This window comes from Ammospiza nelsoni, chromosome 1, assembly GCF_027579445.1.
Source record: "Ammospiza nelsoni isolate bAmmNel1 chromosome 1, bAmmNel1.pri, whole genome shotgun sequence".
Taxonomy (NCBI): domain Eukaryota; kingdom Metazoa; phylum Chordata; class Aves; order Passeriformes; family Passerellidae; genus Ammospiza; species Ammospiza nelsoni.
Genome location: NC_080633.1, coordinates 37,646,312 through 37,790,490, shown reverse-complemented (window position 1 = coordinate 37,790,490; position 144,179 = coordinate 37,646,312). Strand labels below are relative to the sequence as shown.

At 39.0% G+C, this 144,179-nt stretch overlaps 5 protein-coding genes across 9 annotated transcripts; 3 read left to right on the top strand and 2 right to left on the bottom strand.

Annotated features, from left to right (window-relative positions):
• The first annotated feature begins 36,075 nt into the window (after nucleotides 1-36,075).
• Nucleotides 36,076-41,059, top strand: SGO1 (shugoshin 1). Of its 2 annotated transcripts, none has more exons than XM_059476595.1 (9): nucleotides 36,076-36,324; nucleotides 36,606-36,809; nucleotides 36,893-37,089; nucleotides 37,522-37,626; nucleotides 38,094-38,158; nucleotides 38,321-38,460; nucleotides 39,039-39,890; nucleotides 40,085-40,259; nucleotides 40,499-41,059. In XM_059476595.1, the coding sequence occupies exons 2-9, from the start codon at nucleotides 36,674-36,676 to the stop codon at nucleotides 40,599-40,601; spliced, it is 1,773 nt and encodes a 590-aa protein (XP_059332578.1). In that variant the 5' UTR covers nucleotides 36,076-36,324; nucleotides 36,606-36,673; the 3' UTR covers nucleotides 40,602-41,059. The 2 variants fall into 2 exon arrangements, with proteins under 2 accessions (XP_059332578.1, XP_059332568.1); XM_059476585.1 differs by having other exon boundaries at nucleotides 36,084-36,490.
• Nucleotides 41,060-42,194: 1,135 nt separating this feature from the next.
• KAT2B (lysine acetyltransferase 2B) lies at nucleotides 42,195-82,697 on the bottom strand. Its single transcript, XM_059466255.1, has 18 exons — nucleotides 82,473-82,697; nucleotides 73,602-73,728; nucleotides 68,033-68,178; nucleotides 67,426-67,515; nucleotides 65,527-65,708; nucleotides 63,042-63,233; nucleotides 60,460-60,566; nucleotides 59,744-59,869; nucleotides 58,173-58,309; nucleotides 56,196-56,404; nucleotides 53,853-53,979; nucleotides 51,522-51,632; nucleotides 50,388-50,531; nucleotides 48,695-48,809; nucleotides 47,894-47,930; nucleotides 47,486-47,549; nucleotides 47,304-47,388; nucleotides 42,195-44,187 (listed from the first exon to the last, which is right to left on the bottom strand). The coding sequence occupies exons 1-18, from the start codon at nucleotides 82,695-82,697 to the stop codon at nucleotides 43,994-43,996; spliced, it is 2,418 nt and encodes an 805-aa protein (XP_059322238.1). The 3' UTR covers nucleotides 42,195-43,993.
• A 719-nt stretch (nucleotides 82,698-83,416) lies between these two features.
• PP2D1 (protein phosphatase 2C like domain containing 1) lies at nucleotides 83,417-113,045 on the top strand. Its single transcript, XM_059493263.1, is given in 8 exon segments — nucleotides 83,417-83,497; nucleotides 83,980-84,085; nucleotides 84,412-84,559; nucleotides 85,552-85,679; nucleotides 91,889-92,486; nucleotides 92,488-92,529; nucleotides 92,531-92,724; nucleotides 112,603-113,045. Coding segments are annotated over 8 exon segments (1,389 nt in total). The 3' UTR covers nucleotides 112,695-113,045.
• On the bottom strand, nucleotides 94,504-114,080 carry RAB5A (RAB5A, member RAS oncogene family). 3 transcript variants are annotated; one of them, XM_059484366.1, is made up of 6 exons: nucleotides 113,702-114,080; nucleotides 107,910-108,162; nucleotides 104,444-104,595; nucleotides 103,263-103,385; nucleotides 101,371-101,464; nucleotides 94,504-99,009 (listed from the first exon to the last, which is right to left on the bottom strand). In XM_059484366.1, the coding sequence occupies exons 2-6, from the start codon at nucleotides 108,070-108,072 to the stop codon at nucleotides 98,894-98,896; spliced, it is 648 nt and encodes a 215-aa protein (XP_059340349.1). In that variant the 5' UTR covers nucleotides 108,073-108,162; nucleotides 113,702-114,080; the 3' UTR covers nucleotides 94,504-98,893. The 3 variants fall into 3 exon arrangements, with proteins under 3 accessions (XP_059340349.1, XP_059340340.1, XP_059340357.1); XM_059484357.1 differs by having other exon boundaries at nucleotides 113,825-114,078; XM_059484374.1 differs by lacking the exon at nucleotides 113,702-114,080 and adding an exon at nucleotides 113,262-113,425.
• Nucleotides 114,081-119,900: 5,820 nt separating this feature from the next.
• Nucleotides 119,901-135,077, top strand: EFHB (EF-hand domain family member B). 2 transcript variants are annotated; one of them, XM_059482941.1, is made up of 13 exons: nucleotides 119,901-119,966; nucleotides 120,262-120,321; nucleotides 121,117-121,260; nucleotides 122,563-122,743; nucleotides 123,375-123,485; nucleotides 125,112-125,238; nucleotides 125,590-125,673; nucleotides 127,393-127,460; nucleotides 128,861-129,015; nucleotides 129,850-130,057; nucleotides 130,430-130,633; nucleotides 131,434-131,615; nucleotides 134,869-135,077. In XM_059482941.1, exons 1-13 carry the CDS (start codon nucleotides 119,901-119,903, stop codon nucleotides 135,031-135,033), a joined length of 1,755 nt encoding a protein of 584 aa, XP_059338924.1. In that variant the 3' UTR covers nucleotides 135,034-135,077. The 2 variants fall into 2 exon arrangements, with proteins under 2 accessions (XP_059338924.1, XP_059338933.1); XM_059482950.1 differs by lacking the exons at nucleotides 119,901-119,966; nucleotides 120,262-120,321; nucleotides 121,117-121,260 and adding an exon at nucleotides 121,296-121,354.
• The last annotated feature ends 9,102 nt before the right edge of the window (nucleotides 135,078-144,179 follow it).

The window sequence follows — 144,179 nt, the reverse complement described above, 5'->3', positions numbered from 1 at the left end:
AGGATGAGCCAGCCTATGCCATACTACACTTTGGGATGGCAGCATAATTCATACAATGTCCTATTTTACTGATTTTGGCAAATCTGGCTTCCTTTGTTTTTTGAGATGAGTTCTTAGCAGGCAGGAGAAATAAACAGAGGAGGAGTTGAGATCTATATGTATTCCTTGTCATCACTTTACATCTGCTGCAGAATTAACCAAAATAGTTTAAGTGCCACATAATAGTTTAAGTGCCTTATTGTCACAGACTACCTTCCCTCACACTAAATTTGACATCTAAATCTATGTAGTTATATCATGGCACAAAGGCATTACTATCTAGAAAACATCCCAGAAATTAATTTAATTGCATTCATGTTCATAAACACCAGGAGAAGCAGGTGGCTTTGTTTTAAATCACTGTTTTTATTTGCACTCAGCTAACAAACAAAATATATATTTCAAAAATTCATTTTATGTGGTATTAAAATTATTCATAAATGAAAATGATGAAGAATGTTTTCATGTAAAGAGGAGTGCAAGTGCATGTGGTCTAATATATAGTAACAATTTCTACTGCTTTTTTGGAAGTCAACAAGTCTGTCCACAAATCTATCAAAACCAGAGTTTATGGAGGAAGTTCTGTGTCTGTGCTAGATCTCTCAGAGCAAATTAGGGCAGAACTGCAGGATGCACTGAAGAATGAAGCTGCACTGCACAGCAAGAGCAGCCATGGAAAGCTCTTTTCCAGAATATCTAAAGGGAAACTTCCTTGTAGACATGCACCTTTGCCATAGTCCAGCTTCCCAAAGTCAACAATAAAACCCTCTGAGAGTTGTTCAGCCAATAAATATTTTTCAGATAATAAAAATCTTACTTGTGAATCACTTCAAGAATTTTCTTTTACTTGTATTTTATAAATATGATTTTACATTATTTTTTATACAATCTACTTGTTATATACCCTAAAGTCCAGGACACAATTTTTCTCCCACAGGGCTAAAAGTGCACCTGACAGGACCACAATCTGATTTTGTAAACTATGACTATAACACTGTGTAAGATCAAGTGCTGTCACTTGCTGAGCATCCTTATCTCCTTAGAGATGAAACTGGTCCAAGGGTTTATACAGAGAATCACACTGTAAGGCACAGAAACACTGTTAGGCATCTTATCCAAGTGTTGGAGGCTTTCCTGCTTATAGGAACAGTAGGGATGAGAAAAGTGGGAAATTAAGGCAGTTGCACAGTTCTGTTGCTTTCACATAGGAATGAGCTGGAGACAATATATAGAGCAGCATTAGGAATGCAGGAATTGTTACCTCCAGAGCAGGAAAGTGTGATTTCAGGTGTACACAGAGCAAGAAATGTGACTGAAAGTCCCCTTGCCTCTTGATGAAGACTGCTGCTGATCATCACTGATAGAGCTTGTCAGTATAAATTTACAAAAACCTTTGTAACTATTTAGAAGTTAATATTCTTAGGTTACCTTTAGTGGGGGGAAAAAGAGAACCAAACAAAATCCAGGCTGCCTAAATTGGTTTTAAGACATAGTTTCTTTTGTTACATTTAAAGAGAAAAGGTCCAAATTTCATTTTTGACAAGTGACTTACTTGACATTTTATATCACTCATGTCTGTCACAGAGTATTTTCTAATGCAAAGTGACATGGGCAGCACTAAGCCAGAGTCACCTGTCACACACTGTTATGTCTGCTAGAATTTCTATGAGCTAGAATTTGCTTAATTTCAGAGCTAAAGTAAGGATACCTTACAATGAATTTTTCTTTCCAGAAAGCCGATGATATAGTGGAGAACACCTTTCTGATCTCTTGTGGTTTTATTCCCTGGGATAAGAAATGAATTATTCTTATAAATGGCAAAGGGGATACTGGCTCTTCTCTCCATTTAATAGTTTTGGTTTTAGTGAGCATTGCATTAATAATCTACTTGATTGAGATTATACTAAACTATGCCAGATGTTAAAACAAAATGTTAAAAAGCCAACAGCTGAAATGGGACTGGAGCAGTATAAATTATCCTTCTAGTACCTAAGAGAGGCAGTCACAGAGAGGATGTAAGCACTCTCTCCCAAAGGAAGGAAAGTGACAGAGCAAAAAGTGACATGCAGAACCTGGGGTATTACATAAAGTTATTTACTGTGAGAGCAGTTAAACTTTGGAAGAGGTTTTCAGAGAAGTGGTGGGATCGCCTTTGCTGGAGGTATTAAAGACTTGGCTGGACAGGGCCCTGTTTAACCCAGTCCAATGGCCTGCTTTCAGCTAGAGCTTGTACCAGATGATCTCCAGAGAGCCTTTCCAACCTAAAGGCTTTCCAGCACTCCAAGATTCTAAACAATTATTTCTGGGGGAAAATATTGATTAGAAGCAAACAAAAAAAATCACTCATGCTAAGATCTTCATGTGTTATTTTTTCAAATATAGCACAGCAATGTATACTAGCATATCTCAGACACCTTTAAAAATAAAGATGAAGCTCAAAAGTTACACTTTGTTGTGAGCGGAGGCAAAAACTATCATTCATTACCTGTCTGTAGAGCACTTTACACATAGCTGTTCAAATGTGTGTAGCTATGAGCACCGTAATGAAACATTTTGTGAATCCTCCAAAGCACTTAATGCACTTGGCGAGAGCACAACTATTTTTTGCACAAATACCTTGCACATTAGCCCTTAACCTTATCTACAAACAAAACCTAATAATGAACCAAAACCCAAAGGGCTACTTAAAAACATATCAGAGAAAAGAGAAAGAGATCAAAGCTTGTGTTTAATTAATCCAGCCTTTCCTGATACTTTCTGATCTGCTTACTGACACTTAGCTAAAAGCCAAAACACTTGATATTCAATAGTAGACCCACATAATAAGAAGCTTAAAAATATTTATTTGTCATAAAAAAATAATTAATTTATTAGTAATACCAGGGACATCAGATGAGATTACAGCAACAAAACTGCTTAAGATTTTCTAGAAAGAAAATTTTTATATAGAATGGGATCAATTTACTGACAGGGCTGTCAGCAAACTTGACCTGCTTTGTATACCAGAGTAACTGGATTTTTTTAGTAACTAATTAATTTCCCCAAAGTGTTAATTCAGTTAACATTACTGATAGAAATGCTTATAAACTAGAAAATGCTCCAAGTTAAGTTAAAAAAAAATAGAAAATACATCAATCAATTTTTATCCCCTTTCTCTTGCCTTTGTACTTTACGTGAGATCCTGTAATTCAGTTTTCTGAATAATAATTTCTTGAGAGATGAAATGAAATTCTCTTTTTCCAGCTGCCCATATCATAACAGGTATCTTAATCAAGAGACTCATATTTACCACAGGGATGCCCTAATTACCAGACCATTAGAACAGTCTATCCCAGGATATCCATTCTCTTCTGTTGTGTTACACTTAATATCATATGCAAATGGGACAGCAATGCTCCTGTCTCCACTGAAAGATTATACTACCCACCATCCCCACCCTCCCTGATACTGCTGGTACTCAATTATTTACATCTCAAAGAAGTTTAAGAATCAATCCCAAGTGACACACATAACCAATTCTTTCTCTCTTTTCTGAATCTCTCATTTATTTCTGCATGTGTTTCAAAAGTAAGACCATCTAAATGCAGAGCAGAGCAGAAGACTCAGAAAAGGGGCCATAAGATAATTTTATTCCTAAACAGGCCAGTTCAAGGTCTGCATATTTTTGTGCTGATCAAATTTACATCAAATGATCTGCTGTGGTTTTAACTTTGATTCTGGTGGAAACCTAGTATTTGCTAGCTCCTAACCTGTAACAAAGACCCTCAAGCAGACTATGGATAAATGCCCAGTTGTGTCCCCTCTGGGTCCAAATCCCACATGGCTCTTTAGAAGTTCAAGGACCTTTCCTAAGGAAACACCAGATCAAACAATCTCATCTATTTGGTTTCAGGTTTTAGGAAAACTCCTCTAGTTTTCCAAAACAGAAATCACAATTTGGAAAAGTCAAAGGCATCCCTTGCTGGAATGGCATGTATGTCTGCACCAGACCCACAAGACAGAACAATCTCAGGTATAAAAGAAGGATTTTTCTTGGAGTAATCAGTAGTTCCTAAAAAGCAAAACTGGTTGACTTCAACAACCCTGGTTCAAACAATTTCTTACATTTTTTATTTACAATTACATTATTTACAATTTCTTACATTTCATTTTAAAGATATTGAAGAAGTTACAATCATAGGATCCAAGCCTGCTAATGAAATCTAGCAGGTTTTCCCTAGGTTCTCCAGGAGATTTTTTCATCACTCTTCTCAAATACTTATTTTTCTTTCAGGAAAATAAAAAGAATATACCCCTTTTGCTTGTTATAGTTTTTCAGGTAGGATGTATGTATCTTTCATTCCTTTAATATTCTTTTAGGTTCCTCTTGCTCACTCTTACCCATGTCTAATTCAACAGAGTCTCATTACTGAATGATTTTATATATTTTTAATTTTTTTTACCATATATTTTTGTGGTTATGTTAAGGACAATTCTCTGGGAAAAAAAATCCAAGATTTCTTGTTATTTATTTCCATGTAAGCAAACATGCACCACTTAAAGTTAGGGGGGAATTGGTGGGGATTTTTGTGGGGGGTGATGTCATTCAGCCCTAACTCTCAAGAAGTAAATAAAAATCCCATTCAGGATGTTGGATTAGTCATTGGCTATTTCCCTGACTATAAGTCTTTCTTTGAACAATTGCACTACAAAATTAACAGGCTGAATAACCATGCTGTTGAATTAATTAACATGTTACATTTATTAAACATATTGTTATAAATGTGTATAAATAGAGCAATTCAAGTGTTCAAGGAGGATTTAAAGGAAAAAAAATTTCAATTAGTTCCTGAAGTTACAGGACAAAAAACTGAGCTATTTCAATACCAGAATCACATTATCCTTTCTATAAGATGAACAGACACATAACATGATTTAAAGAACAGCTGAGATTTAAGGACACCACAGGAAATTTCTTCAATAGCTTTGCAAAGAAGATATTAAGATGAAGAAATCAAGCGCACTTTCAGCAAATTTCCAGACGACACCAAGTTGAATGGTGCAGTTGGAACACCTGAAGGCTGGGAAGCCATCCAGAGGCACCTGGATGAGATCAAGAAGTGAACCCATGGGAACCTCACGCAGTTTAACAGGACCAAATGCAAGTGCTGCACCCAGGCCAGAACAACTCCTGGTATCAGCACAGCCTGTTGGATGAATAGATCAAAAGCAGCCCTGGAGAGAAGCACTTGGGGGTGCTGGTGGGGCAAGAAGCTGGACATGACCCAGCACTCACAGCCTAGAAAGCAAAACTTGTCCTGGGCTGCATCAAAAGGAGTGTGGCCAGCCGGGCAAGGAGGGATTCTGCCCCTCTGCTCTGCTCTGGTGACACTCAGCTTCAGTGCTGCGTCCAACTCTGGTGTCCCCAGCACAGGAAGCACAGGAACCTGGTGGATCAAGTCCAGAGGAGGGCCACCAAAAATGCTTAGAGACAAGGACCTGTAGTGACAGGAAAATAGGGAGTGGTTTCAAACTGAAAGGGGGTACATTTAGATTTCATATTTGGAAGAAATTCTTTACTATCAAGGTGGTGAGGCAATTGAACAGGTTGCCCAGAGAATCTGTGGATGCATAATGCCTGGTAAGTGTTTCAGGACAGTCCTGTTTAAGGACAGTGCCTCAAACCCATGGAAACTCAGGAAAGCTGTAAACCAGATTCCTGTAACAGTATTACAGATTTCTCGTGACAGAAATGCTAAATACCATGGCTTGCTTTAAACTTGCACGATACAAACACAGTATGGGTCCTTCCACAGAGATTACTGCATGTGGTTGTTTGGTGTAATGACCTTTAAATTTTATTCAGATAAAGGTAAACCAGAACAGCACCTGAGCTATCCAAACTTTTAAATTCTCCACTAAAATTATGTTTCTATGCCACTCAAAAAAAGCATTTGCATTAATCAGTCCTAGGCACCACTTTTAATCAATTAATATCATAGGCTTTTTATGATTCAATGGAGACAGTAAAGCTCCTACGAGGGGAGAAACCCACAACATCCAAAATGAACTCACAATTTGAATTTGCCTTTTCTACAATGCTGTGATCACCCTCTTTTCCAGATGCAGAGAGCAAAAAGGAAGAGCAGTGAGGTATCTGTCCTGGATGTCATTTTCCAGCAGTGACACCAGCTTCTCATCCCAGTCCTAAGTCATGCCTCACCAGTCTAGCAGATCCAGATTTGCTTCAATTTGTCATATGGTCATTTAGGCCTCTGCTGCATGCCCTTCGCTTCTTACTGCTGTCAGAAAGATGTACAGAACTTTTTACAGCCCTGAAATATATAGGAATGTCATTAAAATGAATGTAACGTTACTAGAATAGCAGAAGGGGAAAATGAGCTCTTACTGTTTAATCAGCCCACTTAACAGTTTGGATTTGTTTTATTATTCTAATTTTACCATTCTAATTTTATGAACATTTACCCTAACCCTCATCTTGTTCAGATTCCTCCTCAATTCCCAATTCATGACTGTTTACTTAATACTTGAGGGATTAAGCCAGTGAAATTTAAACAATTTACCACAGGTCTTAAAAAGGTTTATTTTCAGTTTTACTAGCGGCTTACTCACTGATAGATCAGCCTGCCCCTAAAGCTTGCCTCTGGTCCGCAGTGGGCAAATGGATTCATCCAAATGAGATCTTATGGAATTCAAGTCTCCGGCTGCAGCGTTTGCAGGCTCAAGCTTGAAGGTGTGCTACAATTTCAGCTGTGATTTCCAGGCTGTGAAAGATCCTCAGTCACAGAGGACAGGAGTGAAACACTTGGCTTGAAACATGTGAGAATGAAATTGTAAGCTGAGGCTATGCAAACTGAAGAAAAGTTCGAGCACCCTTCTTTAAAGTTCCCCTGATCTGTTTGATGGTTTGAGCTGGAAAAAAGGATGATGGAGCAGAGTGTAGAAGGCTGTGACACACATTACATGCCACTTGGGCCAAACTGCAAGCATATTGACATGCATGAAGTGGAAGCAAAAAATAATACTGATAATAGCGTCTTTGTGTATACTATGCTTTGATAGAGGTAGCAATGTGAAATACAAAAAGGCTGAGAACCAGAAATTCTGCATGATCACATATGACTCACTTACCAGAGCTTGGCTTTCTGAAGGTAAATAGAAGTCAATCAGGTTAACTCCTACCCTGCATTCTCCTAAGCTGTCAGTCATATAAACAGACAGAATGCAAATATGTTAAGCTGATGTGAACTGAAATGAAAAAAAGCCAATAATGACACCAGAATATTTTGAACAAAACCTCAGATTTGCATTCATTTGACTTTTTCATTTTCCTGCATTTAAAATTTATGTTTTGCTTCATGTTATGGGAAATGTAATAAAAGCAGTTAACAACACGATGTTAAACTTCATTTGTGAACTGTTTGAGAAAAATCAGAATCTGCCCAGCCCATTAGTGAAATGAAAATTGTACAGGCAGAATTCCAGCACTTTTGAATAATTGAATCTAGATTTGTTCATTAGAATAACCTTCAGGGAACTATAATGCAGATCCATGACATCAGCAGCTTTAATAGGAACAAAAATGTGAATTTGTCCAGAAGAGCACCATAAGGCTGATCAGGAGGCTGCAGCAACTCTCCTATGAAGACAGATGGAGAGAATTGGGATTGTTCAGCCTGCAGAAGAGATGGCTCCAGGGAGACCTTAGAGCACCATCCAGTGCCTAAAGGGGGCTTGCAAGAGAGCTGGGGAGGAACCCTTTACAAGGACATTCAATGACAGGACAAGGGATGATGGCTTCAAACTGGAAGTCGATAGGTTTAGATTAGATATTAGGAAGAAATTCTTTAGAGTGAGGGTGGTGAGGCACTGGAACAAGTTGCCCAGAGAAGTTGTGGATGCATGATTCCTGGAAGTGTTTAAGGCCAGGTTGGATGAGGCTTTGAGCAATGTGTTCTAGTGGAAGGTGTCCCTGCCCATGGCAGGAAGGTTGGAACTGAATGATCTTTAAGGTACCTCCAACACAAACCACTCTAGGATTCCATGGTGGCAGACATTCTCAAAATTTTTCAACACAAAATTTCATTTTGCCTACATACAAGTATACACTATACATATCCCCTTACACAGAAAGTTATTAACTTTGTCTCATGCCACATGTCAGCGGGACAAAGTGACAAATATAAATATATACAAATGTTTTTTCAGGCATGAGGGCAGCAGCTGGGGTGTAAGTCTCCTCTGCCATCTCCCATTACAGGGTTCTCAAGAGGCAATGACCGTAACAGTGTCTCAGTCTCAGTCATCCAAACCTACCAAGTACCAGTCACACTTTTCCACTGATTTCTCCTCTGCCTGAGCCTATCTTCACTTTTTGCCCAATCCTATGGCCTATCAGAAATCTCTATTTTCTAGGCCTGTATATTTGCAACAGACTTCTAATATCTTGTTCTCAGCTTCTAAGTCTTACCTTACTTCAGTTGATTCTAAAAATTTGGCACTAAATTGGATGGGAAAAAAGTTTCCAAGTGGAAGTATAGAGATCTCTTACTGTATTACACCTTAGCCTAATGACTGTATATCTTAATCCTCCTCTATCTTGATTTCTTCCTGGAAGAAGTCAGACCCCTTTGAAAGGGATAGTAACATTTCCTTTAATGTGGGAGTAGGGTGGCAGGAGAAGAGCAAAAGTGGTATCACATTTCCCATATCCTCTCTCGCTTTTCTAGTTCATCAGTAGGGTGGAATGAAACATGTGAGAAATGGCTGTGGGAATTCTTTCTGTAGATAGCTGAACCAGACCTGTGAAAATGACAAAATACCATCCTACTTTTGTAAGCAAGTGATGCTACATGTACAGATAAATTGGGTATTTTACTAAATTTGGCGGTCCATGCAATATTCCCCAACTACAAAACTGCCTGAGTTTCTACAGTTTGAAACTATTGCATAATAGACATAACAGGGCAATCAAAATGCAAACAGTTTTTACTGGTTACGGCTTTCCATTATTTATAGCTTCATGTCCCTTTTGGGAAATGCCATCCCAAAATTAAACTTAATTTTAGTCTCCAAAATTAGGCAAGTCCTATGACTCAGTGGAGGAGAGAATGTTACACATGCATGCTTCTAAATGGAGTGGGCAGTTTAGTCTATTAGAATTCATTAGAGACTGAGTCATAATTGTGAAAGTGAATTTACTTAGGACAATAACCTTCAAGAGAAAATAAGTATGACAGTGAGCCAGCTCTCATTTCAGCAAGAAGTCAGGCAGCCTCCAAGCTTCCTCAAGTGCGCTAATCCCTTCAAGTTCCTGCCTGGCAGGATTTAGGCTGCCTCCTCTTCTTTCATATATAAGAACTTTACCACATATGACACCTGCAAAAAATGTCACATGAGACTGATATTTGGCTGCCTGGAGTGTTTAGTCTGTGTAACATCATTATCAAGACACTAAGAATTTGTTCCCTGTCTAGTTAAGGAGTAAAATTAGAAAGGGACCACATACAAAAATAACATGAATAAGTAGAAACAGCTGAAATAATTCTCTCTGCACACAGCAAATAAAGTCTAATAATAATTTATTAAAACAAAATGTTAAATGTCAGCTGAAGATCCAAGGTTAAAGTTAAATATTGGGAGTAGTATTCCATGAATGAAAAGCCCTAAGTACATCACACTTGATCACAGATTATTGACTGACTTAAAAATCAGTGCTTAAAGAATAAACTCATTGTCTGTCAACAGCTTCTCAGTTTGGCAGGAGAGAGCTGCACCCCACTATGGAAGGGTTTATTTCAGTACTTAATTCTCCCAGGTTGAGTACAGGAAATTCTTCAGGGTCAGATTCTTTCTCTGTTCTGACTTTGGAAAATATTTGGTAAAAGGAAAACTTTAACAGTAGAGAATTTCCATCTATTTGGCCTGTTATGGTGTCACAGAAGTAACACTGGTGAAGACAGTTTAGCTCAGTTACAAACTTTGACAGCGACTGCAGAACAGCAAGCACTCGCTTTTCATTCATTCCTGGTTGAGTGGCTGCGCAGTGTGTGATATTCATGTACACTCAGGTGGTTCTGAATTTAATTTTGTCCCTAAAGTACATCATTTACAATTAATACTGATGTTTCACAATTCATTTAAGCATACAGCAGTCTTCTGTTTTCCACAGTGGCAGTTGCGTTCCAACTCAATTGGGACCCTCCCTAAATCTATCCTCTAATAGCTTGCTTAATTTTATTTTTGTATTCCACAGTCCTTGATAACAGCAAGCTAATTTCTGTAACTCCGTTTGATGAAAATGTGCTGATGGAACTCATATTTCACTTCATTGACTGTAATGAGCTATTTCATCAAACTGTCCGTGTGACACTATTATAGAGAAAATGATAAATTTACTAATTTATTCACTAGAAATTTCATTGGAAATTTAAAAAGGAAAAGAAAAGAGCCATGAAGTGAGTTACATTAGACTTCCACCAAATGATATGTCAGGGTCTACATGAAACAAAAGCACTGACTACTGCTACACCTAATGAGGTGTAAACTTTAAGTATGTGTTGATTAATCAGTGGGTTGCTTGAAACTAAGAACAAACCACAATACAGGTTTTCCCTTGTAAATATTTACAATCTTTACCTTTTCATCACATGGGGTGCTGCTACCATTAGAAATCAGTTTCATCCCTACACCTCCTCCATGCTGGTGAGACCTCTTACCATGTTAGGCACATGGATCTGGATGAATTCAGCAGCTGACAACCAAGCTGTCTTAGCAAAGAAGCAATTCCTCCAAAGATAATTTTTACAAAGATTATTTGCATTTGCCTCTTTTAAAGAGGAGGTACTTGCAACTACAACGTTGAGTGGGTGAAGCACTACTTTGGAAGAAAATCAGGAAGTATGTAATTATATGAGACGATTCATCTCATGCTAATATTAGGCCTGGAATAGAGACAAGTATCACACGGCCTGCCTGGCTTATTTTAATTAGATGTCCTCCACCTGCTATTACAGTTCTGATCCACATCTTTGATTGCTCTGCCACAGACCATCCGGAAACCTAGGAACTAGCCTGGAGAGCATGCCACTGGAAATGCACAAAACCAACCAGGACAATTATTCATAATTCTTCCTTGCATCACATTTTGTACCTATTCAGTGGCTTCCTTCATCTGTACTCAAACCTGCAGCACACTCTTCCTGCAATACTAACTTCCTACACTTGTTCATTTTGGAAAAGGATTTTATAGGAGGTTAAAAAAAAAAATTTAAAACCCACACAATTTGAATTACCTTCAAGAAACTATAAAAGCAAAAACAAGGCTCAAAATAAAATTTCATATAATTGTTAATTAATTATTTTTGTGGTCCATATATTTTAGAGGAAACCATTTTACACAGGGAAGTGTACTAGGGGTCTTTTTGTTTGGTTGGTTTGTGATTTTAAATCCACTTGACTGTCACTTTCAGAAGTTGCTTTCTTTGCTAGTATAAGCAAGTATTTGCTTGAGGGAGATGAAGTCTCTCCCTTTTTAGAATGGAAAACTAAAATCCAAAACAGATAATTGGATGAAGAGCCCAAGTAACTATTTGTAAGACATATCTTGTGTTCACTTAAAGATATGCCATTCAGCATAAATAGAAAACTACCATGGGGAGACAGCAAGAAGGCCTGTCTTTTCCCTCAGAACCTGAACATTTTAAGACAGCCCACTCCCTACTCAAAGCTGAAGATAGCCACCTGAAGGCAGTGACTGGGGAGCAATAACCTTGCTGCTGCACAAATGATGTCTTAGGGTACATTACAAGAAAAAACTGCTCAATTCACGTGATCTGAATCAAACCATGAACAAAGAAAGCTGTGACTTAATATTGATGTGATTAGCTGGCAGTCGGTAAACTATACATTCAGGATCAGTATCACAGCACATAAACCACAATATTAGAATGAAATGTTAATTAATACCTATAAATTTCTATGCGCACTGTAACTAATCCCAAGAGTTACAGCATCCCCCAGGTTCACAGTGGCATACACACCACTCTCTCACAAGGCTTGAGGGCAATAAGCCCTTACCATTCTCTTCTGGCATTACAGTTTTCCTACTTGCACCCCTATCTTGCTGGAAATGTGGGTGCTCTTGTCTTTTTTTGTATCCCTCTACAATCCCTATGTGACTGAGACATCATACCACAAGTTAGCACACACAGATCCTTATTTTTTTTGCTACCAATCCTCTGACCACAGCAACCGGATCACTCCGACGTGAAGGATGTCCTGTTAGATCTAGACAGAAATTGTCATGCCAGAGGATGACTTTTGGAAGTATCAAAATAGGTTTTGACTGCTGCTTTCTTCCCACTTCCCTCCCCCATCCTGTCACAAATTTACATGGTGCTTCCATACTTCTTTTCAAGTTGACTCATTCATTTATTTTAAAAACATTCTTGGTTAGATAGAGGGCCATGTGGATACCCTAATGAGGTTATACCAACTGGTCTAAACAGGGGGAAAAAAAAAACAGTGAAGAATCTCTTCTGGAGAGTTTATTAGTTCCAATGCTTTTCTACCCTCATCCATTTGAATAGCAGCTCACACTCCATCAAGGCAACGTTTGGGGCAGACTCATAGCAGGGGTTAGCAGACCAAGAACATGGTGCATTGTACTGCTACCAGACTCCTGCTGGATTGAACTCTCCCTGCCTGGATTAGGCACTGGGAAAGAGCCATTTAACCTCCTGCTCTGTCTTCAGCTTAAATTAGACCTCAAATTGTCACAACATTTAGTCACATGGGGGATCAGCACCTTGTTATGCTAAGGTACACAGTCCTTAGGAACACAACCTCCATAGAAGGTACTTTGGAAGCTCAAATTTGACGTTAAAAATAGGCAAACATTGAGGAATGGAAGCTGCTCTCTTTTTATGAGAGCAAGTTCATCACACTATAATTAAGATATATAGCTATGTAAGTCCTGAGTGCATCAAGTAGCAAGAGAGTCTTCCTAAGAGACTTGTGTGTAATAGGCCAATTAGTCCCTAGATCCCTATCCTGGATTTTGAAAACAGTGAGAAGATTCAAGAAATACTGATTTTTTTCGCTACTAGCAATACATACCACATACCCATCTTCATAGATGGTCAACAGTAACCACTATGCTGATGATACTTGCTCAGTATCTGTATGAGGAGAAAAGTTCCCTTTCAGCAGGCTTTTCATAAGACATAATTAGATGAATTAAACTGTCCCTGCTAAATCTGCAGTCTCCAGAATTCCACTGTATGGTTCATTTACTTCTCTTTGTTCCAGACCTATTGTGCTGGTTTTTGTATTCCATGGATTGAGGTAGCAACCATCTATAAACATGAATATAGCCCTGGCATAATAGGAAAAACAAGCAAACAAACAAACAAACAAACAAACAGTTTCCTCTACCATACCTTTAGCTCAGGCCAAATAGATTTTTGCAGAACATGGAGGTAACTAGGAGAAGAAAAGGGCCTCTGAAAGTCACTTTTGTTCTCTATGCTATATCAGGGAAGAAGACACAAAATAAAGGAGACATTAGAGATAGTTTGGTCCTCTTAGCCAAAGAGCTGAGTCTGGAGGCTGTTACTATTGGGGTTTAGGCTGCTGCTTTCAGGGGTTTTCCTAGTGGAGTAGCAGTCTGTTAACAGTAAACAGAATGGGAACACAGCAGAAATATCATAAGCCTCCCAGTTCAATGCAATCAATATTAAATATTTAATCAAGTCTATTAAAATGGATAGCAACGCAAGTCTTCGAGGAAAACAAGAAAAAAAGTAATTTAACAGAAAAGACTTATAAAATAGTTTTCTGATTCTGTAAGCAGAGCAACCAAGCATCAGAGACTACAGATTAGACAAGTCTTTTCCTTTTCCTGGTCTCCTTACACATGTTCCAACCCATATTCAACTCTACAGCAAGACAGGTAGCACCCATCTATAAGAATGTGAAAAAAAATTTTGCAATACTCTTAGACTATGCTCTGCCCGTAATGCCTCAAGCATCAATCATGTACATCATCCAAATGCCCCTAATTTATGTCCTGTTTCTTAACAGCAGTGAGGAGAGTGATCCCAGAATCACTTTGCAGTGCAATGGACTATTAATGTGAGTAAAAACTGATCAAAAAAGCTCACATTAAAAAGTCAACTACCTAGCTGTCAGTCAAACATCTGACACATACATTCTTTTAATGGTGGTAAATGTAAGATCCTTAAAATTGAAGGGCTATTCAAGTAGCTCTACATAAGTAGAGGCATACAGAACTAAAATTTATTAACAAATATTAGAATGAAAACTGCATAGAAATTTTGACTTGTCAAGCTGTTGGCATTGGAACTGAAACATGAATATATCATGAATATCATACTCAATAAATACAAAGTAAACTTAGCAAAGGAGACCAGTCAGAACTGAATAATGTTTGACAATCACCAGGGTGAACTTTCAACCACAGGGAAATTGTCAGCAATCAATTCTAATTAGAACACAATTTACATAGCACAGAAATTATTTCAAGTCATCATAAAACACATTCTTCCTATGCGGTGGTGAATTCTACCAACATTAAGGTCTGCCTATATTTTGCAGCATGCAATTCAGCTGGAATTTCAAATTTAAGGTCCAGTTATTAATAGGATGCCAGAACACCCTTGGTCAGCAGGCCTGGGACTAAAAGACATCTTTGCACTGACTCAGTTGCACTCTACCTTTGGCTGGCACAAATAATTTGTTGGGCAGCTCAGACAAAGTCTGCAAGCCCAACCAAACAGGCTTTTTCATCAGCTCAGAGGAAACTCTTGTTGACATGGCTGTCCATGAGGCAGTACAACTTCTTTGGTCCTGTTTGCACTGACAAGATCAAAACACTGTCATGGTACTTGGAAGCCAACTGCAACTTGCATGTCTATATCTGTAGGGAAAATATTAACAAATTAGAGTTTTAAGAATGGTCCTTAAAATACCAGGTTTTCTTTCAGAAGACAGGAAGAAATTTTTAAGCACTATTTTGGACATCTAATCTGAGTCATATTACACACTTGAGCAACTTTGAGGGCTCAGAAAGAATAAAAATTAACAACATTTAATAAAAGCAAAATTTCTTTGGCAATTTCTGTCTTGCTAACCTTAAAACACAAGTTCCAAACTGGATTTAGGGCACACTTTATTGGTACAGAAGGCAATTTCTTGCACTCTATCACTGTTTGGTGATGGACATTTAACAACCTGGCTGATCAAGTGTATTAATGAGGCACTAAAATGTTTTAAGGCATAAAGTAGGTATTAAAATTTCTTTGATACATTGTACGCATTTAAAGGCAACTAATTTAAAAGTTTCAGGTCTTCTTGATGGGCATATAAAAAGGTTTGTTATCCTGAGATTTTTCTCATTATTCGCTTTCGGAGTTCATTTACCCTTGATTCACTTATTAATTCCAGCAGGCTTTACTGTTCTCAGACAAGGAAAAAAACACCATTTCATATACTTTGGCACAGTTATGGTAGATTAGGAAAGAAAAAGACAGGAAACAGAAGAACAATCCATAACCCAAAAATTATAATAAACTTCACCTATATTGCTCATTTCTCCTCTAAATTATCTATCCTGTAACAATGATATAGCTGAGGGCTGAATTTAGAAGGCTTCAGAAGAGAGAGACACTGCTCTTTTCAGGGGCAAGGTGAGCTGGCCCTAACTATTGCAGGGATAATTATGCTTCACCAGCTAGTGAAGAGTTTTCAATGAACCTGTTCATTAATTGAAATTCAGGGAGATTTTTTTTTGCAGTGCAAACCAGCAAGAGTTTTGCTTTATTTCCTGTACAAACAAGCAGAAGGTATGAATCTGAATTAACTGCTCTTCAGGAAGAAAGGAAAGAACTAAGCAAGGCTCTGAATAGTTATCAGCTAGGGAAAAGCTGTGAGGAATAGCAAGCAACAAAATTGTCTGAATTACAATTGGTTGCCTTATTTACTCTTAGAGAAATATTACAAAAATTTAGGGAGGTTTTCAGGACTGTATCCTTAAAGTCTAGATGCTTAAACTCACTAACAACATCATAAATCATTTTTTTTTAGATCTAAGGAGATACACTTCAAGGCACCTGTAGGTTCTTTGCCCTACTATCATAAGTATTTTATTCTAAAAACTGCTTGTAAATCTAGCCAGAAGCCTTTGTAAAGTCTAAGCCTATTTTTCCTTATGGTCAGAATCGACCTATTTCCCTGCAAATCAAGGCCAGCACTTGCCATTCTTTTCCTTTTTATTTCCTCCTTCTCCTCTGTGGTGTATCTGGACTCAGAAGCTTGTCTCCATCTCTTGTTTGTTTCACTAAACAAGAACACCAGGTTGTCCAAAATCATTACCTTGGTTTTACAGCTGAAGCAAACAGCCCTGCTGAGAACACCTCTTAGCCCAGGGATTCAGTTAACACACCCATGCTGCCCCAGACTGGCTAACATCATTGGATACTGCTTTGGGGGTCAGGGCCACTCTTGGTGATGGACCCTTTTGTTTTGGATGTTTCCGGGATCTGCCAACAAGTCCCTACTTTTTTTCTTTGGATGATGTAATTTCCATAGATCTTGCCAGAAGTCTCAGTTGGCTAACCAATTCATGAGGAAAAGCAATACATCTCTGTGAAACTATAAAGGACAGAATGGAAGCAGATAAGAAAGGAAGCACAGATAAGCCAAGATATCTTTTACCACTTGAGGTACTGATGACTGAACTGTGCACAGTTTCAAGGTGGATTGCACCAAAATCCTAGATCTTGATTCATCAATGTCATGTCAATGCTATTTATATATATGTCAGAGTCCGTCCAGAAACGAAATTCCCAAGGTTTTACTTGCTTTACTTTTACTAGTTGTAATTTTCTTTTTCTAGTTTAATAGATGTTGGGAGAAGAGGAAAAGAGAGCAGTGGTTCATTTTTCATAATGGTTATTTTTTTTTAAGGGATTGACAGAGGCTTTTTTCCCCCAATTATAACTGCTGCTTTGAGCAGACAGTCAAATAACGATCCCCATATCCATGGCATAAATCTTTTTTTGTTAGGCTATGTTTTACCATTAGCGTTTGGCCTTCCTATGCAATTACAGTTCATCAAGCACAAAAAGTATTTGTCAGTCTATTAATTTTCTGCTGGAATCCTCCATTATTGCTCACTTGAGTGTGCAGATCAAGCTTCTTCAGGATCCAACTGGTAGTGACCCCTGTCATTAAAGAGGAATTCCATCCACTGCTCAGCCCTCCCCTGCATCAGTGGCTCCTAACTTTCTCATGCAAATTCTGTCAAGCCAAAAATGTCTGCGCCTGTTCTCAGTCCAGCGATGAATTATTTTGGAAAGCATGAGTAAAATCAATTCAGTCACTTGAGTTAAGGCAGCATGAAAAATAAGCTGCGCTTTCGCCATATGTGCTGATTGAAATTTTCAAGCATGGAAATCTTAGAAATGGCTAATTCTCCACACGTCATTCCAGGTTGTTTTATAAATCCTCACAGAGGAAGGAAAAATTATTCATGGCTAATGAAAAATGGTTCAGTAATTGTAAACTTATGAGCATTTAAAGTCACACATTTGTTTAAATTGTCCCTGAAATAAGGGATGAGTTAATGCTGCTCTACTTTAAAAATTATCAATTATCAATAATGTCCCTGACTTTAAGTCTGTTTTAGTATACAATAAGTGTGGCTGTATCACATTTTTAAGTACCTTTTTTTAAAAAATACAATAAATAACACTGACATGTATTAATGAATCAAGATCTAGGAATCTAAGGTATTCCCAGAAATATGTGACTCCTCCAGTATCAACTCTACCATATCCAAAACACTCAGTACTTATAGTGACTGTTCTGCACTGTGTGAATCTTGATGACCTATTTTTTCTGTTATTTAAACTGTTGTCTTGTATACAATATACAGAAAGGATACAGTGGCTAAAACAACAAAACTATGTTAGTGGTCATGTGTCATGGGTTGGGATAGGGACAGCTCCAGCCAGTAGGGTGAGAGGGAGGAAGAATGGGCTGTGCAGTCAACACAAGCATATTACCTACAAGTCAGGGTACACCAAGCTTGTGAGTCACCACTTATAGAGAAAAGGGGAAGAAGCTTTAAGGTTTTGGACCCCCACTAAATTGGCATTGACTCATACAGTGCAGGAGCCAAAATTTCCTTGGGACTCCACAGAGTCAAATGGAGGGAGACAAATCCTACTTTAGGAGCTTTCAGCTTTGAAGATAACTGAGGGCTAGGGAAAGTGAGATAATATGTCAGTGGATCATTATAGGTATGACAGTAACTGTCATCCTGGATTTATTTTATTTGACGGTCATGGAGGTAAAATCCAGAATTATGGCAGATATAGGGTTAAAACAGTCAAGGAAGTATAAAAGAAGAAAGTAGGGTAAAAATAATGACATGAAGAAAATGAAAAGAGCTATAGTGCAGAGCATATGAGAAGATCAAAAGACCTACCATCCTTTAAGGAAATACCACTACCTAAATGCAAATCAGTGAAGAGTATTGAGCTTAAGACTATTTTTCTCTCCCAATTTCCTAACTGATCTCTCTGTCAAAAGTTTGATCCATCCAGAATAAAAAGGAGAAAAAAGTGCATAAAAATGAAATAAGGATCTCAGAGTTAGGCCTCTAGTATTTTCACCTGACCTATTTTTCATCACTAACAAGCTACATCTTTATGTTAGAAAGGTAAAGCATCTGTGTAATCTTAGTGTTCTCATTAGGAGTAACTAATGGTCTTACAATTGTTTGAAACACTTTATTTGCTATAGGAGCAAGGTCAAAGTCTTGCAGAAGTAAATTAATTGTAGCAGTGTTTGTGCTAGTTGAGAACACCTCCAGCTGTTCTTGAGATCCAATGGTCAATGACACTAACCTAACCTGGGAAGCAATGATATGAAAGTAAGGACCTTGTCAGTTAAGTAATCCTGCTGGATTTAAAGATAAGGAATTATTTAAAAAACCCACCCCCCTCCTGCCACCCGACAATATTTTAGCATAGCTAATATCTTTTAAATAATGATTCAGCTGTAAAATCAACATCATGGGATCAGTACCTTCCATGGTGCTTTTTCATCTACATCTATTCCTTTAAATTTCATTTTAGTGGGGTTGCACGTGTTTTTCAACCATGCCAAAGATACAAGTGTACACTGTTCCAAGTTTATACTGCAGGCAGTGTCCACACAGGTTTGTTCACAGGTCTGCTGGATCTGATCAGAGCACAGCCTCTGTCGCCCAGACAGTGTCTAAATGCTTTTGAAACAGCCCATGTAATAGTTGATCTCAGTCGTGAACTGAGTCTGTGGCAGAGCTAATACCTTGATGCTAGTCAATGATCAAATGCTCTCAGTGACAAAACTCCTGCTGCCTCAGACTATGTTTCAGATTAAAGTCAGATCCAGTGTTTGGTTTTATGTATTATATATTTGTATTATATTTTCAAACTTTTCTTGAAAGTTTTTAACACCAATACAAACATAATCGAGAGATTAATATATTTTAACCATTTTCATTCTCTCACAACATTTCATAATTGTAAAGTTCTCATGTAACCACTTCCTGTGAAAACCAATAACAAAAAAAAACTTTTTATCTTGTTAATAGTGTGAACAGATGCCAGTAACGGTGGATCCTTCTACCTCTAACAGAGCAGAATTACTGGACAGATGATCCATCCATATGAGAAACTAGCAGTAGAACATCTGACACATTTCTGCCCCATGCTAAGACAGCAGGGATTCTCTGATTTGCACAGGGTTTTGAACCAATCTGCAGCAGCTGCATCTTTTCATTGAAAGTGTTTTTGTCGTGGCCCTTTTCTTCTATCCATAATTGCTTAGTGGCTAGTATGTTTAAATAGTGTGTAAGAGAGTAGGACTCATTTTTCTTTTACCTCAGTGGTTTAAAACTTATTTTAACAGGAAATTTAATCACTTGATTCTAAGCTAAGAGGGCAGGAGATTATCTGCACTCTTCTTGGCGCGGTTACACTGCCATATAGCCAAGAGAACAAAGATTCCATGAGAGGCAATGTTTCAGCAAGGCTGTAGCTGAGGGTTAAAGCTCCTCAGCTCCCATACTGAAAATAAATTCACTTTTTAAAATCAACTGTACTACCCTATTGTGACTTTTACAGGTTGGCAACCAGCAGACTTCCAGAATGGGCAAAAGGACTTAGTCATCATGTGGCCATGTTGCACACATGCCTTATAATCTGGTGTAACAAACCTCCTGAAATGTGACAGGACTATTTTAGCTGAAATGCAGTTCATGGACCTAAATCAGGATTTTTAATTTGTGGAACTATCAATATTGGGGGAATATCTAGATCTTCACTCAACACATGGATAGGGTGTTCCAAGCACTGTCACTGAGGCATCTTTTTGCAAGTGTACTGAAGAAAATAAAAAGACCCTCAGTTAAACAAACACTGTTGCCATCTGTTATCCTTTCAGTTATTACAATCTCTAACTCCAACAGCTACAACTCAGTGCCAAATATATGAAGCAGTGCTGCCATCTGAAAAACATGAGTATATCCTGAGAACAGAGCATATACTGTGCACCACCTCATATTTAGTAAATAACTTCTGTTTAACATTAAACCTCCTTGTGCTTCTCATGCAGTTGCCTAGCTGCAAATGCAATGTCAGGTATTTTTATCTTGTGCAAGACTATGCTTCCACGAGCAATTATAATCTAATTAAAGTTGTTAATGTTTATGCCCTAGGGAAACATTCAGTTATTTGTAGGCATATGAGTTTTTCCTGTCTTCCAATCCTTGTTGTAATTTCTGCTTTGTTGAGCACTTCTAAATATCCACAAGTTACTTCACTTGCCACCTTAAAGCTGTGCCACCATGTAGCCTATGGCACTGTTTTCAGTGCTTCTGTTTAAAATTACACTGAATTAAAATGGGTAAAGTATATTAAAGTTTCAGAACTGGAGCAGCTTTTGAAGCCAGGGTATCTTTTTTCCTTTTACCAAAAAATGTTCAAGTTTTTCATACCATAAATCATGCCTTAATCAGAGTTCAGAACTGTCTGTGCCTTTCAAATGCAAGCAGATACCTAGGAATGTCTGAAAGAATACACCAGTGATTTCAGAACATAGAGCACTACTATAATCCTCTATAAAAACTATTTTGGAGCTAGGAAGTGTCAGTGAGGTAAAGATTTTAAGATAAGCTTGGAAAATTTCCTATTATTTATCAATTATACAGCAAATCTTTTCACCACTAAATTAATAATATTTTGTAAAGTGCTAGAGTTTTATTTTCAGAGTTCCGCTGGGACTTGATCCATAGACAACAAAGCCAATCCAAAGGATCCCACTGATTTAAGCAAGCTCTGGAGCTAACTTCAGTGCTCTCAGCGTCAGAACACAGGCCACTAGGCAAAAGAAAGAACAGTGGTACAATTTTCACAGGGGGCTCTAATAACTTCCCAGGTTTTCAGGTTAGGGCTTTTTCTGCTTGGAACTGGGAATGTTTGGGTGCAAGGTGAAACAGCCAGCCAAAGAACACATGATTTCATTTCAAGCAATCCAACTCAATTACTGCAGAGGGTGTGGGAAGTGATCTGTCTGTATCACTGCTGTCAGCCCAAGGGAGGATCACAGCTGATGGCCTGTGACAAGCAAAACATTTTCACAGCTATGTCTACTAGTCTATCACCAAAAAATGTTCCCCATCACTTTAGAGAAAAGGGGATTTTAAATACAGCTGTGGAAAAAAAAAAAGTATTTTCTCATGTAATTCCACATTTCAAACATTTTTCACTCCACATGAGTATGAAACTAAAGCTTCTTGAAGGTTTTCACCAAGAGAAAGCATGCTTTCCCTGACACTTCCAGATCAGATTCACTGTGATCTACAACCTGGTCTAAACAAGGGGTGTGAGTTTAAGCCTTTTTCTAACATAGCATGAGCACCAGGTTTCCTGGGGGTGGAGCTGTTGCATATATATGTTATCTATAAACACTCAAGCATTTTACTGCAGCCAGAACTTGATCCCAGTAGTGTTTGCGAACTTGATTGCTGTGGTTTGGGACAATTGTTTGTCCATCTTTATCTGTCCCCAGCATGGGGTCAAGATAGCTGTCCCAAACTAAGCTAAATATACTTCAGTTTGACAACCAGTCACTTAATGACAAAAGTAATTTCAGTAAAATATTCCCAACCAGTGTCAGTAATGCTCCTTTTGGAACACATTCGAAATAGCAATCAGCATGGGCAGCCTGACCTTGTCTGAAATCTGCTCAGAAGACATTTACTTAATGAGACTAGAAAGCTAGAACAGAGTCTGACGTGGCCTGTGTTCTCCACAGACGGGGGTGCTTTTTAGCTGGAGTGCCCTTTAGTAGGGGTCTGCTGGCTCCAAAGTACAGTCCCATGGTCAAGGCAGTATGGGCCATTAACACTGAGTCAGCAGGATTTAAGCACATATTGTTACATGCAAGTTGTTCTAAATATGGATTATGAAATCATTGATCCTTGGGAATTATTCTTAATATCTGCAGAATTAAGAAAAGCAGACAGACATTCTGTCTCAATAACGTAAGCATAACTTTATTTACAATGTTTTTAAGTTGACTTAAGAACATGTATAGAAATAGTCTTTCTACAAACTGTTGCAGCCGCAATCCTAGGGAAAAAAAAGTAAAACAAAATATTTTTCTCTGTTTTCAAACTAGAAAGATGTCAAGCGGTTCTGAACAGCTGAGTTGCTTGTAGTACTTAGGGGAAGTGTTCATCAATATTTAGGCATGTAAACTCTGTATATTTAAGGTTCCTTTAGCATACCTTGTTTACTTTGTATGTCAGGGCATCATAAGTTTAAACATTATGCTGAGAAGGTTTAATTATCTGCTACTTGCATCACGTATCTCCAGCCCACACTTTACTGTCCAAGCTATTAACTGGAAGTTTGGAATATGACTACAGGTTAAAATGGATTTATTTGATTAATGTGTGTATACAAGTGTGGGTTCTCTTGCGAACTATTGAAGTGTTGAGTTTAATTGAGCTACAGCTGGTGCTGACTGTGTTTTCAGGGAGTAGGGATTTACTGACTGATTGACTGTCTCTCCCTTTTAACCTGGATGAAGATATGTTCAGGAAGAAGTGAAATTTCCTGGTGATACAAAACCACAGGGAGAATAGAAAAAAAGAAAAGAGCAATAAACTGAATGAAAATAAGAGCAAATAAAATCAAGTAGTTTATATAAAAGGAATGAAACTAGACATGCCAGTTAGAAAATGCATGAAATCAGGGATTTTGTTTGTAAATCTCCAGTTCAGCTGGGGAGGAAGGAAGAGGGAAAAAACCAGTAAGAGCTGCTATTCCAATGACAATGCAAATCTCCTTTGGAGAGGCAGAATAAATTAAATTAATGAACTTTTAAAACCCTTCAGCTGAGAACCTCTCTCCCTTGTTGGCAGAGCTAGATACAGCTGTTCAAATGGTATCACAGAAGGAAAGCAGAAAATCAGAAAAAGAAATTTTAAAAATTTCCTTCCCTGCTCAAGAATGTCAAAAATCCTGTGCAACTTGTAATAAGTACTGCTTATCCTAAGAAAAGGCAGAGAAACCAAATGCAAATTGCCAAAGTGTAACCAAAAGTATAAAAGAGAAATAGAGCTATCCAGTTAGAAGCAAACCAAAAAAAAAAAAAAACCCCCCCCAAAAAAAAAACAAACCCAAAAAAAAAAAAAAAACCAAAAAAAAACTCCGCCCAAACCTCCACAGACTTCATCATCTGGAAAAGCACTGCAAAATTTAACACTTGCCCTTATTTTGCCTGGATAGAAGTTCTGGACAGTGACCCAGAAAGAGGCCACCACAAGGGCCCTTTCCAGATATTCTGGATGTGCAAAACCAACACGCCACATCCATCTTCCAACATTAACAGAGCACATCCTGCCCTTCTGTAGGTGGGAAAGTCACTTCTGTATTTCAAGTTTTTCTTCTGTTTGACCTTTCCTTTTTTTCACCAGTAATGTCATTGCTGTCTTTCCATAAAATGTGATCTGTTCTTTACACGAAGGTTTAATATACCTTTTTTTTCCTCCTCTCTTGCAAAGGAGAAATAGTAATTTTTAATTGTCCTTAACATATATCTTGTTGCTGCCCACAGTTATAAATTAAGATGTTCTAGAAATGTGCTTTGTTTTCATGATTCATATTTTTATTCACTGAGAAAGAACATGTTCTATGCAAAAATAATTGAGGAAATCTAATTATTCAGAAAATCAAAGTGGTGCTGAATAATATCCCTAGTATGATTTTGCATGTACAGTCTAGGAAGCTGCAACATGAGATTTTCGAGAAGTTTCTTATTTTTTCATACTAGGATAGGAGAAGTCATAAGAACACTCTGTGCCAGGTTTGCCAGTATCTCAAAGGCTTGAAAATCTCAACTGTCATTTGACTTGACAGGTCAGGGAAGCAGATGTACTTCTAAAAACACACACGGGAGCTGGGAGCGAAGGCATGCAATGTGTGGGACTGTGATGACATTATGTCACTGAGAATTTTGTCTTTTAACTTGGATTTCAGAGCATAAACCCCTCTAGCAGGCCAATCTTAAGCTTCTCTCCCCAGTGCTGTAGCTTCTCTCCTGTTCTATAACCCTGGTTGCCAGATATATCTGCCAACAGATGGCTGATTGGAAGAACTGGCTCTTTTTTGGCACAGGGGGTCACCAAACAGGAAAGAGACATGTGCTCAATATAATACACAATAAAATGTGAAGCTTGAGCTCAAATGACAGTCTATTCCCAGTAAATGAGATCTGAAAAGTCTAAAGAATGTATTGGAAGTGTAAGATTTTATTCACATGGTAGTCAGAACAACTGCTTAAAAAGACCTACCCTTATCCATCTCAGAGCAATTCAATGCACACTAAAAACACTAAAAAATGAGAATAATAGGAAAAAAAACCAAAACACATCAAACCCCATAAAAATACACACACTGCCAGTAGTAACCTCTGATTGCTGACTATCACAATGGCAGAGAGAGAGATAAATTCCCTAAGTTCTTTGTTACAGTGTGCACAGTACAGTGCAGAATATTAATGAGTAGGTGCTTCTGCTGTTGACACTTCTTTAAATAGTGTCCCATGCATATGGATAGAAAAGAAACAAGTTGTGAGGAAAAGTTACTGAGAGTTCTTCCTACTTAGCAGAGTATAGAGAAGGCGTTTACAGGGTAGTATCCCCTCCTTTTTTCCTCCAAGTATAATCTGTTCCCTACACAAGAAATAAATTAGGTGTCTTTCCAGATTTTATGAAGAACATTTAGAAGGGAGATACAAGTATGGAATAAATTTAAAATATTAATGGGAAAAATAATGTAAAAACATATATAAACATTAACATGTTTAATTTAAAAAAAAAAATGTACCAAGATTGACAGCTATGGCTTCATCCTTGCAGATTTGCATGTACATTATCAAATATACCAATATACTGTATTTCCATTTTATTCCAGCAAAAGGAGATAGCCTTTGTTTTGGCCAGCAAGTCTGATACTTCTTCTGTGCTGGAGTAATTAAAAGCAAAGCCAAAAAGCTTCTAATCCTAAAAGGATGTATTGAAATCCCACAATTTTTTTATTATCTTCCTCCAAAATTTATAAATTCTGTCTTTGATAGCTTTTCTGCAAACTATTTGTGAAGCACATTCACTTGCAGAGTAATCTGGCTCCACCAAGTGACGATTGCTGTGATTGCTAGTCGACACCTGGACCTAAGAAAACACAAAAGGGTACTAAATATTAACCTGATTTGGTGACATGGGATTTTTCTGGATAGCTTTGAACTTCACTATATCATACATTTTAAATAGACTATCTTGAAGTGTAGATGGTAAGGGAAAACACTGAAGCAATGCAAGGAACTTACTTGTCCCACTGGATGATGATAAAATTTTGTCTTACAAAAGTACCCATTGGATTACTATTAGTAATTCCATCAACAACACCTGTGAGAATAATTGTAGGAGGGTAGGAGGGAGGCAGGACAGTAAATTAGTTTCCTGAAATTCATTCTACACCTTCCAGGTGCAGAGAGATAATGAGAGAAAGCCTGCTGGAGTATCAAGAATGTGTATGAATGAACTTGCTACACACAGTCCTTAATGTAAGGTCTAAGAGAACAAGCTCTGGACAGCGAAAAAAAAAGTGGATGAAAATCACAGGTGTAAAGAAGATTATTATAAAATGATTTCTGCAAAACTAATTTTGAACAACAGCACATTCTGAAAGGGAAGTTTTTAAAGCACTTCAGGTGGCCAGGGAGAGACTATGAAAAGCCTGACAGTGAAACTGGAATTGCTTTGGATGCTGCCTGCAGACTTTCTGAACCCATCCAAAGACCCTGGGCTTAAATTTTGTAGGCTCACAGGGGCATGAGAAAGTAGCTCTGCTGAAATTTGAAACTACCATGATGCAGTTGATACAGTTTAAATATCACTGTTAATCAATTGTAAATTTTACCATAAACAGCAGGATTTCCTTTATCATCATTGTTACATGCAGTAGTTATTTTTGGTGAGGAAGACTATGGAAAGGCTGAGCAAACTCAGTTTTACTTTGATTAATTCTTAACAAAAAAACCAATGCAAGGGGCCGACAGCTATTGGTAAGAATCATAAACCAACGCCCATGGATGTACACACACATGGGGCATACAAACTATTATAAATTAATTTAATATATATTAATATCTTTGGATTATCATTCTCTCTGCCATAGTCCATAGCTATAAAATAATGAAGTGTTTATTTAATTTGTGTGTTCCTTTGAAAAGACTGCTTGAGGAGGAAGCCTGCTCCATGTAACAGGAGGTAACTCAGCATGCCCAAGGAAGAGAAAACCAGAGGGCACCACAAGAAGAAATAGACAGGAGATTAACAAGAATGAGCAGTCTGGCTCTAGAAAGACTGGAAAGAGATTGCAAACAGGACTACACAGAAATTTGGGCACCCAGCAGCTCAAACTTAAAGTCTGTCTGCAGTGATAGTGGACAAGAAGAGAACAATCCATAAATCTTTTTTCTGTGTGTGTCACCTCAAGTTGCCTTAAGAGTTCTTTATATTAAAAAAGTAGACATGCAACTATTTATTTAAATAAAGTTTAGCTTTTTTTAGCCCAGAATTGTTTAGATCTTTTGGGGGAGCTCATTACAAGATGAAAGCCTGAGGGATTTCACATCAGAGCGGTGTTCCACTCTGCATCTTGTCACAGGAGGGAACAGACAACCTTGCAGACCAATGAAAGGTGCTAGTGTCCTAGATCCTGGTGTTTTTTTGAGGAAGTGCAAGGGGTGTGAATAAAATAGCAAGGAAAATCACCTCTGGATCTGAACTGACTCCTTTTGAAGAACACATTGAGATGCTTCTAAAAACTAGATTTTTGCTTTGATTTCTTGTTAATCTGACACTGCATCTAATGGTGGGCCGGGGGGGAATTACACATATTCTTCATGCTAAAAATCAGGGGCAAATAAAAATCTTGGGATTTTTTCCTAGGACTTTATTCCTTTGAAATTGCAGACCTTTATGACTTATGGACTTCAGTATCAATTAGAGAGAAATGCAATCTTTGGAATCCTGAAGAATTAGTGTTAGTGTTATTGTCTCTAACAAAAGCTAGCAACACCAAATTCCACTGGCCTATAAGAAGTCATCCACTCCAGAGTTAAAAATCACAGTTATCCCAAACTGTAAACTGACTGTCCAGCAAACAGCAGCTTAATAAGGAAGTAGAGAGCAATAAGCTGGTTAAAATACAATACAAATTAAAAGAAGAAAATGTAAAATCTGTGTAAAATCTTAGTAAAATCTGTGCTGAAGGCTGAACTGAAGAAAATAAATACTTAGTTGCAATATCTGGTAAATCTGATTTTAAATTGTACTTTGGTGTAAGATTTTAGGATTAAAAAAAAGCCCAAGTGAGTTTTCATGAAGCAAGAGAGAAGCTACAATAAGCCAGTACTAAGGCAGACGCATGAAAACATTTTTAGCAAAAGAATTATGGCAGCTGCAGACTCCCTCATTCCTTGCTCACTTGTAAGTACTCCAGTTGACTACAGAAAACCATTCACTAAGACCTAAACCTCTTTGCTATCAAACAATGCATAGTCTGACAAATTATATAAAAATAACAGAATTAAAATGGGTTTGCAGCTGGGTAATATGTGGTTTTTCAGTCTACAGGCAATCAGATAAAATATGGTGCGCACATTGAGATCCTATTTTATGCATAGCAGTATTTTCCTCCTATTTCTAGAACTTCTGTGTTTCTAGACCTCTTAAAAAACACATAAAAAAGAGAGGCCTAGGGTTAGCCATCACTTCTTAGCTGGCCTAATCTGACCAGTAGTATCCATATGTGTGCGTGTTGGTTTCCTTCCTGACTGGGGCAGCAGCCAGGGTATCTGATGCAGGTGCAATAGTACCTGTAGGAATTAAACTAGGAAAGCCAGAAATAAGTAGCTTTATTTAAATGTATATAACAGGAACTCTGATAATCTTCTGCAACAGTCTACATCTAGTCTCCAGCACAAAAGTGGTAGAAGAGCTGTGTAGGAATGTGACTGCATGTTGAGTGGGCTTCATGTCTGCAATTTCATTTTCTCTACAGCATCTGCATAGAAAACTGTCATTTGAGCAACTCTGTTCAGATTTGTGCTTATTTCTTGGTAAACAATTACTTCAATCTAATTTATCTCATGACATTTCTATAAAACTGCTTTGTACTACAGTATTTTGAAAATTTTGTATCAGGTCTCCTCCCAGCCTTTTATTTTAGAAGTTGTTGGCTTAACTACAGTGAAAAAATTTCTGGGAACATACTGATTACATCAAAATTTGTTACATAGTAGTTTAATTACTTTTTTCCAGTAATATTCCAGCACTTATTATTTACAATCATGACAAATGCTGTGCTCTAGTTATATTGATTTAAATAGTTCAGATTGAAAGAAATTTGGTCACAGTATCTAATTTTTCAAATGTGTTTAAATTTTTAAATATTTGAATCACACAAAATAAACTAAAAGAACTATGGAACATCCATTAAACATAGCCTTTTTCAACATACTGGTTTTTTGCTTCCTCTTTCTTAATACAATCTCTAGTTCTTACCATGGCTATTGTATCTGTCTACAAATATAAAATAACAATATCATATCTTTTTATTCTGATTTTTCCAATAAAACTGAGAGAAAATATTCTGAAAGGACAGAAAACCAGATAAAATTGTGGGAATGAAAAGCTGTAACACTGGACACTACAGTAGAGTTGCAAAGCACAATAATAGAATGATAAAAGGTACCAAGATACAGAGGAACGCAAGGAGACAGAAGTGCAAAGATAACAGACCTTTGAGAATTCTGCCTCTGTTCCACTTTTCTGTCAGTCAAAAATCTTGTCATGTTTGAAGTTCACATCTGCAGCAGTTCAGCTGTCTTTCCATATCTCTTTACCACTGTCATGCCACTTACAGCTTTTGCTGGTGACAGATCTGCTTCAACTGTTGAAGTAAACATCAGGAAGTTAGTGGCAAGCTAAGCTACAGAAAGAAAACATCCTCAAACCTTGGAAGACATTTTAATGTCAGATGTTATAATGTCATTTTGTCCATACAATTATGATTTCAGTTGATCCTCATGAGTGTTTGTCATTCAAACCTTTCTTCAAAAGAAACTGCAGCCTCAGTGTGAGTAGATCTGTAATCAACAGAAGCACTGAATGACGGTTGCAGGGCATTGCTTTATTTTGGAACTGACCCCTCTTTTTTTGCCTTTGTTTTCTGTCTGGTGTTACCCACAGCATTTCCCACAAAGTATTTAAATAATAAAGCAATCCTGCTATTTTAATATGGGCAGCATACTTAGAGCAGAACTAAATGGAGTGCTGGAGGGTAATGGTGTTTGCTTCTTTGTCTATCCTTGGCTTTTACAGTTATATAACTTATTATAACCTATCTTCCCCTGTCTACCCTGTCTTGTTCTCTGTGGTGGACTAAAGTCAGTAAAAAGTGTTTGTGCAAGACCTCTTCTGAGAGAACAAAGTGTCAATCTATATCTCTGTCTCCTACCTATGAACAATGATTAGCTCTTTGAAAGTCATTCATCCATGACCCAAACCTCTAAGAGCTGACTGCAGCAATACAACCCCAGCAGGAAGGAAAATTGCTTTTCCACACTTCATAAAAATCCTCCTTAACTGAATATTCTGATCTAGAGGAAATGCTGGCTGTCAAGACATTTTTTCCGTACCCAGTACCAGAGTGCCCCAGCCAATGTGCATGCCAAATGCTGCTGTTAATTTCTTCAGTCCTCTGTCTTTCATCATGTTTTACCAGTGACTTTAGGAGCTAGCAAGCATTGTACACACAAGGCCTCAAATAAATACTTGCATGTAATGTATAAGGGTACTTGTGTTTAAAGAGAAAGGTCAGCTTTAACCCCAGGTTTACCCATGAAAACCAAGACGTTCTCCACTGACACCACAGCACCTAGAGAGAGAAGGTATGCAAGAGTGAGGAAGTTGGTGGCACCCTGTTCCAGCAGGATCAAGGATTTCAGCACTTATTATCATATGATTAATATTCACCTCTCAGATTATGGCAGGTATATTAGCATTAAGAAAGGCTACACTAAAATAGATTCTTGTATCCATGAATGAGTTTCATTCCATTATGCCTGATAGTATCATCATCACCATCACCATCATCATCATCATTATCATCAAGATCCACTATGCAGGTCATTTTTGCTTTTGTCTCTTTATGCTACAGTTCTACCAGTGGCATATTCTACTACTGAGCCATTTATCCATCAGGACAAACTGGGTAATAACTGGTGGAAAGCCACATATTTGAACAAACAGTAGAAGGAAAAGAAATAGTCAGTAAATATTCAATGGCTAAAAAAACTAAAAAAAAAAAGAAAAAACAACAAACCAAAAAAAACACCTTCAAAGCTTAAAAAGAAAAAAGTTTACTGCCTGGTAACCTTGAAGCAGTGCTAAGCTTCACTTCGATAGTGTGAGACAGAGGTTAGTAGGAGACTTAAGGATAGAAAATTTGAGCGGGAGGAGGTTGCTTCTGACTGCATGCACTGGAACTGCTGTGTACTGGAGAAAGTCAGAGTTCTGGTCTACTGACAGGTGGTACAATGATAAATTAAGGTAGGTACTCAACAGGAATGTTGAGGAAATGTTTAACATTTAATTTACACTTTTGACACGTTATCCCTCATTCCTCATTAGACCATTTAGTTTCAAGATTTCCGATTGGCACTTACATTATTGCATACTGCTATGGATTAAGACATTCTTTTGGGATTCTGGATTTTCCCTGGCATTGAAAGGAAAGATTTGGTGGCAACTCAGACATGTATAATTCAGCATGTCTAAAGTGGAAGACAGCTGTATCTGATGCATATAATTATCACTGCATATGGTTTTGTCTCTAGAATATTTCTCATAAACATATCAAGATACTTATTAATCTTTCACATCCTTACTTACATTAAACTGATTAATAATTAAAAACATTTTAGAATTAGTTAGAACACAAAGATTTATGTATATATATGCATTTAGAACAATTTAGAATGCATATTTATATAAAAAAGACACTGAAACAACTAATGTAGGAATGCTGATTTATAGCCAATTAATTTTAGCTTAATGAAACCCATGTTGCCTCATGCTTCAATTAACTCAGGCTTCTTTTCCTCTTCTATTTGTGGTTTTGCTTGTAAGTAGAACAAAGTTATTTTTGAGAAAGAAAAAAAAAAAGCATTGTAATTAGAAAGTGGTTATGGATAACTTAGAATAGAGAATGTAATAATAATAACATATTCCACAATAGAAATGGTCTTAACTTTAGCAACTTATGGCTGTAATTTGATATATCTTTCTGAAAAGTGAAAGAAATAGCACATAGGGACATACATTAAAAAAATAACACCCAAAAAATGCTCACAATTCTTTTTAACCTTGCTGAAGGACAAATATCAGCTATCTGGTTGTCAAAATCTTTCTAGGTCATTATTTCTACAGGATTTTCAGCTAAACTTGCTCAAGCTAGTACACCTTATTTACTCAAATATGTCTGTGCCAGCTTCTTCAAAAAATGTTTGCTGCTTTTCTATTTTCAGGAAGAAGAGTGTGCATCAGCATCTTGCAGTTCTCACACGTCAAATATTCCTAGACTCCTGTCATGATACTTCCAAGAGGATAATAGCTACAAACATCCTACTCCAAGCTGATCAGAGCTGAACAGTTTGAAGGCAGCTCACAAATGAGCCATCCAATGGCCAAGCACTGCGAGGCAGCATCAGTGTGCATGTCAGAGCAAATGAGACCAGAGCTGACTCAGCAAGACATAAATGATCTTCCCAAATCCCAAAGGTAATGGAAAGCAAGACAGTCCTGTGTGCCACTAATCAGTCTCTCTCTCTGCTAAGGGAAGGAAATACTACTGGTGTGTAAGAGCCACTTCTAAGGATATAGGACACTTGCAGGACTCATTAATTTGGTACTACACATAACAGTATACACTTTTCCTTTTGTCCACACAGTATGCACTGCATTCCATACCTTGTGATTTCCAGCTCTGCACCTCTTTGTGGTAGAGGTAGTAAAATATGTCACATTCATCCTAACTCAGCAACAGTGATGGTTAACACCAGACAGTACCAACATCACCACTGTGGTTGATGTAGGCTTGGACGTGGAGCAGCTGAAAAGAAGGGTGGGGTATTTAAGCTGGTTATCTGGAGGTTACCCAGCTGCCTGCATCAACAAAAGCCTGCTATGGGTCACCACATCATGGCTGCTCTTCTGTGCCCTACTAGTGGTCATCAAAAATGAGTAAAAAACTAAATACAGCAAGTCTAAACATCTGTTCTTATAGACTCATATGCTTCATCCTGTTATTGAAACCAGTAAGAGTTTTAAAAATATTTTCCATCGAGTACTGGATTATCAATGCCTCTCATAAGCATCCACTCAAAAAGTTAAAATTCCATTTATTTGAAGACATTGGTTTTGGTAGCAATAGAAGTAACTTACTTAAATCTGCGCAGGATAATTGATATCTGATTGTTTGCTAAGTTGGGAAAAACAACTTTCTAACTTTGAGGCCTAACAGAATGTATTGGACATCACTATGTAATTAACATCACACCCAGGCAACTCTGATAAGAAGTATCCAGAATGCCCCCAGAATCACAGCTCTGATTTCTGTAATTTGCTGTCATTATCTGAAGCAACTCTTGCCTTGTAATGCAAGACAATAAATCTAAGATGAGAGCAAATCTTTCCATACTGCAATTGCAGTCACAGCAGCAGCTGTTTTGCCGCATGAGTACACCCGCTAGAAATAAACTAATAATCCACAGCAACTCTGGCAGCAATGACAGCATCAATCTTTATAGAGGAAAATGTGAAATTGCTTACAGCAAAGATTCAGTAGAGCTAGAAAAATTCACTACTTGGAATCCTCTGCTATAAATAAGTAAAATGATACACAGGGTGTAGCCTGCAAATAATCTAATAGAAACAAAACTGGCTACAGAGATGAGACTAAAGCACAAAGGAGCACACATCAGTACCAGTGAAAATGTGATTATATATTAAAATGTGAGGATATAGAAATTCAAATACAGGAAATAAAAGATAATCTGCAGAAAGATTCGAAAGTGTTTCTAAAAGAGCTGTAACAAAATTGATGGAAACAATAGAATGAAAAAAAGGTGATATAAGTGTAGTCAGAACAAAAAAAAATTAATAAAGAGTAGCATTTAGATAATAACAAGGAAAGCATTATTTTCTAATCAAAACAGGGTTCATTTAATCACAATCAGTGTATTTGTGTCAAGCTAATAAATGACTAATGGATAAAAGACCTTACCAGCACTGCTGGGAACTATCAATTGCTACTTGGCCAAATGCAAAACACCTGCTGCCTTTAAGCAAGACAAACTTTGTAGGGAAAGGTATTGCTTTGGGTTAGAATAGCTGTACCTAGCTGGGGAAAAAAAAAAAAAGCTGAAAAACAAGCCTCCAAGCCCCCAGAAGCTGAATTCAACCAGATAGTTTCATCTATGTTTAGAGACAGAGGCTCCAGGTGACCAGGTGACACAGTTTGCTGCAGCTGAGTGAAGGAGTGTGCCCAATTATGGCCTTTAAAACAGTGAGAGGCCTGAGGGATGGGGATGTGAAGCTAATCACACAAAAGCAGAAAACCGGCATTTCTACAGACTATGTAGTTCCTAATGTCCAGTATGCCTCTATTTATCTTCTGGCTTGGTAGGGGAGGGAGAGAGGGGAAGGGAAACTGAGGTGGTTTGGGGGTTTTTTGGCTGCTTGGTTGGATTTTTAAAAATCTTTGTTTTCTTCTTCCCCCAGGCCTGTGAAGTTGTGATTTGTTTTGGGAGAGTTTTTTGGGGCTGGAAGGATGGGTGGGTTGATGTTAGGTTCATCAAGCAGATGAGAAAAAAGAAAAAAGCCCTTAGTGAGAACCTAAGATTGTGGGTTGGCATGGTTTTGTGTGTTACTAGTAAGTAAGTGGGTTTATAATGTGTGCAAATTGCTCATAATTTTTCATGCTGAATCCTAAAGAAAATATGGGGTATTACATGATTTCATGTCTCCAAAGGTTATTGTCACACTGCATCCAGGGCTGGGCTTGCAGGAGAACTTTACTGACAGGAATGCAACACCAACTTTAATGGTATCTATTGATGAAGCAGGAGAGTAAGTTAAATGTTCATTTATACTACTGTAAAGCTACATAGACGAGGCCTTCAAGGCTGAACTGAAAAAACACAAATTACATGATTTTGCAAGGAGTGGGAAAGGATAAAAGCAGGCACATCATGGTTTCTTTCATGATCCATGAGAATTTTTCAAGTTTGAAATCAGATTGCCAAAACACATCCAAGCTGTAATGAATTAAATCAGGAATAACTGTAAGACAAAAAAAAAGTGTAGCATCTATGAAATGTTGATTTAATGGAACTGAGAATACCATTTATTCTGTTGATAAGACATCATTTAGCTCATTTTTCTTTCCTCCCATTTCTCTCAGTGGTTAATCAAGGTTCAGCACACCGTGGTAAAGACGTGCATAAGCACACAGAAGATGTAAGCTCCCTCACACTTGTCAGGAAAATCCACAAATGCCAGAGAGGTTTATGTCCAAAAAGGAGACAGAGGAGTCCTATAACTTTATTCTAATAAAGAGAGAGTCCACTTGGACACAGAGACGCAGAGTTTTCTCTCCTGAGGTTCTCAGGGGCACAGCCTGCTTTTATCCTGCACTCCCGGCCGCATCTTGCCCTCTTCCTTTGCCCATCGCTGAGGCACAAGGAGGGTACAGCCCGAACCGCCTGCCACATATCTCCCCCTTGAACCTACTATTTTATTCCAAAGTCCAGAAACTCAGGCTTGTGGTTGTCTGTTTCATAAGCCAAGCTGCCTGGGCTCTGCAACAAACCTGCTGCCAGAGATACCAATACTCATTTCAGGGACTTTAACACCCACACCTTCACCCATCAAATCATTTGTAAAGACATTGGCTTTCCTCTCGCGCTTTTCCCACACTTCACGGCCTGGCCGTGCGTAACTCTCACAGTGCAGCTCCAAAGTGTGAAAGGCTCATCCTGCCACTGCTGCAAGAAGCGGCCACAGGCAACAAAGCACCACAAATTATGGAGTTAAATAAGGAGTTTAATTAAGGAGTTTAATCTCCCGGCCCGGCCGTTTAACCCTCGGCCGCCCGCCCCGCGGTTACTGACGCCCTGCCGCAGGTGGGCGGGGCCAGGCGCGGGAGCGCGCGGCGCTCGCGGCGTGACGCGATGCTCGGGGCGCACCAATGGGAGGCGGCGGCGGCTGCGTTTGAACGACGCGTGGCGGCAGGCGCGGGTGGTGCCGCCCCGCGGGGCCGAGCGGTCGCTCCTGCGCGTCCCGGGGGCCGAGCGGGGCACAGCCGGGCCCAGCCAGGCCGCGGGGGCACAGCCGGGCTGCAGGGAGAGAGGAGCTGGACGTGCGCAGAGCGGGAGAACCGAGCTGCGGAACAAGGGAAAATCCAGGCCTCTGCTGCGCCCGGATCCGTGCGGGCCGTCCCGCCTCCGCCGGGGGCTCGGACGGCCGCAGCCTGTCGGGGGAAGGGCCCGGCTCTGCGCTTCCCTTCCGAGGAGGTACGGCCGGCCGTGCGGGGTGCTGGGGCGCTGTGCCTGCGCTTAGAGGAGACCCCCGGCGAGCTCTCGGCTCCGGCGCCGGTGTTGTTTAAAGCCCTGCCCCGCCCTGCCGCGGACACCGAGCGTTTTGCAGTTCAGCCTCCGCGCGGTCGGGACAGCGGCCTCGGTGAGAATGGCCAGAGCTGCGTGTCCTTTCCTGGCTGTGGGGCTTTGCTGTGTGTGTTCCGCCGCTTAAAACTGCCCCGAGCTTCACTCGTCTGTCCCTGTGCCTTTTCCTTTAGCGTCGGGGGTGCGTGGTGCCACCCCAGCTTCGTGAGTTCCTCGCACACTCTACTTTTAAAGGTAGAAGATGGCAGAATCCTCGAGGAAGTCCTTCAAAGACAGCCTGAGCGATATAAAACAACGTATGAAAGAGAAAAGAACTCAGAAATGGTTAAGGCTGGGCAAAACTACCCAGTTCTCCACCGTAAAGGCCAAAAGAGCAAGTAAGATGCTTAAATGTCTTAGGACTTATAATTTACTTGTTTTCTTTTCAATCCCATTTGAAACACTCACTGTTGCATTGCAGAGACCACCTCCAACCAAATGAAGATCATTCAAGCAAACAACAGAGATCTGGCTCTGTCCTTGCAAGAACACAAGCTCAAACTAAGGGAAGCTGAAGCTACCATTCTTCAGCTAAGGAAAGAGTATCACATTTTGAAGGCTCAAATGTTTGACTTGCAAAGAAATCATAGGCTCCAGCAAGAACAAGCACGTGTGGAGGTATTTTTAATAATAACTATATGAGCTGGTGAAGCTGAACATGAGAATCTGTACCAATCCCTTGATAGATGTCTTTATGATCTTAAATTGATAGATATCTTTATGATCTTAAATGTTTCATAAAACATTAACTCAGTATGTTCAATGGAGGTTTTTTTCTGACTTGGTATGCTGGTTTGGGTACCTTGACACATGGTAATGAATTTTTTTTCTCACTACTCTTTCTCATTTAGTTAAAATAAAAAAGAGTAAAGATAAAATCTTAATTATCAAAAATTAAAGTCTTATCTTCTGTAAATTTTGTAGGGAGCTTATCACATGTGAAGGCACCTGACAGAGGTTTCTTCAGATTTTGGTTATAATGCTGATGAGTTTGTAGTTGATATTAGAGGATGATAGTAACAGTGTTACTGTCCTTCCTTTGTCCATTAGAACCGACTGTCAGCCTTGAATGAGATAATTTCCAAAGTCTCTCAGAATTTACTGGACTCAGTCGCTCTCCTTGGCCCAGCAAAGGACTTGTGTTCCACAGATGTAGTAAGTGCCTTTTTGTCTTGAGGAGCAGGACTTCTCTTTCTGATGGCCTTCACTTCTTCCACCACAGCTGCACATAGATTTTTAGATCTGAGCCCTAGTTCAGAGCAAGGACTAGTCCCACAGTTCCCAGCATCCCGGGGTGCACACTGTGGGGGTGTCTCAGTAAGTGATAAGTGGGACTGAGGCTCTGCTAGGCAGTGGTTGGAGCACCCTGATTTTCTGGGGTTTCATGCACAGCTCCTTCCCCTGTCTGCTGGCTGTAGGATTGAGCTGGGGATGAATGTGCTGATGTGCAGAGGCTGAGAAGGTGGCTAGCTAACACCCACAGCACTTGGTATTAGCTAGACAGAAAGACAGTCAAGAGTCTCTTTGGTGCTTTTGGGGTAGCTTGGCTGTTGTGTAAAATTTGTAGATGGTGCAAACTTGTTTCAGCCATATAATCACAGTAAGATTTATTTTGTTGACAGAATCAAAGAGTGCTCTCTTCAGGTCCTGGAAACGGTTGCAGTGTCACAGGACCAACACATTCAATGTAAGTATCATTGATTAATGCCTGGCTATCTTTGGAAAAATCTGTTACAGGAAGTTTAATTTTCTGACTGGAAAAAGGGAAGCAACCCAGTGTAATGAAAACTGTTCCTTGTGTTAAACTTCATTGCTGTTCAGTAAATACTACCTTTGGTATTTTCTCTAGAGGACCTCTAAAGTGTGTTCTTGAAGACAGTCCTGTCCTTCCAAGTGGGATGGAAGCTAGTGGTGACAGAAATTCTGTGGCAAAGATCTGTGTGGAATCTGACAGTGACATTTCCTTTACCAAAATAATTCCGAGTGAAGGTAACTAAATCAAAGTATCAGACATTGCTCTATTTTTGAATTAGGAAAACAATGTGTGAGTATAAGTTTTTAAAAATTGCTGCTTTTAAAGGAACTGATAAGTATCTTTCTGCTTCTTGTCATAAAGGGCAAATACTAATGCTGTCCACTGCTAAACTGTTTAAAGGAAGATGTCCAGCAAAATGGGGAGGAATTTGAAACTGCTTTATCTTCTCTATAGCTGCAGTCCAGTTTCATTATCTATCAAACAGTTCAACCAAGTAAAATTGCCTTTATACAGTCATTAGCATTTATGAAATCAATAAAAACTTGTTAACAAAGCAAAATACTCAGGAAAATGAATGATCTGTAAATAACCTTTCCAAAAGGAACAGTTTAGAGGAAAATACCAGTGTTATATTACCTAACTGCTTTCTGCATGGAAGCCATATTAAGCAGAGCTTATCTCAATTGCCAAGTCCTAGTTTATAAAAATCTGTGGAGAAAACCCAGAGAATAGTCTGAATTTTTGACAGGTTCAGAATTTTTGCAGGTTTTTCTGTTTGCCTTTAAAATGACATTTTCCCTTCAATTACAAGGACAGCCATCTGATTTTCATCTGAACAGCACAGAGCCAGAGCTGGAAAATATTTCTTCATGTGTAAAGTTTGGATGTGGTAGCGTGTTACCAAAAAGTGTATCCACCAGACGTCACTTTTCAATGATGAGGAACCCTGATGTAATTTGTACTGATGTCTTGGACTGTTTAGAAGCACCTGATTCAGTAAAAGAACTTTCTGAACAGGATGAAATTAGGCTTGAGGAAAGTCTAGAGAAGTGTGCTACAGAAAATACAAAGGCAGCTGTTCCTCACTTGAATGAAAGCAAGGTTGATTCAGAGCTGGTGTTGAGGCAGAAAACTTCTGAAACTGCACAGTTCAAATTGAAACGTAATTCTGATCTTAAACAACCAGAGTGTAAAAGCAGAAAAAACCCTCAACGAAGGAAAGAAAAGCATCAGAAAGGAAAACTGGAATGGCCACTTACTTCCCAACAAAGACCAGGAAAACTGGGTAAAGAGGCTTCTAAAGAAAAGCAGAATTTCGTGGGTGGCATCAGTGATGCTTATGACTTTCATTTGGAAGAGAGTGTCCATCTTACACCTTTTCGACAAAACAAGGTGAACAACAGTGATACTGAAGTGGAGGATGAAGAAGACTCAGCTGAAACCAATACCCTTGAGTCAAGCAGTACTGCAGGGGACTCAGATGACAGCCTCTATGAGCCTTACAAGGGTAAATCAAAGAAAAGGCAAAGTTCAATGGATGAGAGCCCTAAGTCACCAATCCATCCAAGGCCAAGGTCTAAAAGATGTTTGGCACAGCGTGAGCAGAAGCTCTGTCATGAAGAAGAGACTAAGACTGAAAACAAATCAAGTGATAAGTCCATTAGTAAGTACAGAAAGTGTTCTGTAATTGGTTTTGTTTTCTTGAAAGATAACATTGCTTAGGAGATTTAGTTTTTTTTATTTTAGTGTGTTTTTTTTTTTAATAGCAACTAAAAGAGTAATGTTTTAAGAATTAGTTAGATTTTCTTTAAAGCTTGCTTATCTGAATGAACTGAACTTTTCCTAATTTCTTCACAGAGCAGCCTCCTGAGCCATCTCGTGGGCATCTCTGTGATGTTACCAACACAGCTGCAGTGCTCCCCAGCACTGGGGATGCAGAAATTGTCCCTGAAGGGGAAGGACCTCAGTCCCCAAAACGCAAGAGGCGAAGCTGTAGTGTTACTGTGAGCTACAAAGAACCAAGTATTGTAGCGTAAGTGTCTTGACTTTTCAGTTTGACATAAAGTTCATGATGTTCTATCCAATAGAGGATTTTAAAAGCTTATTTAGATCTTGAAAACAAGACCTTAAAAAATGAGCTCAAAGAACTCAAATTCTAAAGTTAATAATACAGCCTATTTCGTGTGAAATGGACCTTACTAGCTAAAAGTTATTGTTTTGAGTGATGTAGGGAACAGAACTCATTTTGACTTTTTTTTTTCTTTCAAACAGGAAACTCAGGAGAGGAGATCCATTTACAGATACAAAGTTCCTGTGTTCTCCAATTTTCAAGCTGAAAAAAGACATTAAGCGACATTCTCATAAGACTCTATGAAAATATCCAGTGAGAAATTGGTTAGTTGTCTTTGAGGTCCTCAGCAAAACCATGCTTCTGCCATGAAGAAAATAATTTCATTTCAAAATACTTCATACTTTCCTGGATGAAGTATTTTGTTGCACAATATGTTATATAAATATGTAAATATTTGTGTGTCTAGTATTAAAGATATCAGATTAAGGGGGCCTGGATTTATTCTAGTGACTTATTTTTAATGATACAGATTGATTACTTTTATAACTAAAGTGATTCTATTCAAGCTCCTTTTGAACAGATCTGGGAGTATATGGGAAATCTCTGATGGATAAGATGGTGAATGTCATTGTATGGGTGAACTTTAGGCACTTCAAATGTTTTGAGCAGCAAGTATTTTTAATAACTGTACAGATCTTGTTTATGTGATGGCTGTAGTTTCATGTAGAATCTTACAATAAACATCTTAGTCTTTTGAAACAGCTCTGAGTGAATTCTGTTCTTTTGGCAGTTTCCAGAGTTGCTCCAAGGACAATAATGTCAGCAGTGGGCATTACAGGCCTGTGTATTCTGTCCCCATCTTACGTGGTGGCATAAGCACTGTTTAGAAGCAATTGTGCAGCTGCCATTTGATACTGTAGCTGCAGCTCTCAAAAGCAGCAATTTAGGCTTAGTTGGTCCTGCATTGAGTGAGTGCAAGTTAGTGTCAACTAGACAGAAACAAAGCAAATTTCTCCTGGTGAAGAAGGCTCCACTTGGATCCCAGCTGTTGTGGGACATTCATAACAGTTTATAATAATTTTGTCCCTGCTTTGCCCAGTGCCTTTCCCAGAGGAAGAGTGCCACATTTAAGCTTGTGCTATTTGGTGCCACACTAGGCTGCATATGAGAACAACAGTGTTTTCAACTGTTCACCACTCAAACTACTTCCACTTTGCTTGAGACACACTGAAGTAGTAATAGGTTTGTGAATACCCAGAAGAAAGCTACATTCTAAACATCTGCTGGGAAAAAAAAGAAACTACATGCTCTTCCTTTGTTTTGTAAGTCTGCCTGTCCCACTTCAATAGGTGCAAGATCTCTCCCTTTCAGTAGTAAAACTGTTACTTACTATTTTATGTGTAGCTTCTTCCATGGCTCTCAGTACTACTAATATTAGCTTCAGCTACTAAGCATTTGAAAATAGTCATTCACAACACAGCCTTTGGATGTTTGAATGGAAACTTTGCTTTACCTTTGTATCCTAAAATTCTAGCCACAAGGCCTCACCATCTCAGGCTGGAATTCTAGGACTACAGGAACGTAAGCAGAGTGGTTGAACTATAGTGTTAGAGCCTCATCCTAATAATGCCAAGGTTGTGGGTCCTATCCCTGTATCAGCCATTCGTGTTAGAGGTGCACTTAATGATCCTTGAGGGTGTTCTGTCAACCCCAGGTGCTCTTTAAGGAGACAAATCTGCAACAGCTATTTTAGCAGGGAGAGGAAAAAGGATAGGGTCGTTGTAGAGCAACCCAAGGCAGGTGTTGTGGGTCTGGGTAGTTTTTTTCTTACTGGAGCAAGCTTTAAAAATTGAAGCGATGTAGTACCAAGTAATGAAAAAAAGAGACCAAAATAAGTAGGGTTTTGTACATATATAATTTAAAACTATTCTGTACCAGTACAATATATTAATTTGACAAATGTAAAGTTCATCAGCTGTTAAAGCATTTGCAAAACCACATATCCTACCATAACTTTATTGCACAGTATCTATGAAAATATTAATTCTTAAATTAGAAAACACGTTTCAATATAGAAGAGACAATCTGATTGAAAGACGATAAGAAAATCTACTCTGAAAATAACAAAAATTCACAGGTTACCAAGCTTAACAGGTGCATCTGTAGGCCCAATCTACAAAACAGGTCTTTAGTATCCTGTTCTGGCTATTAAAGAAAAAGTACTCACTGTACCTTTGTTATAGATCCCAATGTAGGTCAGACTAAATTCATACAAAACACGATGGCAAGTCCAGCATTAACATTTTGAATACCTTGGGTACCACATTTACTACTTCTAGATAGTTCCTGACATCTCCTTGCTGAATTGATCTGTGATCTAACATTGCACAGGCATTTTGCAGGAATAGATTCTTTGACACAGCACAGCATTGGTTTTCTCTCTCATAACTTGAATTTTACCAGTATAACATCTGTAAATATAAAACACGAAGAATGAAAGTTTAATCTGTTTTTCACAAAAGCAGTTATAACTTACAAATTCTAATTAGAAAACGTCAAGGGACAGCTTTTTGGCCTGTACTGATCTCCATTAAGGATTTAAGTGTACCTCTTAAATGTAGTGTAAGCAGCAAAATGTATATATATTTTATGTATATATGAGTGTGTGTTCCTTTGGAAGGTATACTAAGAGCTGTAAAATGTTAATATGTTCCTGGGTCTAAATAATCACAGTTAATATGCATTTACAATAAAGCTTGGTAGAAAATCCAGTTTACCACAGAGCCAAGTATCTAAGCTCAAAGCTGTCCTATGTTGTCTTCCTTTGTGTACAATAGTCTTATTTCTGCTGAACAACCTAAAGAATTTAGCAGTGAGGAGTAGTAAGCAGGGTGGATCATGAAGTGCACAAAACCTTAACTCTACTGAGCCAATTAGAATTGTCTAGTAGATGCAAAGTAGTCTCTAAAGTTATTTTGGGTACTTATGTCCTGCATAAGCCAAGTCACTATGACGTTGCGCATCTAGCCAGATTTTTTTTTTCTTTTTTCTTTTTTTTTTTTTTTTAAGAGTGGTTATGAGATTACAATTTGCAGGTAAAATATTTATCAAAACTGAAAATTAATAGAAAAACTTGCATCTATCAAAGATCACAGGCAGTCCTTTTTCAGAACTGACTGCTCTTCTCTCACAGCTTCTCAACCAGCTGAGTGTTTCTTTTAAAAAATAATATCTTATAAAAAGATTCTACAAAGAAACAAGTGTTTCAGAACCCCCCCACACCTGTTGTTTTCCCTTACAATTTTCTTTTTTACTGGAAAAAATAATAAAACTTTATCAAATAGGTACTGCATTAGGTAAGCTATAACATCTGTTGTCTGGGAATTTTCTTCATCTTCCCAAACATGTGCAACTTCCCCCATGTTTGTGGGGTTTCTGAGGCTGTAGCTGATAAACTTATTAGGAACATAAGGTAATCGGCACACAAAAGAAATATTCCGTAATTAAATACATTATAAAGCATTTTAATAAAATAATTTTTGTAACTTCAGTATAATACATGTTTGCAAAACTAAAAGGGTTTTTAAAAGTGCTAAGTATTAAACAGAAGTTTCTTAAAAGTCCACAACTCATATATAGAACGGCTTTCCCTGTCCATAACATAGGCACACTATTTGGTTGTAAAAAAGACAGTGTCACTTGTCAATTAATCCAGCTTCTTTAATTTTTGTGTAGAAGAATTTCTCCAGTATATTGGCACATTTGTAGTATTCACTCTCGGGGGGGTTGTACTCTCTGCAGTTTGTAAAGACTCGCTGCAAGTCTGCCATGAACAATTTCTTAGACACGTAGTACCTGTTCTTGAGGCGCTCACTCATTGTTTTGAGATCTGCACAGAAGAAAAATAGATTAACAGCGTTGGATTCAAATACGTTTTTTGTGCAGTGTCCCTTCAGACTGATTTGCCATTTAACATGAACTGGCAAAGCTAGGATTTGGAATGGAAATTGCCTTCGTCTCAGGCAGGGTCTGTATTTTAGCTTCAAAAGTAAGTGAGCTGCTGGAACTAAGCAATACTTCACCATAAGGATGAATTTATGTAGCATTTATTTTTAATTCTTTAAAACATTAAAGCTGTTTTTGTTCTGTTCTCATACTTAGAGCTCTGAGTTTTCTGTGTTTATTAGATGTCCCTAATCCTCTTCTGACTGTCCTGAGACAACCTGTTCTCAGCTCTGCTGGAGGAGGCCTTAGGGGTATATGGGCAAAGAATTCAAACATCACAAAACATGTACGTTAAACTAAAATCCTTACTGCTGTGCAAACACAGCAGAGAAGATACATTGGTCTGTCTACACTACAAGCAGGATTTGTAGCCTTGAAAAAAGATAAAATTTGTTCTACGCTCTACATATATTTTTATTACCTCTTCAGAGTTTATAGTTGTATATCCTTTTTAAGAACCATGTGAGAACTGATCTCCCCTGCTTTCAGAGCATCATGCAAAACATTTACTTACAGAACATTCTTTAAGAAGTGTTCTCCTTTAAGAAGTGTTCTCCTTTATACTAAAATCAGTCATCCATAAAATATGTAAATCATCTGTGTTCTCCATATAGTCACTTTTCACTTTCCCAGTAATTCTCATCAAGCATTTAAAAATTTTGTCTACATTACAAGTGTTCTAGGAGTGAGTACAGGAATAGAAGTAGTGGGAGGTGTGCTGGATGCCTTGGCTTTTCTCACCTCAGATGCTCTAACTAGTTTTTAGCAATGTTTGAGCCAGGCATCAACAGCACCTTTGTGAATCTGAAACAGAAGTAGCTGAATTGAAGAGGACTTAATGTCAATGAGTATTGCAAGGACACCAGAGACCAAAGACCTCCAATGCAAAGGAATTAAAATTTTTAACTTCAGATTTTAAAATATGGTTGTATTTTTGTTTTGGTAATGGTTTCGGGGGTTTTGGGGGGTGGGTTGGGTTTTTTTAAGGGGAATTTGAATTTATTAAAGGAGAAGAAACACTTTCAAATTTACAGGATGGGATTATTCAAGGGAAGTTTAATGGACGCTCTCAAATACTTTTTCTAATGGTACAGAACCTGCTACTCCCTAGTTTTGCACAGTATTTTGCAAAAGTAAAGGCTCGTTCAGCTCCCATTAAGTCTGAAATTCAGGTGCCTATACCTAAAGTAGATATCCATAGACTAATTATAGCACCCAGCTGAGACGGCTGTTCAGCTTGCCCTGAAGAAAATGTTGCCTGGCTAGAGAGTTAAGCCGTCGTCCTCTAAGCACAGTCAAAGTTTGGTTCCATCTGTCACTCAGCCATACAGCTTTTGAATGGCAGATGAAAAGGAGAAAAAAACCCAAAGAATTTTGCTTGATACAGCACCTGAAGAGCACTTAAAACAGGGTAAAAAAGCATTTGTACATGAGAACTGACCTTAGGAGGTAGTAAAAAAAAATTACAGCCATGCATCTCAAAAATTGTACCATTTAGTCTGTATACAAACATAAATGCAACTGTTCTATCTTGTCTGAACAACTTTTTACAGTATCAGCATGCTAGCAGGGAGAGCAGAAAGAAATCTGAATTTATCACAAATCAAGGCACAGTTTAGTCATGCTGGGTTCCTTAGCTGAAAAAAAACAAAGCAAAACTAAACCAAAGACCTCAGCTCAATCCCCAAAGTAAACTGCTGCCCCTACCTCTACTGTAATGCATCTGAACAAGGAAAGGACAGACAACATTCCTACTTTGAGTTTGCCAACTTAGGTAAGTTATTTGTAACCACTGTTCAGATTAAACAGATTTCTGAGCTAGACCTCTCAGAAAAGCAGACAGAGAAAACTCTGCCACAGAAGGGAATTCACATTCTTTTTCTTCATTGCTAGAAAATAAATTTGTGTTGGGGGTACAGGAATCCAGCAATTGGTTTATAAAGTATATATACATCTGCTATTTGGGAATGGTAATTTGAATATTAAAAAATAATTAAACTAAATTGATAGACATGGGCTTGGAGCCCATGCACAAAGCAACATGAACAAATACTTTTATTCTCTGAGAAACAGATAGCTAATAGCCTGCCATGAACCTGTATTTCATTCTCTAATGATATTAAAGGGTTCAGAAACTGAAATCAAAATTATAGAGGTGAGTATTGCACAAATGAGGAAGGAGTGCCAGAATTCAGATTTTAAATCTGGTACAGTACAAATCAAGCATTCTTTTAGAGAATCACTGAATTATCATTGAAATTATGTGTCCCAGAAGTCAAAAGCTGGGTCATAAGAGAAGCAGTCAAAAGAAAAACATTAGCAGTTGTGTGCTTCCCTTTGCAAGCAATGCTACACAAAAAATAGCTGTGTTACTTAGAAGTAAAAATAAATAAAGAAATAAATGTAACACCTCAGAAAACTGTGGCAGATCTAAAAGAGAAAGATAAAAGTTAGCTTAAAATTAGTTGCATGAAGCATTTTCCTAAACTTAAATTGGAGCAAAGTATTAAGACTTACTTAGAAAACCCCGTGACCTTTGAAAATATTTTCTCTATATGATTTAGAAATCTTGAATCTGTATTTCAAAGCAACTCAAATGCTCAGGTGTTCCTGAAAGTTTGCCTTGCCTTCAGGTTTTTTAACAAATGAGTGGGATCTGCAATGACCAGTTACCACACACAGGAATATATCCCTACAATTCACCTGCACCAGCTGAGTCCTGAAAGCTTCCAGCTGACTGCACCATTTAAGAGCTTGTTAAGAGTTCTCTAGGGCACACTAAGATTTCAGATAGGTACACCACACATGTTTCACAGAGGTCACAGAGCACTCATCAATTTCAAACAACAGCATCACACTCTTGACACTTCACAGCTGCAAGGTATTCAGCTGCAAGTAACATATATCTTTTACCATAAAACAATCAGATTAAAATTTATCTGCTATGTCTGCAGCTATAATGATTTTTAAACTCTACTTAAAAAATGTTAATGGCATTACCCATGGGAAACCTTATAACTTCATAATATCCAGGAGCTTCTGTTCTCTTCACGGGTTCCATGAAGGGCCAAGCGCTTTGATGGCTCTTTGGTAAAGAAAAAAGTAAGGTATCTAATATGGAAACTAGATATTGGAAATCATTTTAAAATCTTTAAAGAAAGTAAACTAGAGCTAGCACTCACCTTGACTTGCTGCAGGATGGTTTTTAACGTGCTGTAAAGTTGATCTGGATCCTTGGACTCCTTACTTGAAGGAAAATATAAATACAAAAAGATTAGTTTGAGTCCTTTATCTTTGTTCCTACAATCTACATCTTACCTAAAAGCAACTCCAAAGTTTCATGCATTTTATGGAAGAAATAAAATTTAAAACAAGCAAACAAACCCAAACAAAAATCCTCAAAAAAGAACCCCCCTACCCAAACCACACTTGCCCATAATAAAAAATAAAATAAAAAATACCACCAAAAAGCCACTTGTAGATTATTTGATTTCCAGTGGATGGAAGTACATACTAAGTGACATTGTTTAAAGACTTTTCTCACAGGAATATCCCAACTGCTTCAACACTTTACTTTGTGTAGCACTTACCCTCTTTCTTTTCCACTTGGTTTCCAGCCAGTCTCTCCTGTACACCAACAACATGAGATATTATATGGGAACTACAGTAGGTCAAAACATTAACTGAATTATTGCAACTCAAAGAAGAAAAGCCATTTCAGCACTACTGCAGTAAAATGGGTTTGTTTTAATAAAAGCTACTCCTAATAAATAACATAACCATCTAGCCCGCAGCTCCATTCAATTTCCTACGTGATTCTTCCACCAGACTGCTGAAAAGATTCTACAATATTTCTGTATGAAACACATTTCTTTTCAATAATTCAATACATATTTTACTGCAACCCACCCCTCGAAAGAATAATCGTGACAAAGTTATCCAATCTGATTCCCCAGGGACAATGAATAAATTGCAGAAAAGCATAGCCAAAAAAATGTCCCCCAAAATATGATACTTAATTATTTTAAATTCTGTTTTGTCCTGTACGTTCATGCCTAGCACAGAAATCATTGTTGTTTGGGAGTACAGTGCATTAAAATGGTGCCAGAGGGAAAATGCTGCCTATACTGTGATACAAATCAAAGAGGGATCACATGTAAGTAAAGTTATACACACGTACATAAAAGAGGATCAGCCTGGGATGCCTTGGGGAAATCTCAAAGACAGCAGTTGTAATGGAAATACAATAATCTTCACAGAAATCAAATCAGCAGACCAAAACAATTACATTCTAATAAAAAAGAACTATGTGGCTACATTAGTATTTCTAGTCTTGGACCTTTCTTGGGCTATTCTGCTTCTGTTCTACATTAAAAGAGTTTGATACATACTAATGCCAGGAATGCTCTCTATAGGAATCTGCCGTACTCCATCTTTGAAGCAAGAAAGGCCAGGATAAACTTTTCGGATTTGAGCTTGCTTCCTTTCTATGAGCTTTTTAATGATCTGTAATAAAGCAGCAGAGAAAACAAAAAATAATTTATTTGGTCTAAAGTCAGCCAGAAGATTAATGCAAAACTGTGGTGAACAGAAACATTCGCACATCCTAACTTTGCAGTCCTTTTCCATGAAGCTGAAAATGGGGCTGAGCTACCTGAGCAAACATTGATCCTGCAAATGAAGCTACTGAGTCTCTCAGCTATTTTGGCACAAATCTAGAAAGAAAGGAGTCATTGCTGGCTCTATTGATCACAAGCTGCACAGCTCTTGGGAAGACAGGAGCAGAGGTAGAGAAGGAAATTTTCTGGAAAAAGGTTTGAGAACTGGCTGTAAAATTTTAACAACTGCAACTTCTGAAATGCTTCAGCACAGCTGGTCAAAAAATTCAAGGCACATAGTGAATGCATGTATTTTTATGTACATACATATTCATATTCCAATATTTTAGAAATTAGAAACCCATTCACTTCAAAATCTCCATATATATATCTGTAGGAGTTGCTTATGTATCAATCAAAGATACTCTCATCAAAGATTTTCTCTGGAGGATGTCAGAATGATTGACTCTTCAGAACCAAAATTCTACTCTCTCTTGCAAATGCTAGGGAAAGGCTTTTCCCACTCCAGGGTACACTCTGTTTTACTTTGCAATCTTATTACCTCAAATTCTAAGCAATTTGCTTTGGTGCTCTTGATACCCACTCAGATACTTATTTAAGCTTTGTGTGTCCTGGATATGTGACTTTCAAAACTTTGTAACTTGGAGTAAACAAATGCACAGCCATGCACACTGCCAGTCTGACAGAATAATTTCTTTGGAAATAATAAAAATGGACATATTTTTATTTTTAAGGACCTTCACTCCCTCCTACAGAGTATTTCCTCTCAAAGAAGAGGAAAAAGTTAAATTCAGACTTTTTTTTACCAAAATTAAAAAGTCAGGTTTGAACAATCTTGAAAGAACAAATTATAAATACTATTTCTTTAAAAACCAAGGGAAGTATTTAAAAACAAGCGGGAATGTCATAATTATTTTGCTAATAAACTGCTTTATTATGTAGAATATTATTAAGGACTAAATAAAAAACAACCCACATAAAATCCAAAAAGGGACAAACTGGAAATTAAGACAGTCCACCCTTGATTTATATATTTTTTAAATGGCAGAAAAAAAGAATCCTCTTTCTTTCAAGTAAAACAGGCCATGCAATACAAACACTCCATTTAAATGTCACTCTAATGAACACTACTGATATGGGAGGGAAGGAACTGACAAAGTCATTACAAAAAATCAATCTCACAAGATTTTGCTTAGTTAACTACCACAAAATTGAACTGTGAATTACTCCTGAAAATACCAGTACTTTAACAGTCTTGCTCTTGTTTAGTCAGCAAGTTAGAATTTCATGCTTCAACTACAAAATTTTGGCACTGGGACTTGAATGAAGGGATTATTCTAACTAATAAAAGTATGTACTCAAATTTAAGCACCAAAGCAAAGAAGAGAGCTAACCTGGCACCCACTGAACTGTTTCTAAACATCTGAATAGAGAGTAACATTCAACATTTCATTTCAACCTTCACCTCTTTTTGCTTTTTGATGATGACAGAAAATTCCGTGTAGGGGATCCTTGGATTTAATTCACATCCCATTAATGTGGCACCCTCATAATCCTTGATGTAGCCAACATATTTTGCTTTTGGTACTTTAATATCTTTGGAGAAACCCTGAAAAAGAAGAAAAAATATAACTTAAATTGTCATTATGCCATTTTCCTTTTATGTTTTTGTTTTAACTGAAATGAATGAGGATTGAGAACCAAATTCATCATAATGTAAAAATGCAACAGTGAGTTACATACCATGGTTCAGTGTTGCATGAACCTTCTCATGGGAGGCACTTGATAAAAGAACAGTTAATTGCTAAGAAGGGCAACTGGGGAGATTGTATTCAGTTTGAATGTGTGAAGAGTAGATTGTACCAGTTTTATATGCAGAACCATAGAACTGGCTGGAAGGAACTTGAGGAGGTCATCTAGCCCCATCTCAGTTCAGAACAGGTCTCATCATATCTGGCTGATCAAGGCCATGACCAATCCTGAATATTGTAAAAGGACAGAGATTCCACCACCTCCCTCAGCAACATTTTTCAGTATTTCACCACCCTCAGGACAGGAAAGGAAAAAAACAATTTCTTTCTACCTGGTTGCAATTTCCCATTATTCAGGTAATCTTCACTGCCTAATGCTGTACACCTCTGAAAAAAATCTGACTCCATTTTGCTGACCAGATAGTTGACACCTGTTTATCAAATCTACTTTACAGAACAGACATTGCCATCTTTCCTGAATTTGAACCTCATGCTTCAGATCAGGAGGAGCTGTAAATGCAGGTCGGGTAAGTTTTCATCTATCACAGGTATGCCTAGTCCTTCTTTATACTTCTTATAGGATCAGTGAATGAACTGACATTTTACTAGTTTTTAGACTGGACAAATTATAGACTATACCATATACTTATGTTCAGATGATTCCAGCAAAGTAAAATGTATTAGAAGCCAAAAACATTACATGAGATGAGCACATTTTATAGATAAAAAATACACATGTAAAATTGCACTATATATTTTATCCAATTACTTTGTCATGCCTAGTTATTTAGTCAACCCTACTAGATATAAAACTTCTTGCACAAAGTAATTTCTTGCATTGAACTTACTTGTTTTTTGAAGTAGCCGATAGCATATTCATCTGCATACGTGAGAAAGTTGAGAATGTTGTGTTTGATGTGGTACTCCTTCAGATGGTTCATCAGGTGAGTCCCATAACCCTGGGTGAAACATAGCAGGAAAAAGCCATGACATATTAGAACCTGCGGACCCTGGGTTATTACACACTGTTTTTCAAAATGCAATCTTTCCTTCAGATCCTGTTTAAAAGACTTTCTCTTAATTAAGTGGGTGTTGCACACTCAAGAGCAAACTCTTTTGAGCCTTGTAGGGGTACCTTTGTGTGTGACCCAGCATGGAAGTTGTAATTCAATGTGCCCATCTCTTTTTTTTTTTTTTTTTTTTTTTTTTTTGTTCCTCTTTTAAATTAGATATCAACCATTAAAATCACATACTTCATCCATAACAAAACTGCACATACTGTAACAATAGAACATCCTTTCTGAGCCATATCACTTCAAAACTACAAAGCAGTAACAATACTGAAATTATTCCAGTGTTCTGTGCAGCTGTAGTAAAACAGTCTCTGCCTCAAAGAATTTATTATCTAAGCTTATCATAAGCATAAAAAGGAACAGTGAACAATTACCATAATAAGGAGCAGAAAATTATAGAGTCCACAATCAAATAAACAGCTACGCCTTCTGACTGCACACAGGTATGATTTCCATTTAAATTCAGCCCCAAAGTAAACAAAAGGTTGCATTTATTCACATTGCCAAGGAAGCTATAGTCATCCCCTTCTGCTGTGATACGAAGAAATGTAAAATAGATAGGTAATCCCATAATAATGTTTTGTTCCTGCAAATGTTTCCATTTTCTTAAAATGCAGACTAACAGGACATTTAGAGAAACATACACAGATTCCTTTTGGGTACTCTGCACTTCAAAACTGGGAAAATTTTTACTTATGTAAAAAAGCCAGAAAAAATTACTTAGAAAATTTAATTTCTGATTTAATTTACAATTTCATAGACCCAAATATGGTAAGTGCCAGATAGGAAACGAAGTCACATACAGTAATACTTAAAATTATTTTATAACGGAGGACCAAACTACCTAAAAACCAATTCAATTTGTATGGGAAAACAATTCCTATATTTTTTTACTCCAGCCTCAAACTGAATTAAAATAGGAATATATTTTTCCTAAGACCTGGCAGGTCACCCATGTGTGAACATTTTTTTTTCTCAGTTACCTGTTGACAGGGTCAGCTCAGTCAGAGCAAAAAGCGGGAAGGCAAATTTTCAGAAACACTCAACTGATACAGCAAAGCACCCAGAGGATAAAAGAATAAATAGTGTACTATGCAGCCCTGAGGGCAATCTGATGGGTCAGAATTATCTGCTCTATTATTCTGAAAGCTTATTCCTAGAAAATCACAACACACCTTTGGCAGCCTCACCTGTGCAGTGCAGTTAAGCACAACTTAGGCATATTCTGTAAGGATTTGCATTTGCTAAAACACTCTGAATGCTGACAGGTCATTGCTTAATGTAGGGAAATGCTCCTCTCTAACACCAGAATAAAATTAAATATAACCTGAGTATTAACAGTTGTTACAGACTTTCAATCCCACTGTGTTACTCTTTTGCACCTGGGTGTACAATTTTTGCATGTTAACTGCTGTACACTCTGAATTAACCCACATCTCAGCTCTCATTTCTTGAAATTAAAATCATGAAGCTAGAGCACCATCTAAAGGCAGAACACTGAACCAAATGGTGAGTAGCTGGAAAAGCTGGAGGAATCTCATGAATTCACACTGCTCTGCATCCTTTCAACACAGATGCTAATTCTCAAAATTCTGAGAAAATATTGTGGTCTTAACTCAAAAAAGAGTGTACAGAATTGACCTTGTGCTTATTTTGAGATGTAAAACTACACCTAATTTTTTTATTATATCTCATTTAGATTGAAGTTATGTAATGTCACAAAGTCCCTGAACACAAAGTACGGCCCCACACAAGCAATACATATCTCAGTCAACCACAAGATGTTACACTAGACAGAGACACAACTACTGGGGACAGAGGCATGAAAATTCCAAGAATGGCAGGCCACTATTGCTCTGCTGAGAAAAATTTTATTTAATTAATTAAATACAGGTAATCCTACTATTACGATGATGATGCTAAATCTGCACATTTTAGTTTGATTTTTGTGTATTGTTTTCAGAATTGCTGTATCTTTCAAAATCTATTTCTGTCTGGCAACTCAGCAGCATATTCAACATGACTAAAAGTATGAGGAGCACATGCAGTGGGTGAATGGGACTCAATTCTATTTAATAAACAGTAGTAATACAGAATTCTTTTTACCTTGACTTGCTCATTGGAAGTCACAGCACAGAAAACAATCTCTGTAAATCCTTGGGAGGGGAACATCCGGAAGCAGATACCACCGATAACACGACCATCTTTTATTAATGCAAGGGTTTTATGTTTCCTGAGCAGACAAAAATAACAATCACTTTAATTCATGTACATAGTACATCAAGTGCCATTAACCTTCCTTTTTCAGAAACTTGATTCACTTCTTTCCATGATGATAATGCAATTCTGTATGCCTGCTAAGTTAGCCACTGTATCTATAGAAGAGTTCTTACTTTAATATCATGCTTTCAATGTACCATAAAGGTGATCATCACAGAGCAATCTCCTGGCCTTGCCAAGTACTCTGAGATACTCAGGTAATGCCCAATAAATAAAAGTTGTATTGCTTTTATTGAATCTATTGCTGATAGTTACACCATTGCACAATTCTCAGGGTGATTTTATCCAGAGTAAATTAGAAGTTAATGGAATTACAGGAGAGCAAGTCGTTTCTAAGGGATTCCTGTTTCCTTGCATGCAATCTCCATAGTTAACCTATCAGTCTCAAATACAGCTGATGAAGTACGAGAGAACATTTCTTATTTCTAATCACACGCTCCTCTGGGAATCAAGACCAGAATAAATATCCATTTCTGTTGTACTTAGCATGACTGCCAGGAAAGATGCAGCAAGGTGCAATCTCAACTCAAGGATAAGGAATTTTAGTATAATCCTCAAGGTGTGAAAACAGTGCACCATCCTTTAGATTATTCAATATACAGTATCATATGAATCTTATAAATGATACAGTCAATATACAGATGATGTATTTCGGGGAAAACAGTTGGTGCCAAAAGTGACCCCCTGCCAAAAAGCCCAAAGAGTAGTTATATTATATATGCCACCATTGGAAAAGATTTTATACTTATTATATATTCTTTTTTCTTGTACATATTTTAGTGGTTTTTTTTTTTTTTTTTACTTGTGGAATGACAGCAGCCATGCAGCAGCTTGAGCTTTTGTGGTGGTTTCACCCTGGCTGGATGCCAGGTGCCCATCAAAGCTGCTCTATCACTCCTCTTCTCAGCTGGTCAGGGGGGACAAAATGTAATGAAAAACTCATGAGCTGAGGTAAGAGCAGGGAGAAATAACAACTACCACCACAGGCCAAACAGACTTCACTTGGGGAAATTAGCTGAATTTATTACCAATCAAAATCAGAGCAGGATGACAGAAAGTAAAACAAATCCTAAAACTACCTTTCCCCTCCTCCTTCCTGATTCTCTACTTTCTTCCCCAAGCAGTGCAGGGGAATGGGGTTATGGTCAGTTCACCACATGCTATGTCACAGTTTCCTCCTCAGGCACAGGAGTTCTTCCCCTGCTCCAGTGTGGGGTCCCTCCCCTGGGCTACAGGAACCACAGTGGCACAGGTCCCTTTCCATAGGGACACAAGTCCTGCCAGCAAAGCTGCTCTAGCAGGTAGTATGGGCAACTCTCTTCACAGAATCTTCCAGGAGGCTGCTCCAGGGTGGGCTTCCCACAGGGCCACAGCTTTCCTTCAGGCATCCACCTGCTCCGGCATGGGGCTCCTTCACGGGCTGCAGAGGGACACGCGCCTCCCCAGGGTGTTCACCATGGAAGGTTAAACTGGTGGAGCAGTTCATGGAGAACTGCAGCCTGTGGGAAGGACCCAAGCTGGAGAAGTTCATGGAGAACTGTCTGGCATGAGAGGGACCCCATACTGGAGCAGGGAGAGAGTGTGGGAAGTCCTTCCCTGTGGAGGAAGAAGCAGCAGACACCACAGCAGAACTGATTGTGGCCTCCATTTGCCATCCCCCAGCACTGCTTGGGGGAGAAGGCAGAGAATCATGAATGCAACTGAGTTTGGGAAGAAGGGAGACATGGGGCAAAGGTATTTTAAGATGCAGTTTTTATTTTCTCATTATCCTATTCTGATTTGATTTGTAAAAAATCAAAGTATTTTCATCAAGTTGAGTCTATTTTGCCTGTGATAGTTATCAGTGAGTGATCACTCCTTGTCTTTCTATCCAAGAACTTTGTACTTTCTCTCCCCTGTCCAGCTGAGATGGGGAGCAGTGGAGCAGGTTTTGTGGGAATCTGGCATCCAGCCAATGTCAACCCTCCACCGTTCCACAAGAAGCCATTTATTATTAATACAGCCACGAAGAAGGTAGTTGGGTACAACCCAAATGGATTGACCAGGAGTTATGAGGGCTTGAAAAGATGGCAAAAGCAGAGGCAGAGCTGCTCTCCATCCCTCCTCTGCTGCAAACAGCACCAGACTCCCTCTGCCTCATAGGGCAGCCCCCTGCCCAAGGATACCTACGGATCAAAGACCAAGCGGGTGATGTATTCCTTCGGCATCCGAGGCAGCTGATGGGAGAACACGTTCTGCAAACCAACCAGCCACATCATGATCTTCTTGTTGGGCTTCTGGTTCAGGGAGTTGCCGACCACGTGGAACTCAATCACCCCCCTGCGCTCCTCCAGCCTGGCGGCCTCGTCCCGGGCCGAGTGTGCCGAGAGGAAGTTGGTCTGTGCCACACAAACGAGGAACAGAATCACAGTTTTGGGACTTCACATCCTCTGACAGAGCAGCCTTAACGAACAAACAAATAAACCCCACTCTCTTTTTCCAACAGAACTGCCAATAACTGCCTCTGTAATGTAGCTTTGCAGAAGGGACACCATCAAATAAGCCAGATGTAAGTCTGCACTACAGTCTACAAAGACCAATCTGAATTTATATTGATACAGATTAGATAACAACAACAATGGTTATGACTCAAAAAGTTCCAAAATCCCGTGAGGGATAGCACACATCTAGTTAAAGCCTATGCCACTAAGTTTTCATATTTGCTTTACTCTTAGCCAGCTTGGGCATGACTTGTGGATTCGCCTACACATACTGCAAATCACACATTTTAATGGCAGCACAGGAAAAGTAGGTCTTTTTCATTTTATTAGTGCTTTCCACTATCTCTACCACTACTTTAAGAGCTTAAAAAAATATTTCAATTCCTACAGAATTTGCTGTTACATATCTAGCAATTGCATGTACATATCTAAATGCTGATTAAATTAATACAGAAAATTTATTTAGCTTATTTTTTTCAAGATCATTTTACAATGCCAAAACATCTCTGTATGCACATACTGTTTACTTTTTTGAGCAAAGTTTGGCTGCTGGGTTTCTAGTCACTGCCAGCCCCAACAGCCAGGCTGGCACAGCATTTGTAATATGCAGAGCCATCAGTCACAGTGCATCGTTTGAATAAGAAATGTAGGTGGTTCCAAATCTTCAGCAGCTTCTAGCTAAATCTTGGCAAATGAGCTGCTGGCAAAACATAGCCTGGCAGAGAGAACAGAAGGAGGAAAAGCCAGCCAAGGAAAAAAAAGTGCAATTCTGTGCATGGCACAATTCTGCAATTCTGTTTGTTTTTCTCTTCCAGACAAAAAAAAAGAGCAACAGGGGAAGACAGAGCAAATAACTGTTTAGATCAGTTCCTGCACCAGAGAGAGGTTTTAACTTTGGATCTTTCATTCTGCTGCAATGCTTGAACCCTATTTAACCTTAACAAATCACCTTTTTTTAACCTTAACAAATTTTTTATTTAAAAACTAAAAAAAAAAAAAAAAAATAATTAAGGTTAAAAAAATTTAAGGTTCAACCAGTGGAGCAGTTAATGAAGAACTGCAGCCTATGGGAAGGACCCATGCTGGAGAAGTTCACAGAGAACTGTCTGGCATGGGAGGGACCCCATACTGGAGCAGGGAGAGAGTGTGGGAAGTCCTTCCCTGTGGAGGAAGAAGCAGCAGACACCACAATGGGAACTGACCACGGCCTCCATTCCCCATCCCCCAGCACTGCTTGGGGGAGAAGGCAGAGAATCATGAATGCAGCTGAGTTTGGGAAGAAGGAAGGCGTGGGGCAAAGGTATTTTAAGATATAGTTTTTATTTTCTCATTATCCTATTCTGATTTGTAAAAACTTGTTAAGGTTAAAAAAATTTGCCTTTTTTAACTATTCTGTAACAAAAGCACCTTGCAGGATAACCTGAGATCTATGTTCTTACTATTAATAGTTTACACATCTCTTTGCTAACTGTACACAAAGCATTAAAAAAACTGTAGAAGTATTTTTCATGTTAATGATGTATTTTTTGTTCCCCAAATCATACCCTTTCAAAGTCTATTTTTCTTGACAGGACTCTTAGCTTATCACATTCTACCCATGTGGAACATTTACTAAGAACAGACCATTCACAAACAGACCATTTGCAACACCAAGCCTATATCTCACCTCTGGCCCAAGCATTGCTGCAGGATCTGTAATTGTTGACATTACTTCATTGATTAACTCAATGGGGATATCTCCTACAACCCTTGGTCTCTTTGAATCCTCCAGAGAATAGGGTTCATTATTTTTCCTCTTTTCCCCTATGAAACAAAACTTGGACAAATTAGAATTCACCAAAATGTCACAAACAAGCACTATGAAGTCTAGCACGTCTGTTATATCCTCTAGTTTATATGACAAGTTTGAGGTTTGGTTTTTTTGGGTTTTTTCTTTTGGGGGGGGGGGTTTATCCCTATAGACAAGGAGAAATAAATGAAACCTGGAAAATATTTATCACTTCTCAGTTTTCGCTTTACACTGGGGTATTAGCATGAAGCAGGAAAAATATACCTCTCCTTCCACTACACCTCTGTGAATTCACAGTTAAACCATTTGCTTTTTCTTTTTGCTTCAAAATCCTCTGCATGGAACCTCTGTGCTGCTGTCTTGGAAGGTCAGTGCTCAATTCACAAATTGCAGTGCCTATTTCTTGATAACACAAAATCCCCTTTTAGGATTCACTGGAACTAAATATCCATCACAAAATTCTTTCACCTCTTCTGTAAACCAAGCGGCCCATACAGTCTGATGTGTCATACATATTAAAAAATCCATATAAAATTTCCAAATAAAAATATACCAAGTTAATTATTAACTGCCCTACTGACTGCTGTGCCACATGTATTATACAACAAAAGAAACTAGTTAAATTCATAGAAGAACAGACCACCAAGGACTAGCAGAGGTACAGCAACAGAGATCCAGCTGCCAGCTCAGGATTATCCCACTCATTATCCTACTCATTCCCACTTCTGAGGGACAAGTAGAGAAATGACCTTAAGGAAAACTGCAGTTTAGGAGCTGCCCTAAGTTTCTCTGTAGTGAACACTGAGACTCAAAGTTCACTTTGGTTTTGGTTTTTCTCCTTCTTTGAGGACTCACTTTACATAAGCTTGGGATCATCTCTCTGACCTAACAACCTCTCTTGACAGGCTCATTAATCCTGAGATGTTTGAAAAAGGATTTATTAGGAGAATTTATGCATCCACCAACTCTTTTCCTTGAAAGGGTTTTTTTTTTTCTTTGACCTAACCTCATTCAGGTTTTAAATTTAACCTAGTTGGTATGTCTGTGTTTTTCTTCACTGCTCAAATGTATGCATTTTCAGTACCTTGAAAGATTGAAAAACCCAAATGTGATGGCTCCTTCTACTCCACCATCATTTAAATGAAACCTCTCCTCATGACTTACAATAGATGTACTCCAAAGAAAGTATTTTTCAAAAACCTCTGACACCACCAGACCTGCCCCCATTTTAATTTAATTTAAACAAATCAATGGGGGTTTTTTTGCAAATACAGTTGTGATTTCTGTTAGTTAAACATTACCATAGTGGAGAAAAAGGTATGTCTGTGTAAATCTTTCAGCAAAAACACCTCAAGTTTGCTAATGTAGAGTGAAGGCAAAGGTTAGCATATACTGCAACTACTGATAATATCAACAGAAGTCAAAAGGCAAGGCTCCTTCTCCATTACCTAAGTTTGGGTCAAGGGCAGAAGAAACTTTGCAAGCTGGACTCATATTCCCACTGTTGGATTGCTCCAGAGATGAAGGACTTGCACTGTATGCAACAGATCTTGCAACAGGAGGCGGACTGATAACTGCAGTGACATAAAAAACAAATACAGAAAAAATCAAGTCACGGAACCCATCCTGGTGCTCATGGAAACACTGTCCCAAAGATGGACACTCACCACCCAAAAAGTAACAGTGAACACTGTGCAACAGAGCAACACCACCAGCTCCCAGGTAGAAACATTAAAGCTTTATCTCACTGTATTTTTCTAAACTGAATTCTACCTAAGGAGGGACTGCTGGATAACAGGGATTGCAAACATCAGGCTTCATCAGTTCACAGTGCTGAGCTGAAGCTAAGAAAACAAACTTCTTTCACATACCTGCCAAGCCTGCTGGCACTTAGCTTCATGAAAAGGTTTTTTGTAGGGCTCTATTGAAAAGCTAAATCTCATCATTCAGCTCCATCTATCCTATTTACAGTGCTCTAAGACTGGTTGGACAAATCAAACTCAAGAAAGGGAGAGTTTCACCAATTAAGAGAATGAAACTATTATTTTAAAAGGTCACAGATTAACATTTCTCTCTCTCTAATATATACATTAAAAAAGCCCCACATTAGTTCTAAATCATGCAGTTTTTTCCTTTGTGTTACCCATCACTAAGTGCAAATTACCTGTCTGGATTCCCAGCTGGCCAGTTCTGGAACTGGACACCATGAAATCCTGATCCCAAATAGGAGAATTCTGGCTGTACACTTCTTCTTCCAGCATAGACAGAAACCTAGGTACAAAACCAGGCAAAATAGCAACTAATGGGATCATTCCAAACAGGTTCTTTTTCAAAATAAGCACTTGCAATGTTTTTAAATTAAAAAACATTACTAAGTCAGCAAGAAAATGCTGTTGGCCAGTGCTATTAAAAAAAACCCCATACATGCAAAAATCACACAAGCCAGAGTGGACATGAAGTATCATAATTCAGTAGAATTCTTTCACTTATTAAACCTTACCTCTGATTACATGCAAGTAATCTAATTTGCAAGTGCAGGAAGACAGTTACAAACTACTTTTACAGAACAAAATTCCACCAATGAGAAAGCTATGAGTTGATTGATGTTATACAATGATGGCAAATAAGTCTGTTTTGATAAATAAGTATTTTGCAGATGCATTTGCTTTCTGCCTTTGACAGAATCCCAGTGTTATTAACAATGCTCTTAGCAAGATATTTTCATTCCTTTAAGTGTCCTATTGTGACTTTCAATTGCATGTTTGTGGTTGCATAACAGTATTTTTAACCTTACTTTGGTACAGCTACAGAAACAGCACCATGTTAAACCTCTCTTAGCATTATTGAATTCCACAGATCAGACTGTCCAGCACCCTCATCCTCTCAGGGCTAATACACAATTCCCTCCCAGCAGCAAGACAGCTGCTTACCCTACATTGCACAAAAGGGGTTTTCAGACCAGAAGTTGACATGGCTCATTGCTGTTGTACACGTTGCTACTCTCTGGAGTCATCTACATGTATAGAAACTGTTCAGGACTGTTGAGCAAAACTTCCTTGAACAGGATGGGGATTTTCAGGATCCAGTCAGACTCTCATACTGTACATACAGGACAGCCATACCTAAGCAATGTGCAGAGTTTGCTGCTGTCTGTGCAGCTGATGATGGCTAAAAAAGTGTGTAACAGTGACCTGACCATCTGTGACAGAGCAGAAGGACAAATTCAACTTTAGCCAAAGCTCCAATTCCAGGAAGCACAGAGGCTCTGCCTTCAGCCCCATTAGCCACTCCTTCCTAGGCATGCACAGACACAACCCCTGCGTGCTCCTTTTCCCAAAAGGAGACCCAGGGCAGAGGAGAGCCCTGTGCCAACGCCAGGCTCCATCCTCTGAGACACACGTCCTCTGCAGGGCTCACTCAGAACAATGCCAGAGGAAAGACAAATGATTCAGATAAGTACGGCCCATGAAAGATATAAAATGTTATTCATATTCCCACAGATCACCTGCAAACAGTACTTGTCTTTTTCTCCCCCAGCAGAATATCAAAAGGAATTATGGTGACTAGTAATGCTTTTCAAATTACTGCAAAAGGCTTTAAAAGGCAGTGGAAACAGGAGCACATGCACACCTGCTTCCTCCACAAATCTGCTCCTTGCATCAGTGGGGTGTCAAGTCCTTTTCTGTATCTGTTTCAGGGCCTGTATCCACTCTACCCCAAAGACACTGTACATATTTTTCAAAGTGGTAAAATAAATTATCAATTATAGGAGGACAAATCCCGGCTCTACTCAGCTTAGGAAAGTTCATGTTGTTTTTCATTCCCCTGAACTCTAACCTATCTTCTGGCACAACACAGTAGCTTGCATAGATAGCATCAGTGCTACCAGTCTTCTGTAGGTTCAGTTCATTTGTTGTTAGGAGGGACAGGCTTTTAAAGTATGACTTGGAGAACCATCCTACCCTTGTAAAACAAGGATATATTTAAAGTGATACACTATTTTAACAGGAATTCATTACAATGAATGATCCTGTCATCATCACTACCCCTCTTTATCACCAGTAAAAGTGTTTGAAATTAATAACTATCGAAGTTGAGCATGTTTCAATACCGCTATAGGTAATTATTGCTGTTTTATTGTGAGAGATTGTCATCAACATTCTAGTACTGGAAAAGATACCCAGTATGAAATTTACCAGTTTAGGATTCAATGATGCAGTTTTATACTGACTCCTCTCTAATAACCCCATCTCCTCTGGGGGTGGGGTGACTACTTTGTTCACTATTACAATGTTAAATTAAACTGAAGTTCTTATAAACTCTGTACAACACTGCCCCTTTTTAATGCTCCATCACCAAAGCAGATGCAAGCACGTTTCTGGAGGTCCATTGTTTCCAAGGACTACAGAAAAAGAAAGTAAGTGACCTACAATACCTGCTAACAGGCAAACAGTACAATCCCTCAGCAATACCAATAATCCTTTTATTCATATTTTTATAAATTTTCACATATATATATCCATATATATTCATGTTTTTACTTTCATAAAGTAAACCCTAGGACAAAACAAAGCAAGCAATTTTCTATATAAAATACACTAATCTAAGTTATGGCAGTAAAGAAAACTGCAGTATCTAGTTGCTACTGAATAAAAAGATAAATTATTTTAAGCTGCAGGTAATTTCTCCCTTTCCACAATGAAGTTGCTGGTTAACTTTGAATGCAGGCACACTGTGACCCCTTACTTTGGAAAATGAGTGAGGATTAGTGTTCGTTTTTCTTGAGGAAGCTTGTCCTTTTCCTGCCTGGCCTGCTCCAGCAGTTGTCGTCTCATTACAGTAAAAACAGAGCGAAGCAATGTCCTACCAAATACCTGGGTGGTTTCATACCGAGGTAGACTGTCACAAAACTGAGGGACATTGCAGTAACAAAGCCACCTGTAAAGAGGAAAAAAGCCAGATACTTATCACCACCTAACATAGGACTTAATGCAATAAAACCACTACCCACATCATTTACAGCGCAGCTGAGAGCTATATGAGTGTATAAATCAGTTCCACTACAAGGCTGGACAGAGTTAAGCATTTATATTGCCCAGTTTTTTACAGAAATGACAACCAAGTACTTTTAAGTTTATTTTTCTCTACAGTCTAGTTTACACAAAGTAGTCTTGTTCCAGAGAATAATCATAGATTACAGACAATTCATGGGTATGTCAGGGATTCTCTCCACAGCTCATCCATTCAGCCTCACACTTCTCCTGCCTCTGACTCCAAAGACCCTCAGCACAGCCTGTTTTACCCTCTAAACTTTTACCTTTCCCCACATAGAGGCCAAATGAGTGACACTTTTAACTAGCTCCATCCCAATCCAACTGGATTCCTGCCCTGGTCTTCCACCAGTTGGCTTCTTCCCATCATACCCTGCCTTGTTACTCTTTCATTACCAGTATCTCCATCCATAATAAACTTTTCATTGAGGAAAATTACAGCATGTCATGTTTCCCTTCTAGGAAAAGAGATTATGGTACCAAAGAGATAACTCAGGAGTACGCTGCCTATGTACATCACAATATCTGTTAATTCTATAAACAAGATTTTGATATCTGTGTAAGTGAACAGTCATTGGAATCTGGAGCTTTAGCAGAATCAGACCACAACCACTATGAAAGCTCCAGCAATGAAAGGAAAATATTAGGAATTGGATGCAAACATACTGTGCTGGATCTTGCACACATTTCCTCATCCAGACCCAAAGTACAGCCTGTCTCGAAATGTTCTCCCAAACTCTTTTGCCTTAATCTTTGCAAACATGTGTTGCAAAAGACTTGTGAGATAGAGCTGTTCACAGACTTGTACTCCCTGTTCTTAGCTGATAAAGCACAGCTCTCAAAACACAAGAATGCATGTGAAACTCTGATGAAGTTTCATTCAAATCCTCGGGTTCTCAAATGAAATTGGAACTGCAAAAAATTCAGGTGTGCCCATGGTGCCCAACAGCACCTGAGCAGTGCCTTGGATAACACAGAGGAGAGAAGCTCACAAGGACAAGTGAGATTTGGTGGGAAGAGCACTTTGGGTCGTGGGGGGACCTTAGGGACTGTGGGTGGGATAGTTTGAGAAAACACAAGTGACAAAATAACTAACAACAAAAAACCACCAACCAGAACCAATTATCTATCAATTCCTAATAAGATTTAACTCCTACCACCCCTGGCTGACCCCACTTATCACAAACAAATGGAGGTCAAACTCCCACCAAACGTGGTCTTAGGAGCACCAGAATTACAAGTGTCCTTTATGGTGACAGCACATCTAGGTCAGGCACAGCAGTCTGCTCTGTCACCAGCCAGAGTCTCAACTCACACCAGGTTTGCTGCTGCTCTCCCCCATGGAGAGGAGGTGTGTGAGAGGAAAGGCCACCAGGAAAGCAGCCAGAAGGTGGTGCTCACCCTGGGCCAGCAGAGATGTCCGGGGCGTTCCTGAGAACAGCGTGCTGACAGAGGTTAACTACCTGCTGCCTGACCTGCAGGACCCTGAACTGCTCTCACTGAACTGCTCACTGAAAAAGGCACTGCACTACTCCTGTGAGAAAAAGAAAATAAATAGAGACGTTTTTTTATCCTAGCTCTTCATCCTCCAGCGACTCAGTTATTCCTTTAAATTCTAACAATGCATTAAATGGTCATAACAAGAACTGTAATTTTAAGGAACCTAGTAATGTCTGTTCCCCATTTAGCGTTCAAGCACTTGCAAAATTAGTTTGATTTTTCAACTCCTCTAAGATTTGATTTCAAACAGTGATGCTTTACAATGTTAAATGTTATCTTCTCTCTTTTTCTTTTTTAAGTTGAATAATAAATAGGGAACTTACATGAGGCTCAAATATTAAGACCGAGAGCACTTGACAAATACAAACCTTGCAGAGGCATTGTTAGATACAAATGTTCCAGCCTCTACTCCCCATTCTTGGAGTATGGGAACACTTGGGACACTCTCTCCAAGTGTTCCAGCCTCTACTCTGCAAGTAGAGTAAGAGGCTCTAGAGATAAGACCCAAGGATGCATGTGAAACTGATACAGTCTCACTAAAACCCTTAGGTCATCATGTTAAATCCACATCTGCAAGAATTCACAAGGTCCATCTATGGCATAAAGATACTGATGTACTCCTGAATTTTGAACATGCCCTGTTTGTAAGGAAGTCTCCCAACAAGCAGAAGCAGCATTACCTGGTATAATTCACTTTATACCCCGCAATATCATCATTGGGTGATCTCAGTCTTCGCTGAGAAGGTGTCTCCAGGTGCCAGTAGTTAATGCGGTTCAGAAACATCTTAGCCAGTTCCACTATTGTTTGCCTTTCCTTCGAGGGTAAGTGGCTAAATTTGTACTGCACAAAATTATTCACACCCTTAAAAAGTAAAAAAAAAAAAATCTGTTTAATAATTTAGCCATAAATTTTACAGAAGCAGCCCCAAACATTCCTCACTTTATGTTTATCATGAACTTGCATTGCATGGGAAAGAAAAGAAATATTGGAGACCATGAGCTCCTTGCTCAGCTACTCATGCAGATGCCACAGGCTGGTACCTGTGTACACAGCAGGAGGTACATCCAGGTATTTTTAACCTGCCCTCAGCAGCTGATGGAAAGGAAAAGAAGAAATTCCTTTTTTCCTTCCTTCTCAAAGTCAAGGAACAGAGAAAGCTCTGGTAGGCTTTAATCCATACATAAATCAACTATCACCCTCAAAACTCACCAGCTACTTTTCAATAATAGATTAGGGCTTATGAAATTCTACTTAAGTTTAGGTCTACAAACCACATTATTTCTTCAAGAAGTCTTAATACCTCACAATCATGTCTCCTCATTGCACTTTGGACACTGTCCAGTTTGAAGAAAAATCTACTGAACATGATTAAAATGGGTGACTAAAAGCGCTGCAACACATATATTTTATAAGCCCATTATAATACTGGGGCTTAGCAAATAATTTGTTTGACTGAGTGGCTGAGCTGCCAAAAACAGAATTGAAAATATTGGTCTTTTTAATAGCGAAAATTATTTCAAAGTAAGATGTAACAAGAACTATCCTTTAATCTCTATGCTTTATTTTCTTAAGCAACTTGAACATTATGAAGAAATTGACAAAAAATTGCATTGTACAAAACCTTTTTAATAGTGTATTTTAAGGATTAGGAGTCATGGGGGATTACATACACATTTTTTGTTTATAGTCAAACTAAAGGAGAAATTAGAGTGAAGACTTCTCAGAAATTCTGCAATAAAGTGGTTTGATCTTCCTACATGATAAGTGAGAGCTGCAAAGAAATAATTGCTACAAGTAAGAGTCTTCACATTTAAATTATCCTGCTTAACAATAGAACACCCATTCATCCAGGGATGGGAAAACATGGAGCTCCTGTTTCAGGGAGGTATGTGAGCCTCTGCACTAGTCTCACTGGAGTTCATGGGCCCACTTCTCTGCCAGGAGTGCATTCTTAGGAGCTTGCTTAACCAAAAACTGAATTTGTCATATGTTCTTTATCTACAGAGAGTCACAAAAGCCAATTATTCTTTGGTTTCAGCTTTGTTTTTTTCCTGTGTACCCTTTGAAAGAGAAGGCTATGATCTCACTGAATTGGACTGCAACATTTTTCTTGATATACAGAAGGCAAGCTTCATTTTAATATTGGATTTCAAAACTTCAACAGAATTTTTCATCACTTGAAACAAAGAAAGATTAGAACTGCCCACACAGAAGTAGCATTTCAAGTTAATTCTCTAAACCCACAAAAAAAAGTCACTTTCATTAAAGCCTAAGACCAATGACGAGAAATAGAATACAAATAATGTAACTATTGTACAAACACTAAAAGGAGAACCAAGAGCAATCTCCTATAGCCCCCTATTTGGTCCTGAGCAGAACACAGAAACATCTGCAAAGTGCTTAAAAAATGCCATGTTTTCAAAACCAGTGCTTACATTTACAAAAACAAACCACAAAAAAAATCTCAAAACAAGCAAAGCCTCCAAGCCCCTACCAAAATAAGATTTTAAAATATGTAAATAAACAACAACAAAAAAACCCACCACACACCAACAAAACCCACATTTTGACTCTTTACCTGTTCAATGCTAGGTTTCTCAAATGGGGGACTTTCCAAAGATCCTTCTACTACAGGTTTTCCCATCTGCAAAATGCACTTCCTCAAAAGCTGTTACAAACACACAAATTTTTAAAAGTTAGTGTATTTTCATACAGAGAGTCAATGGAAGTCACAAGGGCACAACACACTGTGAGCAGTGTTGGAATTCTCCTGGCTATATATATATATCTGCTTGTTTAATCACCTGAATTTGTAATTACTAAACTTCACTGTTTAGTGAAGAAATCACCTTCTTTGAAATGTGTACAAAAGGCTCCTCTGAGGAAATGAAGGCAGCCAAGTTACCATTCATGTCTACTGACTCTTCCTGGTGTGTCAGGGAAGGAGGCTGCAATTTATACATGGGACTCAGGGTCAGTTCCTCAATCATCTGGATGGCTTTTTGGAGTAAGAATCAGTACATTGCCAGTACCAGAACATCCAGCCCACAGTTACTCAGTAGAGAATCATCCTAGAGAAAAACTGTCTCAGCAGATAAAGTCAATGCATGCCTGAATGGCAATGAAATTGGCTTATATGTGAGAAAGTGAAAAATCTGAGAAGATACTCCACAAGTTCAGCTTACTTTGAACAGGTAGAAATAAACTTGCTTGGTGTCTGCATCTTCTTCTTTGTGGACACAGGTGAACAGATATTCCACATCCAATACAATCCCCAGGAGCCTGTTCATTTCTTCTTCAGACACATTCTCCAGGTGAGAAACATGAGCAGCTAAACAGAATAAAAACCCAGATTTGTAAAAGGCTACTGAGAGGGCCCATAGCACAACTGTACCCCAGGAGATCTCCACCTAAGTCTTAACTGTAAAGGCATTGACCCTGTAATAACCCACTTAAACAGAACACATCTTATCAGAGGTAACTGAAACCTGTGTCACATCACAGCAGTTTGTAAAGGTTGACCAGGGGTGGCAACTTCCACAGCAGAGGAATGGCAGCTGCTTGGAATCACATCATCTGTTAACACTTGAGGCTGACTACACAAGTCCTGCTTGTATGAATATGTTGCGCTATATAACTACATACATTTTTCTCCTAGAGCTATGCATTTGAGACAGGGTTTCTTGACTTAAGAAAATAAATCCAAAATTTCCATAAATTATGTAATCCAGATGTAAGCAGCACCTTATTTCAGGAAGAATGAAAAAAAAATCCAGTTCCAAAAAATGCCTTTTTGTTTTAAACTGGGCATTATTGGCTAAGTCCCTTGCTTTCATATCATGTAAGATCAAACTGTACTTTGTGCACACTATATTAACAGAGATTTTGCAGACTGTACGTGCTCATTTGTTCATTTCCAAGTGACAAACTCCCTTTTATCATCTCCAAAGGTAAATACAGTTCCACATCTGTAATGTTCAAAAGCTTGAGGTTTTCCCTGTAAAACGGGACATTCATTTCGAGCTCGTTTGAAGAACTGGCCCTGGGAAGAAGGAAGGCAGTGTAAAACAAAAAGTCAACTCCCAGAAAGAAGATATTTGCATTACAAAAAGCAATGATTTTAGCTGACTCCAGGCCAATGTAGATGTTATGCTTATCCTTTCCTCTGAAAATACAAGAAAATATCCTTACAAAGAAAGAGAAAAATACTTTTAGTTTCAGGTATATTAGCTTTTTATATTTTAATAAATTTTATCTATATTTACTTCTCAAGATAAACATATTTTTTCAATGGAAATCTGACTCTTTAGTTGGGGAGCTGGTGAGGAAAAATAACACTTGACTTGAAAACGATCGCATTTATTTGCCATGCAGCAAAGATGGTTTGTTTTGAGAAGTTTAGTGTGATACCAAAATGTTTAAATTCAATACTTTTATTTGGTTTCAAGTACAAAGTACACTGTAATGCAGAACCTTAAAAATATGACAGCAACTGTTTCCACTTAAATGAAAATTTATAATATAGTGTCTCAGGCACATGGCCATCATAAGCTTCCTTTGAGGATAAATATTCTGGGCAGAATAAAATCATTTAACTTCTGTCTTTAAGAGAGGTATGAAGGGTTAATACCCCCAGCAGTCTGTCTTGATCATTTGCAAGTAATAAATATCCTTCTAGAGAGCTTTGCATTAGAAACTGATAACATACCAAAGAAACCTTGCCTTCAACAAATGAATAAAACATCAGCATAAGAAGCTCTTTCTATGCAGTTTCCATAACAATACTGAACCTTGACTACTTAGTGGTGTTTAAACATTTTATTAAAATAGAGAATTATTACCTATGCCGTGAATCCAAACGTTAAGTGTATTACCAGCATCTGTTTGCCAAAGGGACACCAATGTTTATACACCAGGCCAACAAACTATCTTTATTCAGATGTTCACTGCCCATTCCCAAACTCTGTGGCTGTTAGTAAGTGGTTTATTAAAAATAAAGCTTTAGTACACCGACATCAAATACTGCATCACTCTTGACTAGAGTTACAAGTCCCAATCACATGCACTGCCCAACTGGTACACCTTTTCTCAGTTGCTGCTCTGCCTGAAAAAAAAATTAAATATATCTCATGTATCGGTTGCTAGGGCATGCACAGAAAAGCAAGCAGAAAGAACCAGGCTCAGTGACGGGAAGACCTGCAACTTCAGCAAGCAAGCACTGGAGTGCACAAATTAGGAACAGTGAAAACACAGATTAACAAGGAATGTGTCCAGCCTATCTCAAAACACTACAACCAAGAAATACCCAAATATGCTGTGTGAAGGTGCACAGCACGTGGAAACCCAGGGCAGTGGGAATATTTCTCTGTCTGCTCTGGGGTGCCATGATCCCCAGGGGAGCACTGACTTTTACCCTCATTCATGGAGAAATTTTCCGAGACTTCAAGATAGACTGGAATCCACAAAAGTGTGAAATAGATTACAGAGAGTAGTGTAGGCGTATCACTTGGTGAGAAATTTAGGTTTTGGGATTTTTAGTATGTTCTGGATGGAAGCAAGATGGAAGGCACAGCGTGTCGTCCTGGGTTTCTTCTTCATGCTTCTTCTTCCTTCTTCTTCGTGGGTTTGGGTGGCATTTTGTTATTGGGCAGAAAAGTCTGTTTTTCAGGCTCTTTGGGATCACTTATTGGGTTAAAAGGGAAAGTAATCTAGGCGTCAGTTTAGTCTTAAAAGACTTTGGAACAAGAGATTGTTGGCCATTTTGTGCCTTCTAATGAAAAGCTGCCAATCTCACAGTAGTGAGACTGTTTTACTGATAAGAAATAATAAACACTTGAGTCCAAACATGAACTACTGTCTCAAGTGCCTTCAATACAGACCCAGAGAAACCAACAACAGCAGGAACCAAAGACAGTGATAGGGAAAAAAAAAAAGAGACTGAATGCATATAAGGTGTATTAGCACATTAATTATCTAGTTTTAAAAGTGATTCAAGACTAACAGCATTTATCAATTTAAAAATGCACCCTGCAAAACAGGAGAAATAATAAAATAGAAAAGAGTCTCTGACCATGCAACACCTGGTCTTGTGGCTGGTGGACAGTGACTACTCCCAGCATCTAATCCAGCCACAGTGCCAGAAAATATATCATCCAAATAAAAGAAATATTCATTAAAACAACCACATTGAGCCAAACTGTGGGGCTGAGCATCAAAAAGATATGAATCTATTATGTTGTAGATAAGTAGACAATAATACACACAATCAAATAGATTTATGCACCAAAAGCTGCACTGGCTTGAAGATAAAACAACACCCCCAAAAAGAGACATCTCAAGCAAGATAGTATGTAGGATTACCTCTGGATGAAATAAATAAATTCAGAAAAGAAAAAAAAAAGAGAAAAAAAAAGAAAAAAAAAAGAAATCCTACATTTTTACATCATGTACAGCTTTAAGCAGCACATATCCACATTGCTACTTCAATGGCTTTCTGAGAAAGAAAAGCAGCACAGCTAATGTGAAACCCACACACCTTGTGGTAAATCTCGTTTTAAAGGTATTCAGCAGAATAGCTGAAAGTATTCTTTCACACTAACACACTAATTTAGAAGAGATGAAAAGGAAAATTATCTTGGAAAACACAGCTGAAAGACATATTTTTCCAGTAGTATGAGGAAGCACACAGCAACTCATTTGAGTTATTTTAAATGAAACATCTTCCTCATTAGCTGCAGTCAGAAGAAGTATTTTCTAAAAAAACTCCAATAAACAGTAAATAAAAGTACAGTTTCTTCATAGAGTACTTTTGCTGGTTTTACAGTTCTGGTTTTTCCTGGTTCCCTGGCTAAAGAATGATTTAATAATATTTAATACACCAAAACTAGGTCCAGCTTTTAGAAGAGCTGAGTTTTTTCTACAAAATACAAAGCATCCATAAATTCTGCTGAAAAGCAAAGAACTGACAGGCACATCTTGCAACTTAAAAAAAAAAAAAAAAGAAAGAAATAGGTCTTTCTTCAAAGGCCAGGATTGAAAGGGACAGGTAACATAAGCCACCCTAATTGCACAAACAGAAGCAGCACAGAGAAGCTCTGTGATGAAAAATTGAAACTAACTTGGCTAAAGTGACTGAATTTTCTGTGATACTATGCATTTGTTAATCTTCTCCTGAAAGCAAACCCAGAGATTTGGAATACCAGGAAAAAATCCTACTGAAAAGCCTAGAAATAAATGACATGTAATGAGACCATAAAAAGAGGAGGGAAAAAACAGAAATAAATCCCATGCAAAAAAAAAAAAAAAAAAAAAAAAAAAAAGAAAAAAGAAAAAGTATTCAATTCAAAGTGCAATATCTTTTTCTAAAGTAAAATAATCAATTGTCTATTGTGAAAGTTTTAAATTTCTCTTTTTTTTTTTCCATTTCATTGTCCTAAGTTTTGGGCAGCAACAAAAATTAAATATTAAGTGGTTCTTTCAAATTAGTTCTGAATTTTATTTTAGCTGAATTTTTATTCTGTGTTTGCTAAGAAGGATGTGGATCTATGACGGAGCAAGTTGAGAGGAGGGCAATGAAGGTGATCTGAGGGCTGGAGCACCTCTCCTATGAAGTCAGGCTGAGAGTGTGGGGTTGTTCAGACTGGAGAAGGCTCCAGGGAGATCTTAAGGGAGCCTTCCAGGACCCAGAGGTGGCCCCAAGAAAGCCAAAGGGGGTCTTTTCCAAGGACATGTAGTGACAGAACAAGGGGTGGTGGCTTTAGAGTGGTTCAGATTAGATTTCAGAAAAAGGTTTTTTTTTACTTTGAGGGTCGTGGAATACCAGAACAAGTAGCCCAGAGAGGTGATGGATGCCCCATCCCTGGAAACATCCAAGTTAGAGCTGGCTGGGGCTCAGAGCAATGTGATCTAACAGAAAGCATCCCTGCTGACTCTAGAGGGGCTGGACTACATGATCATTAAAAGGTCCCTCCCAACTCAAACTGTGATTCTGATATATGCAGAAACAGCCGTCAGCTTTTATTTTGGATAAGTATAAATTCTTAAAATAATAATACAGTGATTCAGCACTGTTTTTCAGGCTATGTGGGTAACAAATTGTTATTTATTCTAAGTCTGAAAAACAAAACCAAAAACCACAACAGCACTTAACAGTGGACTTTGAGCAGTTACTTCCAAGATTTGCAAGCTGTCTGCACAATAACTCAGACCAGGCTAAGATGTACAAACCTAGTTTTATTTTCTGTGACTCAGAAAAGACACAGCTCTTTTTGCAGGTAGGATTACCTGTTTTAGTGATGCTCAAGAATATTTTATACTTTGTTCTAAAGTAAGGAAACATAATACAGCCTACAGGAAAGAGTCATTCACCTTGTAACAAAGGCAGATAGAGCTGTGTAAGGTTAAGGCATATGTAACACAAAGTATTAAAATTGTGGCAGGTAGCTTAATGGTGCTTTTGCACTTCAACAACTTTTGAAGGTTAGGAGTTGCAACTTAGCTGTATTTCTTTAAAACTAACTTTAGGATTATTTCCACATTAACCATATTTTTAAAATATCGAACATATTCCAATCGAAGCTATTGACATTTACGCTTAATTGTAACTCCCATTTCTAGGCCTTGACATGAAATGTTGGGGCTCAGGTGCCCGGAGCGCGGGAAGAGGAGGAGGAGGAGGAAGAAGAAGAAGAAGAAGAAGAAGAAGAAGAAGAAGAAGAAGAAGAAGAAGAAGAAGAAGAAGAAGAAGCAGCTCACCCAGCGCGTGGCTGCAGCTGCGGCAGGGCTCGGCCAGGCTCACCGCTGCCTGCTGCAGCTCGGCCCGCGGCGGCGTGGGAGGCGGGTTCGGGTTCTTCCAGCCATTGCATTTACAGGACTCCTCAGCCTGAAATCAAAGCAAAGGGATATCGATCAATGCCACAGAACACAGGAACTTGCTGGAACTGTGTTATTTCAAAAGCAATAATTTTTTTTTTAATTTTTTTTTGGAGGGGGAGGATGAGAAGAGGGGACTCAGGGAGTTTTGCTGTTGTTTCATTAGCATTTTTATCTACCACATTACTTATTTCCTTCTTTTCTGGAAATTATCAGAAACAGAATAGTACCCCAAACAGAGCAATTAACACAGAATTCATAACCAACCCTGCCCAGCTCTTTTACAGACAGCCCTCACTCCACTGAAAAAAGTATTCAAATATTTACTAGTAAACTAACATTTGCAGATCCTGCTGTTAAAGATAGGTTAGAAACTGCTGTAAAATCACTGATAGATCATTAGCATGTTCTGTTAGTTTGGCTATTATATTGTAAAAGGGGTTAAAAGAGTACTTTTAAGACATAGGGCACTCAACGTACCATCATACACCGAACGAAAGTGCACCACCCCCAAGTGAAACGAGCCAGCCTGGACAGAACTGTAATGGGCCAATCAAGCACCTTAAACCTTCATGCAAATGAAGAATCCAAAAAGAAACCGATCCAAAGCGACATAAAACAGGATAAAAAGGGGCTTGTGACCCAGTGCCTCTCCACCTGGGACATCGGGGACATCGCTGCTCAAGACAGAACCCAGCGCCGGCGCTGCAGCATCCTCAACGGGACCGCTCCTGCTTGGCCTGCGGGCCCCCTTGCTTTAGGCCTTTATTTTTCATATAATAAAAGCTGAAATTGCTTAGTACCAGGAGCTTGCTCTCATTTATATCACTGCCACCGAGACAGATTTAATTATTTAAACATAAACAGGTCACCCAACAGGCAGCATGTTTGTCACTGCCTCATCAGCTGCACTGGCACCAAGGAATCTCACACAGCTGAAACCAAGCCCATGTCAACCCAGGCAGGGCTAACTAATGCTGAAATAGCCAAGCAATACATGCACTATTGGAGAAGGCTGTTTAAGGCGAGGAATGCTTGGCTACTGAAGCAACAGATGCCAAAGACAGTGACACTTCCACTGCAACCTGCTGCTTTCCCTAGGAAGTTTACTTACACTCACTGAGTGTGAAACAACCAGCAAGAGAATGCAGCTCAAAGTGAAGACCACGAAGGGAGAGGTTGTGACTTCGGTAATCGTGTCTCAAATCATTCAGAAGATCAAAGTACCAATTCCAGTTATTTAAAGAGCAGCTTCACAGGAGGGGATTTTCTTCTTGCACACCCAAAAGAACTTGGTTATTCTAACATCATTAGTACTCCTATTTGAAGATCTAATTGGAAAGAAAGCCTGCTTTTCTACTCTTCAGAGATATCTGTGCACCAGGTTGTAAAAAGATACTCATGAAACTGCACTGCCGAGACCTCAGTGAGGAAAGTATGCCAATTGCTGCATAATATTTATGGCTGAAACAATCTTAGTAGGAAAAATTGTGATGGTAATATATGCAGCACTAATGTATCATTTTTCAAAACTGATTCTGCATGCATTTAGTGTGATCTATTTCAGGAACCTATTTCATTTTCCTTTTAAGTTTCCAAATCTCATCCTACGTAAGGAAGAAGAACACAGGAGAAGCAGAAAGGATCACAGCTTGACAGCTCCTAGCACTGACAGCTTTGTAAATGGCTGGTAAATTGTTCTTTTAAACTCGTTTCAATATTCAGTAACCTGAGAACCAAGAAAACTGCTGCCTGCAGTTTGCTGAGCACCACATGATGTTTTTACCATCTCTGAGGCTTAAGCATTTACCCAGCTGGGCTCCTGGCCCTGGGTGCCACGGCCTGTCCTGGGGCAGTCTGGCTGGCACCAAGGGCTGTGAGTTTTCTGCCGGCACCGGGGTGACTCAGAGATCCACCTGCAAGTGCCCAGCAAAACCATCTCTGCATTATTTCCCTTGAAAAAGGGACAGCCTGCATGGCCTGAACCTCCTGGCTCTCCAAACTCCCTGAGTGGGTGCACACCGCCTGCCAACCCGTGCATTTATAAAGTGAAATCAGCGAGGCTTCAGGATGAAATGAGGGGAAGATGAAAACAAATTTTTTTTTCTAAGTCTCATAAAACGCAATCTGAGAAGATTTATGGTGAAGTTTATGTTCTTTTCCTATCGTGTTTTCTGTGAGTAATGTGATTGGCAGAGAACTGAAGTGTAATTTTATGGCAGAAGCCGTCTCTTGCAGTTTCACAGGCATTGAGCCAGTTGTGTTTGCATCCAACCCTGCAGGCCCTCCAAGCTAAATGGACTTGAGGGATCAGAGATTGGGGGATACCTGTGAAGCACAAACTGCCCCACTGCAAGGACTCTGGACACCTGGGAGATGACACAAACCCCTAATTTTCAACTAGCTTCCAATGCAAAACCAATGCCAAATAAACTGTGCACATTTGTTTTGTGAGAAAGGCAATGTTCCCATGAAAGTTTTTGCATTTAACATAAGGCTACAGAAACTGTCAACAAAAAAAGTCTGAATATGAGATTATTGACAAAGAAAATGCAAGGAACAATTTTGAAGGAGTTGTCAAACAAAAAAAAAGATTGAATATTGTTTTAGGGAAGTAAGATTTGACCCTTCCCATGCAGCTGTCTGGACAAATGTTCAGCGCTGTAAATTACTGACATATCACCATGCTTATTATTTATTGCCTTAAATCATGCCACAATGAAGCATATCCAGAGCTCCCTCTTAAAAATAGGCACAAGCTTTTTGAGATTATTTTTTCCTCTGAGCGGAAGCAGTATGTCACAGAAGCTCACCAAACAATGTTTACTATCAAGCCAAAAAACCATAAACAGTGAGTAACTATGCAAACTTTAGTGCCACACCATAATTAACAGCAAAGATGCAAACAGATGCACGAATCGTGATAACAGCTCAGTTAAACTGACAAAAATAAATATCAACCCACCCACAGAAGAACAAAACCAGCATGCTCGATGACAAATTTTTTTCTGCTCTTGCTGGTATTTCCCCTACAGATCTTTTTGCAACAGCTGTTAATTGGTATTGTTCAAATTATTCTTGAGACCTTAACCAATCAACCACTAGGGTGGGGTTTTTTTGGTTAATCTCAATAAAATACCAGAATCAGCATTAATGTTCTGTTAACCAAGGCAAAACAGAACCTAAAAAGGTCCTCTTTAAAACTTAGCATTTATTGTAGATGTTGACAGTGCAAGTATTTTGCAGTGAATATGCAATGTGCATTCCTCAGTGGCTTAAATTGCTGAGTTGTTTTAAATGTTCCGCAGCATTTTGCTCATTCAATCCTTTCTTTGACTATCTTCAGCTTTTTACTTTCTTCCTTTTTTTTTTTTTTTAATGTCACTCATCTGCTTTTCATTAGAAAATAAAGTATGACTTCACCTCTGCAAAAACTTAATGTAAGATCAAAACAGTTTTGAGGGAAGGAAGGAAAAGTATTTGCAGTAGCACATCCACTCCTTGAAGCCCTGGTTTCTGGGACATCTGCAGAGCTCTGATAAATCCCCTGTAGAACTTGTGCCCTAATGAGGCCTGAAAAATAATGACCATCCTCTTTGCATGATCATGAACACCACACCTTCATTGGTGGTTTTTAATTAAATTGGAGGAGTGCAATAAAACAAAACACAACAACTACATGCTATTGCCTTCCCCCCCCCCCCCGCAAACAAACAAACAAAAGAAGCCAACCACAAAACAAGCAAAAAAAAATGCAGAAATTATGTACATTTTGCACTGCGTGACACAATTTCAATTTTCTTTTTAACTCCTTCCATGTTTGGTGGAGTGTTACAATGGGAGAAATCAAACTGTCCAGTAGCTCTGGGCAGTGAAAACTATATCTCTAGGAAAACTAAAGTGATCATTTCCCTTAGAATATTGAATAAGAATGCACTGATAGGAATAGACCATGAAAAAACACAGCACATTTTAACACAAACTGTCAGTACTGTATTAAAAAAGGAAGCACCTGAAAGTTACAATATTGTACATATCTCAGCCCCTTTTAGATGAGTTTCAGCTCTGCAAATAAGAATAAATATGAAAGTTACAATAACCTATTGAGTAAAATATCCCTCCCCCTTTTGGATAGTGAATGCGCAAACTTCAAGCTAACTTAATTATAAGGAAAAAGACCCCAACAATTCCAAATCTGAGCTTCAAATAGCTGTTGTGCAGGATTTTTCTTTCCAGCTAAAAATCATACAGGTTACCCTGTTTGGTAATTGAGATGCAAAACAGGCTCAACAGATTATGCACAAACATTACAGATCTTCTCTATTTCCAGCAAGTATAATTGCTCTAGAAAACATCTTCCTCCCAACACAAAAGCTGAGTGAAATACCCTATAAGCTTTTTCGTGCTGGCAGCAAGCTCAAAATGATAACTTTATCAAAGAGTATCACATAAATTATAATAAACACACTGATGAATTTAAATAATATATTTTTCCTACTCATATGTCCAGTACCCAAGAAGCAGGCAGCTGGACACTACTCAAAAAGCCACTCATATGAATCAGGAAATTAGCTGACCCATTTAACTTAAACAATACAAAATAAGGAGTTTAATGGGCAGCTTAAAGGGCACGTTCTTAATTTATTGATTGATCCAATTATTTTATTCCCTGTACTTTCCTTAAATCATTACAGAAGAGAAGTAGGCTACCATATAAAGCTTTTATTAATAATAAGCAACAAGTTCCTAGCTTGTAAAGTTAATGGTAATTTCCTATTTAAAGAAGATGCTTTAATTGGCCCTGTAAGACATTATAAAACAGATTCACTCCACAATGAGAGTGATAAGAAAGCTTTAGATGACTTCTTTGTCTCCTAAACACTTCTGCAGAAAACAACACATTTCAAGTTGAGCTTCAAGGAGCTGTACTCTCAGTATAAAAAACCCAGCAGTAATGTGGCCAAATTGGCCTCCTCTTAATCTGCCTTATAAAAATCAGGAAATAAAATATTTTCTTATGGAAAAGGTGGTACAAGTTTACCTTATGAACTTTTTTTTTTTTTTTTTTTTTTTTTTTTTATGTGTGGGAAAACTAGAGGCCATTCTAGAATGAGAAGTGGGAAGAAATGAAGAAATGCTTCCAGAAAGGATCAGCAGCTGGTCTGGAGCCTGGGGCTGGGATTGTACTTCCACATCTGCCCATTGCTCACCTGCTGCAGGGCCTTGGCCAAGTCATCTCACCATAGCCCTTCTCACTCTGTCTACTGTGCTTATCTAAAGCAAAAAGGTTTTCTTCAAGGAGGCATTATTCTTTGTGCACGTGCTTTAGACTACTGGGTTCTAATTATATCTGTAAACACCAAGGCATTACTGTAAGACATGTATAATGAAAACTAAACTAGTTTACAGAAAACTTGGTGTACTAAAATAGTTCATATTTCACCTTGTTTACAAAAAAAAAGCTCCCAGTGAGACAGGAGAGTTGTATTTTCACATATTGTAAACCAATAGGGGGGAAAAAATGCAGAGGAGGCTTCCTCCTACATCTTCATTAAATATATTTATGTGTGTAAGTCACACAGTGCTGCTTTTATATAAAATGCTGCAAGCTCACATGCCTAATGCTCAATTTCACAGTGGACAAAACCAAAACGATGTATGCAGCCATTCATACACAACAGACACAGCAAGTGCCAAATACAAAACCCCTCACAGCACACAGCACTACTGTGTACCTCCAAAAGTCATGAAAACTGTACCAACTCCTTTCATATATCTTGTTCAGAATGCCACCCTCCTCCTTCAGACTCAGGCTGTTAAGAAGGTTTTTTATAAGAAGAGCCTGTTCTGTGCCTTCCACCCAGACTTTTCTCACACAGGAGCAAGACAAGTGGAGCAGCCCAACAGCTACAACTCTCCTGGTCCAGTTCTTTTATCAGGAAAAAACCCAAACTCCACATTTGTATAGTCTCAGCTCCCTAAATTTCAGGCTCATTCTGCTCAGGATACGCGCACACCAAGTATGTATTTACCAGCAGTCTTTATCCATGTTTCCCATGATGAAAAGGGGTGGGTTGTAGAAAGGGACCAGGAGATCCTTCCTGAGGACCAAGCACCCTGCTCCAGAGCAGCGCCTTTTACTCTTTGCTCAGCATTTCTGCTCTGAGTCTCACCCTCTGCACTGTCACTGACCTCTCCACCTGCTTGTGCTCTGACTTTATCCCTAGCAGACAGGTGCTCCCTGGCTGTTACTCCAAACATGCCTGAGGCTGAGCTCCTAATGAATTCTGCGTGCTGAATTTTGCAATGAAACTCCTGTGGGAGAAGGTGACTGGCGTTAAGGATGCTGTTACATATTTTAGCACTCCAACTTGCACAGCTCCATGTAGATTTACATAAGATCCATGTACAGTCACTAGTTGAATGAGAACAGATGTCCCCTTTGGAGATGGTGTGAGTGTTTGCCTCCTCTCACTCTTTTGCACTCACACACACAAATGCAAAATCAATGAAAGAGAAGTTGCAACCCAAAGTAAGAAAAAGTTTAAAGTTACATACTGCACTGCTACAGCTGGCAAACCAGCTTCTCCAGGCTACAGTTTCCAGCAATGTTACAAGCCCAAATGTGTCCTTCTGAAGCGCCTGCCAGGTGCTCAGGAGAAAAAATAAAACGTTCTTCCACCGTGCACCATCCTTCCCACCTTATCTCATAGAAGCTTGCAAGAAGCTTCCAGCCTGCTTACTTGTTTTTGCTATGAGTATGTAGATGCCACTGTAGAGAAGTCAAACAGCAATTTTAACCTGAACACAGTGCAGTGTTTAGTGCTGGAACTGTGCCTACATCCTGGCAGGAGGGAAGCCCCCTGACCATGGGTCCTGCTCCATTTATCAGTACCAAGACACACATCCAAGATTTGTCACAGACAAGGGCCAGCAAGGACACGCAGCAGAGCACTGACAACAGGAACTGTTCCTGCTCTGTACCCTGGCACCAGAGTCCTGCAAGAGGGAAAGAGGAGCTGCCAGCAGCCCAGAGTGTGCCCTCCTCCCCTCCAAATGGTGCTTACCACAAAGCACCTGCAAGAGAGAGGCTGGTGAGCCCCCAAAAAAGCAAAGAGTTTCAGAGGAGACAAGGCTTCTCTATAGCACAGCAACCTCTGAGGGGCAGAGCACTACAGGAGAAGGCTTTTACCCTCAAAAACATCTTCTGGAGGTGCATCAGAGGAAAACTTTAAAAAAAAGCACCAACCAAGGAAGAAAAAAACAATTTAAATACACACACACACACTTCTTTAACAGCCCACGAAAAATTTACCCACTTCACAACCAGCTTCATTTATTGGCAAGTGTTGGTAACATTAAAATATGGGGGTGCAAAGGGGAATTATCACTGGGAAAGCTTCAAGCCATATCGTTCTGCCCACAGTTAGTGCTGCAAAGTTCAAGTACAGCAGCTGCTCTTTAACCTTATTGGCACCGGTGTAATCTCACACTGTCCCGTGCATGCTGCAAAGCTGAAGTGTGGGTGCCTGCACATGTGGGAACAGCTAAGGCATTGCAATGTGTGGCTGCCGTAATTTGCCCTCCCATGGCAGCACTGCGCCATGCCCTCTGCCTACAGCTAAATCTCCTCGCACGCCAGCCAGCGTGGTGCAATGATGCCTCGTCTCGTTTGTCAGCTTGGCCTTTCACTTAACACCTGCCGAAGTAGGAGAACAGAGAAAATAAGATGCACTTTTTTCACAAACAGCTACTCTCAAAGCTGAAAGCGTTACTAGGGGATCTGACATCAGCACTGCCAATCTAAATATGTCAGCCCCGCTGTGCATCCACAAATTGCCTTGACAGCAGCAGCGCAGCCAGCGGCCCGTGCTCTGAGCACAGGCGACAATGCCCGCGGCCTGAGCTCTAGAGGCGGGAGCGACAGCTCTGACCCAGCTCCCTCCCTCTATAATAAACAGGCGAGTCCTGCTTATCCCACCAAGAAGAAAATCGCAGGTGGACAGAAAGTGCTTGTGATGGGAAACCAGGAGCAGCACTCCTGAACGCGAGCGCCGGCAGACACGGAGCAGAGAGCCCCGCTGGGGCAGGGTACAGGCGGACAGGGGACCCGCCGTGCGCTCGGGCACCACACACCGACCCGGCGCTACGTGACCGCCGGGGACACTACTTTCCCAAGCGCGGAGGCCGCGCTCCTTCGCCCCTCTGCCAGCGACAGTGGCAGCTCCCGCCCGGAGCAGCGGCTTCAGCGGTGACAACAGCTCCGCGCTGCGAGACCGCGGCCAGGGCGGGCTGGAGCAGCCCCTGCCCGGGGCCGGGACCTGCGGGCGGAGCAGAGAAGCGGCGCTCCCCTCCCGGGATGTTTACGCGGAGAGCGCTGCAGCAGCGCCGCTCACCCAGCGCTCACCGCCGGCACCGGGAGCCGCCCCGCCCGCCGCCGCCTCCCGCGGAGGGACGGCCGGAGCGACGGGCAGCGGGACGGGCAGCGGGAGGGACGGAGGCGGCGCTACCCGCGCGGTCCCGTATTCGGTGCGCACGGGTTTAATTTTTGCGGCCACCGGCCGGAAAGCTCCGGGGGGAGCAGGATCCACCGGCACCGCCGTAGCCACCACTTCCTCGGGTAGCGCCGGGCGGCAGCCGGGCCGCCCCCGCCCCCGGCAGGGCACGGCCCTTCCCCACCACCTCCTCCCTCCCCTCCCGTCAATCCCCACCCTCCGTGGGCGGGGGGGCTCCCGCGGCCGCCCGGCCGGGTACCTTGCAAGCGGAGTAGACGCCCAGCTTCTCCAGCTTCTTGGCCCGCGGCGCGGCGCGCAGCTGCGCCTTCTTCCCCGCGGTGCGCGCCGAGCCAGCCCCGCCGGGGTTCTCGGCGGCGCTGCGGACCGGCCCCCCGGCGGCCACCCCCGCGGCGGCCGGGGAGCCCTGCTGCGGCCCGCCGCCGCCCGCCGCCCCGGCCCCGCCGCCGCCGCCAGGCTCCGCCATGCCCGCGGCGCGGCGGCAGCCGCCCGTCCGTCCGGCCCGCCGGCGCGGCGCGGAGCGCCCGGCCCTGGACCCTCCCCTTCGCCGCTCCGCCGGCGGCGGCTGCTCCCGGGGGGGCGGGAGGAGGGACCCGCCGCTCCGCGGGCGGCTCCTGCCCCGCCGGCGGGGGTGGGGGCCGGCACCCGCCTCCCGCCGCTGCGCACCGCAAGGGCGCGCTCGCCTCCCGCCCGCCCTCCCTGCTCACTGCGCGGGGGCTGCGCGGGCGGGCGGCGCCCCCGCGGGAAGGGCGGCGGCACCCGCGGCGTGCGGAGCCGCTACCGAGCCATCCCGGCCCTCCCGGAGGCGGCGCGGAAAGTTGCCCTGAAAAGAGGCGGCATCGCTGGCGGTGTCGCACGGTCCCGAACCCCGGCGAGCCCGCGGTGCTGCCGCAGCCGCCGTGGCCCCTCGGAGCGCCGCTACTTTGTTTGGCTTAACCATTGCCTTCCCACACTGCGTCCTCTGCGGCCACCCTTGAAGGGTTCCGTCTTCTTCCCCAGATCATTTCTAATTGAATGTGAAAGTACGGGTCAGTTTCAAACACTGGCTAATTCAAAAACTCAGATCAGCTTCTCGTGTCACGGTTCTGGGGCTTGGTTTTTTGTTGTGTCCAGAAACAAGTGTTGAGAGCGGGTCAGTTTATACCTTAAAGGGATTACCCTTTAATTGAAAGTTAAATTAAGGAAATGGCCCTGCTCCAGAGAGCGAGCGCACTCCGTGCACAGCAGCAAGTGCACCGGCTGCGAGGCGGTTCTGCCCCGCTGCACGTATGTAAAACCGTGGTTGAGCCGTGAGAAACCACAAATGGCAATTCCGTACTACGGCACCCGGTTTGAAGGGTTGGCATTGAGGCTGGGCGTTTGCGTGGGATTTACGGTTCTTTGATGTGTGAAGCTAAACTATCAAAAAAGCAGAGTGAGTTTGGAGGGAAGTCCCAGCGCACAGAGAGGGCTTTGCAGGCACAGGGCCTTGGCAGCTTGCATGGGGAAAGCAAAAATAACTCTAGGTTTGTGCGAAGTAATACTTGGGGGGAAGGGTGGATGACAAAACCCTGCGGCGTCCTTCTTCCCTTCGCAGCTCCTGGGGATATTTTCAAGCGTGGTGTTACACAGCGAGTTGGCATATTCACGAAATTACAGGAATCCAGAATGGAATAAAATGAAGCATTTAATGAAGCAGGGAGATCTGTTGGTTTTCTCTATTTGCTTATTTATATTTTTATTTTGAGGTGAGGTTTTAAAACGGGCAGGGTGTTGATGGGGATGGGGTCAGCGCTGCCATCCGAGCCGGGGTACCCGGGCAGTGCGGGAGCAGCCGGGCGGGCTTCGGGCTTCCCGCAGCGGTGACAGCGACCCGTAAGATGGCTGCTGCCATCCCCGCCGCTTTAAGACGGACTGGTTAAGGTGGAGGAGCCGCTGCCCTTGGAGGCAGCAGCCTCAAGATTAATAGGAAATTAAACGTGATACGAAAATCCAGTTTCTCTGTAATTTAGGAGAGAATTATCTTCGTCTTTTATTTTTAAATTTTTGTTGTAAGTGTCCGAATCACGTTTTAAAATAACAAATAGCCGGTGTATATTAGCGGCCCCTAAGAAGCTCTTTGCTTGCATTTTCTTTATGCCTGTTAGGTTTCTTCTTTGGGACTTGAAAATGAAACTGTTCTTGCTTAGTTTCGCTTTCAGCTTTCCCACGACTCCTCCTCGGCAGAGCAAATGTTACGAGCAAAGAGCACATCTGGAACAACAAGCTGGCTGCAATGGACCACTTAATATCCCCGCCTGAACATCGACTCCTAGTTATCCTGGGAGTTATGTACCTTTACATGCCCCTGTATGTTTTTCCTTTTTTGTTTTTTTTTTTTTCCCCCAAACACCAGGTTCTCCTTTAACCAGGTAATAGTGATATTAAACCAGCATTAAGTTTGCACACTTGCCTGTAATGAATTACAGTTTTGGTACTGAAAATACATTTACTGCTTTCGCACAGATAAATAACTCCACCGATGTGCATCGAGGCCACTCGGTGGGCATTTATGTCTGAAACTGCACAGGTGAATGCTCACAGGATCACAGCCTAGGTGAACAACATTATTCTTTAGGAACCTTAAAAGCCTCAAAACTTATTACTTCCATTAAAGTAAAATCAAAGATGAAAGTTGTCAGGAAGCAAATAATTTTACTGCAGTTCCTTATTGAATCCTCAAGAGAATGGCTGCCTTTCTTGCCATGTCTCTTTTTTTCCATTCTACCTTGATGCTCGCCAGATAACCAGAAATGTAAGTCTACCAGCTTGTGGCTACAGATACAGTTACTATAGTAACATTTATAAACACTAATTTCACCACACTTGCAGAACTGCTGCCTGCTAGAAGCTGCTTAGAAAGAAACCACTCTAACTGTGAATAGGTAAGTTTTCCCCTTTCTTTTTTTTAACATTAAGCCTGATCATTGCTCACATTCTAACTTTGTGCAAATATGTTGTTAAAAACAAAATGAAAAAAAGCTTTACTTTGTCTGAAACTCCTGTAGTGAAAAGAAAAATAATACATTTAAAATTTTAACAAGACTAAGGAGCGAAAAGACAAAAAACAAACCCCTTATGCTTTGAGATAGGAGTGGACTCATGTCATTGTTGCATATATCCAAGCTGGTTTCTTCTGTTGGCTGAATTCAGAAGTGCAGCACGTACTAATTTTCTAATTATAATGCATGCATAAATCTGAGCACCACGTAACCCCTCTGTTGCTTGGTTTTCGTCATTAAACATGAATATATTAAATTAGATTCAAACTCACAGTATTGTCTGAAAAACCCTCACCACAGTTTTCAGTTTGTGTCCTTTGGGGCACGTCAGTGGGTTTGCACAAGTGGAGCTGACTCTGAAACCCGAGTTGAGGAAGCCCAGGTGGGAGCAGATGATCCTGCCTGTGCTGCTCAGCTCACAAGCCCAGGTGCGTGGCCAGGTGACTTCAGGAATGCTACTCGTCTGCATCAAACTAGGGAAGCCAGGAGCCGGGTGAGACACAGGTGCCAGCTCATGTGGGTCTCAGGTCTCACTCAGGCTGCTGATAGCCCCGAGCAGATCCCTGCCCAGAGCCCATGCTCCCTGCAGGTCAGACATGCATTTCACATTTGTTGCTCCTGCCTGAATTCACCGTGAACACCTGACAGGCTTAAATGCAAGAGCCTGTGTGTTACAGGCAAAGGAGGCAGCTGCATTCTTGAGTCACAAAAGAGGAAATCAAAATACAGTTCAGGGTGTGCCGGACTCCTGGTTATTACCAAGTTGTCATTTGGGGCTTTTGGGGCCTATCTTGCTCCTATAAATTAAAGAATGACTCAGTTAATAGCAGCCTAATGCTGAATGCTACTGCTCTGACAGGGACCACTCAGCCCACAGCTGAGCTCTGGGAGTCTACCCTTAACCCTCATCCCTGTCTGACAGCCCAGTCAGATCCAGCATGCCCAACCCAGCCTTGTCTCCCTCCTTTAGTTCAAGAGAGATTTTCTTCCAGTGCTCCCACCTGTTTTTACTCTTGCCATTCAATTCCAATAGGAAAAGAATTGCTCTTCCAGGGAACTGAGTATGAAATCCTATAGTGTCCTTTCATTAGTGCATTCCTTGTGGGTGAAGTGGCCTCCCTCCTGGCCAGCAGGCATTCAGGAGTGCTATCAATAATTTATGAATCACTGGAAGTATTAACAATAGTAAAGTTTTGCTCATTAGGCTGCCTCTAGCATCTCGTCAGCTTCCCATGGTGCTCACATGTGATTCCAACAGCACAGACCTTCCCATCAGGTTTTTGCTCTGGTAGGAAACCTCACACCCCAATTACCCAGTTTCTAAAGGAAAAAATGCAGAAAAATAAATGGATAAAATGTCATTTGCAACACCCATGGCTGCTCCAGTCACAGAAATTTCTTTTTAGTGATGGACCATTTAGCAGTTTTTATGTGCTTCTTACCCAGAGGATGCTCTTCTTGACTGCAGAGTTTTGATTTAATCCAAACCAAGTGAGAAAGCTAAAGGCTGGAGTCACTCCTGCCTTTGCACCATTTCAGCTGTGTGTGTGATGTCCAGAAGATGTTTGTTGAAGTTATTTAGCCATCAGCAGTCACTGCATAGGCTTACAGTGTATTATTTTGTGGTAGTAGAGCTCTGGATCTCTTCTCGCAAACATGGGATGTAACACTTATTTTTCCCTTACCTTCTCTTTGACTCCTCACAATTCTTTTGTTTATTCCTTTCTCTAATGCATTTTTATGTTCTCTCTTAATTCTTTAATTCATGGTGGAGATCCCTGCAAACCTCTGGGACTCCACTGGGTGCATTTTGACTGCTTGTGCCATGTAGGGCAGGTCATTTGGTGCTGGAAGCCTGAAATACCCCTGGGAGACTGGCCCAGGCACTGCTGGCAGGGATGGGACAGAAAGGGCCTCCTTTCTCCTTTCTCCAGGTGCCAGCCAGCACCCTTGGTACAACACTGACATTATTTCTGTAAGATGAAGTTTCAGTGGCCTAAGCACATCTACTTGTGCAAACTCAGTCATGAGCCTTCCACATATCTGTGTGGGGGACCACCTGGAAATCCTGGATTTTCCAGGAACTTGACAGGCAACCACAGGTATCACTGCCAACCCCTCAGCCAAGAAGCAGAAACTAGACAGGCTAAAAACTTCCATTTGGACTGACTGTAACAGTGCTGTGTACAGCTGACAAATGCAGAGGAACCCCAGGGGTACAGCACCAACCCCAGATGGGATCTGTGGGGTGAGGGAGGCAGGATGTCACTGGGACTGCAGAAGGCAAAGTTATGTTATCACCACCCATCTTCTACCTTCTGCCACAGCTTTCTTTGTGGGTCCCCAAACCCTCACATCCCTCACCTCCTGTGCCAAGGCTTGCAGGCTCACCATCCTCACTCGTTGTTTCACAGCCTCTCTGCCCCACACAGGCCCTTGGGGAATAGCAAACTGCTACTTCTGCCTCACTGAGACTGACCCATCTATGAGGAAGAGCTGCAAAATATCTGGAGTGTAGAAAGAGCTGGTTTGTCGTTGTTTCACTACTCCCATTTCCCATTTTGATGCTTCCTCTCAGATGAGGAGCTGCAGCTCTGCACAAGTGGACAGTGTCACAGATTAGAACTCTTGCCCAAGAAGACCTAATGATGGGGACTCTTATTTTATAGGGTGGCACAAAACCAGAGGGCCTGGAATCCCGGGATTCCAGTTTTGGACAACACTTTAGGAGATCAATAAGGAGACTAATTATCTTAATTTATTCCATAATTATTTTAATTATCAATCACTTCCTTCTTTCTTACCTATTATCAGGTTTACAGGTGGGAGTACAGGATTCCGAGTCCCGAATGCAGGCTCTGCCCTTGGCATTCTCCTGTGACTCACAAGTTTGCCTTTATCTCTTCCCACACCTATCATAACTAGACTTTCTTGAAGCTGCATCACTGCTTCTGGGGATGCAGTAAGTAGGCTATACATGCACACCCAAGTTGACTCACTTGGGAGAAGATGTCTTGCTCCTTCTGCACCATTCCCTCTGTGGATGGTTTTAGAGAATGACAGGATCAGTTCTGATAAAAAAAAATAATGGAAGGTATAGGGCATGGCTCCTGGGTTAGCAAATGAGTTTGTTTTTTCAGGTGAAGACTTTTTCAGAGGCCTTATATGAGTTTAGGGAAGGCTTTGTACGGGTTTTCACAGAAGATATTTGGTCTTTGCTGCTTTGGCCAAAGATGACCACGTGGACCTGGGACATGCTAAGGCAGCACCCCCAGCAGAGGCTGGCTGCAGCTGTGAGCAGGGCATGAGCTGCACAGCGCAGCCACACTGCACCAGACCAGTGCCAATGCCTCACTGCCCACCCTGGGTGGCTCCTTGACACATGCTGGTGGCATCAGGAACCCTGCAGCTCAGGGACAGTCCTGGCCATGCTGAGAGTCTCTGCCATGGTTGCTGCATGTGGGTGTGATGCATTCCAGTTTTCCAGCTGCTGCAGGAACTGTGCTGAAGGTGACATGCAATGAAGCCACATCCTGGTGTCACAGGCACATGGGAAGGAGACGACTGAGAGGGAAACGCTACCGGAGACATGAGCAATAAGTAAATAAGTACATCAGGGAAGCAGGAAAAGACAGGCAAGGAAGCTGGTGCTCATTCAGCAAGAATTTTTTTATATGTACTAGCTGATAATATTTTGATGAGAAACTCAGGGAGACCATGACCTCCATTTTACATCCCGCCATCCTTCTCCGCCTCATCCCATCACCCACAGGCAGGCATCTTTCCAGCACTGGTTTCAGCATCAACAACAGTCACCATCTTCTAAGACCACAAGTATGTAGCAAATAATAAAACCCCCAAACCTAAGAGAGGAAGGAGTTCAGGCCTGGAGATTGTGCAAGCTAAGTTCTGACTGTGTCAAAGGGAAGTGAGGAAGAAGCTCTCTCTGGGTGGAGATAGGAACAACATGTGTCAAAGGGAGATAACTGCATATGGGACTTGTCTGCTCAGATACAGCTCAGATCCTCCATCCTCCAAGCTCAGGAACATCTTCCATCTTTGGTAATTAAAAAAATGATGGTTGTAGTGCCAAACTGCAGCAACAGAAAATAATCTTGCCTTACCTTATTAACAGCAAGCAGCTGCGAGTGTCATAGCTAGAAAGGTTTTCCAGAAATATGAGATTTACTGAGACAATTGTATCATCTGCCATATGAACCTCATGCTCTGCATCCTGTCCCTTTTAGACAGGCCAGTGTATGGCAGACTAAGCACTGACCAGGAAGCTCTTTGTTATGACACACAGTAAATACAATTTTTTTGCCCTTGAAAACATGCATAATCTCAAGCTGCGGTTCACTCCCCATTCTTCTATATCTAATTTCTTTTTATCTGCTTCTATTTTCATCTCAGAACATTAAACTGTGTTGGGTTTTGGCTCCCTAAATAGGCACAGGGAAACTGCAGTGAGCTAGAAAGCTGAATTTTATCTTTCACTGTGATGCTGGCAGTGCCTTAGCTTGCTGTATTGTGCTGTCAGTATCTCATTGTTATCCTTTAACCTGACAGCAATAAAACCTCCCAGTCTGTTTTTGTTCCTGATGAGAGAAATACAAGGAGAGAAGGACATACAGACTAATCTTTTTATTTCAGTAGAGATCAGCAAAGCAAATGCTTATTTTTTTTATATTTTTACAAGGTTTTTAGCTATTAACATCAGCAATTTATGCATAGCATAAAAAATTAACATCAGGGCTGCCCTTTTAATAATTATAAGTAAAGTTATTGCAACTAAAGAGTTATAGCCGATCCTGCTACATGAATTATTATGTATATTCTCCTGGTTATTTACACATTGTAATTAATGGGACTGTTTTGGTTCTTTGAAAATGTGATTTCTTAGCACTTACAGCCACTTATGGAGATACAACCCATGTAAAATGCATGGGTTTGTATCTCCATAAGTGATATAACATATAACATAAGTGAGTGTTAAGAATTCAGTTTGCTGAGATCAAACTAACATTTTGCTGAAAGTTATCAATTTCCTTTCTCTAATCCAAGGGGCTTTTGTATACACTAAACATAAAATGGGTTACTATTTAAAAGACTGACAAAAGATAGCTTACCTGGTGTTTTGTATACATTAGTCCAAATTTTTCTCAGGCTTGAATGAATCATTGTAACGAAAGCACTGAAAAGTCTTGTGACATCTCTGCCTCAAATTCAAATTATGCAGAATAAAGAAAAAGGGATCTGCACAAGCAGCTTTACCCACGCACCTCCTTACCTTTCCCTGCTGGAGAGGTGCAGCATCTTCAGAGGAGTCTGATGTTCACCTCTTGTAGAGAGACAGACTTTCCTATAAACTGATCCTACAGCAGATTGAGAGCTGTAGCCTGCTGCAAGCCACCTCTGAAAGGATAAGCTATCTAAACTGTCATAAGGGGTTTTTAAGTGGCTCTGCTTAATATCAGCCTTTGCAGAAGATATGTTGTAATTGATCTAACTCAGCTGATCAGAGGCACTTGATTCATTAAGATGTATTAGGATTAATTTCAGCTGGAGGTTAGGGCTTTGACTTTAACATTTTATCTAGCTGCCATGACAAAAAAGCGGCACACATTGAAACACAAACTGCAGAAATCCTTATAATACACACCAGTGATGGAGAGCAGTAGTGAGATAAAAAAAAAAAAAAAAAAAAAAAAACAAACCAAAAACTTCCTAGCTGAAATCCTGCAGGAGAAAGCAGGTGCAAAATAGTTTAGTCAGGTGTGGCTGTATGGAATGCAAAGAGAGAGTCCCAGTAAAGGAATGATGTTGAAGTAGAATGAAATTCCCAAGGGCTGCTCTTGTAATGCGGCTGTGGGGTACTACTGCAGCTGAACTACCTTCCTTTGCCCTGGTGATGAATTATCAGCAATTGACAAAGATTAACTGAAACAGAAATCTCATAACAGAGAATACAACAGCACATGCATTTTTTTCTGATTTTTCTCATCCATAAATGCTAGATACTCAAAAAAACCCATAATGAATTTGAATATAAACACTGTGTTTTCATACTTAGTAGATACATGAAGCATAGGCTGGCAAGCTTAGCTGCTCACATGGTGTCAGGATTTTGTGTTATGGTGTCTGTGCATGTACGTCACGTGCTGGTTTAGGGGGAGAGGATGTTATGCAAGCAGCAGTTCATACTGAAATTTTCCAAGCCTGAAGCAGAAATCACTTGGGAAAAAATTCTAGGTAAAATGGCTCAGTTGTTCCTGAGAATAGGATTTGGAAAATATGTTGTTTTGAATGTATTAAGCTAAAAGGGTTTTTTTCTAGAGAAGCTCCAAGATGGTCAGGTTTTAAACTACCACTTGGCAATTTGGCTGAAATGGCATCAGCAGTGCTTCTTTTCATTCTTGTCAATTTGCCCAAACCAGAGCAAGTTACAATATTTAGAAAGCAGCACCAGTTTGCCCATGCCAGGTAGAGCCATGCCAATGTGCAGGTAGTGAATTCAGACAGGTCCCTCTGTGCCACCAGGGCTCTGTCAGGAAACACCTTGCTCAGAGGCTCTGCAGCACCAGGTGCCAGGCCTGGAACAGCACTGGGGGTGCACAGTGACGTGAGACACACTGAGTTGATGGGGGAGACTGGAGCAAGGAGCTGCAGTGGAAGAACTGGAGGTGCAGGGGCAGGGGGAAGCCACAAGCTCTGCCTGGAGGACAGGCAGAGAAGCTGGTGCTGATTGGAGTCAGGTCCTTGCAGTACCCGAAATTCTACACCGCTAAATCCTCTGAGACACATAGGCAGAAGGTTCATTACTTACTTGAATTCCTTGTGGATAATCCCACTCCCACACCATTTTGTGATCTTGCCAATATCAACAATCCTGGTACTTCTAACAAAGTAAATGAATCTTTAATAAAAGCATTCCTGATTTGCTAAGATAAAAATTCCACATGGCAGAGAGACATGGAAGACAGGTTTATTGTGCTGGACAACCATGAAAGTAGATCAGATACATGCTTTCTGGAGATTCATGATGGTTGTCACGGTGTGACAGCTACAGAAACAATTGTAGCAAAGCTTCCACTTCTATTTCTTGAACAGCTTTCTCACATAGATTCCTCCCACAAAAATAAAACTGACAAAGAGCAAATTCTAGAATTTTTTGCCAGACTAATCAAGGCAGATTACAGGAAAAAAGAGAAGAACCAAGCAATGAGGAGACCAAGACCAGTCTATTGTGAAAGTGTATGCTAAGTCCTTTTGGAGAATGCAGATTTTTACAGCTGTGAAGGAATGAGGTTTCCAAAGTTCACTGGAGTGGTGGTTCAGCGGGAAAAAGAATTCCTAGAGAAGAGATGGATGGCACTGGGGAAGAAGAAAGAAAACATCCTGAAAACAACACACACAGCCCATTAGCCAGGACAGCCAAAGGTGTTGCTGGGCTACTGCATATTGCTATTACAGGTAAGTATATTCCACACCAGGACTTTTTCCTCCCTTCATCCAATTAAGTAAAAAAAAAAAAAAAAAAAAAAAGTAAGCCTAAATTAATCTAGACATTTGTTGGCAGTTGGTATCTAGACATAAAAAGCAATTCCTTTAGCTTGACAATGCGAAGGAGACATGATAAATTCCCTCACAACTGATACCAGACCATAGTATTCAGCTTATAAGTAGCCTGAGAACAATATTTGAATTAAAGCATTTAATTCAATTTACTAATGTAAAAGACAGAGTTAGGAAACATGCCATAATACACAAGTGACCTCTGTAAGAATAGTATGTTTTTATTTTTTGGTTTTTTTTAAATAACGAGGTTTAAAGTGTCATCACTTTAGGACAGGCTTCTGATTTTTGATGTGTCCAAGTCCTTCTATCAATGAAACATGCTTAAGATATTCTTTTAATTCATTTGTTTCATTGGACTGTCACTACATTTTGCTACCTGCAAATTGAAAAGATGATTTAAAGGAATAATCTGAGTTATTACTTTCTGAAATAGGAATCTGTTGTATTTTACTCTTATGAAAGAACTATTCAGACCTGTTTCCTTATGAAGTAGAACTTCGCTTTTCTTTAGTGCAGAATCAGTTATTTATTACAATCAGAAACAATGATACATTCTTAATGATTCTTCACCCACCTCTGCTACAAGGGATACTACAAAAGCTTTTGCAGACTGGCAACTCCAGTCATTGTATCTTCCCACCTGGTGATTTTTGTTACCAGTTAAGCACTCTCTTATAGGTAAAACAGCTGTGAGATTACAAGCAAGATACTTGTTTTCCCACAAAGAAGTGCACAAGCAGAGTGGGTAAAAAAAAAAGCAGTGTATAAAAAAAGAGGTGAGCGAAGATTTCCAAAAGGATTTGTGTCTGCAGCTACATTCTCTTCCAGCCTCTGCCTGAAGCACACGCCCAGCACTACACCACTTCTCTCTTACTCTCCCTGGCATTAGTAAGGAGTGGCCTGACACTGCAGCTGACATCAGAGGCACTCATTCTTCTGTGATGTGTGCATTCACACAACTTGTAAGACTTCTTCATATTTCTCCATATGGAATTTGACCAAAATTAATGAAGAGGGTCAAATATCAGTAGAAAAAGGGAGAACCATTTGAGAGACTTCATTGTGGTCAAGACAAAAAAAAAAAAAAAAAGTTCTACATTTGAAAAAAACAATTCCAGATATTGAAAAAATACTTTTCCTTAACAACAACTTGCAGTCATCTGCCAGCCTGAGAAACACTGTAAACCAACTTTATCATGCACTGACACTGCTCTAGGTAACTGTGGTATATCTCATCACCTCCATTCTTCAACACTTGCTGCTACAGCTGTACTTTACTTCAAATAAGCTTTCTGCAGCTATGTGACCTTGACTGGTACAGGTATCAAAACAGGTAGTTCAGCACTAGCTCAGCTGTTCTTTCAGGAAATGCAGTCACACCTTTACTGGAATACAGCATTAACTCACAAAAAAGGCTGCAGTGTTTCCAGAGGAATTTGTTTCCACCTTATTGGAAATACATTTTATTTCAAAGAGATTGATTAAGGCAAGAACTGAGGCTGGGTGAATTCTTTACCAAAATTGCTTCTGGGTCTGGTTACCAGCTTCATCCATTCCTCACAGACAGAGTTTCATGCGGGCTGCAATTAAGGATAACAAATTCAAGCTCTATTAACAAGTTAAGGTTTGAAGTTCTTCAGAGGTACTTTAAATCTTTTATGATTCAAGTCCACATTTCTGAACCACTGCTAAATACACGTTTATTTAATCTAATACAATTAATTTTCCACCAAATGTACCACATCAAAGGAAAGCATTCACACAACATGAACTTTCATTTTTCCCCAAGGAGTGCATTCTTACAGAAGTACAGACATGTTTCTTCAGCTCCAGGTAAGCAATTAAAGAGGATGGTCAGATACAAGGAGCAGGAGCTGGTAACATGAGCTGTCTTCTTCATTTAGTCCCACATTGACAGGTCAGCTAAGTTTTGTTGATTCTTTTGCCCTGTCTCTGGTTTGCAGACAAGAGACTTGCATCCAAAAGGGACTGGATTTTACTCTTTCTTGCAGTCAGATTGTTCCACATGAGTTATATTATGGCCTTGGTCAGGCTTACAGTTGGTGGTCTTGCTCCAAGGGTTTAAAGCATATTTTACACATTCTTCTAGCTCTCCATGGAAATCAGAGGAAGGAGGGGGAAACAAGCACAAGGAAACATACAGAGCAAAACTTAAGGCATCTAAAATTTATAAGTAATTAAAAAGGTGCATCCTTCAGTTTGGTATTTTGAATCACTTTCTGATTTAAGGCAGAAGAAATCTGCCTTCACAGACTACACACAGCTGTCTCCTACACTTGATGATGCCAATGCTCCCCAAGAAACACAACTAGTGTGCAAGCAATGCCTACTCATACACCCTTTCCAGAGGTCTGGGCCCCAGTCTAGCCAGATGATATTAAAAATACAATATAAATGAACAAACTGCAGCCAGCTTCATGCCTAGAAAGTCACCACATCCCAAGGAAGTTCCTTCTGCCTAGCATTGCTTTTGCCCTTATGCCAACACATTGGAGGGAACTGAACACCTCCCCTAACACAAGAAATGGTCTCCCAGGGCAGCCACAGAGGATCTCAAACAACACAGCACTTGGGTTCAGAGCTCCTTCCTTTATGCTCTGCATTCAAATCTGACATGACCAGCCTCCTGCAGTGCTGCAATTACTAACACTTTTAATTCTCAGATTTCAGAAACGTTGAGGAACAGGGAAAATACCTCTTCCTACTAAAGCCAAGAAATTAGTTCTCAGCTTCCCACAATGACTAAGAATTCTTGCTCCCTTGGGTGCCTCAACCAAGAGATTTAAGGCATCCTGTAAGTAAACAGTAAATCCTACATCATGTCCAAAGTATTTTCAAGTACTAGAATTTGTAGGCTGCCAGAAACAGTCTGAGCTGAAACTTCTTGCTGAGCTCAGACACTTAAAAGCACATGTTCTCATAGGAGAAAAAGTATTTGAGAAAAATAGAGAAGTTGCACGTTGACTGGCTTTTAAACTAGAGTGCATATTTTTCATATTAGACTGCACTTTAAGCTGAATGAAATGTCACCTACGTCTCCTCATAAGAGTTTATTCGCAGTCAAGAGATGAAGATTCCAGAACAGTCTTCTAAGAATGGAAGGGGAAAATCCACAGACAACTTTGCTGTAAAACCAGAAACAGATTCAATGATGGACATATTGTTGCATGTGAAGTAGATTATTAACTATGATCTCAGGTTTCTTCCCAGTCCTTAACAAAAGGCTGAGACTGTAACAGCAGTATCTTTAAAACACCCAGTGTGCTATAAATACTATTTAAACTTCAGATGATGTATGTGCAGTCTTACGTAAAAATGGAGTCAGGTTTCTCAAGAGCACAGCACTTCTAATGTGAGAGAAAACACTTCAGAATGGTGGAAACATCAGCACTAATAAACCAGATTTGTAGAGGGATACCTGAGAACTACAAGGGCTCTTGGACATCACAGAGCTCCAGTAAAAAGAATGCGTGTTATATCTGTACTTCATACTGCATCTGTCCCTATCAATGTTACTTGCCAGTTTCTTATTTTGACTTCTAATGGGCTTTGAGGGGTTCTGGATTACCTAAAGTACTCGCACCAACTCTTAACATCCACTCATTACTTGAGAATGCATGAATGCTGTTCAACAAAAGAGGACACCGTGTGTCAGTATCTAGTATCCCTCACTGGAGACAACTTAACTGACTCAAACACTATTAATCATCTGCAAGATAGAATACAGCTATTTTATTCCAACCAAACTATTTTTCAGAGTGACTCAAAAGGCAACCCAAAACAAAATCAGTGAAAATGTTCCAGGAAGAATTATAGGCATAGCAAAAATTGAATTCTTAATAAGGAAACCAATGACCACAAAAATCAGCCTAATCCAGAACTGTCTCTTTTTAGTAACAATGAAGTAAATTCAAAGAATAGAGATACACTGCTCCAATTCTAACACACAAGGTGACTCTGAAGAACTCAGTTTGACAACAGAAAATTTTATCCAAGTTTTCATCCACAGTGAGACTTCAGAGCAAGAAGAAACCAACACTTTCTGTGCAACAGGTCCAAGTCACAGCTATAAACAGCTGCAAGAGAATGTGCTGGCATCAAGGTCTAAAGCAATGAAAATGCCCTCAAAATAGACAAAACCATGCCATCTAATTCTGACTCAAATACACAGCTGGCAGAAAAAAATGGACTCCAATTCATTTTGTGACAAACTGCAGGTGATGTTGGTCAAGAACTGCTAAAGACTGCATCACCACTGGGTTCTAAACCACCACCACAGTTTGAAAAAGACACAAAAATGTACCAAATCAACTGCAAATCACAAGCTGCAGAGGAGACAGAGTCAGCTCAGAGACACTGCAATGCAACAAGTCACCTTGTGAACAACTGGCAAAGACTGCATTAGCTCCAGGTTCAAGAGACAATATTACTATTTTGATCATACTTCTAAATGGATGCGATAAGATACCCAATTACCTCAACATTTAAAGATTTATCACAGGATAACTGGAGTGCCACAATATATATAGGACAAGCTTATATTTAGCTGTGCCATGAATTTATTGTAAGCATCTTAAATGCTGACCCATACAGTGAATCAGACATCTTGTCTGGAACTGTACAAATGCAGTAAAACCTCCTGAAACTCTGAATAAGAACCAGTAATCAAAATTTTTTTAAACCACTTTATTCAAACCTGAGCACCTCAATATAAAACTAAACACTGGTGAACTGTCATTTTTCTTGCTAAACCCAGATTACTGCAAATTTAAAATCTGCACAAGTAAGTTTCTATCAGTTCAACATTTAAATAGACTAATTCATCTCTTCTGACACACTTTGTAGATTTCATATAATGAAAATAACTAAAAGAATTAGTGCAATATACTGGACTGATCAAAATAAAATGTACTTTGGAAAACAAAGTTGCGAAGTTCATTACTGACAGACAGCAGTACTTATGTTACAGATACAGGAGCATCATTTATTACTGTTCTAGCCATAAAGGAAGAACTCAGAACCCCCTTTGATTAGAGAGGAAAAAAGTTAGCTTTAAGTAACTGTACATTCTGTATACCTTTAAGCAACTCTTAAATATTACAGAAAGTATTAAACAAATGTAGACTACAATGCAAGAGTACCTATTTACAGTACATTAATATCCAAATTTAAAATCAAGTTGGATGTACATAATCGTTAGTGCACTATTTTTTTTTTTCCTTAGGGGAAAAACAAACTGTAATGGCCAACAATGATCAGAAACAAGAAAGAAGTCACAGACACCGAGTTTGTTGTGGTTTTACTTGAAGAGCTCTTACAGTTTGTAGAGGACAAAACCCCCATATCCTAAGTTGTAGAGTTGAATTTACTGGTCTGTACCCTCTGAACAGATTAGAAATGAAGTTAGACTTGATTCATCACTAATTCATTAAGATAACTAACTGGGTTGATATAATTTACATACAGTGTACCAACTAAAACTCCACTTTCTGGCAAGCATAGGATTCTTAAAATTGTTAATGCAAGTATTATTTGTAATAAAATTATTAACCTATGGAATGTATAACTAAACAATGGATACCTGCAGAAACTGGTTGCATCAATACTGCAAATAAGTTTAAGTAATTTTTAGACCCTGTTTCTAAGGAGGTTTTAAAGCACAATTGAGAATTATGAAAAGACCCAATTCTATTTATTATAACAGTGATCAGTATTGAGGCTACAGGAACTGGCCAATTAGGTCCACAGAAAGTAGTTCTTCTACACCTCTAATAATAACAACTGATTTTAAAAACCTTTCAACTGAAGGAAGTTTATTCCACCTCCATCTCTCCTCTATTGCTGAAACATTACAGCCAGTGGTGGATACATGCATGTTAAAATTTTAGGTGAAAAGAAAACTCTGTATCATGAACTTGACTATTATTGTAAGTCTCTTCGCTGTTTGGAAGCTGTACTGGACCAGGTTAAGCACTCCAATTCCATGGTTATTAACAGTTAGGAAGCAGAAGAATATTCAGAACAGTTTAAAGCAACTGATCTTTTAGTTACTACAACATTGACTCTTGGGTGGTTGTGTGGGTTCAGTAAGGTCTACTCCTCTTCCTCTGGCAGAGCTGGCTCCTGCATTCTGTGGTTCATTCTTGGGCAATTTTTTTGCTGTAAGGTGAACAGGAAGTAAGAGTTAAACCTGAGATTTTACTAAGATTAAATCACCTGAGTAAACAGAACAACACATTATAGGCATATCAGTGTACTCACTGTATAATCTGATTAGATTTGGTGCACTGGTAATAAAAGAAGTGAAGACACTTCTTAATGATTAGCTACTTTATGATTTCCAGGAGTGAAATTGCATTGGGAATCTGAACAGTAAAATGTATCTGCACAGGTGTGCTATGCCAGTTAATGACAGCTCTTGTGGGAATCCACCCACACAAAACAAGCTTTAAGATCAGGATGTTAGTGCAAAAAGATACAGAAACATTGAAAAGGCACAAAACACAGACAGAAATGGGTCAAACAGTTCCCAGATATCCAGCCAAGTAAGTGTTTGCAGACAACATATAAAATGACCCTCAACACCAGATCAAGCCACTCCTGGTTTTTTTTTTCAAGCTGTCTTTTCCCTCCAGCTCTTATCAGTCAATTGACTGGTAATTTCTTTGTTGCCCTTGCAGCTCCAAGTTCCCTCAGTCTTAACACAAAAAATGAGGGTGAAAGCTGTCACCCTTCTGAGCAGTAGCTTCTCCTGGATTTCTCTCCATCAGAAAATTGCTAAGTTCTACACAAAAGGACTTCCATGGGCCTATCTTACCAGGGCCCAACAACCACCCTTGTTCTATAGTTTGGCTGAATTGTTTCACTCCAAAGTAATTACTTCTGTCAGTTTTTAAAAGAACTTTTTCTAAAATGAATGAAACCTAGCCAAAAAAAAAAACCACAGAGCAGACATCAACATGTTGTGGTGCCAGATAACCTCAGGGTGCTGGGCAAAAGGGTGGGCCACAGGGATCCTCTGATATCTCCTCCAACTTGGGCTGTTCTTTCAGTTCTGTGGTAAAAACCAAGAATCCACATGGTACTAAGCTGCTGAGCCAGTACAAAGGGTGAATGTACCAATAGCAAAATGTCTTCAGAGCAATGTTTTGGATTCTAGAACTGTATCTAGAACTGAATTAGCATTGGGATTTTTTTAACTGGGAGTTCTGAATGAGTGCTGAAGCAGTCAATTTAGAAGCAGCTGCAGCTTGCATCCAACAATTCTTTCAACATTCCCATTTTTCATTTTCTCTCAGCTTTAAGATCATATTTATATGTGGTCCTGAAAATTTCATCCATATTTTGCAGGCCATTCCAAATTACATGCAATACTCATAACCTCATCAGAATTTCTATTCAGAGTCTATTGCTGCACAGATCTTGTTCTGATGCACCGACAAAGCTGAATTTCACCCCACTGATGTAAAATTTTCACACGGCCAAAAAACATTGCACACAAAACACACAGTTACTAACTGGGCATTTTTTCCCTCAAATTTACTTTACAGGCTTCATTAAAATATGGAGGCAAGAATTATTGTTGATATATCAAATTTTTTTTAAAAATGAGATTTTGGGGATTTTTTTTAACAGGAAGCAACCTGCACTATTAAACATAATCTTGATATTTCACCCAAATAGTACAGTTGAGCATTTCTGTATAATTAAATGCAGGCCTATCTTGAACATTTATGACAAAAATATACTTTCCTGTCCGACAGTTAAGTGTCTGTGTCTATCCCCCTTTTTCAATTATTTACAGTTAATATGAAGCAAGCACTTATTATAAAGTGTTGCTATGCTGATAATTTAATTTGCATCTGCTGGAAGTTTGAAAGACACCAAAAACTACTTCCTGCTCTCCTGGCTTGGAGAGCAGAAGATTAAGACCTTTTCAAAAACATTTAACATCAATGATGTTTTTTCACAAAAAGCAGGTTAGAGAGGTGCAACATGCAAAACAGATTGAGTGAGGTTATTTGATGCTATACATTACTACTACTCACTATCAAAGAATCTACTATAATTAAGATAACTACTAAATAGATTAGTGGCCAGACTAAAAATGAGTTCTTTTTCCTCCACTTTCATAAGTCTACTAACAATTAAATACAATTTTGGGTATCAATGGAACACAAAAGTTCTTGGTTTATACTTACTACTACATGCTAGCATCTTTACAGAAATCCCTACGATTATGTTAAATTAAAAATATATGAGTAGATTTACTTTTCACATGCAGGGTCCTATACTTATGACTTGGACACTGAATTTAAGCACACATTGCCGTCTTCGGCACAGCTTTTGTATTTCAGATAGATGCTTAAATAAAATTAAACAAATGAAAGGGAGTAAGAACACTTCAATACCTAAAATAATTTACTTGAAATACAAAGATCTTAGGTTAGGAAGATTGCCATGGTCTGAATCTCATGAAAACCATTCCCTTTAAAGCTCTCATTTTGTTCATAAACTCACCAATTGCCATGAATATTTCATTTACGTTCATAGATGTCTTGGCAGATGTCTCCATGAACAATAGGCTGTTGTCATCTGCATAAGCCTGTGCTTCCTGAAAGTTAAAATAAGAATACATTTCTATTTTTTTCTTATGAAGTAAACTCATACAATCACTACACACTGTACTTTTAATTGCTACAAAAAACCAATCTCTACAGCATTTTGAAAGAAAGACAGTTTGTGGAAACACTCATCTCACAAATTTATACACCAGTTATGGAGAAGTTACAATTTCACCAATGAGTTAAACAATTATAAGTGGAATCTTAAAGATCCTCACTAATCTTAAAAATATCCAGGTGGAAAAATCTCAGACAAAACTAAATAATAAATGAAAATATTTATGAAAGAGATAACCCCAGTGCAGAATATAACCTCTGACAGTAAGACCAAATAGGCTTCAAAAGTGCCATCAAATGTCAGCAAGTCCATTATTACCCTGGAAAAAGGGAGTCTGTGAACTATCCTAAATCTTTCAACCACTGAGGCAGATGGATCAGAACAGTTGTATTATCCTGACATAAATTCACAATTACAGCAAATAATCAGTAATTTGCCATGTTACCTCCCTTTTCAGTATGAATTTTAATCTGATACACTGCTCTTAAGAACCATATTATTTCTGCCACTTCTTATTAGTCAGTTCAGCTGAGAATCTGCAGCTTCTTATGATTATGTAACTGCCTTTGCATTCAATAAGAAATCCATGAAAAAGCTGAACTACAGAACACCTTTGATGATCATAAGAATAATCGACGACTCTCTATAATTGACACCTGCTAAGATCTATGTAATTGTATCTGAAAAAACACATTAACAAATACTTAGAAATCTAATAGTTGATTTGCAATGAGAAAGGCCTGTCAAGCCCACAAGGAGCCCACAAATACACAGTAGCAAACCCCCTAACATTTGAAAAATATTAAGGCTGTAATTGTTCAAGAAATAGTACAGGAAGGTCTACTTTGTTAGTTAAATGTGATTGCCTTATTGACTGCAGTCATGTATGAAATTTTTGCTAAGTACCACAATTTTTCAAAAAACACCCAAGCCGCCTGTAACCTGTCACAGAAGTATAAAATTAAAAAAACTGGCAGAAAACCTGCTAACCTTTTAATTCAACTCTCTATTACAAAAGGATTCATTACTGTACGCAGCTGTATCTCAAACAGTGACCCCAAACACAGATTAAAAACCATCAATTACTGACTAATAAATACTATCTTAATTTAAATTCAGTCAATCGTGAATGGACCAAAACTACCTGCTGTTAGTTTAATTCAGTTTAAAGGCTATTTTCTGATGGCTTGATTAAACTTTCTAGAAGATAAAATACACCAGTGAGAGCACAGCTGTAATCACTAAACCAAAAGAAATGCCAGGAAAAACTCAATTAAAATTTCAACACTGCTTTAACAGTACAGCCTAAGCAAGTTAGGCACATCAATCAGCTTTGTATCACATGATAATCAAAATTCTCTGGCTGACAAACCAGACAGAAGTTGCTCCTATCTCATCCACTGAAACTCTAGTTACTGGCAATTTTGGGTAGGAGACAGAAAGAGGTCACATCAAAGAACAGATACTCAATTAGCCTTAAAGATAAGCAAATAAATTAATTATTCCTCAAAGTCAAATTAATTATTCCAAAAAGCCTATTCCTCCACATTACTTGTACAGAAATAGGTTTTTTGGTAGCATGTATAATTTAATTAGTCTCAGTTGACATTTATATTTAACAGCATGACCTCCATAATAACTAGCTAGGCTATGCATATAAGCTCCCCATAGGTTTATTTACTATCTGTTCAAACAAAATGCAATTTCTATGAACAAAATTATGCACATACCTGGAAATCCACAGCTCTTTTGTTAGCTAGATCAGCTTTGTTTCCTGCTAAAGCTATTACAATGTTAGGACTTGCTTGTCTCTGAAGTTCTTTGACCCAATTTTTCGCTCTGGCAAAGGACTCCTGTTAATGATTATAAATGATGCAACTGAGTTTTATCATCCTTTTTTACTCACCTATTATCCCCATCTCTGTTATCTACACTTCGAGCACAAAATGCCAATGTAAGGCTGCTACCTTAGTCCAAAGGCACACTCCAAATTGCCAACTGAGCTTTTAAAATGAAACATTCCTACCTCAGTTCTCAACTGTGCTTAGCTGGGATAATGCTGAAGTAAATAGGTAGGAAGATCTTTGTGTAGACAGAGTAAAGAAAGAAGTGATTAAGAGAGAAAACAGGAATTTCAGTTTCTCCAAGAGATTCAAGGGTATGAACAGCTACATCGAGAAGGCCTCAAAATTACTTTTTATTTACTGAGGACTGTTCATTATGATACATGATTTCTGTGGTTTTTTTGAGAGACTTGGGTTTTAAGTCTAATTTTATCAGAAACTAGTGAAGCTTATCTCATCCAAGTTCAAATAAAAAGAAATCTAATAACCTTTGGTTTTGGTCTCAATAGCTTGTGCTACCTTTCCAAGCCTTAATCAAAATTTGCAAAAATACTATATTAAAATAATGGCTGCATTATCAGAAATAAAGGTGCCACCAGCAATGTGATGAGAATAAAAGCTCAAACTCCATAAACTGATTTAAGGGTGGGTTAGAAACATTTTTACAAGAGGATTTCTCATCTTCTTTTCCCTCTTTTTAACAAAAAAACCACCCCAAAACAAACAAACAAACCAAAACGCAACAACAAAAAAATCCCCCAAACCAAAAAATTAACAACAAACAAAACCCCAACTCTAGAAACAGTCTTTTAGCCAGAAAAGTTTGGACACAAATTGACATTACACAGTGCAGTATGAAATGAGCAATCTGGTCCAGCAGAAGGCATCCCTGCCCATGGCAGGAGTGTCGGACTAGACGACCTTTAAAGGCTTCTTCCCATCCAAACCATTCTATGATTCTACAAAATGATGAATTGATTTACACAAGTCAGGAAAAAATATGTAAAGATCAATGCAAGACTGGTAACTCCCCAACCCCCCTTGTGCATCCCTGCTCCAGCACTTACCTCGTTTGTGATGTCGTATACGACTATAGCTGCTTGTGCCCCTCTGTAGTACATGGGTGCTAAACTGTGGTACCGCTCTTGCCCAGCTGTATCCCAAATTTCAAATTTTACCGTTGTATCATCCAGACATACAGTCTGGGTTAGAAAAGCAGCTACAAAAAAGACAGAGGTGGTGAAACCAGAAGTTTGCTTGTATCTCTCTATTCATATATAGTTATGCTCACAGAGATGCAAAACATTTGTAGCCTACAATTAAAATACAACAGGTTTGATGCAATCATTATTTACTATCTATTCAAACAAAATGCTGACAGTCTGACTCTGATCAACACAGAGGAGTTATTTACACAACTGGACTTTCCTCAAGTTAGACATAAGAAAGCAAAAATTGGAAAAAATTTCCTTTTTCATTATGTGAATCTGAGTAACCATAAGCCTTCTCTAAAAGCTTCTAGATATGGTCTGTTGAAGCAGGATGGATACTAGAGTACCAATAACAGCATCTTATCATGCTATAATCCTAAAGTTCAGATATTTTCAATTCTACATATTTGTATTACTTGATTTGCATCTTAAAACTGTGATTTTCAGCTCCTAACACCTTTGCCTTAGCTAACAGGTCTGGAAGAAAGAGGCACTTCTTTAAAGTTCCTGTTCTCAAAGCAGCTGTATTTTTGACTTAGCAAGTGATCTCAAGAATTAATTTCAGCACAATTTCAACAGCCTGTAGTTTCAGGAAAACTTGTAGCCATTGCTACTACAGCTGAATGCATTACCATAAATAATGGTCTTCCAGTTAGAGAAAATACTAACTCATTCCAAGTCTTCAAACAGTTACTACTAGTAAAATTTTTCCATTCACATTAAGGTACAATCAGAAGTATGGAGGTGAGTGCCCACAGAAATCCATATTGAAAACTAAACTAAGGAAAGACCACTACTTAGCTAAAGCAGGAGCTCTGATCACTAGGCATGGACTGTGATCAATTTAAATCAAATGGATGAAGAGACACTGATCCCTAACACTTGCATACCTGGGATTTCATCCTGTCCTATATACTCTGAGAGTGTATGAATCATTCCAAAACTGCTCCAACCTTCAACCCATCTCATTACAGAAACCAAAATGAAGCCACTCCTGCTCTGTAAAGGACATTGTAACTAGCATACAGAAGTGTCCCTGTCTCAGCTGTAAGCAGCAGCTGCATGATACTTAGCTGCTGGCTGGGGTTAAACCGTGACCAGAAGCTGACTCCTTAAGAGATCAGGTGCTCCTGCTTCAGGGGTATTAGCATCCATCACAGATGAGCAGGCAGGCTGGAGAAGGTAAAAGCTTTGATGTTCCAGTGTTAAATCAACATAAATCTCTCTAAATGCTACATATCTGAACACTGGTAGAACAGGCTCCACTTGGCAGCTCCCTAAGCAGCCCAGAACCAAAACAGAGTGGAAAAACACCATGCATCCTGCACTAAACTAAGGGCTTTCTCCCCAGAACAGCTCAATATTATATTTCTCCAAGGCAGAGACAAGATGTTAAGCAAGCTGATTTTCAAGTTCTCACAGACTTTATTCTCTTAACAAAAAAAAAAAAAAATGTACCTACACTGCGTAAATGAAGGTATGTACTTGGAAAGAGAATTAAACAAGAGGTTTATTTTTTGTAATCCTCTTGTTTTTGTAAAAAGTAACATTTCAACCACTTTAAAATAACAGTTAATTTCTGCATAAAAAGATAACTTTCTTCGACCTTGCCAAGACCATAGTAAATTGACAATTAATCATCTGTTAATTATCTGAAAGTCTATCATCTTTAACAGCCATACTTTTGTCTTAAGCAACTAACGGGCCTTGCTACACTAGTCTGAAGTGGCAAAACCACACCACCACCATCCAACATGTCTGTCTTTCTCTGCACTCCCTTTCAGATGTTTTTATCCAGATTCACAATGCACATAAGCCTCTCTTTGTTAAAAGGCCCTTCTGTATACAAAGAAAATTATGCCTTAGGCAACTACAAGCCACAGAGTTAGACAGCTTTCTCTATAGAAAACTTTTCTGAATCCCAACATTGCTGCATGTAATAGCTCTCAGCTGTATTATATAGCATTTCCTTGTTTCTATTTGATATAGAAGAAGCACAAGTTAACACAGATTACACTAAACTTTATATATCTGAACTTGAACTTAGGCTCTTGTTTAACCTTTGCTTAGATTTTGATCAGTGTAACCGGGTTTGGGCTATTCCAAACATAAAAACAAGAAAAAACTAAACAGAGGTTAAATGAATTTTGAGATCATGGAAATGGAACAATGAATTTTACTTAAATTTTAACTGTTTTTCTAAACTAAAGACCTTGGTGATATTGGAAAGTTAATTCAGAACACATCTTTGAGAAAGTTCTCTGTATTACCACACAGCTGTTTATCAGAGCATACAGAAACTTTCATACCAACATCTATCCTCAAGCCACGATAAAATGCACTAAGCCAAAAGTGTGCACTAGCAAGATTGCTAAAGCAGAAAATATGTGGTTGTCTATTTATGCTGACAGATAGAAAAAATAAACACATGTAACAGCTAGAAATAGGGCAAAAGAAGAATGCAATGAAATTCAGCTTGCATTTATTTTGTAAGCTTTCCAGCGTTTTTACATTTCAACAACTGTTGGTGTGTGAAGACACATACAGACCACTGAAAGGCCTTCACATAAATATTACAATGGAACAGGCTGACTCATGCAAGCTGCAACAGCAGCTACTGAAGAGTATTTACCAATTCACCAAATCCAAACTTTTTAAAGTCTGTATGCTGTTAGGTAGTTTTAGGATACATTTAAATCTATCCGAGGAGGAATACAGCTCAAAGCACAAGTAACTCCAAAACACAATATAACTTAAGAAATCTGCCAAGGGACAGAGTGTGATAAAAGCTGTTTAAAGCTAAACAGATTTTTAAAAAATTCTGGTAGCCAGCACCTGTTTTGTTTGAAGTCACAAAATGGAAAAACAGCACAATAAATTCTGTGATTGCTAACACAGAAATATATCCAAAGATGTAGCAAGTTCTCCAAAATCAAAGTCAGAATGCCTAAGTGACAAACACAAGTTTTATGCAAGATGCAATGCTTGGGTTTTTTTCATAGAAACTAAGCTCACAATTCTTACTAAGCAGTTATTTTATGCATTAAGCATGCAGCACAATTAAAAGAGCCACACACCCACTTACAAACAAAATGTAACATTTAGCCCAGGTTTCAAAACTATGCCGTTCAAGACACCTTTACTACCTCCATTTGAAAAGGATCTTTATGTTTAACTCAAAGTTATAGTTCTCAATTACTGACACGGGTTTGAGCCTTGCTGTCAAGGATCACTCCAGAAGTGCCATTACATTAAAGGCTTTCAAGGGCAAGGACAATATAAACACATAACATGAAAGCAATTAACAGGGTAATTTTCTCACCTCCAATTGTACTTTCTTGAAATTCATGAAACTGTCCTTTTACAAAACGAAGCACCAAACTTGATTTGCCAACTGCAGACTCTCCTAAAAGTACTAGTTTAAATTGGCAAATTTTATTTCCAGCATTTGGCCCGTTGGGCCTTGTCGCTCCTCGATTAGCCATGTCCAAATTAGAAAGCAGTCCTTTGTTTCAACAGCTTTTGAAAGCAAGTTCCACTGAGATCTGAATCCTGATTCTTCTGCCAGTAACAACCTATTTTGTGAAAAGACAGTGGGTGCATTAGATTTACAAACCAAGTAAGACAAGTCTCATTCGCTAATGCAATGTATTATGCATAACTTCACCTAGTGTTTACCAAATCCAGCAGTCCAGACTACAGGTATCATCATTTGTAAGTTGTCAACTATAGCCAGAATTTATGATACATGAACCAGTTATCTTCAACACCTAGTCTTCCCATCAAAGCTTCAAATTAGCACATTAAAATACAATTATGCTGCTTTTTGCAAGACCTCAGGCTCCTGTTACTTCTTAACAAATCAGGACTGATGTATAACACAACAGGTTTAGACTTTCAAATTGTCAGTAAAATAACAAATGACAAGCAGGAATAACTTTTCATAATTAAACTATTGCTAACCAATATTCCAAAGTCAGCACTGCTCAAGGATGCTAAAAAACTGAGCAATTTGGGAAAACTCAAAACACCACAGCAGCCTCTTAGCAAGTGTAGCTCATCAATTCACTTCTATCCCACCTATCAAACACAATTTGCTTACATAAAAGTACAGATCTTCACACGCAAACCATTAATATCCTCTCTAATTAACAACTGTACTGAGAAGCAAAAGTGAAGCCTTCCATATGAAAACCAATTGACCAGTAAGAATTTCAGGCCACTTTGCACAAACTACCAGACAACTACCATATGATGATAAATTTCTATTTCCAATACTTACACGTGTCCTAGATCAGTATAAACAACAGATTTTGGTAAGGACAAGTATGAACAGTGTATTGCTTAGTCTGCTTACTCTTCTTTCCAGCTGCTTAAATTAACCCCACCCACAGTACTTATTCATATAGAAAGGAAAGACTTTAGACTCTGCTGGTACCACTTCTGACCCTGATATTTATGCTTTTACACACTTAACAGTAGATACAAAACAAAAGACCTCTCAAAATTAGCTCATAATTTTGTCCTGCTCCAGCTGATAATTTATTTGAATTAAGCACACTTTGCAGGGATACAGCTTTTCTAACATCTAGGATGTGAGTTAGGTTGGAGTATGTGCTCCTAATGCAAAAAATGGCATAAATTCATGTGTTGAAAAAAAGTAAGCAAACATAATACTTTCAAATTACTTCCTGTTCTTCATTCCTTGTGATAAAGCAACTACATTTCAAACCAAGCAGTATTCTTTAACCACCTTCCTGTTTCAAACACAGATCAGGCACTTGAGCATTCCATTTTGCTACAGGCCTAGCTCAGATGCCAAGCCTCCCTTCTCCTTCCTGACTCTCCCCTTCCCTCAACCCAAGTCCTGAAGAACCTTCTTTCCTGGAAAGTGTTTCAGCATAATCCTACCCTTCAGTAAGACACTCCCTTACAAGCTAATATTCATGGAATAAATGAGAACAAAAATCTTAGCATTATTTATGGAAAAATGTAACAGCTGAAAAACAGATACTTTATTTCCAATTGTATCCAGAACACAGGTTTTAAAAAATATTTTCAGCATCTTAGAGACACTTATTTGTTCATGTTCCTCCTTTTCTCATCTCTCTCAAAATAACTGCCTTTCTTTGAGGTAGAATATAACAACTTGGCATTCTGTCCTGACTTGGTGTTCCATTTCACTATTACATTACACTAAAAAAATTACATATTTTAAAAATTTCAGTTGTGCAACATAATCTATCAAGTATTACCTTTTAGCTGTATATTATTGGAAACATGTGGAAGTATTCCACAGTGAAAGAATGAAACAAAAAAGCCCCTGCAAATCTTACCATCGTTTGTATTAACTACCAGATTAATTCCATACTAAAACTCTTATTCATTAAACTAATTTTGGTAGTATTTCAGAATATGGGAATGGATCCAGTTATTTTAAAAATATCAGACCTTTCATCCTTACACCATAAAATGATTTTGCACTACTAGTGTGTTGGCTCTCAGGCAAGACTCTTCCCCCCTCCATGATGTGGAAATATGCTTCAGAAGTTGTGGAGTGATTTGGATAAAAATGGATCAGTGACAACAGTTAATCTCTCCCTAATTGTACTACAATAGAGAATGCAGCAAGGCATAACCAAAATATAGGTGGTTCAGAATACTGTCAGCCATTTGTTTATCTTTTTCTCTGGAAAAGTAATGAAGACAATTAAGTTATTTTTGTTTTAAAACGGAAAAAAACCCATCTGTTTGCTGTAGCATTCCAGTGTGTTTGGACAACCATGAAATAATTTAAAACCCTTTAATCTTAATATGTCCCATATTCTTCCAGACTGCAGCATTCATAAAAACATAAGGACAGCATCCAATGACTGTGTGACTTGGTACTCCTGGGAGCAAGTGACTTCTAGATGACACACAGTGAGGAAATCAAGTCACTGCACAGGTTACTCCCTATGACTGATGTTTTTGCTTGTTGTTTCCCATATTGAGAGCAAAATGAGGTATGAAAAAAGAACATTTAACTTGCATAATATTTATCAATTTCACCTGAGCATTTATGGCTGGTAGTTATTTCAGAGTTTTAGCACTCATGAAACAGTAACTACTACCCCTGGCAAAACTACTTCAAAACTACAAAGGTGACACAGGTTGTCAAGAAGAATATTTAGTTTTATTTTATAGAAGTCCAAGCTACAGAAGCTGTAGTTATCAGAGACCTTCAAAGTTTACATTCTTACAGCATCCCTCCTCTGAAATCATTCTAGACAGTCAGATATCATGTACAAAGACAACCAGCTCTCAAGCTGATAGACCACAGCACCTGACAGGAAGGCCATCTAAGAAACATACTGCAAACCTCATTCATTCAACAGTCACATCAATACACCTAATAAATTAATAATGAATCCTACTAGTCATACCACCCACTTTTCAACAGCTCAGGATAAAAGAAAATGCAAGACTGAAAACCTGATGATAGAGCACATCCAGATGATTGTGACATATTAAAAAAGTCACTAACACCTTCTATCAGTGTATATGGAAATCATCATCTTTTCAGGTTTCAGATGATGCCAGAACTCGGTAGCTGAAGTTCACAACATGGCAGCATATTTACACAAAAACAAGAGAAGTACCTGCTTGATGTGAAGAGAAGCAGTACTGCAGTTTGACACAGCCACTGCAGAATGGTTTTGGCCTGGTCTTTTCACATCTGTGAGCTGAGCACATAGTGCCCCACCAAGACTCAGAAGTAGATTTCAATGCTACAGTCCCCCGTGCACACTCCAAGTCTCAGGTCACATTCATTCTACTATTTCTTAATTCATCAGTAAAATACAAACCTGCAGAACCCAGGAGGAATAGTACACTCAATACCCTACACATACACTGCAAACCCAGATCTGGTGAAAATTTCCTGGGAAAAAATCCACTGATATGGCTCCCTTTCTCCTCCTCTTCCAATTTTGTATGCAATGTAATCAATAAGTTTGGAATATGTAAAGAAAGAAAACCTGGGTAAGACATTTTCATTCAGCTACACGAAGGCAAGAACATAACTGCTTGACTTGAAACAAGCTCTTAAACTGATACATATGGGAGTTACAGAAGTGACCTACTATTATAAAAATCTGCTAAGACAATACTATAAAATTTTTTGAGACGGATGGCTTCACATGGATGGAAATGAGGGAGATTTTCTTACTTTTGTCGAGTTTAACTTAAAAACTCCACTTTGCAGTCTTGGGCAGTACAAATACATATGTCACTCTGCTAAGTAGGAACTTGCACTCTTCTCCTGAATATTCCCCCCCATGTCAGAGCAGATCCATGCTGAAATGCCAGAACACAAAGCCTGGAGTATATTATTAGCCAAGTACTCCTGGAAATCCCACCAACTAATTTACTGGATGCTGGGTATTCTCCTCACTCCACAAGAGAAATCTGTATGCTGTTGGACAGTCTTGAGTTTTATTTATGAAAGGGTCCTAAGTATTTTAACAGATCAAACACAAATCTTATTATGCCTGAGACTGTGTAGAAAATACCGATAGCCCCAGCCAATACCTACAAACTCTCAATTTAATGGCATAATTCAGTCATGTAAGCATAAGCACTGGACTATTTTCAACTACAATACAGCTAATACAGAAGTATCAAAGTAACATTGGCGACAAAAGCCAGCCTACTGAAGAGATTAAGACAGTGAGCACTGTTCCTACAATTAATGTGATTAAGTGTATTATCAAATAGAAAGGCCACACAAAAAAATTCCCGATAAATTTAAAACTGGAACATTCCACCACTTTTATATCTCACAGCAAACAACACTGTTTCTTACTAATGAACTTTTGTATGCTGCATTAATGGACACAAAGCATACAATGCTAAGGCTGCAACTATTATCTACTTGAAATTTCTTGATACTGGACTTTCTTGAACGTTTTAAAAGGCAGTAACTATGAAGGCTTATATATTAGCCACTCCTACTAACTCAATTTTCCTTCCAGGTTCATCAGAATTAGTGTGGCAGCTGACTGCAGTGTTCAAGACAGTGACAGAGATAACCAGCAAAATGATCATCATGTGTAAGCCATATTGAAACATAATGAGACTGTAAGTTAAACAAGTGAATCAACACAGTTGCTGCAAAAAAATCATAGCCCTACAATTAAAGGTAATAGCCACCTCATAAGCTCATCCGAATGATGAATGGTACCAATTGCTTTCAGATAAACTGGTTTATCAAACAGGAAATGTAAGTGATGACTACAATACCATTGTCTCTAGCCACCTCACTTCAGCCAACATCTACCTTTTCCAAATTTCCCATTATGGAAGAACAATACCTACATGCAATCTGTAGGTAAGCATGACTGTAACTCTGAAGAGACACTATAAAACTGGAAAAAAAAATTAAAAATCCTTGATTTTTACTTTGCCTGAACGTTACATGAAAGAAACTGATTAATTTCTGCTGCTTAAATAGCTGTTTAGCCTCTCATTGCCACCCCCAAGCTCTGAAAAAGGTGTAAGGTAGAAAAAAAAAATCATTAAAAATGCCGAGAGAACAGCCTTTCATGGCCCTGTTTGGAAGATTTTGATAGTTCTTATGCAATTCAGCTCTCCTCTAAAACACAAAAAGCTTAGGTTTGTTCCTCTACCCTACCCCAGCTTTGTGTCTAGCTCCAATTCCGTGCGATGCAGAAGATACCCAGCACACTAGGCCTGTCGCGATCCCCCCGATGGCGACGCATTGTCGGGAGCATTTTACTTCCCACCTAGTTCACCGTGCTTCTTCCAGACGCAAGCGAAAGGGAAAGCGAGGGACCCATCACCCAGCCGCCCCTTCCATATCTCACAAGCACCTCGCGGGGCACAGCCCTCCCGGCCGGCCCCGGGCGGCGATACCTCTCCGCGGGAGCGCCCGCACGCAGGGGAGGATCCCCGCTCTCCGGGGCCCGGCCCCTCCAACCCCCGCCGCCACCTCCCCTCCCCCGCGGCTCCCTTCCAGGCACAGGAATAAGGGGAAGTGGGAAAACCGGGGGCGCCATTTTGAGCCGGGAAAGGAGAGAGCAGCGTCCCCTCCCCGCACGCCGCGCTGCCCACCTCGGCCGCCCGTGCCGCGGCACGACGCTCCCGCGGCGCCGGGGGAGCGGCCGCCGCCAGGAGCGCGGACAAGGCGCGTCCCGCCGCCGCCGGGACCCCCCCGCGCCGCCACCGCCTCCTCACCTGGCCGGGGTGGGGGAGCCGGGGCGGCGGCGCAGCGCTGTCTGTCCGTCCGTCGGTCACTCGGGGTTGGCGGGCGCGCCGGGGCAGGGTGGGCGGAGGAGGGGTAAGAGGGGAGGCGGCTCCTCGGTGGGGGCGAGGGGCGGGGGCGCAGCCGTGCCTCACCCAGCCCCGCCGCCGACTTCCGCCGCCGCCTCTGCCCCGACCAAAACACACTCACACACACACAACACGCACTTCCGCCGCCGTCACGTCACGCCCGCACGCCCCGTGCCCTTCCGGTTCGCCCGCGCCGGCCGTCACGTGGCTCCCTTTCTTTTCCACCTTTTCTCCTCCTCCTTTTGTTCCCGCTCCCTCCCCTCCCTGCCGGCCGCTCCCACCGCGGCCGAGCCGCTCTCGGCTGCAGGGTGTTTGTTCCCTGCCTCCCGCTTCTCCCCTGCGCCCGGGGGAACACTCCCTGCGAGCGACCCGCGCGTCTTCCATCTTCCATTTACGGTGGGGGTGGTGCGGCACTGGGATGGGTTGCTCAGGGAAATTCAGGATGCCCCATCCCTGACAGTGTTCACGGCCAGGCTGGGTGGGGCTCCGAGCAACCTGCTGTAGTAGGAGGTATCCCTGCTCAAGGCAAGGGGACTTGGGACTGGATGATCTTTAAGGTCCCTCCCACCCCAAACTATTCCGTGATTCTCTGCCAGTCCTCTAGGGACTGCATTGCAGCCTGAGGAGGCCTCTGAGGAGCTAGGGATGGGAGCTGGGCATTGCACACGCAGACGAGCCCTGGTTTAATCCTTTAAAAGAACCAGTTTCAAAGGTATTAGTCAAATGAATTGAAAGGAGGAACTACATGGGAAACCCTGAATTGCCATCGGGAATTTGCCTTTTTTGAACAGCCACTGATAAAGGCCAGAACAAGTCTCGATTGCTTCATAGCACAAAGCATGGCCTTGCGTGAGAGCAGGATAAAGGCCAGTTGGCCACAGGCTGTAAGTGGGTTGCAGCGGAAACAGAACAATCATGATAAGTGTTTCTTCAGTATAGCAGCTTCAACAAGGTCTAAGAGTTGGCATTTGAAAGAAAGAAACAAACAAACTGGTAAGACATTAAGTAAGTGTATCAATAATGGTATTTAGTAATTGGTACAATTTAATGAAGATTGTTTGGATACTCCGTCACAGGAAATAATCAAGTTGATGTAGTTGCATTCTCAAAATACATTTTGTATTTCTACCATATATATTTAAATGAAGCAAAAGTCAAGTTATATAAAGCCTGTGGTCAGTGTTATGCTACTTTCCCCTTCCTTAGTATGACTTATCAATACTTGAACATAATGAAGTGAATGGAGTGAAAACAGATTGTTACTCTGAGACCAAATTGGTACCAATGGAAAAGTGTATGGAAAAGAAGAACTGATGAAGATTAAAAAAACAATTTCCCCTTTCTGCTTTATTAAGTTGATCACTTACATAAGTGCTTTGTGAATATGTAGGCCAATATGTAACTTCAAAAAAAGGAAAATAGTCTGCATTCATCAGTGATGTAGAATGCCAGACTAGCTCCAGAGAAACATGTTTGTGTAAGTAAAGTATACAAACTTACTTGAGCTGTGAGTCTTCTAATTGTAAGAGTTGTCCTTTAAATCATTAATACACTACTTATTTGCCATAACCCTCTGACTGGTCTCAATATGTTCAACTGGATTGCAGAATTTCCTGAGCAAACAGCAGATTCCTGATAACCAAATGTGTTTTACTACACACCTGACAGGCATGCATTGGAGCACCAGACAGCATCCATTCAACCTGGCAGCTGCTCACTCACTCACTCACTCACTCGCTCACCTCCCTGCAGCAAGACAGAGAACATAACAGGAAGAACAAAAGCAGGAGAACTTGTGGGCTAAGATAAAGACTGTAATAGATGAAGGAAAGTGGAAGCGAAAAGGCAATACAGGGGAAATCACTGGCTACCTCCCATAAACAGGCCAGTGTCAGGCAGTCTCCAAGCAGCAGCCAACTTGCAAGACATCTCCTTTGTGTACCTCCATTTTCTATTGCTGAGCATAACGCTGTGTGAGATGGAATATCCCTTTGATCAGTTTGGGTCGGCTGTCCTGGCTGTATTCCACTCCCATCTTTCTGGACCATCAGCAGCATTTCTCCCTAGGTTGGGCTAATGACAAAGTGGGGAAAAAGAGAAAGTCCTCACCCTGTTCAAGCACAGCTCAGCAGTAGCTGAAGTATTTCTGTGTTATCAACAGTAGTTTAATCACAAATGCACAACACAGCACTATTCAGGTTGCTATGAAGAAAATTAACTCCACCTCAGTAAGACACAGTACACACATGAACAGTTTATGTGGAAAAATATTACATCAGATCTTTAGAATTTTCACAATTTAGAATTACTTGAACTAAATTCAATTTAGAGATTTAACACGTCATATGTGACATTTTGTGTTTCACTTAATCTTATCTAATAAAGAACCATACTATTCCATATGTAAGGATCATTATCTATGCTTCTGATATTAATAAATACTTCATAAAATTGACATAATCTTTCAGATTAACAGATGTATCTGAAGTTCAAGCCTAAATGGAATTTTTGATGCAGGAACTCTATTCACATTGTATAGTTGCTGTTAGGTAGCCTGTTTCATATGCAGGAGGCTCCTGCTGGCTAACTTAACTCTCTGAGTGCAAGGCAGAGCTGTAGCACATCTCTCTTGCTTTGTGAAATGCCCAAATTGTTCACAGCTGGTTGAGGCTGACAGAGTGGGACAGCAAACACGGAGGGTTCACTGTGAATGTGTGAAATAGAGGCACGAGAGAATGTGGCAGTAATCGAATTACCAAGTTCCTGTATTCACTGTTTTTCTGTATTTCAGGCTTGACAAGTCTCTGTGAGTTCTAGTGGTGAAGACAATTTTCTTCTGTTGTAGTCTGTACAAAAAGAAGGGAAAGAAAAGCTCTGAAATCACACAGATAGCCCCTACCAGTGGTCATGTTTTCATGTTTTGTTTCATCGTGGATCATATACCAAAAGTGAAACTGCTGGGTGATATTAACAAATTTATATTAGTGCGTTTCACCAGGTGGCATTCCATCTATTTTAGCTTTTCTCTGTAGAGTTTTAATATTATGTTCTGCTCAGCCTTTTTGTGTTTCAATCTAATGTTAGATGGGTAATAATAAGTGGAAGTTGACTTTAGAGAATGTGCACAATCTCTTTATTGTGCTTGAACTTCCCAATTTTTTTTTTTTTTTTTTGCTATAACATTCTTTTTTTCTGTCTCCTATCTCTACTTGTGTACATTTTCTATGTACCTACATTGGCTTGGTCATACCATAACACACAGAAAGTGTGCTGTGCATAGAAAACAGTAATTTCCTATCCATAAATGAACTGAATAAAAAACCATGAAAGCAACCAGGCAGTAACAGCAAAATGTATCAGCATGGCTGACACAATTAAGACATTTCACAACATTCTGAGTGTTTTACACTGAGTTCTCTGGCCTTCACAGACCTTCAGGAAAATACAAACTTAAGTGCTTTGGCTCCAGTCTGTGCCAGCACCATAGTCAGAGTGAGAGCTGTGTTGCAGAACATGGGGCGCTTGCACTTCATAAAGAAAGTAAAATGCAGGGTTTTGGACAGTTTCCATTCCTGTTTTAGCCTAATCAAGACAGAAAAAGGCATTAGGTTGTGGGAATTGGATGTCAGAAACTAGTGAAATGTCAAGTACTGTTGAGGAAAAAAAGTGCTGCTGTGGAATGGAAAATTTTCAACTTTTTCCAAATAGTTTTCTCTAGAGATTCTACCTTTGACATAGGAGATGACAAATTCATGCTGAAGTAAAGAAAGTTTTAATCCTTTTTTCCCTAAAATTGAGTTCAATTGTTTTTTCTTAATTCATCATCTTACCTTTAAAATTACAGGTCCTTACCACTCCACAAATACTCTTTCTGTGGCCAAAATAACTTTCAGTAATAGAAAGAATGGATATGACACTGGTTCCAGAATGAGAGGAATTATAGGAAAGAATGTATTGTCAGTAGGTTTCAAATTGATTTATAGGGACCCACGTTTCTGTGAAAAAAGGAAAGAAGCACAGAGAGGCAAAAAAAAAAAAAAAAAAGACTTCTGCTCTACTTGTTTCTGCAATAGGCACTCTTCTTACATGTCCAAGTCCTATTTTTATGCCTTTGACACAACCCACTCCATCGGGCTGAGTGGATGGTTTCAATTAGCAAGTGTGGCCACCTACTGGGGAAAAAAATAAGGTAAAAATAAATCAGCAATGCACAGACTGTATAAAAATGATACAACCTTGAGCACAGGTAGAGAACCATCTAGAAATACAACAAACACTAGGACAAAAATTCCATTTCCTGAATTTTATCCTGGGATTAAAAAAAATCCCAGTTTCCTGTGCCCTATTACCATCTAATTTTTACATTACTGTACTTTGCTAGCACTTCCTCTCTATAAATAGTTCTCCCTTCTGTCAACTTTCCTAGATAGAAATTTAACCTTACAGATGAATGGGTCACAAGGCAAGACATAACCAATCATTTTATTTATTTATTAAACTACCAAAAATATTGCTTTGTTTTGCAGGAAAACTCTAAACTTCAAGCAACAACAAATATGACTGACATGTGAAAAGAACTGAACCCACTAAGACTTTACAAGAGCTTTTTTAGTTCCCAAGTGGACATGGATGTTCCATACTAGGGGTGTGGTGCAGCCACATCTACAGCAGAAAAACACATAATATCTTTTAAAAAAGGGCACCAGCATTGCCACAGCTAGATCATAGTTGATGCTATACATGATGCTTCTTGCCTGGTGAACACCAAGATACATTTGTATGTGCTGGAAGTTCATGGAGTTCACTGACAAGTACTGCGGGTGACTTGGACAGCTGGAGCACATCATTAAACAGCAGTGGCTGGCTGAGCTTCTCACCTTCCATTTGTAGAAAAGAAATTTAGTTTTAACTTAGCATCACTCATCATACCAAACAAATGTTAGAACAGAGAATAAAATGGTGACACCTGGTAATGTTTGATTAATTACGGTTCAGGTCTGTATATTTATCTAAGATTGGCTTTGCCATTGAAGGACTATAGAGAATGGAGCAGGATGTGATTAAATTGAGAGATTTTGCTGGGAAGAATAGGATGGTTTGCTACATGTCATCTGAGAATAAGTCTTTGTAAGAACTGAGGGTCTGTTAAACAGCGGTGAAACTTGTTCAGTCTTACCCATGCTGCTTTTCTGAAATAATCCACAGCTGTTTCTAAAAGGCAAATACAGTGGGTTAGATATACGAGGTGTTGACTCATTTAAGACAAACAGTGAGAGCACTCACGTGTCTGATACATGGGGTAGTGCTGGGTGGCTTCTCTCACCCACCTCCAAGCTGTGGGTAGGTGAGCTGCAGTTTTCTCCAGAGGAACAGCCCCAATATTTTAATAGCATGTGACAACACTTGTGAAAGGGGCAGTATTTTTTATTACAGTAATAAAGACTGAAAATTTGATCAAACTTTTGACCATGTAAGACCTCATTTCAGACTCAGGAGTCAACCCACCTGTCTGAAAGCTGGTAGGTTTTCCAAGATTTAACAGTCCGTGTAAGGAATGTGCGACCTCTGCGGCCGGGCCTTAGTTATTTTTCTAGATCATGACATTTACAAAACAGCCCAATGTCATTTATTTCCTGACTTTTCGCGAAGGATGTGAGATGTAAGGAGGGTGGCGGGCGCTGAGGGCGGTAGAGGGAGAGTTGGGAGGGGAGAAGAGGTGGGCGCTGGTGCGAGGGGATGGCGGAGCGCTGTGAGGGGCAGGATGGAGGGCGGTGGGTGTGAGGGGATGGCGGAGCGCTGTGAGGGCAGGACAGGGGTGCGAGGGGATGGCGGAGCGCTGTGAGGGGCAGGATGGAGGGCGGTGGGTGTGAGGGGATGGCGGAGCGCTGTGAGCGCCGGCCGCACAGCGCATCTCGCACGAGCGCTGCCGGCGCCGCCGCCGGCGCCGTTACCGAGCGAGCAGAGTAAGCGAGCGGTGGCCATGGCGGAGCAGCCACCGCCATGTCCCAAAGAGACTCTCCCCGAGGGGACTCCAGAGCTGCCGAACGTGAGTGCCTTCGCCAAAGGCGTCGCACCGACGGCCCGGAGCTGCGCCCCGCTTCTGTGCCTTTCAGGGGCGGAGGCTCGCCGAGGGAAGGGGCTGGAGGAGGGCAGCGTGGGGGAGGGGACGGCGCATCTCCCTGCGAGCTCCTTCTCTCCCAGTAATGAGGGTGGCTCATTCCCACCCTCATCAGAACAATTGGACAACGTCCCGTGCACAGTGCCAGATCCCAGTTTGACTAGTTGTGTGTATTATTACGAGTTTCGTTATGCGTTATTTATTTTTTGATTGCATTGTTTAGGCTGGAAGGTTGAGTCCAGCGGGCAACACGGTTGCGAGTTGTCTCAAAGAGACACCCAAGGTGAGTTGGTTTTGTAGAGGCTCTTGTTTAGTTTTTTTTTTTCTACATACCTTCACTTTTGAAACTATCGTTTATTTCAATGTTTTTTATCATGTGGAATTACAGAGACTAGTTGGCAAGATTGGAAAACACTTCTGGCAGTTCATTTCCATTCCACATATTTTACAAAAGTCACCATGCTTGCTCAGTTGGGACTAAATATAATTGTTTTATGCGGTTTTCCCGTCTGGTAATGCAATTAAAGTAATTATTGGAAATTATTATTACTTCTGATGGAGGTTCTTCTTTACCAGAAGGATACCAGAACTGGGTATCGCACTGGCCCTTTCCCATGGCCCTCAAGAGTCAGAGGCTACTGAAACACAAATGGATCCTGTAAACAGCAGATCTCCCCTTAAATGATAATTAAAGATACCCCAACACTCTAGTTTAAATAATTTCCAAAATTGCTTCATTGATGGTGGAAATCGCGAATTGGGTTAAAGCTTTCTGAAATTTATAATTGTAACATCTAGTTTGCATCAAGAACATGTGAAGTAGCTGTTATCCAAATTATAAATAATTGAAGTGTTGAAACTTAACAATGCTGTTTGATAAAATTTAGTCTGGATTATGTTGAGCTTATGCTCACAGTATCAGCATCTGCAGGAGCATGTGCATGTACTGCAGCCCTAAAGCATCCTCGTATTTTGTTCTTATATCTGGAACAACATAAATGTCTGCAGTATATTTTCTTTTCATTAACATTTTATGAATGTCTGGTGTAAACTTATTTTTGCTTTGCCTTATGTATAGCCTGTTACTCCCACTGCTGTACGAAAGTTTCGAAACACAACAGATCCAGCTCCTGGTGCTAAAATAATATTCTATGGCAGTGCAGATGATCCTGACATTGCAACAGACTTGACTCATGGCATAAAGTCAACCTCCCAATGCAGTGTAAGAATGTGACTCCTTTACTCTTGTTTAAGAATTAACATCTTAAGAGTGTTCTTAATAAAAGCAACTGATGTCTTCATAGTCAGGGATAAAGGTGAGTGATTTATGCTGCAGCATTTCACAGCTGCTGTGAATTATCTGAGTTCTGACATCAAATTATAGGATTTAGCATTATTGAACCTGGAAAATATTTGAAGTTCAGTGACTGTTATCAGTGATGTAACTTTTCATAGTGACTACTAAATTAATTTCAATATTTAAGTTAATGAACAGTCTTCTGCCTACAAATTTTGCTTTTTTTTTTTTTTTTTTTTTTTTTTTTTTTGTGGGTTACAGAGATAAAACCAATTGAGCTCTTAGCAAAAGAGCTGTTATCTGCAAATGTGTTTACAGTTTGGTGTAGTCATTCTGTATGCTTTCTTACCTTTGGCTAGAAACTGATTTTTTTAGCCAAAAAGTGATGGTTTGGATATGTCAGACTATTTTGTGTGTATTCTTTAGAAATGATTTTGTAATCTGTAATCAAATAGCTGATGAGATCATTGGTAGTTTTATCACACAGTTAGTGTTCTTGTCTCTAAAAATAGCAGTTGTGTTAGTAAAGTGTATTTTAGGAAGGAAGTCCTAGTATTCCAGGATGTTGAGTAGGACATTTATTAGGCATATCCAAAATGAAAGACAACCAGGTTTTGGTATCTTTCCTTAGAAGTTTTTTGTTGAATGGATTGATCTGTACTGGATTAGCCTGTACTGTCTGTTGAAGACTTTGCATTATTAGTTAAATATCTCTAGGAAGGGTTGGAAGCCTAGTCTGCTAAGCATGGGTTTGGATCAATTGTATTTGCTACTAATTTTTCAATATTTCTTTATATAAGATTGACAGTCTAACAATAAATCTCCTCTAGAATCTCCATTACTTTGATAGCCTGAAAAATCAAATCACTTTAGTTTTGGTCACGTTGTAATTTGACTATCGTTTCTAATATGTGCTAAGAGAAGAAAGACTACAGTCAGAAAATGTATATATTAAAAAGTGGAAAAGCTAGCATAAAAATAAAAATATCTCACAATAACTATTTTATTTAGCTGGAAATTTAGCATAGCATTGGCTATTAGTTGTCTTCTCTCAAGATACAGTTTTGTTTTGCAACTCAATGGATAAAATTTTGTCAGTGTAACCACAGAACATCTCATTAGAACCCTTATGAGCAAACTTTTGTTTGTGTGAGTAGTCATAGCGATGCATGAATGATCAAAGTTTGTTGGTTTTCCTGCCTCTGGTGGTGTTTGTGATGTCTTCAGGTAGCTTCTTTGATAAGTCCGGTTGCTAAAAGTGAATTTCAAGAAAAGATGCAGGACATGAAAGAAGCAATTTACTCCAGTAATCGTGAAGCACCTTTGGGTAAATCACATGATCAATCTTTGAAGTTACCTGAGGGCTTGGATATAATTAAAACTACATTTGGAATTAAAGTCTTCAAAGGTAGGAAAATATGCTATTAAAACATATTTCCTGTAAATACAAGATAATCTGCAATTTAGTATCTATCACATGCTCTATGATTCCAACAACTCCTTTTAACAGCAGAGTTGTTGCATAACAGTACCAAAAGGCCTAAAAATTTTTCAGTTTTGATGAAGAAACAAGCAACTGAGAACTTATGGTAACTACCAGGGCTTTTGGCTCTCTTCCTTTCTGTCTTTATAGATTTCCCATGAGAACTGTAGGGTAGCTGTCAATTTACCTTCATTTTCCCAACAACTCTAATAGGTCTCATGGAAGAAACTTCCTTGACATATGTAACTTTCCTCCATAGACTGGAGGCAATCACATCTGTGTTGCCCATGTAGCTTTCTTGCAAAAGTTCTGTTCATCTGGGTTTCTGTGATTTTCTCCCTAGTCCCATGTCATTATGTGAATAATGAATTAGGTGTTTATTCATCCACTCATTAGATGAATATAGATTGACTAGAAATGTGGTAAGAAGTATCATCCTTCCACAGTACTAGCAAATTCTCTAACAAGGTATTGTTTACAATGAAGAATGAATGAATGAAACAAGATATCCACCCTCCTTAGCTCCCCCAAGCATACATTCTTTATTTGTTTCCAGATTTAACAGCTGGAGAGCTTGTCAATCCACCAAAAACCTTTGAGGAAGTGGATAAAGAAGCGAGAGAAGGACATGATTTGTATGTTCTCTCACATGAGGATTATTATGTGGGTAAGGTAAAAGGCTCATAAGAAACCACATAAAATGTTCCTCTATGTGTGTTCAGTGCCTACTGTATGCTATTTTTTGAGGTATAAACTATTAATTTTAATCACTGTATTAATACAATATATATTACTTTTAAAAATTATGTGAAAAAAAAGCAAGTGAGAGAGCATAATCTCAGTTTCTAAAACTCTCAATCACTTCAGGATGGGCATTTAAAACAGTGTAAGAACTCCATGAAGGCGTTGGAAGCCTGATTTCTTTTGGGTGCTGTTTGAAAAGCAAAATATTTTCAGGAAACTAGAAACTCACAGATGCCCTGGTTGTTTACTGAGTTTGGCATTGTCTATGCCACTGAAAGCAATCTCAGATTTGAAGTCATACACAATCGGGTGAGCCCAACCCATTCCAGTACTTTTTCCTCTAGTTCCTGTCTTTCTTCAGAATCAGAATTTCAGAGCAGGCAAACTTTCTGATGAGGACCTTAGCATTAAGATCTGGTTGTGAAGAATTTCAGGCTGTTGGGTGGCTCTCTGGAATGCAGGTTCCTCAGCCTACAGAATCCTCCCCATGGGGCTGTGGACTGTGCCTGCATTGCTTCAGCCCCAGACCACACCACACAGGGGCCTGCACCTGTGTGATGTGGTCTGCTCAGGGATGGTTACCCTTTATCTCACAGGTCTGCACAGGAGCAGAGTGACAAGTAGCACTCTAAAATGCCGCACATTTAATTTTTTTTTGTAGCCACTTCTATTTTTCCCAGTTCCATGACTTTCACTTTGGCTGAAAATGTAAATTTTTATGTGGAGATTATTACATAGATGTGAAATTATAGTACTTTGTTGTCTCACTGAGAAATTATTCTGTAAATAGTATTGGAATATATTGGCCAAACCTGTAACTTCATTTCTTCTCTTCTATGCTTTTCTTGGGTGTTTCAGTGAAATTATTCATAATCTGTTTCTGTCTCTCTTGTAACATCCATCCACCATGGAGAGGCCAAGTCAGAAGCAGACTGACAGAAAAAAAGTCAACTATGTGCCCCACAAATAGTGTAAAAAATGTCGTGCTGCCATACAGCCATGTGGAGCCCTTATTAGAAAACATGCAGTGAATAATATTTTTGAAAGTTCTAATTATCATGCTTTTTAAAAGGTGATTGAAAAGACCTTGAAGAAAAAGAATGACTGTTTTTTCTGTGACAAAAAGACATAGCAAGAGTATATCTGAAAATGCAACACATCAAAAACATTTTTTGCATTTTTTGAAAACAATAAATCAAATGGTACACATTTCTGCTCAAGTGTAGATATTATAAAGCAATGTTTGCTTGACCCTCACCACTTAGGCTACATGTTTAATTTATTCTGTTGGTCTTGTCTTTAATCAGACATAAAAGAACATCCAACTGAAGCAGTTTTGCTTTTTATTTTGTGTTTTCACTTTTGACAACGAGATTGTTCCTAACTACTCAATAAACAGAGAGAATGCAAATTATTTGTCTTTAATCGAACAGGTTTGTTAGTTATTTGCCTTTGTTTCTTCATTGTTTTATCTTAAGAATGAAGATACTGGGTACATTTTTCTTCCTTAGGTGTTTTACACAGGTTGAAATGCCTGCTTTTTCTGCAGGGGAGTCAGTCAATAGGAAGTATAACTCACACTTTGACAAGTCTTTTGTTTACGGAATGGAAACCCCTCACTATGAAGATGGGCGAAATACCGCCAAGACCTTCAATTGGGTCTTTGACCTGGATTCGTAAGTTGCAATGAGTTAGCTAATTAATTAATTTAAAAATGATCAGGAAGAGTGGGTCTTCATATTTGAAGAAAATTGTATATCTCACAATCCTTAACTGTATTGAACTGAATAGAAAATGCAAGATGTGATTTTCAGAATAGTTTATCCAGATAACTTTTACCATATAACAACTCTTGGCACGTCTTAAGCATTATGTAAAGCCCTTTGATTTTAAGTAGCAAGATAGTTTAATCACTAAGTTGAAAGGAGTTGCTGTTTTTTTAATATATAATAATATTTTAAAATATTATTGAAAAAGTATTGAATATTAAAAAAATTATGTGCAAGAGTTATTTTTGTAATTTGTAGGAAGAGAGGACCAAACCTTGTGTCAAAACGAAGTGATGATTTCAAGGAAAAATACCAGCCTCTGATTGGAAAAGTTTTTGATCCGTAAGTAAGCAAAGATACCTTCTGTTACGAATAGATCAAGCACAAAATTCACTCACTTTTGCCTTTTCTCCAATATCTTTTTATGTCTTGGATAAAAATTATAACTGTGTGCTTAATGCTTCCAGTGCAGCACTCATTTAACAGAAAAGGACCTTCTACCTGCCCTAATTATGCTGATAAGTACACAAGTTTCTAGTAAGGGCTGTACTGTGTCCATGTAGTGAAGTTAGATCTTACTGTTTGAGTAAGCACTCTTTAAGACATTTTTTCCCCCAGTATTTTGCAATTAGTAAGGTTTGAAAGGACTGACACATAATACCTAATGTTTTGGGATTCAACCATTTTGCTTACTCTCACACAATTTTTGGCCTTCTTTGTTACATCATCTGTAATCTCACTGTATTACCTCCTTGGAAAAGGACATGGAACTAAATTTGATTACCTAGCAGCATCTACCAATCTCTGTTGAATCATTAGAATGACTGATTATGAAGCAATCTGGAACAGTTTGTAATTTTACAGAACAGCACTTAAGAAGCATCACAGAAGTCATAAGGTAAGTGGGGTTAGGATCCAGGTGTGCTGCAGATCTAGGGCTCCTGAATGTATCCAAAGGCTGTCTTTACAGATGCTCTTGATTTCTGCAAAAATATATCTGAAGGCTCACTAACATAGACTTTGGTGGCAAAATATAATTTTAAACTCAAGATCCCAGGTTTAAGTTGATTTGGGGAAGTGTTCTCATAAATGAATGTGAGCAGTGAGCACAAATAAAAGTCAGTTTCTTCTCTCCCTGTCATTGTGTCCCAACTTACTGTGAGACAGACTTGGAGCATGAGCAGCATGAAGCAGTGTGATCAGTCAGGGATGGGTTGCAGTGCAGGCTGAAACCCACCACTAATATTACAAGACAGATACAGGCTAAACTTAAATCTTATTTAGTGAATTTTATGCCATCCACGTGCTATGTGTGATATGAAAATGATAAAAAAAATATACATAGTAGTTTTTAGATTGTGGTATTTCCATTTCTGTGTGTGGGTTTTTGTTTTGTGCTTTAGAACAAAGCACTGATAATCTTTTAAATTGTGATAGGGATTTTTGATTCAGCTAAGTGTTTTACTTATTTAATTATCAAAAATAAAATGAGCATTGCATCTTTAAAATTAAAAAAAAGGAAACAGTTCTTTAATGTCAAAAGGAAATTCTTCAATTTTTGGAAAATAGAACTCAGAAAAGTTTTCCACATGGATATGGACTTGGTTGCTGGTTTTGGTAGACAAAAAATTGCACTTGGAAAAGCAGAGATATGATTCAATTTTTCGACTTTATACAAAAGTAGTTTATTTCAGATATTTCAGTTGGAGATTTTGTCAAAATATTCCCATTCTTTGACTACAAGAACTTTTCTTGCATGTTTCTGTCATTTTCTTTGGAAAAATGGCATAGGGTATTTTTCTTTTTAATGAGCATAAGTGTTCAAAAAAAAATGTTTACATTTGGCTGTTTTATGTTACAAACAGTGAATGTTCTAATCAGCTTGTAAAGGGTTGCTTTTCTGGAATGGTAATGTTGAAACAAAGTCCTGATAAACAAATTTCAGGTAAACTATGAGTATCATCCCTATTATTAATCACTATTTTTAAACAGTAGCTGATTGATTATTTTGGCTATTAATAAACTGTTTTGCAATTAACAAAAAAATGTTCTTTTTGACAGTATAGCAGATACTATGAATGTTCCCTCAGACCATACATTTGGATTGACGGCCTGTCCAGATGAATATGGTAAGTTCAGGAGCAGAATAAAATCTTACCTTGCTGATGAAACTCTGCTGAAGTAATAATTGTTGGTTGTATATACAATTTTCCTAAAATTTTAAGAGTCAAGGTACAAAAATTTGTTGACAATAAATTTTTGAAGTGTAAATTTTGAGTGAATTTAAAGTTGCTAGTGGGAAACAAGTAAAAAAGTAAATGTGAAAAATAAAGAAGGTTTAAGTTTAGGATTATCATGCTGTTTTTCTTTTTTCTTTTTAAAAGCCTTTATATCTAAATGTAACAAAATGGGAAATGGCAGAAAACCCTTATTGACATCAAAGTGACAGACAAAAATGGCTATTTAAACCAATCATGCATATTCCCTCTCAATGATTTCTCAAGCACTTCTCTAAAAAGAGTAAAAATTACAAGTAATAAATAGGAATAATAAGTTTTGAAGGTTACAAGGAGATAAAAAGCAGAGTACAAAAAAAGTCTTTATTTTCATTATGACAAAATTTTGAAAGCTACTCAACTTAAATAGTCAATGGGATTGATGATGTTTTAGCATTGTGCTTAATAATTAAAGAATACAGTCAATAATTGGGAAGCAAAAAAATGAAGTGGATCAAAGTCATACAGTTAATCTGGGCCAGAGAAAGTCTGTTCAAACAATGAATAATCTTTTACATGCTTTACTATGTAGTGTAATAAAGTTCATGCTATAAGGAAGAGCAGAAGGAACTGAACAAAAGAGTTCATAATTAACAAGTAGGAAATAGTGCTTGTACACTGCTGTTAGAGGGGGATTAGGTGAGTTACTCATGTTTGTTACTGTACTGTGAATGAACTTCTTGCATTCCAGAAAGTGACATTGGCACCTTGGGAATTTGGATGAAGAATGTAGCTCAGTGTGCTAAAGTGTTTAAAAATACTGGTAAAGTTAGGATACATGAAAAATGGGAACAGTAACATAAAAATATTGCTTTGTCTTTCTAGAAACCTGTGATATATAATTATCTAAAATACTAAATTTTGGATAGTATATAGGTATATACTTATATCTCATAAGTATGTGGAACGTGACAGAAGTGGTAGATCAATAATATATATTATTTTTTGCTCAATTATTGGGACATTGAGTAAAAAATACTGCTTTTAGAAGCTTTTGAAAGCAGTGGATAGATTTTTGAATCTACATTATCACGTTCCAAAATTTTTGATATTAACTGTGTGTGAGTGGAGAAATAATGATGTGGACCATTTGATCTTGCAATGAAATGGCTGTATCACCTGTGCAGCAGTGCTGAAAATTAGCATCTTGAAACTGAAATTCTCCTTTTCCTAATGAATTCAAGCTTTTTTTTTTGGTACATGTCTGATTACGGTATATGCACAACTAATTGAGGAATTGTTCATTTTTATAGACGTTCATCATCTTCTTCATGTCCGGGTTCCGTGTGAGTTCCTCTGTGGGAAGGACAGAGAAAGAGTTATCTTGATGGCAGTTCGAGAAAGTCTGAAGAAAGCTAACTACAGGAATTTTGATGTGTTACTAAAAGCATTAAGACATTTTGATAAGGTTAGTGCTCTCAAAAGGTATAAATGTAAAGGAATGTGTGCCATTAGCGCTCCTGTGCTGTAGAGATACAGACGAGAAGAAACACAAACATAGCAAGGTAAATATGGATGAAGACTGTAACTGTGAAGATAACTTCATAGTTATTGAATGTCTCATCTATTGTGATGTGCTATGGAATTAGGCACAATAGTATTTGGAGCTTTTCGTAGTATTATTTGGAATATCCAGGTTAGAGGGGGCAAGGGACACAGAAGCAGGAGTAATCTTAACAATTTTTGGACTTCTAAGTCTGGGATTCCTTTGTAAAGAGAAAACAGTAGAAGGAGTTACGTTCATATTTTCGTCCAAGCTGTACTTTTTGACTGAGTTGCCAAGCCTCAGAATTTCAGGTATTTTCCTTTTTTCTCTCTAGAAAAAAAAAAAATTGTAATTGACATTTCATATGTAACAATAATTGTAATGTATACAGAATGATTGATGTCTTACTTTTAAAGATTTACTTTGCTTTTCCTCAACATTTATGATTAGATTGCAATCTTGTTCACAATAGCCTGTCACACTTTTACTCTAAATCACTGTATTCTTTAAGTTGAAAATTACTTTTTGACATTTTTTAGATTTCTACAATACTTAGGGTTTATTTTTGTATTCAGCAATATTATTTGTCTTGAAATAGTGTGTCTGGTGCTATTTATATAGATGTATAAATATGTGTACATACCTGTATAAACACGTGTATGTGTTTCTTTTGGTGAAGTTACTTTATGATGGCTGTTAGAGAATCATAGAATATAACAACTGCTATTAACAACTATTACACCATCTTTGTAATAGAATGGTGATGGAATGATACACAAGGACAAGCTACGAAAGATCTTTTCTCAGCTGAATGTGAATCTGGATGATGAGCTCCTGGAAACCTTATTTGACTGCTGTGATTTGGATAAGGATGGTCTGATTAATTACCGGGACTTTGCAAACTTTCTGAACTGGAAAGATAAAATGGGTGTTAAAGAGTTTGAAGAAAAAATAATTACAAAAGGTAGATGCCTTAATACTGGGAAAATATGGGGATGATCTTGTTCTTAGGATAGCTGTTGAAAGGACATTGCTGTTGTAAACTAGGTGCTCCTTTAAAAGGGTAGGATTTAGAGACTGATTTAACTACCAGCATCTCAGGTACAGTTGTGTTTCAGAATCCTGGAGTTCTGTGTTGCATGCTGAGATTGACACTGGGAAGTTTCCTTAGTAGTACAGATCTACACAAAGTAAAATATCTCCTAGAAGCATTATCAGAAATGTAGATGAATTATGTTAACTCCTTTACAGTTATTCAAACAAAGTTTTTTGCCTCTTAGTCTGTAATATGTTGATAATATATCTTGGCTGTCCCATAACTTTTTCCCTTTTGTAGGGAAAAAATTAGACGCATATCTTCCCAAAGACACAAAGAAAGAGGATGAACCACTGCCAGAAAAGAAAGATCTTGAGTTAAAAGAACAAGAAAGCTCAGAAAAGATGCCAAAACCACTTACAAGATCAACAGACCGTGTATATACAAATTATCAAACATCATCTTCTCAGTATAATGCTGTAGTTGGTGGTATCCCAGCATCCTGTAAGTACAATGGACTGTGCTGCTCACTTGTGAGCATTATTTAAGACAAAATCAGGAGCAAAGTTAAAAAGTATTGTTACAGGTTCTACTCATGTAAAGTAGTGAATTAATTTATTTAAGCTGAGTTTTTTTTAAGATTAGGAGTTGGAAGGGATGGCCTATTCAACATTGAAATTAATCTAGATGTCTTTGAGAAATTATGCTGGTAAATTTGGGAGAACCATATCTCCTTACGATCATGTAGGGGGATAGAATATAAGAAAATAAATGTAGTATAGAAAGTAATCTTACCCCCTAAAGAGTTGCAGCGGGGTTAATTATCAAAGATTAGGGGCAAGCCTGATGTTAACAGGCCACAGCTGTAGCCAATAAGAAGAGTGTTATAAAAGAGTGGATTGGTTGGTTGAGGCAGCTGGAGTTAGTTGGCTACTGCAAGAAGAAGAAAGAGTCCGTGCTTGGAGGAGATGCCCACAAGAAACATCAAGGAAGTATGGAACTCTTACACTAAGGAGACAGCAATATGAAACCTTTGCAATATAATGATAACATAATCACCTAAAAATAATTTCAGCTGGGAATATTAAGTAAGTAAGTACTAGTATATTACTGCAAGATTCCTTGTTTTCACACTTCATGATGTAGCTGAAGCCAGAATGTCTAAAAATGTGAAAAAAGATATGAGGAAGGAAGAAAATTATGTAACTTATTGAACAAGCATCACAGTTCTTCTTATTTCATACAAAATGTTTTCTCCTCCCTGGCACTATTTATCCATGCTCCCTGTCGATTGATTTTCACAGGTTATCCATTGTGCGGTGTTCCAAGTATTCGTTCAGATATTCCTGCTCCTCAAGTTTGTCGCCTCAGTGACACGACTAATTATGGTGACCAGGGCAGTAGTTTTTCACTTTTGTACCCTTCTGTCTTCAGTCAAAAGGGAGTATATGAAAAACACCTTATAAAAAAGAGACCAAAGGCAGAGGTATAGTGAATTTCTTCAGAATATTCTTCCAAGATAATGATTCTGCTAGCCATATGGGAGTGGGAAGTCATCAAGTAAACAGGTTGTAAAATTCATAGTGCAATGTTACCATCTTGCTTTACATCCATTCAGCTATCTGAAAAATATTTACTCTTCACATGCTAAATTATTCATAAAGACGGTAGATATTAATTTTATTGTGATCCAAGCTATTGAAATTTCTGAGCAAGGTCTCAAGCAACGTGGTTTAATAGTAAAGTTAGCCCCGCTTTGATTATGTGATTGGATGAATGATCTCCAGGATCTCTTCCAATCTAAGGTATTCCATGAAATGTCTTAAAAAGCCCCACAAGGAGATTTTTAAAGGTGTATACAAGTAATTTCTATCACATAGGGGTGTTTAGTGGAAAATTTTACCGGGAAGTGTCTCTCCTCAGACAAACTTGGCAGGTTTTGCTAATGACAAATTCACCAAACCACTTGAAAGTACCTTTTCTGCTAAGTCACAGTTGTAGGCTCAGGTCTACAAAGGATCTGTGCAGTGATGGAGGACATTGGGACTCACACAGCAATGCTGTGCTGTCTCATAATTCTGAAGACAAAGATGGGACATGAGACTCTAGGGACTTACTTGGGGGCTCCATGATTTCTCTGATACATCTGCAGCCTCCTACCACTCTGTTCTCTCACAGACCAAAATTTCTCTCACATTAATACTAAAATAACTTCGCTGTTTCTTCTTCAGTATTGTTTACCACTTTGTTTTTACATTTGTATACAATTCATTGGGAAAGAATATTAAGATAGAACTTCATTACATTAAATACAGTTTATTGGACAATTGTGATGAAATGTGAAATTCCAATCTAAAATGAGAAAAGAATCTGTGGCAACCTCTTCATTACATTAATGACCTCTACTCATTATATTAAATATTCAGCAGTCATGTTTGAAAGTGGATCTAGAATAGATCCTAATCCCAGAACACTATTTTTTGTAAAATAGATCTAGTGGATCTATTTTACAAAAAATAGTGTTGCTGGTTAGTGACTAGGGGTAGAAGGTGTGGTGTCATGCTCATCAAACACCTTGTTAGAATGTTGTGTACATGAGCTTTTACCGCTTTATGATGTCGCAGACATTTTTTCACAGAATTCCTTTCTTTCAGATTTGGTCATCTTCTGGGAAGCAAAGGCCCCAGAAGAGAATGTAAACAATGATTATCAGCTGCTGTGGCATGCAATAGGATGCACCTGTGATTGGTTCATGTTCCGTGTGTACAGATAAGAGCCAATCACAGGAGCAAGCTGGGGACAGAGTCCCTGGACACAGAATTTTGTTATAGATTCTTTTCTATGCTTAGCTTAGCAAGCCTCTGCAACTTCTCTTCTTATTCTCTTTAGTATAGTTATAGTGTATTATATATCATATATCAATAAATCCAGCCTTCTGATCAAGAAACAAGATTCTCGTCCTTTTCTCCCCAAGTGACCTCCCCAGGTCGCTGTAATATTATAATCTAGCTCTGAAAGCAGGAAATGAGTGCATGCAGCTAACAGTAAATGCAATTCATGCTTCATTGAGAAGCCAATTACATCTGTCAGGCACTGGACAGAGCTGTTCTTTGAAGTTATAACATGTCCTGAGATGTCATACTCTATTGTAGACTATACCAGCTATATAGAATTCAGTGCAGAACCAACCTTGAGTCTGTTGAAACACCCTATGTTCATGAAATGGGATATTTAGCAATTTTATCATTATTGTTTTGATATGTATAATTAATGTTTCCAAAAATTTCATGGTTAATGAAATTATTCTATGATTATATGGTATTATTAGATGAAAGCTCCGAGTAATTTAATACTGTTTTTGTATAGTGTGGAAGAAATGAATGCAAATTCTGACTACGAAGTAGTTTTGTGAGGTGACTCATCTTGTTACAAAAGAACAAAATAGTTCTTGGGCTTGCTGTTTTCTTCACTGAAATTCTCTCCAGTCTGTTGAAGAGGATAGAAGTTATGTAGTTGAGGAATAGTGTGTAATTTGTATGCAGCATGTTGATCATGGGTGAGAGTGAGTTTTATCCTGTCTGCAGATGGTCTGTGGTTTGGTCAGTGATAATTTTACAGCAGTTGATGAGTCAGGACAGAGCTCTCTCAACATGATGAAGCCAAATTATGAGAACATATAGCCCTTTATTCTCCCTGCAGTGGTGTCCTATGAAGGACTATTGCTTTTAGTTTCATTTCTATATTTCACTAGCTTGTTGAAGACAATGGATCAGATCTGGTTTGTTTTACTCGTGGGTAGTATGATTGATGCAACTGAAACAACACTTATGCTTAAAGAAACAAAATTCAGTCCCTTCTTTCCTCCTGCAATTTCACCTTGCAGAAACACTCATAGATTTATTGGCTGAGATGAAGCTGAAGATTTGTTGTACTGGGGATCAGGCCTATATTTATACAAAAATATAAAAGACAGTATAATAAGGCTGATTTGACTGCATTGAAGGTCTTTATCAAAGCATGCATAAAGTCTCCGTAGCATAAATATAACACACATGTACACACACATATGATACAATTGAAAAGGCCAAATGTTTGCTGATACTAACAGAAGCACAGAGTGCATCAATGTTCTTGTAAAGTTACCTTCCTCTAAGGAGTCAACAGGTCACTGTAATGAGGCATGCAACAGGAAGCATCCAAGTGAGAAAACATGGAAAAAATCCCTTCTGCTGAATTATTTTGGTGTAAAATTATAGCAAGGCTCAAAGTTGATGTGAACCATTTCATTTTAGTCACTTCATCCACTTATCTATACCAGCTGATGACCTTGTGTGTAGTTGCTGTGAAATGCAGATAATAATAGAATCTGATTTGTGTTGGTAACTGTAGACAGCAAAAATAGAGTGGATAAACAGAACTTTACTTAGGGCTTTTGAAAAACATTTACTTTTCTCTTAGTCTTCTGCATTTGATTTTTGTCCCAGTGTTGAAGTAGTGCATCAACATTACTGCATTAATTACAGACAATTTTGTACAGCTTTCTTTGCAATAAGATTCAGATTTACTTAAATAGAAACTTCTTTTGTTTAGGATACAGGATGTGGTCTGTAGTTTTAAGAGTGGGAAAATATTCTTTGGCAAATAGAGATTGCTAAATATGTCAAAGCCAGACACTGTAGAGTTTAACAAAATGCTGACTAGAATTACATTAATTGCATTATTTTATATTATTTTTGTAGATTAAACAAATTCTCCACAATATGGGCATGAATACTTCAGATGAAAGGTTTGAAGAAATATGGAAGCAAGTGTGTACAAAACATGAGATAAAAGAGCTTTGTGATTGTGAAGAAAGTATGTGGAATATACTGAATAAGATACATGAATCAGGCATAGAATTCTAGTCTCTGGACACTGCTTTTATTTAACATTAGTCATAATTCTGGTGCTGAATAAAAAAAAACAACAAATATTTATATGTGTATTGTCTTTCTGAGTAGTGGGTTCACCACATGTATGAATCATTGCATTTGGTAGGAACTGGTATCCATGCTTGTAAATGTAGTACCAATATTTACAAATATATCCCATTTTTCATTTATTTAAATTTATTTTTTCTCTTATAAGTGGAAAAACCCATTTAAAAGTGCTAAAAATAAATATTTCAGATATTCACGGCCTGTCAAAGATTATTATCATATCATGGCATTTTCCCTTTCTTCTCATGTTCCATAATTCTTGTCAACAGAGATCTGGTAGTGGCAAAGTATTTGAGATGTTTGACCGTTCATGTGAGAAAGTGCTTTACAGTCCAATAGTAAGAAAGGTAAATAGCAATAGGTGTGGGTTCTCAAGTGTTGTCATGAAATAGACTCCATAAAAACCTATAGGTTAAGAAGTGCTAGAAATGAATGTCCAGTTTGTGGTAGAGGGCTCCTATTCTTTATGCAACCTTATGACTCTTACTTAATAGTATTCAGCTTTCACAATGAGGAAAAAAGTATGGATATTGAGAGGTGTTTATGTAATAAACATTACATTGCTGAGTAGTCAGAAAAGTTTGTGAGGGCTTTCAGAGAGCCCTCATTTAATTTCATTTGTGACCAGTGTGGTTTCTTGGAAAGAGGGAGAGTTGTTAATAGGAAACCCTTAACGATTATTATGCAAATCTCAATGAATAGATGTAAAGTCCAATAAGAATAAATAATGGAAAGAAAATAATATGAAAACATGCAACTGTGAGTGGGAATGTTCACTCTTCTTCTACAGTACTGAACTTTGATGTAAAACAGATGGAAATTTCTCACTATTAACAGTGAGAAATATTACTTCTAGGCTTTCAAATGCAAATGAAAGATCCTTGTCCAATGTAATCTTAATATACAGGATTTAAAGAAGGATGCTATTTTGTCACCTATTAGTGTTTTAAATACCTTAGTAAGATTTGGAGAATGTTGCCAGCCAAAAGCATTACTGAGTTTTACAACGCAAGTAAAGGTTTCTTTTGTTAAATTCTAGAAATGCACATGTAATGCCAGTTTAATGTTTTAGTTCCTTCTTCTGTTGCGTTTAAGATTCCTCTTTTGCCTATGTTCTAGGAGCTGTCATTTACATGTAACTTGCTTGTTACATGAGATCTGCAAGCCAGACCCTTTTGTACATTTTTTTTTTGTAGCATTAACAGGAGCTGTCTTACATCACGTAGGAAGACTTTGCTTTGTGGTATCTCCAAGGAGCAGGTGGTGGAAATGCTGCTTGATGAAGGCAACTTCTTTCCTGCTGTGAATGAATGTTCTGCACTGTTGCTGCCTTGCCTCCCCATCCTTCTAGAACTCTCTGCATCCTTCTAGAACTCAGAAGCATGCAGGAAGCAGACTGACTGTCCCAAGTGGAACCATGGAAGAAAGATAAATGTCCAGCTGATTACAATTGAATTTACAATGTTAGAATTTTACCACCTTCAGTGAAACCCTCCAAAGCTTATTTTCTGCTCATATTATGTGGGAAGGAAGAATCCTTTACCTTTGTGGCAGTGAACTTTCAAAAGCACTGGAGAGAATTACTTTAGAAAAAGCAAAATATTTTTCCTCTTCAATAGAAGATTGTAGATGAAATACTCAAGCTCATGTCAGGGGAAAATGGAAAAAAACTTACTGTATCTGTGTGTATGTATTTATGTATGTGTATACATATGAGATCTGTTCTGTTTGTTCAGCAGCTTGAAATTCTGTGAACTTTTTTTTATTCTACCATAAAGTACTCACTTGCACTCCTCTTTCAGTAGAATCCTTTCCTTTGTCAGTGAAATTGAGTTAATGTTGTTCTTGGTCAGTCTGCTAAATAAGTTTTGAGTAAAGAAGACTGCTAAATCATGGTTTCATTTTTTGTGAGTATGTTTGTAACCACAGGCTAAAGATTTTTTTTTCAGGTTTGGGTTTGAAATTACCCCTCTGAAGCTTGAAAAAATAAATTACTGAAAAGACCTATAAATTCTGCTTGTAGGTACTTGTTTTGCATCGCCATACTGACTAAGAAGCCCCTGAAAGATTTAATCACTATGACACAGTGACTTCTCAGGAGTTCCCCAATTCTTTTGCTTCCTTTTGTGAAACAGTTTGTGTACACAGAGCTTTGGTGCAGGTTTTTCTGTTTCATGTCTGTCTGACTTTCCAATATGTGAATTCAATGACATGTTTTTAGACTTTAAAGCTGCAAGTTGTGTTCTGTAATTTTTGTGGGTCCCTCAATATATTCCAAGAGACAGAAAATACAAGGTTTGCTTTCGTTTCAGTGTGATTCTAGGTATGGAGCTTGTGTAACTAGGACAGCACACTACCTTGCACTAACCCAGGGGCTGTATCCAAAGTAAAGTTTTTGGAAAGAGATGTGAAAACAACTCAAAAGCCATGTGTCCTAAGAGTAAATGTGTAAATTTAGTGGTTGAGGCAATTTATTCTGTTAACCGTTATGTTAAAAAATCACATGTTGTCTGAGATGGTGGACAAAACTAATGAACAATAAATTGTGGCAAAGGTAAATATTTTGTCAAAAATTGGTGAGTTCTAGACATTTTGTGTCAAATTTTCTTAATAGAATTTTCATAAAAATAGACACTGGATAAAAGAGACAGCACATTCAGATACTTGTGCATTATTTCTCCATTAATCTGTTTCACTGTAATGAGTATTCCAAATAATAATATTTTTAGTAATGATGCACCTTTAATTAGTTGTGTCAAGTAAACAAAGTTCATTTTGGAGCAGATGTGTTGGTTTTCAGGAGCCAAGCAGGGAGCTCTTCCTATATACAGAGATAGAGACCGGTGTTTGCTAGTCCCCAAAAGCCATGACAGGGAAACTGACTTTCAGTACCTAAAGACACCTGTAAAAGATAAGGTTGAAGATTTGAATGTGTAAAATTACTTTTCATTCATTCTGTATTTCTGGCACTTTGGAATATGAATGTACACAACTAGTATGCCTTACTTGGCAGTGACTTGTGCTAAGTAAAGCAGATGTTGGACTAGATCATTCAGTTATTATTACTGTTATTATTTCAGTTCTCTAATGAAAAAATAATCATCTGTGCATTGACTTTTGTTTGACATGCTGGATGATCCAGCCCGCTGTCTTCCATAGAAATGTATGTACAGATAAATGTAGGCCTTTTCCTAGATATTATTAATAGCTAACATTATTGTATCTGTCTTAAAAAGATGTAGTGTTTTTGTTCTGTACATCAAGAGCTATTGTTTTTCAGTGATTTATCTGATCAAGTAAATTTCCTGGTCCTTTATTACCGCGACCTGTGTGGGTCGCAGTTGGTGAGAGAGAGACGGTGAATCTTGTATCTTGATCAGAAGGCTGAATTTATTAATATATGATATAATACATTATAATTATACTAAAAAGAATATAGAGAGAGGTTTGCAGAGCAGCTAGCTAAGCTGAGAAGAGATAGAAAAGAACCCACAACAAAGTTGTGGCCAAGGACTCAGTCCCCTGGCTTGAACTGGTGATTGGCTCTTAATTATAAACATAGAAAATGAGCCAATCAAGGTGAATCCTATTGCATTCCACAGCAGCTGATAATAATTGTTTACCTTCTCTTCGGGGGCCTCTGGCTCCCGAAGACGCAGAAATATGAAAGGAAGGATTTCTGTGGAGAAATGTCTGCGACAGTCCTTGAACTCATTCCTTGAAGTGAATGGCCAGTTTTGCTTGTTTACTTGATTTGTTTCTAAACAGCTGTATATAATTATTTGTGTGCTAAATAGAATGTTAATAATCTTTTATACTAAGAAGAATACTTCAAATGGATGCCTAAGCAGAAAAGGTACTGGGGAAAAGTGCCTAGAAAGATGGCGAAAGTCTTTGTGTTGCCAACAGATGGGAGCAGGTATGATGTTTTTGGAATGACTTACACAGCCTAATTAGTTGATGTTTGCTATTAGGATGCATTTCTTTGGACAGTAGTTATTTGCATTTGACAGTCTGTCACACTGCACTATCTGCCTGAGTGGCTTCTCCTTGCTGGATGGCCAGAGTGCTTTTCTGGCAGCTAGGTACAGGTTTAGGCGTGCCAGAGAAACACTAAATGCTACCATTGTTAAATAGTTCCAATAGGATCTTTATTTCTTTACCACTCTTTAATACCTTACTAATTTTGGAGATGTCATCATAGATGATTCAAACCCATAGGAAAGATTTTGAAGTCTTTGATCAGGACTAATCTGCAAGGAGAAAGGTAGTTAAAACAGTTGCCAGTAGGTTCTGATTTCCTAAGACGGGTGCTTGCTGATTTCTGCCAGATGTGTGTGGCTTCTCTGAGGCCTGGAGGATGTAGAGAACTTGTGCATCCTGGGTCCACATGCTTAGTTCCAAATGTGGAAATTTATATTCCTGGTGACACAGGTATGCGCAGCTGTGTTCTGAGATTATACCCTAAGAGATGAAGTGTTAAACTCTGTAATAAAACTAAAGAGTAAATCTGCTGTGTTCTGTGTGTTTTTGAAGGTGACTTCTTATTCCAGGGCCTATGCGTAGATGAAAATGGCAAAACTAAGACTTAATCTGAAAGAAAAGAGGACCTGAGTACCACTGACAGGTTTTAGTCATGATATTTGTGAAGGTTCTCTTCCTCTAGTAATAAGGATCATATGTTCTGTATCCTAAAAAAAAAATCCTGTGTGTGGTGTATATTCACTAGATAAGATTCTACCACACAATCAAATCAGAAGTAGACAGAAGAGTTTAAGAACGTGTCCTTCTAGAAATAGCTTTCCTATAAGCCTTGATGTTTTCTGCAGATTCTAGAAATTGTCAAGTATTTCTTTGAATCTGGAGTGGTACAAAGGACTGAAATGAGAGTGAAGAGTTTTCAAATGGTACCAGTTAATCACAGGGTTATGATTTCTTTTTTTTTTCAGTAGTTTTCAACAGATTTCAAAGACAGACATACAGAATCCCAGAAGACTGCTTTAGTAAAAATGTGTTCCTCAGTGCATGACAAAATGTAGAGTTTTCTGCTTGTGAGCAATGAATATGACATGAGAATATAATGAACATCTGCATAGGGCAGCTCAGGGGTTCTATCTAGCCCAGTGTACCGGCTGACAGTGGTCAAAAACATGTTTATGGAGAAGTAGCCCACCAGGGCAAATGCTTCAATGTTTGTTCCAAGCAGTTCACAGTGCTCCAACTACCTGAGCCTCAAGTGGTTGAAAGGCAGGAAGAACTTTTCTGAGAAGCATTCTTAACATTCAATGAATTTAAACACATTTCTCTTCATGAGCTTCCCCAGTGCAACCTTGAAACTTTGGGATGCTCTACCTTCTGCAACATCTTTTGTCATGGATTTCCATAGTTTTAGCAATACGTTGAACAGAAAACCCAGCTCTTTTGCTTATTTTAAACCTCCTTTCTAAGGTCTTAGTATGATGTAAGATGAGCAGAAACAACAAACAAATCAATTGCCAAATGCTGTCAGTGATACAGGTGTTTATAAACCTTTGTCACATCCTTCCTAAGTCGGGACTGGGGACTGCTTGCTTACCTGTTGCCTGCATAGAAATGATTTTTAAGTCTTCTTTTGACAGGTTATCTTTTTCTGAGATGTTTCTGATTCTGCAGCACATTTTCTGAGGTACCATGAGCATGGATTTAAAAGTGGCAGACAGGAGCTTTCTCTGTGCTGTCAGTTGATTTCCCCCAGTAACAGTATTGGGAATAGCCACTGTATTTCAAACATGGAAGCAGGGGCAGTTTCAAAGGAGTGCAGTGATTTTGCGCTGAGTCAGAGGTCATTGCTGAGGGCAATAACCATGTAATACACTGGTGTATGCTTACTGCAAACATAGTTCCCCATGACCTGCTTTGCTCTTATGTACTGAGTCAAGTAGGTTTGCTTCCAGATTGCATGTTGCTTGGAGAACAGAATTTGGTTCCCTTTATACACCTGGAGATGATGATACATGATTTCTTTAATAAATAAAATACTTTGGATGTGTAGGATGGAAGATGAAACCTAAAATTAAATGGCTTTGCTTTAATAAATACTCTGTTGTCCAGTTGCAGTGGGAATATATACTCGTGCTATATCTGTATTTCTTTATCTTATCCAGTGGATTTATACCAATAACAAAAGGTCACACATACAGTGTTTCATTCAAAGGACAGTCCAGCTGAAAGCCAAATGTAAATGGGTTCCAGACTTCTGATGTTTCAATAAGAATGCCTTTTGAAGTCCTTATTTGCACGAACTTTAGAATGGAAAGCATTACAAAGAATTTCTGAGAGAAAAAACAAGCTGGTGATTAATGACTTCATTTGAGCTGGACTTAAATTGCAGTTAAAATAATAACATGATGAATAGGGATGTAGGATTGGAGGGGTTTTTGTTGGTTTGTTTTGGTTTTGTTTTTTTTCAAATCTTCTCTTCTTATTCTACAGATGGGGAAACAAAGACTCATATAACCATTTTTTTGAGAAGTGCTAAAAGCATTTGTAGCTGTGCAGCCATCTACTGAAGACAGTAGGCAATTGTCTCTGTGTACATGCAGGCATGTAATTGTCTGTCACAGACCTGGTTTTCTTTTCTAATTCAATCACACAGGCGGCTAAGTCAGGCCTTGTTAAACCACTGCAAACCCTTATTAAACCACCATCATCAATGATTAATACATCCTTGCTTGAGAGAGCCCACAGTTCACCTCTCAAGTTGCTTTGATGTGAAACCTACTGCCAGTAGCAGAGATAAGATTGAGACCAAAAGCTTAGATATCATGCCAAATATTTCTCTTCTGAATAATAGCTGTTGTTCTTAAAATTGTTTGTTTGCGTTGGGTTTGTTGTTGTTTTGTTATTTTGTATTGCTGGAAACACTATCAGTAGCCTGAGTATGTTGTCACAGAAAGTGCTGGTACTTTGTTACTGACTCATTTTTTGCTTCATTTCCCACCATTTATTGTGTTTGTCAGCTTTTCTGTTCAGACAATTTACTTCGGGCTTGTGAGATTGACATCGCTGGAGCACACAGCCTAATGGTGTTTGCAGGTGGTCAGAGATGTGCTAACAATGTTCCAGTGTCATGATTACTGGTCTTATTATTTGAGAACAAAAAGAACTCAGAGATTACTCAGTAAAATTCTGCATAACAAACATTTGTTTGTAAAACTAGGCATGGTTCAGATGAGTGGTGAGTGCTTCCCTTTCCACTGCTGCTTCACTAGAGAATTAGGGAAGCAGATTGCTATCCTGGAAAGAGCTTTGCATGAATTGAAGATTTTCTGGCCCTGGGACTTGAAAGATGTCAAGTGTCATGTCCAATTCTCCCTCCAGTTAACAGTTAACAGAATTGGTAGGGAAAACTGACTCTGTTTGGAATGAAAGGAAAAGAAATTAATGTATTGTATGCTGTTACACAGTTTTTGTGGGTTATTTCCTTCTTAAATGCAAAACCAAACCAACCAATCAAAAAAAGAATGTAGGGGGAAAGAGTGTCTCCTTTTCTATTTTGTTCCACTGAACAAGTAGAAAAAAACACAATAAGAAAAAAAAAATAGGAGAATATTGGGAAATTGGAAATGAGTAATGTATAAAAAGGCCCATTTTTCTTTTCAAGAGAGATGTGCATCAAAAGGAGTTTGCTTGGTGACTTTTTTTGTGGTTGTTTTTTTGTTTTTTTGGTTTTTTTTTTTTTTTTTTTTGATAAGAAGTACAAAAGTATGAAAATTCTTTTTGGTCAACTCCGTCCATTTCTGCCAAAGAGTCTACATGGAAGAAAGCTGTAATTCCCTAAAGGGAAATTCCTGAAAGGACATTGAACTTTTCTTGGAGTATAGCAAGGGGTTTGAGAGAAAAACACACTGTAGCTGTCAGTAGAGTGGCAGTTGTTCTGCAGTATTAAAAGATGTTTTGAAACATTGAGAGGAATATCGTGTATTGCATTGTATGACAGCAGTGTGTCAGTACAGTGTGTTCCTGATTCTTTGTTTTGAATGACTCTATAAATATAATAATAAACCACCATTCTTCCCTAAGTTGTTAGTCACGCAATAGAAGTACAGTACTTTCTTATTATCTTTAATTTCCTTGGAAACTGTAGGAATATTGATAATTATCACTTTATTGAGTGACTACTGTTAGGATGATGTAGAAAATATACTTGCCTAAATATTTTGTAGTGTTTCATACAGGTGGGAGGATATGTTGTATTACTTCAAATCCATTTTCCTGTCAGAACTGAGAGCTGCAACCACTGCATTTCTGACAAGCAAGCCGTTTGTTTGAATTTCTAGATGTCATTCACATCTTTAATTCCAGGATTCCTGGCTAGTAATCATATTCTGGAATGGTGAATCATACAAAATGGTTTTACCCAGCATTTAATAATATATTTAATTTTAAACATAAATATTATGGTAATTGAGATGTGTATTTGTGAGATAGACAGAGGGATCTTGTGCTTAATATCACCAATGGCCCTTTCTCCTTAACTGCAGGCAAACTATTGAAGCATCAACTTTCCTAAAGGTTCCTTCACATTAAAGAGAAGGAAAGATGTGAGTTTTGTGGCAGTTGAGTTTCTCAAATATTTTTCTTACTATTCAAAGACTAAGAGGAGATTTAGAATCTCTTTAAATTAAGCACATGAGCTTGGTGAATGTTTGGTGTGAGGAAGAGAAGGCTCCAGGGATACCTTAAAGTGTCCTTCCACTACTTAATGGGGGCCTACAAGAGCTGGAGAGGGACTTTTTACAAGTGCATAAAATAAAAAGATAAGGGGTGCTGGCTATAAACTGAAAGAAGGTAGCTTTGGATCAACTATTGGGAGGAAATTCTTTACTGTGAGGGTGTTGAGGCACTGGAACAGATTGCCCAGCAAAGCTGTGGATTCCCCATCACTGGGAGTGTTTGAGACCAGGCTGGATGAGATTTTGAACAACCTGGTATAATGGATGATGTCCCTGCCCATGGCAGAGAGGTTGGGACTGGATGCTCTTTAGGGTCTCTTCCAAGCCAAACCGTGTTTCTATGATGTCTCTGGGCTC

Excerpts from the sequence above, each read along its gene's own strand:
- EFHB (XM_059482941.1), top strand. The coding sequence starts at position 119,901 with ATGGCGGAGCAGCCACCGCCATGTCCCAAAGAGACTCTCCCCGAGGGG. Across the intron at positions 127,461-128,860 it reads GGCCTGTCCAGATGAATATG|ACGTTCATCATCTTCTTCAT; the intron begins GTAAGTTCAGGA and ends TCATTTTTATAG. Across the intron at positions 131,616-134,868 it reads AAAAGAGACCAAAGGCAGAG|ATTAAACAAATTCTCCACAA; the intron begins GTATAGTGAATT and ends TTATTTTTGTAG.
- RAB5A (XM_059484366.1), bottom strand. The coding sequence starts at position 108,072 with ATGGCTAATCGAGGAGCGACAAGGCCCAACGGGCCAAATGCTGGAAAT. Across the intron at positions 103,386-104,443 it reads TATACGACATCACAAACGAG|GAGTCCTTTGCCAGAGCGAA; the intron begins GTAAGTGCTGGA and ends AATCATTAACAG. Across the intron at positions 99,010-101,370 it reads TGAAATATTCATGGCAATTG|CAAAAAAATTGCCCAAGAAT; the intron begins GTGAGTTTATGA and ends TTCACCTTACAG.
- SGO1 (XM_059476595.1), top strand. The coding sequence starts at position 36,674 with ATGGCAGAATCCTCGAGGAAGTCCTTCAAAGACAGCCTGAGCGATATA. Across the intron at positions 39,891-40,084 it reads ATCAAGTGATAAGTCCATTA|AGCAGCCTCCTGAGCCATCT; the intron begins GTAAGTACAGAA and ends ATTTCTTCACAG. Across the intron at positions 40,260-40,498 it reads AAAGAACCAAGTATTGTAGC|GAAACTCAGGAGAGGAGATC; the intron begins GTAAGTGTCTTG and ends TCTTTCAAACAG.
- KAT2B (XM_059466255.1), bottom strand. The coding sequence starts at position 82,697 with ATGGCGGAGCCTGGCGGCGGCGGCGGGGCCGGGGCGGCGGGCGGCGGC. Across the intron at positions 60,567-63,041 it reads ATCCTCACTCATTTTCCAAA|GTTTCTGTCTATGCTGGAAG; the intron begins GTAAGGGGTCAC and ends TTTTGTACCTAG. Across the intron at positions 44,188-47,303 it reads AGTTATAAGGTTTCCCATGG|ATCTCAAAACAATGAGTGAG; the intron begins GTAATGCCATTA and ends TCTTCTGTGCAG.